Source organism: Bacillus rossius, chromosome 2 (assembly GCF_032445375.1).
Source record: "Bacillus rossius redtenbacheri isolate Brsri chromosome 2, Brsri_v3, whole genome shotgun sequence".
Classification (NCBI taxonomy): Eukaryota; Metazoa; Arthropoda; class Insecta; order Phasmatodea; family Bacillidae; genus Bacillus; species Bacillus rossius.
Genome location: NC_086331.1, coordinates 85,612,806 through 85,756,984, shown reverse-complemented (window position 1 = coordinate 85,756,984; position 144,179 = coordinate 85,612,806). Strand labels below are relative to the sequence as shown.

The 144,179-nt window shown below is 36.4% G+C and overlaps 1 protein-coding gene across 1 annotated transcript; it reads right to left on the bottom strand.

Annotated features, from left to right (window-relative positions):
- Positions 1-34,501: 34,501 nt before the first annotated feature.
- Positions 34,502-120,273, bottom strand: LOC134528917 (uncharacterized). The gene is made up of 3 exons (XM_063362584.1): positions 120,212-120,273; positions 117,944-118,121; positions 34,502-34,860 (listed from the first exon to the last, which is right to left on the bottom strand). Exons 1-3 carry the CDS (start codon positions 120,271-120,273, stop codon positions 34,561-34,563), a joined length of 540 nt encoding a protein of 179 aa, XP_063218654.1. The 3' UTR covers positions 34,502-34,560.
- Positions 120,274-144,179: the final 23,906 nt, after the last annotated feature.

Below are 144,179 nucleotides of genomic sequence, written 5' to 3'. Positions count from 1 at the left end.
AAAATTCGGAATGCCTCAAAAAACGTTTGACTTAGAAAAAACGAAAATTCCTAAAAGCGGCTTAAGACTCCTAAAAGTAAGCCGCCCTAATCCACCGTGGTCATGAATTTGAACTTGACTGTAAAATTGAAATTCTTTAATTTTTGGCCAAAAAAATTCCGAACAAATACCACAAATATATAAAAAAAATTGTTTACATCAAATGTTAAGTTACTCAATCCATCCGTCCTCAATTCGATTTTGGGCAAGGGTAAACATAAAATTAATTAATTAATTTTTAAAAAAAAGTTCTTTATTACAATTTGAATTTAATTTTATTAAAAAATCTTGATTAGGTCACCCCCACCATCTTTGATTCAAGTACCATCCGCCATCTTGTCCGCCGTCTCGGCCACCATCTTGAAAATCCGTAATTTTAAAGTAAAACAATTGGGGAAATTTAAAAATTTATAAAAAAATTATTTAATTACAATTTTGATAAAACATCGCGTTTACGTCATGTATTTATCGATTCGAACCCAGCGAGGGCAATCGATTAAAAATGGAGACAGATTCTTCGTTCTCTTAAGCTACCGGCTGACTGAACTTCCACCACTAATGCCAAGGCAGGTATTACATCAGCCAGTATGACAACATGGCGGCCATCTTGTTTTCGTTTGCTGGAGGGCACTACCGCCATATTAGTTTAATTTTTACCCACTAGAGTGCAGTAATTAGATATTTATTTTCAGGGCGCCCCACCATCTTGTGCCATCTTGGCAGCCATCTTGAAAGTCTGTCATTTTTAAGATAGAAATTCGGAAATACTTCCTAAATCATCAAAAATATCACCCATTAAAATAACGTCTGATTCGAACAATAATTTTAAGTAATTATCACATTTAATAAATCACGTTCAAAATTCTAAAAGCAGCTTAAGTTCCTTCTCATCTACCAGCCTCCAGTAAGCCGATATTACCACCATCTTGGTAATTCTATATTATTGACCTAGAAAGTCGGGAAAATTTCCAAAAATCATCAAAAATATCGCGTGTAAAATAATTATAGATTCGATAGAGCCCTGTCCTTGGTTCGATTCTCTGCCAGTGATAGAAGTAACTAAATCTTAAAATAAAATAAAATTCTGTTTCCTATACATTTCGTGGAGTTTATTAATCATTATCTCTACGAAAAAAGGACTCGATATAAATAACCAGTACGACCAAATAAATATGTTGTCATTGTGCCTACCATGGATGTCTAATTTTTCGATGCATGGAAAAACTTACAACCAGTTCGTGTACAATGCTGTAATGCAAGTGTCTCCGTACCACGATTCAAGATCATGTATGCTGTTTAGCGTATTGATCAAGCGTCTCCGAGCCAAGAGGTATTATTCGTCGATACACCACCAACATTTTAAACAGTTTATGTTCAGTGTCAGGCGTATAGACCAGTCGTCTCCGAACCTTGAGACCAATCAATTCCCTTGAAAAGACTTAAAGATGCACATTATAAAAAAGTAAGCAGTAGGCTATCAAAAAATAAAGCACGATCGTCAAAAGGGAGAGTTCATTTATAAACAAATTAAAAAGACAATCACAATTGATAGAACGGAAGCACATTAAAAGAACAATCGATAAAAAAATCGAATTTAAAGAAATGGATGCACATTTAGATGAAAATTAAACTCAGTAGGATATGATCTCATCGTAGATATACGATTTCATAGTAGGGATACGGTGCATTAATACGATCTCATCGGAGGGATACGGAGCAGGAATAAAATAATTTTGCAGGTATACCGCGCAAGGACACGATCTAATAGCAGGGATACGATATCATCGCAGGAATACTGGTCTCATCGTAATAATACGATGTCATTGGTGTGATACGGCGCAGGGATACTCTGCAGGGATACGATCTCATCGGAGGGATATAGCGCAGGTATACGATCTCGTCGCAAGGATACGTTGCAGGGATACGATCTCGTCGCAGGGACTTCGGTGCAGAAATATGATATCATCGCCGGAAACTATTTGATAGGATCTCGTCGCTGGAATAATGGACAGGGATACGATATCATCATCGCAAGGATACGATATCATCGTAGGAATACGATCTCGCCACAGGCATACGATCTCGTCACAGGGATAAAATCTTACCACAGGTATACGATCTCGTCGCCCGGACACAATATCACCACAGGAATACAATTTTATCAGTAGTACTATATGATAATAGAGGCTTGACTACACTTCTGTTGTGTCCAGGATTCCAGTAGGATAGACATATCGACAAGATTATTTCTTTGTATTCTTTGTATTCTATTCATTTCATTTAAGCATACGTTTTAAGACAATTATAATGATAGTACGTAGTTCTTATGATTCAGTGGAAAGGGTACATGTGGACTTAGCCGGCTGATGCGTAGCGAATGTTTGTAAAATGAAAACGTCAGCGGGCATGTACACAGAACTGTTTGTGGGACTCTTTATGCTGTACAAACCGAGGATGATTATGCGTGTGCGTCGCTGCTGATTCCTGGAAGCTGGAGTGCCTCGTGACCGGATGCCTGAAAAACTTAACTTTGATTAGGGCGTTGCTGGCGGTGGACTGATGTGGGAGACGCTGGGAACAGCGAGCAGAAGAGGCTAGGCTATCGGAGGGATTGTATGTCTAGAGTAGTGTGTAATAGCCGGTCCTGCGCCAGGCGCTGGCGCGTGGAGCCGGGAGCCGGTCCCACATCTTGGATTGTGAAATCACGGCGGCCATATTAGATGACCGTGACCTTGACATTACACCTTGACCTTTGACCTTCAAATTAGCCAAAATTTTCCAAAATTTTCCAATATGTACCCAAAATTCCTCAAAATTCGCCAAAATTTCCATTATTTTGGAACAAAAATTCCGCCAAAACATCTCAAAAAATTCCACAATTCAAAAATTAGGATTTCGAAAAACCTCAAAAGTCGTTAAGCCTTAGTAACCACGAAATTCCTAACAACGGCTTAAGCATCCATGTCTACAGCCTCCGATAAGCATTTTATTAGGAATAAGGATATCATGACTGCCATCTTGGATTATGACATCACCGTTGCAATTTCCGTTATGGCTGTCATCTTGTAAATCTTAATTATCGGATTTCAATGAAAAATATTTAAAATTAAAAAAATAAAATTAAAAAAAATATTAAAAAAAAACATAAATTTACAGCATGGAGCTAGGAGTCCTCGGTTCGAAACCGGAGAGGGCAAAAAAATAAAAATAAATGGCGACCAATCCTTCCCTCACAGTGGCTGCTCGCAGACTGACCCCCGCCACTTATGTCAAAGTATATATCGTCACCTAGTATGACGTCATGTCCGCCATCTTGAAAATCCGTAATTTTTATGTTAGAAAATAGGGGAAAAATTTAAAAATCATTAAAAAATTAAATAATAGAATAAAATAATAAAAAAATAATTAAATATTACTTAAAACCACTGTTGCACTTATCATTACGGTTGCCATATTGGATTATATAAATGTTGCTTGTTTCATTACGCCCGCCATCTTGTTTGAGTATGATGTCAACGTTACACTTTACGTTACGACCACCATTTTGGATCCAATTAATGTTACAATTTGCGTTACAGTGTCTATCTTGAAAATCCGTAAATTTAATGCTAGAAATTCGGGGAAAATTCTAAAATTTATCAAAAAAATTCACACATTCAAGTAATGATTGATTAGAAAATTGGTTCGATCCCTGGTCGATACAAAAAAAATAATTTTATGTAAAAATACCGCAATAATGACAGGTTCGAAAATAAAACACCTCAAGTTCTTTCACAATCAAAATATTTGTTACATAATCTATATTTTACTACAGGATAACTTGCGAAAGACAGCAATCTTATAAATATTTAGCCATGCATAGGCGTGAAATGACTAATTCTTAGCTCCAATCGGTTTATACAAGACAGAGACCAATCAGAACCTTTACAGACATAGTCCTCCTCTTCTTGACAGAGTTTCTGGATACCGTGTTTAACAGTTTGCTTCACATCGTCAGAACTGTAAATTACTGCAGCCGATGTCTTGAATGCGCACTTATTCACTTTGTCATCGAACGGATATGGCTTTCCATATAAACAGTCCAACCACAATTTATAATTCAAAGGTCCGTTTGTTGCTACGTCATCAGTAAGCTGATTGATTATGTTCTGTCTGATATCGTCAAGAAAATAACAAATGTCTTTCGACTGACTAAACGTATTTAGATAATAGTAGTCTTTCAACGTTCTACGAAATGCAGACTGCGCCAAGTAGAAGCCATTATCGTTCAATTGCAATGCTCCGAACACAGTCTTAGGTTTAGTTCCATGTTCAGACGTCATTGCAATCGGTTGCTGCGCATCTGCTTTTATGGTTGTACGCTTCCGTGTCTCCAATCTAAAGCGAGGAGTCGAAATGTCGGCAGGTAGTTCAGCAGTAGGCGCACTGACTTCACCTTTACATTTTTTCGCATGGTGTCGCAAACTGTCAATTCGAGTAAACCATTTAAGGCACTCATCACAGCGAAACTTCATGCGAGAAGGATTCTTCATGCATTTGCTCCGCTCATGTCTTCGTGCATCATGGGAAAATGCGAACGACGTATCACAGTAGCTGCAAGGATACCGTGGTGATGAAGACGAGCCTTTCAGACCTGATACAGATACTGGCTTTTCAACAGTAGTACCATTTCCATGCATACTCTTATGCACATCGATGCATCGTTGTTGCACCAAAACCTTTACTTCCTGCCGCACAGCAGGACCTTTGCATGTCTTCATGTGCGTTTTCATATTATCATTTCCGGCAAACTGTTTATGACATTTCTCACAAACAAACATTTTACGATGTAGGTTCTTGGCACATTCGCTCTTCTCGTGTCGTCGAGCGTTGCTATTGTTTGAGAAAATCTTGTCGCAGTAACAGCACCGATCTTCGTTAGTTGTTATCAAATCAGCATCCATTGAAGTCTTCATCGAGGTCAAATCGTCGTTCGTCGTGGTTTCCTGCACAGCCAGCTCTGTATTCATTAAGCTCTCTTCTGCTGGTGGTACCACGACTGATGAAGTCTCCTCCAATGTTGACGTCGTCGTTGCCAACGGGATCTGCTCCACCATCGTCGTCGCTGACGTCAAGGTTCCCGTAGACGATGGTACAACGTCCATCGAGTTCGTCGTTAAAGTCGGTAAAGATGCCATCGAGTTCGCAAATACAGGTAATTGACATGACTTATGCACCAGGTGAAACAAACTAGGTGATCCTTACACCGTCGACGACAGTAACAAACTAAGCGACCTGATGTCTAGGACTCGCTTATATACATGCACCGGATGAAATAATACACTAGTCAAATCAAGAACAATTTACTATAATACTAGAGTCAAAACAACATTAAAAATAGAAGCACCATCAAAAAGGCATAACGTTCTGGACGCACCGTCAATAAAAAGGAAGCACATTCTACAGAACGAAAGCTCATTTAACGAAACGGAGGTACATTGTCACTTACATTCAACTCGGTAGGATGCGATCGTCAGTGTTAAGTTAGTATATTATGTCTCCATCAGTCTATGAATACATCAGTTTGTAGTTCCATAAGTCATTAGCTCCAATATTCATTGGCTCCAATAGTCATTGGCTGCAATATTCATTGGCTCCAATATTCATTGGCTCCAATAGTCATTGGCTCCAGTATTCATTGGCTCTAATATTCATTGGCTACAATATTCATTTGCTCCAATAGTGATTGGCTCCATCAGTCATTGACTCCATCAGTCTTTTGGGACCAAAAGTCATTGGCTCCAATATTCATTGGCTCCAATATTCATTGGATCCAAAAGTCATTGGCACCAATATTCATCGGCACCAATATTCATTGGCTCCAATATTATTTGTCTTCAAAATTCATTGGCTCCATCAGTCATTGACTCCAACAGTCTTTTGGCTCCAAAAGTTATTGGCTCCTACAGTCATTGTTTCCAACTGCCTTTTGTCTCTTCAGCTCCAAATATATTTGGCTAGAACTATACGAGTCTAAAATACTATGAGGCCACAAGGCTACGAGTCTAAAAGGATCTAGCTGGTTAGGAGTTATACATGGCTGAGAGTCTGCATGGCTAAAAGACAGCGTGGCTACGAAACTACATGTCCATGAAGCTACAAGGATACAAGTCTACTCGGTTCCAAATGACTGCAAGGCGACATGGCTACAAGACCACTTGGTTACAAAGCTTCAATTCTACGAGTCTAGAAGAATCCACCAACTACCTTCGAGTGTATAGAGCTCCAACTACTCCAGCACCATTATGTTATAAGATTACATGACTACTTGTTTACTTAGCTACAAGTCTACGAGGCTACTTGGCTACGTAGCTACAATTCTACGAGGTCCCAAGACATCATGACTACGCGAATACGAGCCATGAGGTTACGAGACTACGTGACTACGAATCTTCAAGTTTACGAGACTGCGAGGCTACAGAGCTACGAAGCTTCTAGAACACAAGTTTACGTGACTGCGAGGATACAGGACTACAAGTCTGCATGAGTAATTGACTACGAAGCTACTCGTCTACAAGGCTCCAATTGCCGCATCTGTCTTCGGCGGAATTTTCTATTTTGCTCCAACTGCTCCAACAGCATTATGTTATAAGATTACAAGGCTATTTGCGTACTTGTGTTTGGACTGTTTATATGGAAAGCCATATCCGTTCGATGACAAAGTGAAGAAGTGCACATTCAAGACATCGGCTGCAGTAATTTACAGTTCTGACGATGTGAAGCAAACTGTTAAAAACAGTATCCAGAAACTCTGTCAAGAAGAGGAGGACTATGTCTGTAAATGTTCTGGTTGGTCTCTGTCTTGTATAAACCGATTGGAGCTAAGAATTAGTCATTTCACGCCTATGCAGGGCTAAATATTTATAAGATTGCTGGCTTTCGCAAGTGATCCTGTAGTAAAATATAGATTATGTAACAAATATTTTGATTGTGAAAAAACTTGAGTTGTTTTATTTTCGTACCTGTCATTATTGCGGTATTTTTACATAGAATTATTTTTTTTTGTATCGACCAAGGATTGAACCAAGTTTTGAATCAATCATTACTTGAATGAGTGAATTTTTTGATATATGTTAGAATTTTTCCCCAATTTCTAGCATTAAATTTACGGATTTTCAAGATAGACACTGTAACGCAAATTGCACCATTAATTGGATCCTATATGGTGGTCGTAATGTAAAGTGTAACGATGACATAATACTCAAACAAGATGGCGGGCGTAATGAAATAAGCAACATTTATATAATCCAATATGGCGACCGTAATGATAAGTGCAACAGTGGTTTTTAAGTAATATTTTATTAATTTTTATTATTTAATACTATTAATTAATTTTTTAATGATTTTTAAATTTTTCCCCTATTTTCTAACATAAAAATTACGGATTTTCAAGATGGCGGACATGACGTCATACTAGGTGACGAGATATACTTTGACATAAGTGGCGGAGGTCAGTCTGCCAGCAGCCACTGTGAAGGAAGGATTGGTCGCCATTTTTTTATTTTTTTTTTTGCCCTCTCCAGTTTCGAACCGAGGACTCCTAGCTCCGTGCCGTAAATGTATGTTTTTTAAATATTTTTTAAATTTAATTTTTTTAATTCTAAACATTTTTTATTGAAATCGGATAATAAAGATTTAAAAGATGACAGCCATAACGGAAATTTCAACGGTGATGTCATAATCCAAGATGGCGGTCATGATATCCTTATTCCTAAAATAATGCTTATCGGAGGCTGTAGACATGGATGCTTAAGCCTTTTTTAGGAATTTAGTGGTTTCTAAGGCAAAACGACTTTTGAGGTTTTTCGAAATCCTAATTTTTGAATTGTGGGATTTTTTGAGATGTTTTGGCGGAATTTTTGTTCCAAAAAAAATGGAAATTTTGGCGAATTTTGAGGAATTTTGGGTACATTTTGGCTAAATTTTGGAATTTTTTGGCTAATCTGAAGGTCAAAGGTCAAGGTCAAGGTCACGGTCATCAAAGATGCCCGCCGTGATTTCACAATCCAAGATGTCGGACCGGCTCCCGGCTCCACGCGCCAGCACCTGGCGCAGGACCGGCTATTACACACTACTGTCTAGAATGTAATTACTGTTGTAACTGATTTGTACGTAAATGAAGTGTAGAGTTGGGAGCAGTAGTAAATAGATCTTCCACAGATTCATGGAGTTCCTTCTTAGGGTACCTATCCCTTAATTTTGGCTATCAGCGAGTGTACCGCTCGGCACTCGAACCCACCTAGGCCCGACTGCACAGTAGTCTGCATAGGCAGACGGGCGCAACAATAATTGGTGTCAGGTGTGGGGTTAGCCAAATAGAAGGAACAAGTATCAACGGAAGAATGCGGAGGAGCTGATTGCTAAGGACAAGACAGATGCAGATTCCAGATGACATCTTTGTTTGATTAAAGAAGAAAAGAAGAATTATGAAACAAGATATCGGAGAGTCGACTTCAGAGATTCTAGAGAGTGTCGAAAAAAGAAGACAACGAAAGAAGAAAGAATAAAGAAGACTTCCGTGAGACGACAGCAACGAGTCCAGAAGGCGTCTACAAACGATGAAAGAAGATATTATTGTACAGGTCAGTCACACTCAGCTCCCTTTGATCCTTATGGTTGCAGTGAAAAGGAAGGAATTTATAAGTGTTTAAATTTTGTAACAGTAGTTGTACGTGAAATAACTTTCAAACATGGCACAACAGGAGAGAAAGATTGTCATTCCGTTCCGTATCTTGTCTGAGGCCCTTAAACTAATCGGAGATCCGTTTTCTGGAAATTAGGAAAAGTTAAGGGAATTCATAAATAATGTTGAATCAGTCTTCTAGTTAGTAAATCCGAATGAACATGATAAACTACTTAAATTTGTCAAAGCAAAAATTACCGGTGAAGCTAAAACTAAATTGTTAGCTCGCACGACGGTAGATTCATGGGATGGGGTGCGAGATGTGTTGGAAGAAAACTATGCAGTTAGGAGAACATTAGATTATTATGCTTGCACCATGTTTAATGCACGTCAAGGGAGGAATGAGAATGTATCCGCGTGGGGAAGCAAATTGGATTCTATGATGTCACAATTGAAGGAAGCCGCGGCGCGGATTGTAACAGCGCCACAGTTAGTAGGGGCGCAAGCATTAATTGATAATTTAGCCAAAGCCAGTTTCTTACAGGGATTAATTGAAGAGAAAATTCAAATGACAATACGTAGTAAGGGGAATGATATTAGAAGCTTGGGAGATGCGATAGAAATTACATTAGAGGAGGAAAGTAATATTAATTCACAACATGATAAAATTAAAGGTAGAATGGGTATGAACACAGATAACAGGGATTACCGACCCGTACACATTGTAATAAACTGGGACATACATCTGATAGGTGTTTTCTCAAACAAGAAATAAAACGAGAACGACAGATAAACGTGAACATTATCTATTACCAATGCGGACAAGTCGGACATATTAGGCGTTTCTGTCCTCAACAGTGGAAGCAACAAAGGAGTAGTAATGACACACGTTTCTGGGACACAAATACGAATGAAACTACGGGAAACGAATTAGGAGGGGTCACACGCAACCAATGAACCCCTCCAGTGTAACAAAATGCAAATTAGGCTGCATTGATAGCAAAAAACACCAGTTCGTATGCATAGAACTAAATTTAACTTTTATTGAATTCCCCTTAGACGGAATACAGGAAAATGCGGATAAGAGAATGCTAGTCGACTCCGGCTCGGAGATAAGTTTGATTGCTTACAATTGTTTAAAGACAGACGATAAGACACGCGTCAACATGAGAGATCGCCGCACGCTTCAAGGAATCGCGTACGAGAAAGTAACTACAGTAGGCACACTTATAATGTTTTTGAACATAGGAACTGCACCCAATCGACCTTGTTTTAAATTTAATGTCGTTAAAAATTGCCCTTGTACGGGAATTTTGGGAAATAACTTTTTGTTTGCGCAACAAGCGGTCATAAATTACCCACAGAAAAAGGTGACGTTAACAAAATTAGCAATTGATATACCCATGGTGTTAAATACAAGGGATGAAGGAATTTTTAAAGAACTTCCTGGGCATGTGATAATTCCCGCGAGATGTGAGTTTTTAATGGTAGCTTATACTACTGATAAGGGAGAAGGAATAGTAGAAAAACGGGAGTTACAGAAAGGAGTTTACCTGGCGAATAGCTTAACGATGGCCCGGAATGGAACTTGTGTTTGTAGTTTACTAAACAAGACCAATGAAATAGAAAAGTTGCACACACCTACAGTGACTTTAGAAGCCGTAGAGATAGCAAAACAAATAGAAAAAGGGGCAAAACAATCTAATATAATCAGCATACTGCTATCATTATTACGAGTAGATCATGTGAATGAAGAAGAAAAGCGAGAAATTAAAAATTTTTGTTTCCAATATTCAGACATATTTCACTTGCCAGGCGATAAACTGACGTGTTCCCCTAACATTTAACACACTATCCCCACCATAGAGGGTGCTAAGCCTGTTAACGTTCGTCCTTATCGTATACCCGAGACTCATAAAGAAGAGGTATATAGACAGGAGTTAGAGATGATTAAGAATGGAATAATAGTGCCAAGTCGAAGCTCTTGGAATGTACCCATTTTAGTAGTACCAAAGAAACGGGACGCCTCCGGGAAACAAAAATGGAGGGTGGTTATGGATTTCCGTTATTTGAACGCCTTAACTATAGGCAATGCGTTTCCCATCCCGAATATTTCAGAAATCCTGGACCAATTAGGGCAGGCTAAGTACATTACCACCCTTGATCTAGCTAGTGGATACTTGCAGGTACCAATGCACCCAGAATACCAGCTTAAAACTGCGTTTAGCTCTCCTCGTAACCACTATGAATTCACTCGTATAACTTTTGGATTAAAAGGTGCACCTGCCACATTTCCGTGTCCTATGAATACAGTATTAGCAGGTTTGCAAGGTATAAAATGTGTGGTTTATCTAGATGATATCGTAATATATGGTATAACATTAACCGAGCACATGGACAGGCTTAAGGAAGTATTTCAAAGATTGAGAGAGCATAATTTAAAGTTACAGCCAGACAAATGTGAATTTTTGCGAAAAGAAGTAGCCTACCTAGCCCATGTAGTAACTCAGGACGGAGTAAAACCAGATCCAGAAAATATTAGAGCAGTACAGGAATTCCTGCGACCAGATACAAAAAGAAAATTAAAATCATTTTTGGGGTTAGCTGGATACTATCGAAAATTTGTCCCTCACTTTAGTAGAGTGGCCAAACCTTTGTTTGAGTTATTAAAAGAAAATATACAATATGAATGGGGGGGTAAACCAGGAAAATGCATTCCTAACTTTAAAGGACGCCTTGATAACAGCCCCAGTATTACAATTCCCAGATTTTGAGAAACCATTTATATTAACTACTGATGCAAGTTGCGATGCTATAGGTGCAATTTTATCACAAGGGGAGATAGGAAATGATCACCCAATTGCATACTCAAGTAGAACTCTAAATAATGCAGAAAAAATTTATTCAACCACTGAACGTGAGTTGTTAGCTATTGTATGGGGTACAAAAACATTCCGGCCTTATCACCTGGGAAAACGTTTCACGGTTGTGACAGATCATAAACCTGGATTTTTAGTTTAAAAGACCCAAGCTCAAAATGGCGTTTGAAAATGGAGGAATATGATTATGAAATCCATTATAGAGAAGGAAAAAAGATTCCTCATGTAGATGCTCTGAGTAGAATTTATGAATTACAAGTTACAGAAAATAAAGAAATAAAAGAAACTAAGATAAATAAAACTCCAAGGGAAACAAATAAGGTATTGGATGAGAAAATTAAACAAAGAATACTAAAGGAATATCATGATTCTCCTCACCAGGGAGCAGCGCGTACCTACAGTAAGATTAAACAATTTTGTGCATGGGATGGTATGAAAAACGAAGTCGAAAACTACATTCACAAGTGTACCTCTTGTCAAAAGAATAAGTTGACCCGACCAAAAATTAAAATGCCTATGGAAATTACTACCACACCTGAAGTAGTGTTTGAATGGTGTGCAATGGATATTGTGGGCCCTCCGCCAGTTACAGAAATAGGAAACCGGTACATCTAACTTGTCAAGACAGCGTTTCAAAATACTCAATGGCCGTCGCGTTACCACAACAAGACGCTGAAACCGTAGCAAAAGGATTCGTAGAAAATGTTGTCTTACGATTCGGAATTCCCCAAGTAATTTTGACAGATAGGGGCAGTAATTTTTTGAGTGACGTCATGAAAAACGTATGTAATCTACTACATGTTAAACAAATACGCACTACCAGTTTTCATCCCCAATCTAACTTTGTTGAACGATCGCATAGAACCCTGGCAGAATTCTTAAGACATTATATAAATGATGAACAGACTGACTGGGACAAGTGGTTAGCCTATGGCATTTTTGCTTTCAATACCACACCCCATAAAAGTACAGGGTTCAGCCCCCATGAGTTGATGTTTGGGCGTGTCCCCAATATACCAGGAATATTGCAAAAACCTGTTGAAAAGAATTTATCAGAAAGAGACGAATATTTTGTACAACTAAAAAATAAATTACAGGAAATGTATAAACAGGCCCGTGAGAAATTAATACAGTCAAAATTGCGTAGTAAGGAACAATATGATAAAAAAAATGAACGAATACCATTTTGTAGTAGGTGATAATGTACTATCATTTGATGAATTCTTAAGGAGAGGACGTTAAAATAAATTATCCAGTCAATAGATAGGTCCATTTAAAGTAGTAAAGGTAGAGGGAGTGTTATGCGCAAAAAAAGAAGAAATAAATTTTCTAAAGTTCATGCAAATCGACTGAAACCATTTTTTTAAACTTGTTCTAGGATGCAGCGGATCGCGGTACTGTTGATAATAACAGCGGCAACCGGCATTGACATATCCATAGTAACCTTGACAGGTCAGTTAGGACTGTATTACCAATATAAAGGTATAGCGCAACTATCAAACTCTCAACAGACCATTTTAACATATGTCAACCTCTCTCTTCTAGATATTAATTTTCAACAAGCAAAACAAATTTGTCAGTTACTCAAAAAATTGTCTTTTCATGAATATAATTTTGTAAGAAATAATTAAAAGTTTGCTACAGTGTTGAAAGAGTGCTTAAATAATATTAATAAAATTGAGAACAATCGTCAGTTGATTTTAGAATTGGTAAATGTAAAGGAAGAAAATAACCGTCGGAAACGTGGTATTATAAATGCCATAGGTACATTAAGTAAGGTGCTCTTTGGTACTCTTGATGATGATGATGCTACCTATAACAATGAACATATTAATAAATTAGAATCTGAACAGTCTAGTTTACTACGACTAATGAAAGAACAAATGTTAGTTGTAAAATCAATACTGTATACAATAAACGAAACTATATCTAATATTGCTCATAATGAATTAATACTAAAACAAGGTATTGAAAGGTTAGAACAACAACTTGTAAAAAATGTTCAAATGTTGAAAATTGCTATTAATGAGCTCATAAGTAATTAATACAAAATAATTCAGACAGTGAAAGACGATTATAATGTAATAATAAGTGCTATAATTCAAGCGCAACATGGTGTCTTGCAACCGCATATAATATCCCCAATTCAAATTATCCGACACCCAAGATCCCCAGAAAAACATAAAACAGATGGATTATCCTTTCCTTTCCCACTGAGCGTGACCAACAGCCATTTAATATTAAAAATAATGGATCTGAGTTCATAATGGAATATTGTGTTATGTATTAAAACTGCCGTTCGTAGATCAGTTGAAGTTCACATTGTATAAACTGATTCCTCTGCCAGTGCCTGTACCCAATAGTAATTCAAAATTTGTATTTGTATTGCCCACAACGGAACTATTACTTCAGATCAATCAAAACAATTTTACGTAAAAATGACCACTGCTGAATATAATAAAAATTGCAAAACTATCACGTCAAATTTAAGCGTATGTAGACAAGCTTCTCCAATATTTAATACACACCAACATGAAGATTGTGAAATGCAATTGTTTTCCTTTATTATGCAGTTCCCTAAGGACTGTAATAAACAGATAACAGAATTAACCACTTCAGTATGGACTCAACTTTCCCCTAACGAATGGCTTTATGTAACTCCCAAACCAGAAATAATAACAGTGGTTTGTAGTAACTCAGAACCCAGAGACGTAAACTTAACGGGAGCTGGTAGATTAATGTTATTAAACAAATGTAAAGTTTTAGGGGTACCTAAGAGTGGTCATTCAATGTCAAACGGAATTCAGAAATAATTATAGCAATAACGACATTGTGCCGCCTATTATAATAGATTATGACTGTTGTGAAAGTGTTAACAATAACGTAAAAGTTTATGACTTAATGCTGAGTTTGTCATTAAATAAAAATACTCTTAGTTTGGAAGACTTAAAACTAGCTGGACATAAAATTGAAGCTGTTAAAAAAGCAATAAATGAGGAACAATGGAAATTGAATCATGCAAACCTCATGTATAAATTCTCTTGGGCAGTGTATGTTATTAGTATTGTAATAGCAATTATGATTGTATGTGTATGTTGTATCAAATGTAAATGCTATAGGTTGTTTTCTTGGTTTAACCGGAATGACTGTTGTTCAAAAGGTCTTTGCTTTCGACCTCTTATTGTTAACACTGTACACAGAGATACGACGTATGATAACAACCGTCTTCCAACGAGGGCCGTAGAGAGGACACAATCCCTCGCACGTGAGATAATGGAGATGAGTACATTGTGGAATGAATATGATGACATAGAACCAGCGCCCGTACCACGAAGGCGGTAATTCCGCTAGTCAACAAGTGCCTGGCTTTCCCCGGTGGTGGAGGGATTGTTTTGTCCGGGATTCCGGTAGGATAGACATATCGATAAGATTATTTCTTTGTATTCTTTGTATTGTATTTATTTCATTTAAGCATACGTTTTAAGACATTTATAAAGATAGTACGTAGTTCTTATGATTCAGTGGAAAGGGTACATTTCCACTTAGCCGGCTGATGCTATCGAATGTTGCTGGCGGTGGACTGATGTGGGAGAGTTGGGAGCAGGAGTAAAAGAGATCTTCCACAGATTCATGGAGTTCCTTCTTGGGGTACCTATCCCTTAATTTTGGCTATCAGCGAGTGTACCGCTCGGCACTCGAACCCACCTAGGCCCGACTGCACAGTAATAGGCAGACGGGCGCAACACTTGGTACATTTAATGAAAAGGATGTATATTTTCACGAAAATTCAACATTGTAGGATACGTTCATCAAATTACGATGCCTCCAACTGTCTTTGACTCCAAAATTATTTGTCTCCAACAGTCTTTGGCTCCAAAAGTCATTGACTTCAAAAGTGTTTGGCTTCTAAAGGCATTGGCTACAAAAGTCATCGGCTCCAGCTGACTTAGATATAACTTCTCCAGCAACATTTGGCTACAAAGCGACTTCGCTACGATGCTACAAGACTACAAGACTACAAGACTATGAGGCTACGAAACTACGAGGCTACAGGACTACAAGACAAAGAGACAACAGGACGATGATACTGTGAGTTTAAGAGTCTCCAACTAGCTACGTGACTACAAGGCTACCAAGCTACGAGACTACGAGGCTACGCAGCTACTAGACTACTAGGCTACGAAGCTACGAGACCACGAGACTACATTGCAACAGGTTACGAGACTACATGGCTACAGACTTCTTGTCTATGAAGCTACTAGTCTATGAGACTATAAGTCAGCAAGGCTACGATACTACATGGCAACAAAGCTTACGAGACTACGAGGCTCTAGGACTAAAATATTACAGCTACGAGGCTACGAGACATCAGGACTATGAGACTATAAGTTTACGAGGCTCCAACTAGCTAAGAGACTACGAGACTACGAATATACGAGAATACAAGGCTACAAGAAAACAAGACTAAAAGGCTACGAGGATACAAGTCTACTAGTCTACAAGGGTCCAATAAGCTACGAGGTTACAAGGTTACAAGGCTACAAGGCTACATGGCTACAGTGCTAAAGTACTACGAGTCTACAAGGTCAACTGACTACGAGGTTACAGGGCTACAATGATACGAGGGTACGAGTCTACAAGGCTACAACTGGCCGCAAAAGCTCCGTTCAGGAGAGAGAGTAAATTTATTTCTTACAAATAACTGGTTGCAAGTAGTCTCGATTCTAGCATCAGTTGGCGTCATATGCTTGGTTGTACAGACAGTAGCTCTTTCATGTGGGATACGTGATACTAACTCACGATCGGAGGAGAAGGAAAGCTTCGCTAGACACCAAGGAGAAGAATGCTCGTCTTGCATGATATTAATTCTCAGTCAACGTAAGGCATATTATTTGACTAAGTAATTATTTTTTGTGGAATTTCACTTAATCAAATTATTGTAATTGCTGATTTAGTAACATAAATTCACTAATTAATGGTAACTCTAAATAAAACTGCATCTATCATTAAGGGAAATATTTTTAATGCAGAGATTGAGCTCTAAGAAATAACCAGAAGCACTCGGAGAACATCAGCAGAAGTCTCGCCAGGAATAACCAGGAGCACACGGAGAAAACCAACAGAAGCGTCGCCATGAGTGAACAGAATAACTTGGAGAAACCAACAAAACATTGGCAGGAATAATCAGGAGCACATGGAGGAAACCACCAAAATATTGACAGGAACAGTCAGGAGCACACGGAAAAAACTAACGCACGTATTCCTTAATCAATATCTGTTATCACAAAAAAAATCAAAAACAGCTTCTGCCCGCTTGTGAACTTCTTCCTTGTTCAGAAAGGATAGAGTTCTAGCAAAAGCCAGAATGTTTTGTAATTTTTTTAAGTGCTCTTGACACGTCTGTAACGACGCTGAGCCAGTCGTAAACAAGGAGGAGAATCGATTACCCAATAACGTGTAACCCGCCAAACCATGAGACCTTTTTATCGATCAATGAACATTCTTAAAGGGCTTGACTACAACATAAACCGTTTGAGTCAATCATGTAGTGAAATAAATCTTCGAAATAATCGTGTCTGTGCCAATCGAAAATTCAGCACCACGGTAAACGTTTTACAACTCCAGACTATCGGGAAATGAATCTGCGTGGCTGGGCGTGTGCCCTACGGGAATGGGAACGTATGCGAGGGTGAGGCTGCCAGCGAGAAGCAGTCGGGAAATTTCAGTCAGCTCATCGACGCGACTTCACAGATGAGGCAGTTAATTCCAGCCGGAGATGAGCAGCCGATTGGTAGCTGTTGTATCATGCGGTGCTGAGAGCGACACACGGGGCGTGTTAGTGGAAGGGGCGGAAATTGTTTCTTCAGTGCAGGAAACAGGCAGATGAGGTAATCGAACGACCGGGGGCGCTAGAGGAATAACCTAATCCGGCAAAGCGCAGCGGAGATCGAATGAGCGCCAGATGGTTTTATTTCAATATGAGGAACAGCTAACATCCAATATATCTCTGTGAAATTGTTTTTTGACGTAAAGAAGAATAACATTTTTTTAATGGCGAGTGGGATAAATATTCACTGATGACTGCAGGGGAGAATTGTGGGTAAGGTGCGAGACGTGCAACTAAATGGACACACAGTGAATGTGATGGAGCTGAAAAGGACCGTTACTATATGTGTGACTTTTGTCGCTAAACTTTTTATTTAAGTGTAATTTAGATTTTTTATGTATTTTTTTATTATTAACTTAACATGAATATTTTGCAATGTATTTGAATTTTCATGGTATGTGTTGTCTTAAAGTAATTAAAATCTTATTTAGACTGTTAGGGTCCATATTACCAGCATGTATGGGTCAGTAGCATTTTCTCACGTTGCGAAACAACTCATGTCAGACCATTTGTATGTTCAATTAAATTTCAGTAAATGCAATACATGTGTGTATGATAAGTTAGTAAAGTTATCCACGCATCAAATAATTGATATAAGCAGTAAAGTGACATGTAACTTTCAAAAAACAAAAATGTGTTCATATTAACCCCCTTTCCTCTACCTCTACTCCTTTTTATTTAAAAAAAAAAAACGTACTGATCAGACCAGAGAATACTTAATAACACCATTTTAATACCATCTGCAGTTAATACTGATTAATTCCATATCAAAATTCGTCAAAAATTATTGCAAAATTCACATTAATATTTTTTGACGAATTTTGATATGGAATTAATCAGTATTAACTGCAGATGGTATTAAAATGGTGTTATTAAGTATCCTCTGGTTTGATCAGTGCGTTTTTTAATACAAACTTAGCTAGTAATGTATTTTTGGACCTCTCCGTTAGAATTTTTTCTTATTGATTAGTTAAAAAACAATGCTGTGTATTTTTGTCTAATATAATTATACATATCCCCTTCCTTATTCTCGAATATGAATTTTTAATTTTTTCAGATCGTAATATTAGCGTAGTTTTCCAGTTTTTAAGTTCAATTATAAGAATAGAAAATTTGTTTATGTCAGTTTCACTAGTTACAACAAAAGTCTTTCAAAGTTCAATAATCTCATTTCCAAATATACAGTGGCATTCTAAAACATTAGAAAATTTTTGCCATGTGACCTTACACTTCATTGGCAAACGTTACGTAAATGCCAAACGTCATGAGAATTGTGAGTAGGTACCTATACATAAAGCATCTTACGGTTACGACAAATTATTAGAGGAAGTTGTTGCTGAATTAATTAGCTTATTTTCCAAAAAGTTAATTATTTTTCGCATAATTTGAAGTTGTTACTTCTTCCTCTCGGAAGAGAATAATGGAAATTAAAATTTAGTACCTAGCTGTAATTTTATAGAATAAGCTCCCGTTGTCTACATGTGAAATTCCAGTTTTTAAAACGGAACATAGACTACCAATTATAGCAGTGATTTAATAAGTCCTAAATTCTCCAATTATTAAATATAAATTTAGCAATACTAACACTAACTGAATATATTGAGGTGCGTGTGTGTGTTTTTTTAGTTGCTTAATGTTTGAAACTTACAATCGCAAAATTTTTAAATAATAATGGTACTTTATTCCATAACAACGTTAACTTCTTCGAAAATCACGGAATGGTGTTTGTTTCGAAGCGAAATTGCGAAAAATAAAATCTGAATGCCGCGATATAGTATTTCACATGTTAAAACCTACTTGGTCTCAGGGTAGGCATACGCGTGAAAATAACAAGCTAAAGTCATTTTAAATGTAATGATAAAAAGATGAAGCGAAGTGAGCCACAAAAGCAAACTTTCGCTTCAACGGAGCGTTACGGCTAGTCTGAACGCTTTTGAAATATTGATTAGTAGAGCCACAATTATTTCGATGATTCCACGGGTAGCAAAGTAGACTTGAATTTTGAAGCTTCTGCTTCACGCTGATGATTGGACTTCAGTGCTCGTGACACTCCCTTGACGACCCAGAGACAGCCGTGTATAGTTAGAAGAAATAGTTGTCCAATCACATGTAACCCGTCACAGAAATTTTGCCGTTAATTTTTTATCGAACAATGAGCACTATAAAACGGCTTGATTGTGTAAAGTCTAGCCTGGAGTGAGTAAGTCCGCGAAATAATGATGATTGCCATTTTATTTCAGTGGATAATGCGTTGAAGCATTAAACTTGTTGTCCCGAAGCCGAGTAACGGCTCAGTAGTAAAATAATATATTTGTGTTCCAGAGGAGCCGTGGTCGAATCCTGGCCCAACCATCGTTATTTCGGTTACTTTGAGTTCCCTAAAATCACCAAGAGAAAATTCTGGGTTTCAATTACGGCAAAATTAAATCTGTAGTATCAACAAAACCATTTGCAGTGAAATGTCTTTAGACCGGTACGATCAGAAACACGACCATCACGGATAAGCATTTTGCTGGATAATTGAACGTCAATAAATTTTAACGGGAATACCATGAGAGAAAAAACTCAGATACAGTACTTACCTGGTGTTTTTTTTTAAGTATTAACCATTTTAAAATAAAAAGTAGATTCTTTATAACAAATTTATTTTTACATGAAAGCCTGTAACTTAATCTACTTCTCTACATAATTTCCACCAAAATTAAGGCACTTATCCAAAAGTAAAGCCAGCTTTTGAATCCCATCCTCATAGAAGTTTGCCGCCTAACTTAACAATCACTGCAGCACGTAAGATAACAAGGAAATCGTAAAAGTCTGCACGATTTGTGCCGGATTATAGAATGATCCGAACCACAGATTTCAGCTCCCACACTTTTAGTGATTATTGTATAGTTTAGTCATTAATAAGTAGAGACACGGAAATTTCGCCAATTCGTTTGGTTTTAGGCTAAAATTCAAAACCATATGTTTGCCTCACCAATGTTTAATTTTACAGTGGCTGAATTCTATGTGATAGGCCTAACTTTATGTTATTTTTAATCACCACTGCCTGATTCGCTTACTTCTATCCCAGCTGGGCATCGTTGGCTCACGGTCATAGAGTGGCGTGTACAAATAACTGCGGTCCGATCATTAACACAGTGCCAGAGTATGATCGTTTGCATTTTATTTTGTGACCAAATGAATACGCGACATTTCCGTACCACTAATAGTAAATCACTTCGTGAATGTCAAAAAATTAAATTGCTGTGAACACAAAATGTTTGGTTTATTATGGTTTCATATATATATATATATATATATATATATATATATATATATATAGTGGCAACCGCATAACTATTTTTTTTTTCGTCCACTGTGTCAATGGGCATTAATACCCAATAAAATATGTATAACAGATAATATTTCCGTTAAGAGACACGGTGGTTGGGTGCTTAGAACATTCGCCTCCCACCAAGGCGACCGGGGATCTATTCCCGGGAGGGCCGAGCCCGTATTTTCGCAAGCGGGAAATGTGGTGGACGTTGCCGTGGCCTGTGGGCTTTCTCGGGTAACTCCAGTTTCCCCGACCACACATTCCGTCGCTGCTCCACACCGCATCCCACCTCACCTTCCACATTCCCCAGGATGGCCGAGACGACAGGTCTGCCCCTCGGGTAGGGCAGCCGGCTCCTGTGAGTAGTAGCTTCATTCAATCCAAACGCAGTGGGCGATAGCGATTCGTACTCTATGTTTATGTCAACTTAAATTCTTTAATTCGTGTCTTAAAACTTTCCTTAAAATGTTAAATAACAATATTATAGACAATAAATTTATAAATATTCCAATCCTATCTCTGACTTATTTAGGCTGCTTCACACTGTGCCGCTGCGAACGCGCCAATTCACTACATTCCATACTGGCAGATAAAAAATTGATTTGGAGGACAAAGTGAATCATTTTATTTGTTGCCACAGCGAAATAAATGTCATGTAAAATAATATTTTGGACTTATCCGATTCTTTGTTGAGCAATAATATAATGATTTCTATCTAGATTTTTTTTAAATTTCTGAGTAATCGTTTGCAGTCATATCTTCACGTATAGAATAAACCTTTGAGTGTGATGCATTGTAAATCAGGTGCACAATGCATTAAGCGATTTATATAAACTTCGGTTTCTGGTCTCGCACACACTAAATGCCCCAGATGGCAGTATGATGGATCGGTGGATCGGCGGCATTGCCCCCAGTCCTCCTCTGACAGCTGTGCAGTTCGCATTGGCTCTCTCTTTAGTAAAATACCTGATATTTAGTTGCTGTTCGAATGTCGAGCATGATGGACAGTTTACCATCGACGCAGCAGAACCTGGTGGTAGTTGCGACGACGGTGATGCAGTAACCCGTTGGCAATGACGACGAAAACTACGCAGATCTTGATGGATTGTGTACCATCGACATTGAGAACTCCGATGGCAGCGACGTTGACATTAACGCAGATCCCGTTGGCATCGACGACGACAACTACGAAGAACTCGATAGTATATGTAACATCGTCACCGACAACATTTAAGGAGACTTCAACAGGTGTGGTTACATCAACAGAAGAGACTTTAATTCCTGCATTACCAATACCATAAACGATGACCACTCAAGGTATATCGGAGTCTTCCCAGCATCTATGTCGTTACCGTGACAAGATTTTCTCGAAGAACAGTAATATCGTCGACACGAGAAAATAGAATGTTATGATAATCTTTCTCGCAAAATGTTAAGTTGTAAAAATTGTCGAAAACAATTAATAAGAAATGATAAGTTAAAAGACACTTGATGACATGCAAAGGCCCTGCTGTTCGGCAGAAAGTAAAGATATATTTGCAACAGCGCTGTATCGATGTGTATAAGAGTACACCGGGAATCGGCACAACTGTAGCAATATCAGTATCCGGTTTGGGTCTGAAATGATTGTCTTAGTCGACTAGACATTCTTGAAGCTACGGAGATATGTCGTATGCATTTGTCCATGATACACGAAGACATGAGCGGAGTAATTGCATGAGGAATCCATTTCAAATGAAGTTTCACTGCGATAAGTGCCATGTTTGGTTTACTCGTATTGACAATTTGAGATGACAAGCGAAAAACTGTAAAGGTAAAATCCATGCGTCTACTGTGGAACTACCTACAGACATTTCGAATCCTCGGTTTCGGTTGGAGACTCGTATTCGTACAAGCACACAAGCATATGTGCAGCAACCGATTGCGATGACGCCTGGACATGAAACTAAACCTTAGACTGTGCTAGGTGCATTACAGGTAAATTATAATGGATTCAATTTGGCGAAATCCGCATTTCGTGTAAATTTTAAAGACTACTATTATCTAAATACATTTGGTGAGTCGAAAGACATTTGTACTTCTCTTGACGATATCAGGCCTAACATTATCAATCAGAATACTGATGAAGTAGCTACGTAGGGATCTTTAAATTATAACTTATGGTTTTACTGCGTGCATGGTAGACCTTATTTGTTTGAGGACAAAGAGAAGAAGAGCGCTTTCAAGACTTCGGCTGCTACAATTTACACTTCTAACTATGTAAAGCAGTCAGTTAAACATGGTATCGAGCACTCGGTCGGGAAGAGAAAGACTATGTCATCCAGTTCACGCCAATGCAAAACTAAATATTTTTGAGATTGAAAACTTTCTCATATGTTTCTCTAGTTGAGTAGAAATTATGTATTAAAATTTTCATTTGTATTTTTTTTTTGTTTTATTTCTCTAAACGGTCATTTTATAGTACTTTTAATTAAATTATATATTTTTTTCATAATCAAGGGATCTAACCAAGGTTATCGAATCAATAATTATTTTAAGGAGTGATTTTTTAAAATGATTTTTGGAATTTTTTTTCCAAATTTCTAGCTTAAAAACTACAGATTTCCAATAGAGCGCCCAGATTTCAAGAAGGCGGATGCCTCAGTAAAAAATGAATACTGACTGCACTGTAGCGAGTAAAAATTAAATATGGCGGCAGTGCAATCAAACAGATGAAACACAATATGTCGGCACCAAGATGGCAGCTTCCAGCCGACGAAAACAAGATGGCCGCCATGACGTCGTACTAGCTGACGTAATATCTGCATTAACATTAGTGGTGGGAGTTCAGTCTGCCGGTGGCTTCCATGGAGGAAGAATTCGTTGCAATTTTTAATCGATTGACTTCGCCAGGTTCGAACCGTAGACTTTATAATGATATTTGATTTAAATTTTATGAATTTAACTTTTATGGATTTTATTTTTTTACCCATTAAAATAGGATAATAATTACGTATTTTGAAAATGGTGAAGAAATTAAAAATTACGGAATTATTAAAATAAAATTATTTTATTGAATTTTTTTATAAATTATATGATTTTTCCTTTAAAATTCAATAGTATTAAAGGATTTTAAAAGATGTCCAAATAAACGTGCAACAAGAACTTTAGAACTTTGTTCAATTAGACAGTATTCAAAAGCCCATTGTACTACCTTAAATACTTCCGCTGGTTTCTGCAATCAATAATTTTTTCAACACCGACTTCAAAGTCGCAATTCAGCCTAGTGAAGCACAAGTATTATATATATGCTTTTGGCATATTCACGTGTAACATCTAACCTATAGGTATACGGCATAAATAAATTATGGCGGTCGTAAAGAAAAGTGAAATAGTGACATCATACACATACAAGATGGCGACCCTAACGAAATGTGTAATATTCTAGAATCCAAGATGGTGTGCGTAACGAAAAATGCAATTGTGACGACTGAGTTCAAGGTAAAAGTCAAAGTTCCCCTCCAGATTATTGGAGGCTTGTCCATGGGGAATTTATGCATCAATGGGGACATTTAGAATTTTTTAATTTTTCTGTATTAAATCGGAAAATTTTCCCCTAAAAACAGTTTTTTTCTGAAATAGCGACATTTCTAGGAATATTGAGGAATTTTGAGGAAATTTAACACCAAGATGGCCGCCATGATGTCAGGATTCAAGATGGCAGTCGGCAACACAGACACCATATCCTTGAAGCCTGTTTCAGAATCGACATTTAAATTCTTCTGTTGTTTTAGTATATTTATTATTAATACCCTAAATCTTTCCTTGTGCTTGATGAGCTTTGAAGATGCAATTATTATATCAAAAACTTAGTCACCCCTTTTTCACCCCCTTAAATTTTGAAATTAGAAAAATTGTAAAATATACAATAACTCGAAAAATGATAAAAATATAAACTTTTTGGTTATTTTTATTATTCTTACCAAACTTTTTTATGTCTTCTTTTATTGGTTCCTGAGATATGATCTATTAAATAAAATATAACTTAACTCATTTTCTTCCCCTTAAAGATAATAATTAAATATGATAAAAAATCCTTTATATATATTATAAAGTTTTTCTTATTTAATCTCTTACCTCCCGTTATAATAGATATGAAAGTATGCATTTTTATTTCTAATACCATACTTACACATTCTACAAATTTTAGGGGTTGAATTTCATTAAATGGTAAAATTGTGGTTGGTTGTTTCGGATTGTTTATTAATGTTACCCAATATATCTTCATTGTGCTTAATTAGTTTCGGAAATACAATTAACTATCGTAAAACCTTATTTAACCCTTTTTACCCCCTTTGGTTTATAATTGTTAAATTGCATATAAGTAGTGTCTATGTTTGCCAAAGATTTTAGTAATAAAAAGGTTTCATTAAAATACGTTCATCAGTTTAAGAGTGATTCTGAAACAAACAGACAAAAAAAAAATAAACAGCAGTTAAACAGAAATATTATAAAAAAAACTATATTTTTGAGATATAAAAAAGTTTAGTAAGTAGCCATTTTCAACAATTTTTCCATATTTTCATCCAATGTACAGACTTATTATCTCAAACAGTTTCTTTGTAAGTGTTGAATAATGAAACTTTTAAAACTAGTTTGTACAGAGTATTGTTTTAGTTTCGTTTTATATGATGGCATGTCCTGAGGCCAGTTTCCGGTGCGTGGATTGGGATTGTCGGCCGCCATCATTGACTGTGACGTCATGGCCACAATCTTAGATTGTGACGTCACAGTCACCATCTTTTATGACATTGACCTTGAAGTTTCACCCTTTACATTTGTAAATGACTTAAAATTTTTCAAATTTATCTCTAAATTTTCCGAAAATCCACCAAATTAACAATTTGTTTGTAAAAAGTTTCCCTCAGAAAAATCTTAAAATTCCAAATTAATCAAAAAGGTTTACTTTTCTTTAAAGAGACTTAATATTCCCTCCGTTGTCCACCGACTATATCTTAGTCACCGTTAGGTTAAAACAATTTTAAAATATATCCAAAATTAATAACAATTATAGTCTATGTATAATAATTTGAAGAGTAACCACCAAAGACAAAAGACGTCAGACGTTCGTGGACCTCCCTTCCCATCCTTCACTTCCTTGCCCCCTCTCTTATCTTGGGCTTTAGGATTATTAATGTGTTGGTGCGATGGTGGGCCATTCCCTGGCCTTATTCGTCAAGGGTCTTTCGTTGTGAGAAGTGACTGTATATTAAGCCAAGGCCATATCATGTCTGAGTAATGTTAGTCTTTGGTTTGCAGTTGTTTGGTGGCTGCACCCCTTTCACGTAAACGTAACTTTTTGTCCGTATATATGGTCTTTGGCTCGGCTACCCTTTCGATCGCCACTGTCTAAATTTAAATGCATTTTGGATTCCGTGGGTGCTTTTGCAAGTTAAGCGCCCCATACACTAGCGGAAATGCTCGCCGAGCATGCTCGCTGGCTTGGCTCGGAGAGCATGCTCACCGCATGGCCGCTACCACACACTACACGAGCATGCTCGTCTCTTTCTCTATAAAGACAGTCGGTGTTGTACTTGCACAATGGCTGCAAGCAGCATTGCACTGTTTGGTGGATTATTTTGTTTGGATGAAGAGCCACTAAAAATAAACGAAGAGTTTGGTCTAAAAGGTGGCTTATGGGACGAAATCGTCATAGTGACATGTCACTGCTGAGAGAGCTGACAATCTCAGAGCCAACACACCTGCATAATTATTTGAGGATGGATAAATGTGCATTCATTGTATTGTTAAATCTTGTATCTAAAAAAAAATTAGAAAAATTAACACTAAGCTACGAGAATTGTAAGCTCAGAAGAACGACTAATTGCTACTCTGCGCTTCCTAGCTACTGGCAGAAGTTACAAAGATTTGAAGTACAGCTGTGCTGTTTCCCCTCAGTAGCTTGGACGAATTATTCCGGAGACCTTCTCAGCCATATTTGAAGTCCTGCAAGATGAATACTTGAAGGTAAAAACATAAATATCGTTACCGACTAATGAAAGTGTTGATGCTATGTATTAAATAATTAAAATAGAAAATTCACTGAAATATTAAAAAAAAATTAATAAATAGATAAACATTACTCTGCACATTAACAATAAATTATAAATGCTAGAGCTTTCTACAAAATTGTAATTTGTAGTTACAAACATGTTATTAATCAAAGAGAATAGTCATGGCTGTATACTGGGTAATATTTCTATGAAATTTATTTCAAAAGTATATATTCGTGTACAATATTGCCATCAAAACATACTTCACCTGGGCCTTAGTATGTTCTTTGAAGCATGGGCGTTACTTTAATCCCCCGTGGCTTGTTGTGTGTGACACTGGTTTGAGGGTGTTTGAATACTTGATTAGGTGAAGGAGAATGTTGCATAAATTGTTGTGACTGAAACTGATATGGCTGTTGTACCTGTAAATATGAATGCTGTTGACATTGAGTTAGTGTAACAGTTGAGGTCTCTGTTAAATTGCCAAGTTTTGTGTGGAATAGTACATCTTATATTAATTTATCAGCTATCACTTGTTGTTTCTGATCAACTTCCTTTATTTGAAGCCCTACACTATGCCCGAAAACACACTTTTAATCAGAAAATGTTGCCAGCGTAGCCGATGCATTATCCAAAAATAATTCCTTCTTTTTGTCAAGAGTTTGTTTTACTTTTTTTCGACGTTGCAACGTTACTGGTTGGGGTTGTGTCATCGGTGATGAAACGGCTTGAAATGATGCTGACGATGTGGGAGGCGAGTTAACAGATTCTCTTGAAACCTGGAACAGTAAATTACGTATTCAGGTGCAAAGAAAATTTCAGACTATTTTTGAGCAATTGAAAAGAAATACAATTTAATAATTGAATGTCAACAGAAACACAGCTATATTTTAATTAATTCACAAACATTAGAGTAATTTTAAAATGCATGTATTTATAATACATAACGACAATTGTTAGTACATACAATCATGCATGTTTTAATAATCAGATTAATAGTGCTCTTATGTTACTTTTAATATTTTTTTCAGTTTCCCAATTCATCAGCAGACTGGATGAGTAGGTACTTCGAAAGATTTCAAAGAAATTATGGCAGTTCGATAATTGCCATGGCGGAATGGACGGTAAGCACATTGAGATCAAGAAACCAAAAAATAGCGGTGCATTTTACTATAACTACAAGGTTTTCTTCAGTGTTGTTCTATTCGCAATCGTCAACGCACAGTATGAATTCATTTATGTACACTGTGGAACGAACGGTAGGATGTCGGATGGTGGAGTTCTGCAACAGACAGATTTCAATTATTTGCTTCAAACAGGAAAGTTAAACATTCCATCTCCAAACAGTTTTTCTGATAATCGCAACATCACACTTCCTTTCGTTTTCATAGGTGATGATGCATTTCCTCTACAGAAAAATTTAATGAAACCTTATAGCAAAAAAATTATTTCACATGAAGAAAAAATATTAAACTACCGTCTATGCCGTGCGCGAAGAGTTGTAGAAAACGCGTTTGAAATTATGGCTTCTCTATTTAGGTGTCTGTTGTCACCTTGGAATGAATGAATGAAGGTAGATACCATAGTATTAGCATGCTGCTCCCTCCACAATTATTTACGAAGGAATAGCCCTAGTTACCAACGCTCGTCATCAGTGGATTTCGAAAATGTAGACAATGGTGAAATAACTGAGGGAGAACGGCGACAAGAAGTTTTGAACCTGGTAGGCCTCCAAAAGACGAAATAAAATTCACCTAGTTTAATAGTCGAAAAGGGAAGAAATGCTTACAAACTGTATTACAACAATAAAGGTAGCGTCCCGTTTCAAGAACGTATGGCAAACATGCGCTAACAAACAGTAAAAGAAAACAGAAAATATTTTTGTCTTAATAATACAACGAAAATAATGTACTGTTTGTGTGTAAAAATAATAATGACAAAAAACAACAAATATATGTTTTGTTTAGTTACGGTATAAAATTTATCTCGTTTAAAATAAATTGTTATGAATATAATGTAAAAACGTTTCAAAAAATTGTAATAGTATTTGTATTGAAAAAAATATATACACTTACTGGGCTGTTGAATACATCTTCAGTTTCTCCATCATCATCATCTGTCTCTGCAACATTGCCTTCAGCACTACTATTTGTCTGCAATGAAGGAATTCCTTTGCGCACATATTCTTGGTCAATAGTAAAATGTAGTAAATTAAAATACCACAATTTTGGCTGGTAAAGATCATCACTTCCACTTCCTGTTGTTATAGATGTTTTAATTTTTCGCAGTTCATGACGAAAGCTTGCACGTAAATTGTCAATTTTTTTCTTCACAAAGTCGATATCGGTGTCTGAAAACATTTCTCTGGCTTTTTTCACTAGCTGTTCGTAGCACTCTTGTTTGATATGCCTATTGACATATTCCTTACTCCTTATATCTCATACTGGTCGAAGAGTGCAATATAAATTTATGAACGCTTCCAAAAAATCTTTATTGTCATTAAAAGACGTGATGCGAGAACAGACAGCACAGTCACTGTGGGCTCGGGGCGAGCATGTTGGGACCTGCCACTCACTGGTGGATATGCTCGGTCCGGGGCTCGGGGCGAACATGTTGGGACCTGCCACACACTGGTGGATATGTTTGGTCCGAGGCTCGGCTCGGAGGGAATTGCCATCCGACGGCTAGCCGAGCATGCTCGGTCTGACAGAGGCCTGACCAGCCCATACACTAGCGAATATGCTCACCGAGCCAAGTCGGCGAGCATGCTCGGCGAACATATCCGCTAGTGTATGGGGCGCTTAACGCTCTAAGGCAGGGTTCAACAGACCGCGGCTCGCGAGCCACATGCAGCTCTTTTCACGGCATGTCACGGCTCTACAACTCACTGCGCTGCCACAGCACAAACAAAAATGCCGAACAAAATAAAAAGACACACGCATGTCCTCAACCTGCGCGCTCCATCCTACCATCGCACTCGCCCACCTGATTTTTATTACTTTCATTATTAGTTTATTTAAATAATTTAGGTTTTTTGTTGTATCAGTAGATCTCTACTAATGACTACCGTATTTTTAAAATTAACGTGTTTTTTTCCTAAGTAGATTTTACTTTTAAACAATATGTTATATTTGTGATCAAAATATTTTGATTTTATTCCTTTTATTTATTGTCTTAAAATCTCCTGTAGATGAAGAGAAACTACATAATAAGGCACTGTAACAACTAATATTATACCAGTCTTCTTAGAATCAGTCTGAAAGCCAACTAAACTTAAATTTACTGTAGGTGACTTTAAAAAGTTCTACTATAATTTAAATAATAATAGTTTAAAATAATAATAAAATAAAATAATAAAAGTTTCTAAACTGAGATCTAGTCAGATTCATCATCACAGTTGCGACAAATGTAATGGTGACTATTACCTACTACGCACTCTACTTGGGACCAGAGTCCACATTTTCCTTAGCACTTGGTAAATTTTTCGCCAGCCCTACTTTCAGAATATGCTCCTACACAAACTAGACAGAAATATTCTTCTTCATCGGATGCCGATTGTGAAGTCTCTCTTTTCTTGGCATTGGTTTTTCCTTTTACTTTCCCTTTATTATTTCGTTTTAGTTAAGTTAGATTTTTCTTTACCTGCTTAGCCTTCAAACGTTTTTCTTTTTCTTCATTTTCTGAGCATCTAAAAGAAGAAAAAAACGAATTAATATATGTGTCAACCGTACCCACAAAATTTGTCACAACCGTACCCAACGCACAATTTCGAAAACAAAAAATCGCCATGAATCAACCAAACAATATACATAAAAAGTAATCACTCGTAGTTAACTACTAATGTTCAACTTATAACAAGAAAAAAAACGAGGTAATCTATCTGTATATAAAAAAACAGTAATTATTAAAAGAAATCAAACAAAGAAACTTACTTTTGACTGTTGAAAAGCAATGTAGGCTCCTGCTTAGGTTAATGTCGCGCGCTGACTTACGCAATCCTAGGGAACGTGTTCAGACTTGCACGCCGCGCCTCTCTTCCCTTATACTCTTCGCCATACTCCGTATAGTTTCGCGGTTATAACGACTGTAACAACCGTACCCAGTGTACCCTACTTTGGATTATATATGCATTAAATTTGAATTTTTGTATGTTTAAATGTTTTATGTCAACTATAAGAACAATTACTGTTGTAGGATTCATCAGATTTTGTCGTGTCTTGGTAATTCCCATTCTACTTGATTGTAAATCTTACACGCGTTACTGCGTGGCATTATTCGGACCAGAACTGAATGCTCGCCGAATATGGCATCCCCCAAGGCTTCAAACTTAATAAAAATTATTAAAATTAATTACAGAAGCACATAGTTATCAAGTTTTAAGTTCCCATTCGGAGCCGAAAAATAAAAAAATTAATAAAGGTTTATGAAAATTAATTTTAAAAATGAAAAAAAAATATTTAATCACGTCATAGGCTTTTTAGTCCAGAGTTCTAACACAGCTAAGGAAATTAAAAAATTACGTCATTTGGGAAATTATAGTCAAATTTTAAGGTCAAGATCATAAGTTGAATGTCATCCAATTTGTAAGCCATGACGTCACAATGCAAAATAGCAGCCGTAAATCCCAATACACGCAACCGCACCAACCGCATGAACATACTATAGTATATTTATTTGTCTAATTGTTACAATTACCTAGGAGAAAATAGAATGCAACACGGCATGTCTTGCTTGCAGACAGCGAGTCTTCATCACGCTATCACGAAACAAAAAAAAAATAAGTGTGTGCGTGGAGTTCACGCGCAACAAAAGTGAAACTTCTTGCTTGTTAGGTGTAGAAAAAGATAAATTATTTAAATTTGCAACAACACCATTCACATAAACGATACTTATAAGTTAAATGCGTTTATCAATAACTGTTTTCCACACGAATGAATAAATTTTATATACTTACTTAAAATAAAATAAAATAAATATGGTAGCATAAATCGTTAGCCGTTACGAAAATTTAGGAGTAGACAAACACAAGCTGTAGCTTCACTGCTGCGTCACATATACTTTCCTCTGCCATCTTCCCTTCCTGCCGTTACAACCAGTATATAGCATACTACGCTACGTACCTATCCGCTCCTCAGTTGTCATCTTCCCATTCGACCGCTAGTGCACGCGTTAGAGGAGCGTCGCCGCTGACGCACTCTCCTGCTCTACCGGTTCCCCCACCACGTACTTAACTATTCCCCTCATGGGATCTGAATTTTCGTAACGCTCGAAAATTGTAGCTCCCTCAGCAAGTACATTGGCTGCCGTCACAGTTTACCTTCCCGCTGCATTGTACACAAATAGGTGAGTGTCTACTGTATATTGGTTGCCGTCACAGTTTACCTTACCGCCAGATTGTACACAAATAATTGGGTGTCTACTGTCCATTGGCTGCCGTCACAGTTAATCTTCCCGCCGGACTGTAAACAAATAAGTAGGTGTCAACTGTTCATTGGCTGCCATCATAGTTAACCTTCCAGGCCCATTGTACACAAATAGGTGTGTATCTACTGTCCATTGGCTACCGTCACAGTTTACCTTCCCGCCGGATTACAAGTGTTTGAATTTTGTAATGTTGTTATTAGTGTATTTTTCTCGAGGGTGGGTAAAAACAACCTATGGTCCAATGAGGAAGCAGTTAAAAATTATAATGGTATGCAGACCAGTCTCTTTCCAACCAAAAAGGCTAAATTTGCAGGTCTCTACTTACAGGCTAAGCCTTGTACAGTGGATGTGAAAACTGTTCTTGTTGTTGGCAATAAATATTTTATGGGGTATAATTTTCGTGACTGCGCAATGCACCGCAACGCATCGCTACGCATAATTGTGTATGTGTTCGCATCTGTAGAAACTTCCACAACTTCTGTAACCAAACTACAAGGAAGCAACAACCTGGCGTGCTTTTCACCAGAAGAAGTAACTGAGCTACTGCCACAAAATCGTTCTGCTACGCCTTCTACACCCATTCAGAGAATGGTGCAAAAAGTGCAGAATGTGCAAGTGTACGGGAATCACGAATTTGGGTACCGAGTTTCATAAAATGGCATTTTGACTAACCTAATATATAAAAAATATTTGATGCGTAGGGGTACGTATTTTTCGCGGAATAATGTGACTGTTCATTAGACTGCAATAAGGAATGCCTGCGCTAGCGATTGTTCCCCTGTAATTGGAGGCGGTCTGCAAGAGAAGCCATTCCCTATTTGTCCCGGCCATTCAGGGAGCGTTTGCTTTCCGCACTGGATTGCTATGGTTGGTGTGCTGACAGTAGGCATGTACCTGAAATTAAATCAGCCCACTGCGAAACACAGACTATGCTACAAAGTTTTAACGAAAATATAGTCTGAAAATATTTTCACATAAAGTACATGGCCTTAACGATTTGTAAATAATTATGTGATTATTGAAATACCAAGAAGAATTAATAATACTGCAGTAGGCCCAACAGCAAATTTAAATGTATAAACAAAGAAAAAAAAAGTTTAATATAGAAATGAAAAATAAACAATGTTTATAACAGAGAAAATTATAATTTTTAATAGAAACTTCTTTGGGTGCGATGAGGTAAAATTTCAAGGTCGCATTTTAGTGCAACGTTTTCGTGAAACGATTTCTGAAGCTTTTAACAGCGAACAGAGCCTTGAGCGGGCTCCACATGCTGGCGTGCGGCTCAGGTTGAAACCCCGCCATGCTGCAGGGATAGGCGGGTCGCAGCGGTAGGGACCCGCCTGCGCCTGAAGGCACCCGACTTGCTGCCATCTAGTAAGGGAGTATTTGGGCAGAGGGCAACACAACGGGGTTTGAGCTTATTGTTGTGCACCGTGCTACGGGCCAGATTCGTAAGAAAATGATGTTCTTTCAAGTATGTATTATTTTAATTACTTGTGTGAATCAATATTGTTAAACAGTGTTATATGAGTATTGTTTTAGCTGTGTAACTAAATATTTTTTAATATTCTGAGCAGTTGTTTTGAAGTGACTTATAATTTTTTAATTCATGTTTATTTAGAAAATTGAATTTTTCCTCTCTCTCTCTCTCTCTCTCTCTCTCTCTCTCTCTCTCTCTCTCTCTCTCTCTCTGCCGGTTTACCCCTTACGATGTACTTACGAATCGAGGTTTGTATTGCAAAAGAAGTTTCACTTATATCACGTGTAATGAAAATAACACTTGTTTTTTTTTTTTTGTTTATTAATTTTAGTGATTTATTTAGTACTGTCTCGAGTTTTTAAATTTTAAATAAAGTATGAAAACGTGTTTTACATCATAGTTATAGCCCTGAAAATTTCGCTTTATTTCCTGGTTCCAGGTTGAACTCCACTGGCACGTTATTAAGTCTATGTTGTATGTTCATTGGCTGCTTCCTTCTCACCGGTTAGCTTGTGATTGCGTTGTACGAAAATAGCAATGTTGTTTTTGGTTTCTTGTACTTCGGAACGTGTCAAACTATCCGTTATCCAATGAGAATGTCGATCGAATGTTTATTGGTATACATTCTAGCGCGGCTTGAAATAATAACGGAAATTCTGCTGGTTTCCACTTAAAGTTTTAATTTTTATTTTTAGCATGGAACTTAATGGCAAGTTACAAATATAAAAAATTCTAGTTTAAAATAAGTAACTTCACATGCAACAATTAGCAAGAGCGTGCGTATTAGGAAGGAGGGGGGTTTGGGGCATCATAAGAAGTCCTAAAAAGTAATCAATCATTCCCACCAACAAAGGGAAAGACTTCGAGAGCAAGCAACAGCCGAAGGGGCTCTACAAACATCCCCACCCCCCTCAATCTTAATCCTGCGTACGCTCCCATGTGTTCGAGCAGTAGCAGTTACGTCCTCGGTGCCTGCCTCATGGATGCCGACCCCGCCGTGCAGCGCGCGGCGCCGGAGGCGTGGATCGATAGCGTTCCGACGCAGCGCGCGGCCGCCCACCGCGTCGGTCGTCCGGCCGAACGCACGCCCGCCATCTTGGATGCACCCACCCGCAATTGCCGCGCCGCCTTTCACCTAAAAAAGATAATGAAAAACCTATGCGTGAACTTATGTTTTAATGTATCTATTGGACTGCAGCTTTTAGTTTGAAAAAATACATTAAAGATAACGCCGCGTTCGTAAAATATAGTTAAATAATTTTGACACCATGTTCAGTCCACCATGAGTTTATTGGCAAGTAAATTATAGTTTTTTTTTTTTAAGTTGCTACTATGTTTTTTATGACTATTCAAGTTTTCAAAGTTTATTCGAGAATAGTTTCGCTATCCTAAAATTTATTTTGGCACACAAATACGCTTTGGAACATCACTTGATGTTCATAAAAGTAAATGTATACGGGTGCATGTTGTCACGCGTGGGTTCCTTCATCTTGACAACTTCGACTAGTGATTATAGCAGAAACGCTCATGCGCAATGGACTTATAATCTCTTTAATTTCAGTTGTGTGATGCGCACGCATTTCTTTGCATTTCCTTTACATACTAGAATTTCACACTAACGTGTCTAAACAAGTATAAATTTAAAAAGGAATTGCTCAATACTTGCAGTGAAGATTTATTATTAGGTTTTACGACACGACGAAACCCACACTGTCAAAAATAGGCCCATAAATTTTACTAATAACACTGGTAACTAGTTATCCAGGGATCTTCATAAATTTTCGGGTATCTTTGTAAATGTACGGATACTAAGTTTGCTAACTTCGTAAATTAACTCACAAAAATTATCCCTCAGTATAAACCACGCCTTGAAAAAAACATTTCATTCCACATACAACCCACATTACTTGCATCCACGTAAATATTTACACTGTATACGAAAGAAAACAGAATTCGGAATTAGGAATCAAGGGTATATATTTTTTCGATGATCCAGTTATATGAAACAACAAAGAAACCTGTGTTTATTTGAGTTGCTTTCTTCATTGAAAAATCGGTTAGTCTACTGTAACTTGGAACAGCGCACCACCTATATGTACGCATGTTGTTAACACTCGTAGACTAGTGTTACTATTGCATCATCGGCAGTCACCTATGCAAAACAATCAGAGGTGGTTCTATAATAATGTTCGATAACAGTGCGATAAAAATTTGGGAAGATTTTATAAATGCTTTGTCGTGCCATTAATTAGAACAGATATTTCCAAATTTGAAGGAGTCGTAGCAGTAAAATCTGCCGAATTCAATTTGGTAGAGTAGGATACTTATAAAAACCCCTTATTCGCTATTCACCGAGAAAAATGTACATTTAAGTACCCAATTTTCATATTAAGTGTTAATTGGTATAGGGAAACTTATCTGGCCTGGTGGATTGTTAGTGCCATGGACTAATGAGACCACATAGAACAATTTTTGTCTTGTGCGCAAGAATCCGTCATTGGCTTGCGATTTGCCTATAGCTGATGTTAATGTTGAAAAAGTACTTTCGTTTACAAATTGTACTTAAACAAACCAACGCTTTAATTGAAAATACTGAGTATTAAGCGATGATTTGGTACAAATCACGTTTGAATTCGCTTATGTTGAGTTATAAAAAAACGGACATACAAAGTGACACAAACTTTTGTAACCTAAACGACCTGCCATGGAACATTTTGACAGTTACGATAATGGTAAATAACCCGTTCAATGATGGAGGCAAACAAAAAGGTTTTACTGCGCAGCTGCCACGAGTTTTCTGCGCCCGTATCCAGTCGATGGTTGGTACCATATAGACGTTTATTTGAGACACGGAAATGTTATAATCTATAGTTGTTTGTGAAAACATATAGGCCTATCTAATCACTGGACACCGAAAAAATTCGCGTATTTATTTCGCGAACGATTAAAACACAAATACCTTTGAGTTGTTTTCGCTGTTGGCTGACTGTATACCTAAAGGGTTCTAGGCCAATTAGAAAACTTCAATCACAGAAGTATCCAATAACAGACAACCCAGTTGAGACGACTGATATGTCAGCAGCCAAGGAACTGGCGTTATTTTCCCGACTTGACAGATGAAGTGTAGTCTACTCTGAAGGGCACTGAATCACCGAATATTTCCATACCATAATAATTACTACAGTTTCGGAAATTTCAAGGATTCACTTTGTCACTAGCAAGAATGCAAATCTTCATGCTATTTTACCATGTTTATGATTGTACCGCGGCTATTTGGACACGTCCCTCTGCGATCGTGAGCCAACGATGTGCAAGTAAGGGAGAAGTAAGCGAATTAGGTAGAACTTATGGTTCTCACTTATACGTCAGCCAATGTAAAATCAAAGTTTAGTAGATCAAACATAAAGCTCTGATTTTTTTAGCCTGATACCAAATAAATTCGCAAAATATTTCCTGGTCTGTAAGGATCACGCACATGACATTGGTAGAGACATGCAAAATTCGTGGATTCATTTCGCGATAGGCTAGAATCAAAACAACGATAACTTCGTACCGCTTTTGCGATTGGCCCACATTTTATCCGGGGAACTGTGAGCCAATGGGAAACACTAAACCAAGAAAGTGCCGAATTACGGACAGCCTAGTTAAGACGTCTCACGCGTCAGTACCCAATGAACAGGTGTCATTTCCGCGAGTATTTAAAGGACTGTGGAGTCTATCCTAGAGGTCAATGAATCCGCGAATTTTGCAGGTCTCTAGACATTGGTCTTCATTGACCAGAGCAGTGGTAAAACACTTGAAAACTTAAATAGTAATTGGACTCAGTGTCTGCATTTGAAATGTTGAGCTCACTTCCCTAACAAACAAATAAACTGTTTTTGTTTTGTAAACAGGATAAGTGTGAATTAAACCGACAACCGTCGGCTGCATGTCCGTCGCCACATAATAAGTTGAAACCTCTGAACGACTTATGGTTAGGGGCAGGCATTTTCCGCGAAAAAATCTGAATGTCTATTAGACTGGAACAAGGTACACCCACACCAGTGGTTTCATTCTTGTGATTGGTGGCCGTCTGCGAGAGAGGTCGTTGCCTTGTTTGACTGAGCCACTCGGGACGCGTTTGCTTCCGCACTGACTTACTGTGATTGGTGTTGTAACAATACACATGTACTTGAAAGAAACTCACCCAGTCACGGAATACAGACGAGGCTACAGTGTTTTAACTTTCAGCTGTCCTCGGTTTCTTTTCGCGGAATATGCATGGCACTACTTATGGTCTAAAGTGCTTCCCAAGTCTGGCATACGCCTGTGAGGTCGGGGCTGTAAATGATAGAGAAAGTGTTTAAGATAAAACACTCAGTGGGTTATTTTTAGTTGAAGATCTACACCACTGCAAAGTTATTTCAATGAAGTAACTGGAGGTGGCAGCACGCCGCGGGGGAGTGCTGCGAGGTACCACCTGCTTGACATTCACCAGGAGAACTAGAGGCGAGAAGCACTCACACATCTCTGCGCCAATGAGCGCCGTGCCGCAGCACAGGTGCAACGTGAAAAAGTTTCATTTCGGTAACAACACGTTGTGGCTCGAGCAGGCATTTCAATTTGTGGCATGTGCCGCTTTTGGTACACATTCCCCCTCCCTTTTTTGCGTTTAAATTATTTCATTTTTCTTTCGAGTCACCTTTTAGTATGTGTTTTGATGCTGTTTGTATTTAATTAACTGTCTAATATTTTAATTATCTAGTTTGGACATTTGGTTTGTTATTTTGGTATATTTTGTCGTAAATTTTGCTAATGTTGGCTACGTTATGATGAAAAAAAATACCAGAACATTCTAAAGACTACGAGAAATTAATTTATAATTTTAGTTTATTTTAGGTATTTTTATTGTTAGTTTTAGTTCATTTTTCTATTTATTTTAATGGCCAGCGTTACACATATTTTGGGCATGCCTTTAATACATTTATATGTAGTGGAAGAATGCAAGAAAGTGACTACTTTCTGCCGCGCACGAACACAGCGCTATGTGGTGGCCGAACCGCGAGTCGCGACACTCTTTGTGTCGCCGGGTGGACAGCAGCGAGGCGAGAGCTCGCGGACGAATTTCGCACGGAATATGACGCGGTTTACCCGGCCCGCGGATGTACTGTTTGATTTTTTTACCGGCTTGTAAGAGGTGAGCATGGCTTTTGAAGTGTTCGAAAATGCTGTACGTTGAGGACTTAAAGAACATTTTAGGGTTGCTCAGGACGTGTGGTGATCGGGCGCGCTGTAAAAATAATCGGCAATTTCGTGATTTGCAATTCGCTTGCCAGTTTGGATCTGTGCGTCGTCAACGTCATCATTGGACTTCAGCTACAAGATAAGTCCACTTATGTGCCAGGCAAATTTGTGTTTGGTACGCCTTCGAGTAAAGTTGCGAGATGCAATTTCACGAGCTACTGCATGGATCGCCAGCGCGCCGCCCTGCTCATCGTCAAGTAGGTCACCCGCCCAGTCCCGATAAAACATTCAGCACGACGTCTCCCAGCTGCGCCTTTTGCGTCGGAATAACAGTAACAGTATTTTTGTACGTCCCAGTATGGACATGTAATCACTGTGTAGTGACTTTGCGCCACGGTGAACTTAGGTGGTTTTCGGCCGCATCATAGATTAATATTGGTCAATTTCCCGTAAATTTAAACAGGGTGCCCACAATTATAAATTTGAGTACATAATCTTTGCATAAGAACTATTTCAAAGTTACGTCGGAAATAAATTAAATTTTTATATAATTTTTTTATATCAATTGCACTTTATTGTGATAATTATTTTCATCCTTGTATCTTTAATTTATATCTTGCTATTGTGTATTTACACGAGTTAAGAAACCATGCACAGTATGTATTTATGGACAGTATTCATATATTTTTATATAATATATATTTATTTTAAAAATATTTAAATCCTTTATTTCATCATGACAAAATTTTTCGATTTGTAATCATACTGCAGTCTATCTCAGATTATGAAGTATCTATTTATATATTGAGTGGGTTCATCGACTACGTTAAATGCACCAACAAGTAAAATATATTTTCTTTTGCTAACATCCGTTACGTGGACCTCCTTAAAATTTGTCATTATTTGCGTTTCCCTGTTCACAGGCTTGGAAATAATGAGCAGCTATCATAGTAATCGTTGTTTTTTATGAGTAGCGGTTTTAAGCGATTTAAAGTTGAAATTTTTTGGTTGCCCCGTGTAAATGTGGCTGCTCCTAGCAAGTCGTGGGGACTGTCACTGCCTTCTGTCATCGCGGGGGACAGTGACAAATTCATCATCTGCTGCATGAAAAAAAGAAGACAACTGGTAGTCAACATTCAGGATAGACTACACATTCCTCGGTATACTCAGGCAATTAACGCCAGTTCATTGTCTGCTGACTTGTGAGTCGTCTAAACTGTTTGCCTGTGATTCAACACTTATTTGGTTAAGGGTTTTTCATAAGCACAGATTCGTCCAGATGAACAGTGACTCAATCGAAAACGCAGCTTAAAGGTGTATATATTGAAATTTTAGCCTATCTATAAATGAATAGTGAATATTTTAGGTTTTTTCATAGATAAACCTACAACTTTCTCTACAGAATTTTTCGTTGCATAATAAATAATATCTTTCCTTAAAAATATTTTATGAAAAGACTACCATAGTAACAATAGAATTTTTGTTTGTATATTGAACAATATAAATATACAATAATCATAAAATTAAAGCATTCGCTTCCTAAATGTATTACTAATTACAAGGCCAAGACATTCACGCCTATAACGCAATTCAAACTTACAATATTGATACGGCCATGATCAAATTACAGAAAACACTCGTGCCAATAATATATCACACAATATATAAGCCATTTTGTTGATTGGATAAATGAACAGCTCGCACAATTTCACGACAAATAATCTCACGGTGATTCCACACAGTATTAAATGTATTTAGTACAGTTTTGTTATAGATGAAAAAGTATTAAGTGGTTGCCTTTACATAATTAAATATGAATCATTCACACAAACAACGTTTTAACAACGCTTTGATTGAAATTGAGTTAAATTTGGGATAACGTGGTATATTTTATCCTGCGTGCAATAGAAAACTATTTTCATACTGGAAATAACAATTGGCATCAAAAGAATAATTCAAATTTCTGTTTATTAGAACAAAATTGTAACTGCAAGCAATGTGGCTGACTCTGTTGATATGTTGCTTACAAACAGTGTTCAAAAACGACTAAGTAAAGGTAATAGACGGAACGTCATCTTGACAATTGGAAATATAACAACGGAAAGGCATTGAAATACAGATGATACTCATGTATTTCGAAAAAAAATTAGCATTTTATTCGAAAACTACCGACTAGTGGGGTAAGTAGAACAACTTTTTAAGTGATACTGATGTATATAATAAATTAAGTGTATGTATTTAAGATATCGATGTAAAATATAGATAACAAATCTAATGTGATATTCTAGTATAGTATGATTACGAGGCAAATTTCTTTCAATATATAGGCACAATGATATTCTTAGGTATGCAACTGTAGTCGTATAAGTATTAATTGTACTCGTTTTAATATTCTTCATCACACTAAACTTATACCTTCATTAGGTATACTGATTTTACCAAGTTGTTTGCTTATTTATTTTTTAGTAAAGTTTGCCACTGAAAGTTTTTGTGTGGAAATTTTCATGCAAATAGTAAAAGAGGTATTAGGGACATAAATTGGCTCATATGAATATTATAGCTTTTCCGGTTTGATATGGAAAATCTTTACCAGTCAAAAGTGATATATATATATGTGTGTGTGTGTGTGTTGGACATGTGTCAATGTATTCCTGCTGAAAAGAGGAGTATCTATGGAAACTTAGCATAATTAGAAAATAATATTATGCACCGCTATGTATAGTAGATTTTTTGTGTTCTTCAATAAAAATAATAGTCTGACTTTACAAGTTATAGTGAAACGGAAACTATTTTACAATGTAAATCAGACAAGGGATTTCTGAAGAATTTTGATATTACGGGACATATAAGTTTTCTTTTTAGTTTAAATATTTATATACTTTTTAAATAAACTGCATTGTTGTATTTTGTTAAAAATATTTCAGTGTATATTTTTATTGTGTTTAACAAGAATAACGTTGTTACAAGCCACATACAAAGTTGTTCGTACTAAATTAGTTTAATTTTTGCCATTTATCAGTTGTAATATCAACATTATTCAGAAATCTCTTGTCTGATTTTCATTGTAAAATATTTTCCGTGCTGGCTGCATAGGAAACCAAGATGAACGATGTTTCGCCCTCGAATGGGACTTCAATGGCTGGTGAGTCGACAACAACTATCGAGCATCGATGCCGTACTGTGACAAGATTTACTCAAACCACAGTAATGCCTGACGACAACAGAATAGAGTATGTGCTAAGAATATACCTTGCAAAATGTTTGGCTGTAACCAATGTCGCAAGCAATTTGGAAGGCATAATATGTTGAAAAGACACTTGAAGACATGCATAGCTCCTACTGCGTGGCAGAAAGTAAAGGTTTCACTAAATTTTTTATTGATTGATTCGCTTTAGAGTACACCAGGAATTGGTACAACTGCAGCAACATCAGTATCCGTTTCGGGCCTGAAAGGCATCAACTAGGCATCCTTGCAGCTACTGTGATATGTCGATCGCATTTTCCCATGATGCACAAAGACATGAAATGGAGAAAATGTGTAAATAATCCTTCTCGTACGAAGTTTCGCTGCGATGAGTGCCATGTTTGGTTTACGCGTATTGACAATTTGCGATGGCATGTGAATAAATGTAAAGGTGAAGTCCGTGTGTGTACTGATGAACTACCTGCAGAAATTTCGACTCCTCGATTTAGATTGGAGACTCGTATGCGTACAAGCACAAAAAAGGTGTTCAGCAACCGAATGTGATGAGGTCTGGACATGAATCTAAGCCTAAGACTGTACTCGGTGCATTACAGATAAATGATAACGGATTCCACTTGGCGAAATCTGCATATCGTGGATCGTTTTAAGTCTACTATTATTTAAATACGTTTAGTGAGTCGAAGGACATTTGTTCTTTTCTTGACGATATCAGGCAGAACATTATCAATCAGCTTACTGATGAAGTAGCTACATACGGACCTTTGAAATATAACTTGTGGTTGGACTGTGTATATGGCAAACAATATCCGATCGAGGATAAAGTGAAGAAGTGTGAATTGAAGACAGTGAATACTCCCATTTAAATTACAACGATGTGAAGCAGTCTGTTAAACATAGTATCGAGAAACTCTGTCGGGAAGAAAAAGACTATGTAGGTAAAGGATATGGCTCGTCTCTGTCTTCACTAAACCGATTGGAGCTACGAATTAGTCAGTTCAAGCCGATGCACAACTAAATGTTTATAAGATTGCTAAATTTAGCAAGTGTTCCTGTAGTAGAATAGAAATTATGTAATTAACTTTATTTGTAAAAAAAAGTTTTTTCCTGAATTTATAGCTAATAAATTACGAATTTCCAAGATGGTGGTCATAACTGCTTCATGGAGGCTAGTTGGCCAAGAATCCTAGCTGCTTTAAGAACTATTCACCATATTTAAACTATTATTTTTACATATAATTAATTTTTTTGTATCGATGAAGTATCGAACCAAGTATCGATTCAATCAGTAAATAATTATAGATTTTTTAATGAATTTAGAACTTCTTCCCGAATTTTTGGGTTAATTATTATGTATTTTCAAGATGGCGGACGTATCGGCTTATAGGAGGGTTGTATATGAGAAACTCAGCCTCGTTTAGGACTTTCCACCATATTTTATTGAAATTATTATTTTTTACATAAAATGAAATTTTTGCATGGCCCAGGGATCGAACCAAGGACAAGAACTAATCGAATGAATCAGTATATTAATTGCAGATTTTTTTAATGAATTTTGGAATTTTTCTGGAATTCCTAGCTGAATAATTACAAATTTCCAAGATGGCACCTAAATTTCAAGATGACAGGCGTCTCAGTAATAATAAATGAATGCTGCTCTCCAGTTGACAAAAATTTAACTAAAATAATAGTGGCGCACTCTAGCAGACGAGAACAAGTTGGTGGCCTCCAGCAGACGAAAACAAGATGAAGCACATGACGTCATACTAGCTGGCGCTATATATATACCTTGGCATAAGTGGTGGGAGGTCAGTCTGCTGGCAGCTTCCGTGGAGGAAGGATCGTCGCCTCTTTTTATTTTGCCCTCACCAGGTTCGAACCGAGGACTCCATGACATAAGTGCATTTTTTATCAAAAAAGTTATTACATTATTTTTATTTACTTTCGTATTATATTTGAATAATTAATTGTTTTTTAATTTAATTTTTTTTTCATATTTCTAGCATACAAATAACAGATTCTCAAGATGGCGGCCGTAACAAAAATTGCAACAGTGACATCATAATTCATAATGGCGAAAAGTTCTAGAAAACAAAATGGCGGAATTCAAAATGGTGGAAAGTTCTAGAAAACAAAATGGCGGATCTATAATGGTCGCTGAGGTCAAGGTCAAAGATCAAGGGTAAGGTCAAGGTCATGGGTCAAGGTTATTTACAATCCACTATGGCGTACCGGCACCAGGCACCTCGCGCCGGCGCTAGTGCCCGTGCATACCAATATACACTACTATGAACACCACTTACAATTTATGAGGTGGCAATTATTTCGGAAAAGTTTGAATAAGAGAAGGTATGTGTATTTATAATTACTAATTTGTTAAATTCAGTTTTATTTAGTCAGAAGATATTTTTCAATGTTAAAGCCATAGTTACAATATTTCATCTTTTAAACAGTAGAACTTCACCAAGTTGTAAAACTGGTTGGTAGATTTTGCATGTTTATAGATTATACAACATAACTTATACACCGCTTGATAAGCTTTAGAAGTACGATTTTTATAGTAAAAAACCCGCCGTTTTACCAAGTTTACGGTCAAATGTAGAAAAATGGTAAAGGTTAAAGCATTATATTAAATCATAATTTTGTACGTTATATTTGCAAATTTCCTTACCTTTATACTCTACGTAATCAATTATTTAACTTATTTCAGCTTTATTTGCTATGGAGATAAGAATTTATTCCTTCTTCCTTTTCCTATTTTTTTTCTTTCCTTATTCCTCTTCACGCGCTTAAAAGGCGAAATTCCAAAACTTCACGAAAGACAATTCATAACTCAATGTTCTTGTTGTTTATTCTTAATTTATAACTCTTAGACCTTGTACATTCTAAATTTTGCACTTTTTTCTTTAAACCAAACTTTAACCCATTACACCCCTTAGGGGCGGAATCTTGCAACTTAGTAAATCAATATTTTTTTTTTTACAACTTTGACAAATTCAACTTATTTAATTAGTTACTGAGATTCAATTTTTTTAAAATAAATGAAAACATATCCCGTTTTCAACCTAATTTATGGACTAATTTAAATAAATGCCTAAAATAAGCAATACGTAACTGTTGATGCAATTTTTTTTTAGTTTATTACTTCTAATTCTAATTGAGTTGGAAGTGTTGGTTTTTGTTTTAAAAACACACCCACCTCTTTTACCAAACTTAGGGTTTGAATTACGCAAATTGGTAAAATTATGGTTGGTAGTTTTCGTATGTTTATTATTGGTACCCAAATTCTTTTACTACATATAATTAATTCTATGATATAATAATCTTAAAAACATACTAGCACGTTTTCATCCTTAAGAGGTTGAATTTTGCAGAATATAAAAATTTTGGTTTGTCGTTTTAAAATGTTCATTTTGGTACCCAGAATCATTTATTACAATTAATTACATTCGGAGATATAATTATTAATCTTAAAGTCATACTAACCCCTTTTTCAACCCTTTAGGTGTAGTTGTTAACTTTCCTGTGTTAATTGTTGGTACCCAGTATCTTTTATTATTCCTTATTAGTTTGAGAGATATAATTGATTATCTTAAATCATATTTACTTCTTTTGCCACCCTTTAGGCGTGGCTTTATAGCCTAGTTTTAAAGTTAGCTAAATAATTTTCTAATACAAAATCAGTATCCGTCGAGTAGTTTTCTATTGGTGCTCGAACAAACAGACAAACATACAAATACACAAACAGACAAACAGACAAATAGACAGACAAACAGACAAACACTTAACAGACCAAGATACCAACATTTAGAAAAAAATATATTTTTGAGTTCTCAATTATGTAAATAGCCATTGCAATAGTTTTTTTAAAACTGTAATCCAATGTACAGACTTTTTATCTCGAATAGTGTTATTAGAAATAGTATAGATTAGTATAGATTGTTATCAATGGTAGGGTTATTTTTAATTACGTGTGAAAAACCTTTAGTCACAGTATCTAATAGTTTACTGCAGGTTGGTAGTTTAAGAATATTTAAAACATGCCTATAACTCTAAAACCACGACGCATTATAAATTTGAATTATTAAGAACTGTAATTTACTGGCCTATCAACTGTTCTCGTCTTGACGTTGAGCTAAGGGACACCATATATTGATGCGCCTTCTTTAGGCGGCCAAAAACGAAAGGCCAATCTCAGTTGATTTATCAAACCATAAATAGGTCTGCTGAACAGGACTTAGCCACTAAAGCTAAGCCGTGTTTAGACGGCTGTGAAAGCCTACAATCTACTATAAACTTGTCGGTTGCAGACTTCCCGTGTCTCGTGAGGCACAGCTAAGACGGGCCCGCTCGTGCAAGGGTTTCAGACACTGGCGTAGCCACGCGTCGAGCTGCGAGTCAGCGGGTCGAGTCGCGAGTCAGCAAGTCGAGTCGCGAGTCAGGGAGTCCCGTTTCGAGTTCGCGCGGAGCTCAGCCGCGGCCCCGCGAGGCAGGCAGACCTGGCGACCAGAAACAACACGTAGTTCGGAGATGAACATTGGCGTAGCTGTGTTCATAAAGTTGGGGAGGGACAAATAATGATTTTGATGTCATGTAAACCCATTCCCCTCTTACTGAGACGGGGGGTCTGGGGGTCCTCCACCGGAAAATTTTGATTTTAAAAGTGAAAAATAGGTAGCACTTTTTAAGCAGTTTTTGTATCTAACCATTGGATACATCGATGTTAAAATTATTATTGTTTCCTTAAGATAAAATTTGATGAGTAAAGAAATTACAAATAAAGTTGGGCAGAATAATATTATAAAATAAAAATATCACGGTCTAGAAAGTTGGGGGGGACAGTACCCTCCACCCAAAAAGTTCAGGGGGACACGTCCCCCCTGTCCCCCCCGGTTCCTACGCCCCTGGAGATAAAAATACGTCACATGTTTGAAAACTGTAGACAGGTGACTGTTTTCGTGTCCATTACATAAACCCTGTTTCGACCAGGCGTTTTAATCAATATACCTTTTTACATTTCATTTTAATGATTTTTTTTATTTGACCCATTTTTTCGCGTAACTCACCTGGGATTTTTTTTCATATGGAAAAATCAATTAAAATAAAATAAACAGCCACAACTGCCTGTAAATTACTTAGTTTTTTTTTTACAGAAGTGTAGTTTCAAAAGAATTACTATGTTTGTTTTTATTCGTCAAAAGCCTATCTCATAATAAATTACGAATACTTTAAATAAATTAATTTGCTATATTTTTATATTAATAGGCGTTGTGACGCTTCCAGTTTCATGAATAAAGGTTAATAGGCGGACGGCTTACGTGTTTAACTTAATGCATCTTATGGTCAAAAACGCCACACAGCCGTTCATTATCAGGGTTGGGAACCAAAACAACAGGCTTTCGTGGCCAATTTAATTCTCAACCCTGATGATACCTGCTGCTATGCAGAGCGAAACGTCGGTTCATTCGACCACTTCGACGTGGCTCAACTTCAATAGCCAATGTGGTTACCGAAACACTTGATTTAATTTTACACTTCTGGAAACTACCTTACGAAGACTGGAAATTTACATCCACGCTGTATGCAATAATGTTATAATATTAAGTCTTTCACCATCTACAACTGCCAAAATATGATAGTATGGTGTATGTAGTTGATGCACTTCCAGGCATGTAGCACTGCTACATAGGTTTGCACATATATATATATATATATATATATATATATATAGGGTTTCATTTTATCAATGATAAAGGAACATGTATTTGTACTATAGGTGACTAAAATATATTGCAAGTGGCTTTGGTAAATACTCGAGTTATTTTTATGCTCGCAGTAATGTACACTCGTTTGTGTTCCAGGTACAAAGTCAGGAATTGCATGAAAACGTACATCGCTGGGAAGTTACGAAGCCTCAGTACCATTGCATAAATCATCTGCGAGATCATAGTTGGAGTAATGCTCTATCATCAACTACCTCACGCGGATTGATGTAACAGTGCTTGATCAAAATATTTTAAGTACTGAATTGAGGTACGGGAAACACTTCAAGCTGCCAAACTCCAAAATAACATAGAGCAAACTTTACACAAAATTCTATTTAAAATATATACAAAACAGAAAAAATACCGTCTGGATGCTTTTTCTATGTACCAGAGCCATTACAAAGAATTCACCGGTTGAATAACTTGCAAAAAGACAAGATTTATATTTTAAAATATTTCACTATTATACTTCACAAAGATTTTACGTAGCATTTTCGATTAAAATTATGGCACGTTAAAGTGCATCCAAACCGATTAGATATCTTAGATAGCTAACTTAGTTGCAAAAAGAAAGTGAAAAAAAATTATACGAAAAAATTAAAAATACAAAGTAAGTAATTTAACTGTCTCAGCATTGAACTTTCAGTGTCTACTGGATTTGAGCTGACCTTGGTTATATATTATGCTGCTCATGAATAACTAACAGCTATTTGGTAGAAGATTCTAGTTCAGGTGTTAAAGGCTTCATTGCTGTACTTATGTTATTTTTACCTATACGTATGTGTAAATGTTTGTAGTACCATCTTTCGTACTCTCTTTCGCTGATTATAGGAAGGTAATTACTATAAACATTTTTAATGAATTATTCGTGATAAAATCATAAATGATTTATGACTATGTTAATAATGTTTTGGGTACTTGATATGACTTTGTATTTTTCCTAATCATACTTGACAACTAGCGTTAGGAAAGCTTTAGTGACTTTACTTATGGGAATTTCATAAAATCACAAGATGATTTTTCTTTCCTTTTTTATGACTCAGTGAAGAACGTACGTTTGTATGAATCAGTTTGTCCTTATCCCGTAACGAAACAATGTGTGTTAGTTATTGAGTAATAAAAACGTTCTGGTTCATTTTTCTTGTTACAAAAATGTTTCCAATAAACACTATGGAAGCATGTTATTTTTTATAGCTTGAACAATCGGCTGAAGCACTTGTACATTTCAAGCATTTTGATCGGTGTTTTCCAGCAAACAGCGGCAACTTCGAACCACACGGTTATCTGCACGTTACTCCCATTGAAACGCAATGTTGGTGAAGTGCTCTAGTATTTACTTAAATTGTCTCCAAATCAAGTGTGCAGTGAAAACTTTTGCATTACCGATCTGATGTGTGAAATAACGACCACGTATCGGAACGCACAGTGTGTTTTCTTGCATCGACTAAACACATGTTTCACTTCTAGAGGCTCCGATCGTTTCAATACGACCGGTTTACCTGAATCGTTGACCCAGATTTCAGCAGAGAGGGGGATATTAAACATCCAAATGCTTCTAAAGAAATTCGTTTACAAAAGACGTGGTTTGGTAAAAAAAAATGTAAGGAAGTGATGAAAAGAATAAAAGATATATATACGATCTCTTTGTCCCCCAGCTAAAAAAGAAACCTAAATAGTAAGAAGTTTTATTCTGCCCGTCCCAGAACCCTTCTTTTATCCATTCAACCACCTCTCTGAAGTGTGTGTGTATTCTTTGCCGAAGGAAACACGGTAGAAGGAGGGGGGGGGGATGAGAGAAACCCATTTATCAAGTTTTTTTTGGGTGGGAGACGGATTGTGGCTGCGAGACTGCGGGAGGCGTAAAGGGTGTGATGGCGGGCCAGGAGCGGAACTGAGAATATTGTGTACCGGGTGCGGGGCAGAGCTGCTGTGTTTGTTAGCCAGGTATGGCAGCGATGAGGCCGGAGAATACGGTGGCGTCGAACTTCTCAGTGTGATTTGCAGTTTCGTGAGAAAATGAGTTGAACGCAACAAAGGAAAGCGCTCCGAAGTCCTGGCTTAAAGTGCTGGTTGTATCGAACACGTCACACCCTTGCAGTAAAGCGTGCAACAACTGTGAAACGCTTTCCACAGAAACGTCATGGTTTTAACTATATATTTCCCAATCATCTACACTTTAATAAATTTTACCATCCCAATTAACGCCATTTTATATGAGCAGTCAAGTAGGCTACATTCAAATGGACTGGAGAAATTCGCGTTCAATGACCTCTAAGATAGACTACACTGTTCTCCGAATATTCATTGGCTGCTCGCGTGAACGATGTCTCGGCTTGAATGTTGTGGTTTGATACTTCTTTGTTTGAAGATATCCTATTGTCTCAGATTCCTAATCATGTAAAACGGGAAAATTGTAGAATTGGTCTAAAGTTAAAAGTATTTGTATTTTAACCTATCGCGAAACGTAACTGCGCATTTTTCCCGTATGTATGTATGTTGAGCTTAATGAAATAAATTCGTGAACAAAGGCTTTCGTTATCTTCTGGAATTCTGGGCCGACATCTCGTCGATGTTAAGTTTTAAACACGCAGGACGGAAAACAGTCCTTGAAAATTTATTGTTTCCACGAGACAAGCCGAAATGTCAGACATTTAAAACTGAACGCAGACATGATGGCGTACACCCACAGGCTAGGAACTATCTGACAAAACTGTTTTGTTATTTTAGTTTACACGTATGATATAATATTGTCATTTTATAAATTAATTTGAACGATTCTTAATATAAAGAGTTTGTTTTAATATTTCGATTTACTTCACGTTATTTGAGTTTGATGTCTTGTCAAAAAAGGATTCGTAAAAGAATAATATTTACTACAATAGCATACATGCAAACTTAGCAGTCAAGGAACCATCGCAACCAGTGTTTTTGTGAAGGTATTTCGATAAAAACACGGTACATAAAAAATCAGATAAACCTGGCCGGTATCCAAACCTAGGTACTCCTAAATGCGAGTATGATCTACTTGCTTGTTCAATTTAGATATATGAGATACATAAAAATAAACCAGTATTGAACCGAAAATAAATGACCGTAAATAATTAACGGCACCTAAACAAATGCTGTGACTTATTGAAATTATACTTCCTTAGGTATGTTATGAAAAAAAATATTGACAGTGAAATTTTACGATGCACGCTTACTGTGAAACGAAATTTTCACTGGATGAAAAAAAAAAAGCTACATACACATAAAAATTATTATCATTTGGTTTTTAAATATTATACTTTGGTGATTGATATTTAATAATTGTTCGTACCATTTTAAAAAAAAATATTGTGACTATTAGTGACGGAAATTGTGTTTACAAAATTTTTCAAGTGTATTTATAAAATGAGGTTAGGTTATACTTCTTTAGGCACGTTATGAAAAAAATGATGAGAATGAATTTTTACGATGCGCGCGCAGCATGCAACAAAAATTAAAAGAATTAAAAAAGACCTCATACAAATAAAAATTATTTGTGTGCTTTTAAATCTTATGCTTAGTGACTGATATTGAATACTGATTCATATAAATAAAATGATATATCTATTGTGAATATTTGTGATAGAAATTGTGTTTTTCAACTTTTCATGTGTTTTATCATGTATATTTATACAAGTTATGTTATGTTCCCGTATGTATAAAATTTTTACATTATAATTTAACATATAATTTGAATTAATTAATCAGAATAATTATTCAGCATATTTACTGATTTTCATAATTAATCAAAATTCATCTTTATTATAGGACTAATAAAGTATTTAATTTTATACACATTTATATTTTTATATACATAGTAAATACTATTTTTTATTTTTTTATTTTATTAATTTTATACTTTACAACTGTATTTATAAAATTACTCCAGTCCTTTTATAATTTTTTGTATTATTTATTTGCATGCAAACTAAAAGTTAGTTTTTTATTACGCCAAGTATGTATGACTTCTAACGCACGTACAATAAGTACACAAATATACTTTCTAGCTTTATATTTAGGTTTTTCAAGATGGCAGATGTGTCTTCATCCAAGATGGCGGATGTGTTGTCACCCAAGATGTCAGCCGATGTAAAGGTCATGGCCTCAGCGGCTTATGGCGGCTTGCTTTTAGAAGTCTTAAGCCACTTTTAGGAATTTTTGTTTTTTCTAAGGCAAATGTTTTTTTGAGGCATTTCGAATTTCGAAATGTAGAATATTTGGGAATAAAAACGGGAAAATTTCCCTTAAAACAAGTAACTGTTCCTTGGAATTGGGAATTTTTTATTTTTGTAATTTTTTGAGTTTTTTGGTGGGGGGGGGGGGGGGGTTTCCCTAAAAACCTGTAAATTTGGAGATATTTGGCCAATTTTCGACAAATTTTGAAGGTCAAGTTTTAAGGTAAAGTACAAGGTAAAGTTTAAAGGTCAAGGTCATTCAAGATGGCTGCCATGACATCTCAAACCAAGATGGTGGATCGTCTCCACTTCCACACCCCTTCTCCAGTAGCAGGAAATAAATGTATATACTACTTCTAAGAAAATTGGCTTTAGAATGCTTAAAATACATTTTCTACTTATTTTACTCGAAGGTATTAGTAGCATAGCAGTAGAGAATGCACTTTTTGATATCAGTGGGCGTATTTCAAATCTCTCTACAGGAAATTTTTAAATTAAAATTTTAATATAATAATTAAAATAAAGGTAATGTTCAATCAGTTCAATAACGATAAGTTTTGTTTGTTAAAAGTATTTACATACTGATTTCAGTTGTTAAAGCAAAAACAAATATACAAAAATAAACTTCATGTTTTAATATGTGAGTTAAAAAGTTTTAGGTTAATATTTTAGTAATTCCATATAAGTATACGTTCTGACTAATGAGGAAACTTTAAAGTATTAAATGCTTAGTGGATTTTTATCAAGATATGTAGTATTTTAATTAAATTCCTTGTCGAAAATCAGGTCCAAAGTCGGGGTTTTTATCAGAGCCGTTTCTTACAGTTTAAAATTTCCTGTTGTTTCGTGCTGCTAATTGTTAGCTGCTTTTGATGGTGGCAGACAACGTTTAAAATTCAGGCAGTGAATTACAATGGCGGGCGCAGAAAGTACGATTGTGATGTGCATCCAGAAATATTGGTATTTGAAAAGTGGCTACTTTATTTAGCTGCTTATTTATCACATTCGCCATTATTTTAAAGAATTCTACGTTAAATTTAGTGTCAGAGTTTCGTATTATAAGTTTATTTGCAACATGAATACCATGAGAACACATGAGTTTGCTCATTACCTATGTTTTATGTTTACACATTATTGGCGATTACTGAGCGACTCGCTCACATTTTTTAAAATTAAAAATCATATTATTGGCCCTGTGCCGCTGTTACAAACTTTATTTTTTTTGCCTCATGTTTTAATTTTTATTTTAAACTAATTTTTTAATGTATATTTTAGAATGGTTTCCCATTAAATAATATGGAGCTTAAGATAAATAGTATTTGTTTACTGTCACTATAAAATTTTACGGACAATGATTTTGTTTTTAAAAAAACACATATTTTATAATGTTTAGTTATAAGATGATTGCTTACTATTCGCAGTGTGAGAGTATACTGAAAACTGTAAATTTAATAGCATATATGTGTTAGTATGCTATTTAATATTATTTTGAGGAGAATCATAATTTGTCAATATATTTCCCAAAAATATTTCGCAATTTTTTTTAATTTGATATAAAGCGAAATAAAATTACGTCAGACTCAGTGCAATAAGTTTGTTCAACACATTTAAACCAACCAAATTTTTGAAACTAATTTCTGATGTCATAATGTTAAAAGTCTTTGAATCTCCTTTCTTTAAATTTTGTATGCTCAGCACATTTACTTAGAGAAAGAAATGTATGTATATTTATGTATTATATGTTTACATATAATACATTCATAAAAATTTTCACATGTAGACTCTATATACATGTTTAAACGTAACTTGTGTAACCTTCTTTACAACAGAATTCCTCAATGTAACGTACGTTAATACATATGACTGAAATGTTGTCCTACATTAGTTTGTGAGGAGGTATCTGCATACATCCCAGAAAGTATGCTAACATGAAACGGATAGGCGTCTAGCAGGGGCAATTGTGTAGCGTGGTTGCCGATGGGCTGCCTACACAAGTACTGAACAGGACAAATGTGGTTAGCAAATGCAATGAAATCACTTACGTGCGGTGTGACGTCACAGCGTAGTGTGCGATGTGACCTCACCAAACGAAATAGTGAACACCTCGCGGGTAGGGAACACTTTTAGCGTGGCTGCCGACGGGGCTGCCTACACAACAAAGCCAGCCACTCAACAGGACGAATGCGAGCGGCAATATCATCACCCAGTCACATGCGTGAGACGCGACGTCATTGTGTAGTGTGCAGTTTGACCTCCCAGTCATGTCACTGAACGCCTCGCAGGATGGCAAACCGTGTAGCATGACTGCCGATGGTACTGCATACACAACACTGCCAAACACTGAACAGGACGAATGAAGCAGAAATAGTAGCGCCCAGTCACAGTGTGTGGCGTGACCTATCTTGGTGTACAATGTGACCTCGTCCGTCGAGTCAATGAACGCCCCGCAGGTAGGCAAGCCGTGTTATTTGCTGCGCAGTCAAACATGTGTGGCGCAACGTCACATCGTGGTGTGCAAGATGGATGACATCATCAGTCGTGTCTGTAAACGCCTCGCAGAAAGGGAACACTTTTTGCATAGCTGCCAACACAACAATGCCAATCACTGAGCAGGACACATGTAAGTGGCAATAGCAGCATACAGTCACATAAGTGCGACGCGACGTTACAACGCGGTATGCAAGGTGTCATTGCCAGTCGATTTAGCGAAAACCTTGCAGGTAGCAACACTTTTAGCATAACTGCTGACGGGGCTGGATACAAAACAATTCCTAGCACTGAACAGGATTAATGCAGGGGGCAATACGTAGTAACGCCCAGTCACATGGTGCACAAGGTGACTTTTTCAGTCAAGTTAGTGAACCCTCACAAGTGGGTAACCCGTTTAGCGTGTCTGCTGATGGGGCTACCTACAAAACAATGCCAAGCACTGAACAAGACAAATGTAATCGGCAATAGCAGTCACACACGTGTGGCATGACGTCACAGCGTCTTGTGCAAGGTGACTTCACCAGTCGATCCAGTGAACGCCTCTCAGGTTTGCAAACCCTGCTGCGTGACTACCGACGGAGCTGCCAGGTAATTCCTGGCACAATTGTTGTCGGTTTTCTCCGCGTGGTCCTGGCAAGGTATCATTTGGTTTTGTTTTTTTTTCGTGTGATTCTTGTTATTATGGAGACATCCAATCTCTGTGGAGATATTATAAATGCATATATTTATTTTTATAGAGCGAACACTGCGAGATATTTTATGATGTATGATGCATCTGCTTGTAAAAATCAGAACTACTTAAATTATGAATATTTCACAATTAAAACATTATCTCTCGCTGGCGGATTATTTAAATTTCTATTTAAGTATTCTATTTCAATATAAAATTTCAATACGAATTTCACTACAGTCACAAAAGTTAATTAGGATACCGGACCGCAGAAATATGCCGCCATAAGCCACTGAGGTCATGACCTTGACAATTAGGCTGACATGGCCGCCATTTTGGAATGTTACGTAACTGTTGGAATTTTCTTTACGGAAACCATCTTAAAAATTTGTAGATATTAAGCTAGAAAAACAGGAAAACATTTTTAATTAATAACAAATTGGTTATTCAAATTTTAAATAAAAAAATTGCCATCTTGGATTATAATGCCATGACTGTCATCTTGAAAATTTGTGATAGTTAACCTAGAAATTCGGAAAAAAATTTTAAATTTATAAAATAAATTAATTGATGTTTAATAAAATTTAAATAAAACCCACTAACATCATGAAGCTTGAAGTCGTCAGTTTGAACCTGGTAAGGGAAAAATAATGGATACGAATCCTTCCTCCACGGAAGCCACCGGCAGACTGACCTCCCACCAATAATAACAAGGTAGGTAATGTAACACCAGCTGAATGACATTATGTTCGCCATTTTGTTTTCTTCTGCTGGAGTCCGACATCTTATATACAACATATTGTTTTTGTCTGCTAAACGTAGCTGCCACCATGCTAGTTTAATTTTTACCCGCTAAAGTGCAGTAATCATTTATTTCCAGCTCTCCTGCCATATTGGCCTACTTATTGAAAATCTGTAATTATTATGCTAGAAATTCAGTAAAAATTCCAAAAATTCATAAAAAAAAAACCAATATCAATTGATTGATTCTATCGATTACAGTGCTCAATCCAAAAAAAAGGTAAAAATATATTAATTTCAATAAATAGGATAGAAAGTCTTAAAAGAGACTTATAATACTTATCTACTACCTGCCTCCAGTAAAAACCGATGATGACATATTGACTGCTATCTTAAAATTTGTAATAATTAGCATCAAAATTCGGGAAAAATTACAAAAATCCTCAAAAATTATCTATTTAAATGATTAACTCGATCGATTGCCATTTTGATTCCATTCTCAGTCATTGATAAGAGGAACTAAAACTTAAAATATATTTTAAATTCTGTTACCCAATACATTATTGTGGAGTTTATTAATCATTCTCCCTACTAAAAACGACTATATACAAGATACCTGTCCAACGAAATATATATGTTGTCGCTATACCTACCATGGCAGTCCAATTTTTCAATGCTTGGAACACCTTCCTACCAGGTCTTGTGCAATGTTAGGCATAAGTGCCAAGTGTCTTCAGACCAAACATGTACAATGTGAAGCTGTAGACCAGATGTCAAAGAAAAACGAGTCAAATCGACCTGACTACAGACATAACGATACAGAATCAACTGTAGGATACGATCGGTCGCAAGTGGCAGTAGGATGCAATGCCTCGAAATGTCTTCGACTCCCCCTGTCTGCTCAAAATGTCTTCGACTACCACTGTCTTTGGCTCAAACAGTAATTAGCTACAACAGGCTTTAGCTCCAACTGTTTTTAACTCCAACAGTCATTGGCTCCAAAAGTATTTTGCTCCAAAACTCATTGGTTCCAACAGTCTATGGCTCCAACAGTCTTTAGCCCCAACAGTCTGTGGTTCCAAAAGTCATTGACTCCAAAAGTCATTGCCTACAACAGTCTTAGGCTCCATCTTTAGCTCCAACAGCTCATAATGCTCCAATTTTCCAACTCTCTTTGGCTCCAATAGTCATTGGCACCAATTGTCATTTCTCCAATCCTCCAATTGCTCAAACAGCTATAACTGCTCCAATTGCCCCAACAGCTACAACTGCTCCAATTGCTCTAAGTGCTCCAAATACTCCAACTGCTCAATCTACATTTGGCTCCAACTGATTTCAATTGCATTTTTTTATCAATCTTGGCCTGATTCCTGGTATGACTTTATAATTACTCTCTATTTTGTCAGTCATTTATGATGATTATTGCATCTTAAAGTTAGAACTTGTATTACGAGAACTCGGCATTCGTTAGAAATTAGATTTCGAGAAATAAAACAATCAATTTTGAATTTTTTTCACTTTATACTCATGCATTAATACAAGTCAATGTATGTAGCCAGCTTCCCTCAGTTCTTTGTTGTGCGAATAGTTTCCTGCACAAAAATCGAAGATTGTATAAGTTTTAACATGTCGCCCAATATCTAAGGCTCTTCCTTGATGCATAATCAATCTCTTCTGCTGCTATAATCTTCCTTGCATGTTTATAATAAATATCTATAAGATCTCTAGAGTCTTCCTTTTTTAACACTAGCCTCAAGGTCACTTTCCTCATCGACCCAGTGATCATCACAAGCTTGATCAAAATAATAAATTTTAACAAGTCTTTTCCAACGTTTTGGTCTCAACGCTTCGTCACAATCTTAGATCTTGAGCTTCAGGTACGTCATCACAGTCTTCGATCGTGTGAGCCATAGATGTATGTATCCTCATATATATAATCTTGACTGCTTCAGATGTTTCATCGCAGTCTTCGATTTTGTCAGCTTCCGGTCGTCCTCTATTGTTCGCAATTTCATGGAGGTGACTAGAATTTGGTGTAAATATATTTTCATCTTCAAATGAAGGTGCCACTTTCTTCATTAGTTTTAATTTGAAATCATTAGCGAGCGCTTGGATAGTATTTATAGCATTAACATTTTATATTATTCGTTATCATTATAGTGGTAAAATCTTGGCATTAGCGGTGGGAGATCAGTATGCCGGTGGCTTCCGTGGAGGAAGGATCCATTGCCACTTTTTGTTTTTCCGTCACCGGTTTTGAACAGAGTACTCCTAGCTCCATTATGTAAGTGCGTTTTTATTTAAATTTTATTAAATTTTTTATAAATTTGAACAATTTCCCTTAATTTCTAGGTTAATTATAACGAATGATCAAGATTGAGGTCATGACCCCATAATCCAAGATGGCGGAATATTTTTATTAAAATTTTTATTAATTATTTTATTAATTATAGCCAAAATTTGTTTCCGAATTTCTACCTTAATATTAACGAATTTTCAATATGGCCGCTGTAACAACAATTAACAACGGTTACGTAACAATTAAAAATGCTGGCTATGGCATCCTCATTGTCAAGCTCATGACCAGAGCGGCTTATGGCGGCTTGTAGAGGCGGACTTTAAGCCGCTTTGTGGACTTTTCAAGCTGTTGACATTTTTTGAGGACTAAAACGGAAAATTATCCTTCCAAACGGAAAATTTTCCCTCTAAATAGGAAAGGTTTGTTTTTCAGAGTTTTTGAGTTTTTTGGCGGAATTTGTTATTCCAAAAAAACTGGAAATTTTGGCGAATTTTGTTTTTACAGATTTTGGCCAATTTTGAGTCATTTTTATTAATTTTTTGAATGTTTTGCAGGTTAAGGTCGAAGTTGAAGGTCATGGTCATCTAAAATGGCCGACTTGACGTCACAATCCAAGATGGCTGACACCGACAACACACTCCGACTCCAGGCGCAGAACCTACTATTATATGCTACTTAGTTGCACATTTTTTATGATGGACTGACAATGCTTTAGACACTGTGAGCAAGTTAACCAACAGCTAGCAGTGGAGAGACCGAATGAAGACCAACCACTCGAAAAAAGGAGCACTTTCGCATTAATAAACCCGCCAATAGGCAAGCAAATATGGGTAGAGAATATACATTGCAGTGAATTTTAGACGGACACCAAATGAAACCGCAAAATTTCCGGGTCTTAATTAATTAATTTATTTATTTCAAAATTCCCCGCTCCAGTTAACAAACATTTAGCCTTACAGGAGCGTTTCTTTCATGTCGTATCTACTGTCGTCACACCAATCACAGTAAGTCAATTGCGGAATCATTTGCGTCCTGATTGGCTCGATCAAATAAGACAATGGCTTCTCTTGCAGACGGTCTCCAATTAGACGGAGAAACCGCTGCCACGGGCATGCCTTCTTTCAGTCTAATGAACGTTCGGAATTTTTTCACGAAAAAAAAATGCCTCCAGGAATTTTATAGGAAATAACTTTAGATATGAGATTCATAGCTATAGACCCGCAAATTTAGCGAATTCGTTTGGAGTCATGTTAAAATTCAAAGCCCTGTGTTTGCTATACAAACGTCTGTATTTCGACTGGCTAATTTCAAAGTGGGAATATTATTGCTCTCTTTAATCGACACTAAATGATTTATAAAACTCTACAAAAAATATCCGCCATTATGGACTTTTACTCATTTTTTTACTGTTTACTCTTTGGACCATAAGTAATATTGACTGACCCCGAATAACAAGAAACTAATAACAATACGAAATATAAATAACTCAATCACACAAAATCCGACCGAAAGTTGAAAATATTACAACAAACAGTTGGATTTTGGCACTTACTCAGTTGTGTACAAGTGTGTACCGGAGAATAACGCTAAATTTTCACGTCTCTACTGATTCGCCTACTTTTCTCCTACCCGGGGCATCGTTGGCTCAGGGTTGTAGAGGGGCGTGTCCAAATAACTGCGGTTCAACCTCGAACACAACAGAGCAAAAGGCACGAAGGTTTCGCATTCTAGCTCGCGACCAGATGAGTCCGTGCAAGCGTCTATTCGTATCCCGTGTTCCCGTGTGCAGTGTCAGGCCCACTGAACCAGGACAGAACACGCCGCGCGCGGACAGCTCGGGGCCGTCGTGACTGGAGCGACCTTCCGGCGGAGTGCCTCGCCTTCGGAGCTCGCGGCGGCGCGCGTTCGCCCCAGGGTGAGGCCGCGTCTCCGTCGACAACCTGATCCTGCGGTGTCTCGTCGTGGCCTTCTGCGACACCCAGTGCGGATCCCCCCCCCCCCCCCACACACAAACTGGATTCATGTAAGACTGCGATATCTCGGTGATGCAAGTTGGGCTGTCTCAACACCTTGGACAACAAGCTTCACAGGAAGAGACTCATGTTGAGATGGATAATCTAACGCTTTTTGGCGTCAGTTCTAAAAACATAATGTCTAAATCCCGCAACCCGGCCATCCTTAAAAAAATTTATTACTTTATCCGCCACTGAACCACTCAGCGGTAACGTACATGGCAGTGCGGAAATTTCGCGGAATCACTTGGTTGCTAGCTAGAATGCAAAATATCATTAATTTGCACTGTGCCGATGATTGGACACGCCCCTTTACTGCGATCCCCAACTGTGAGAGAAGTACAAGCGGACAAAGGTAGTGCCGATCAAAGAGAGCAAAATGGTTCTCACTAAGAAGTCAGCCAGTGTGGACGCGAACGTTGGTGGAGCCAGCATGAGGCTTCGAATTTTTGCCTGACGCCAAACGAATTCGCCAAATTTCCGTGGCGTGGCGTGGCGTGGCGTGGCGTGGCGTGGCGCCACTGGAGCGAGCCCGCCGGCGCGGCTGATGAGTGCCAGCAGGGGACTGGCGCGCTGTTTGTTTGCTGCGTGAGGTCGCCGCACGTGTTTGCGATCGCGCCGGGTCGTCGCCGCGGTGTCGCGAACTGCAGCTCGGCCGCTGGTCTGCAAACTGAGGCCCGGTCCACACAACTTGTCCGCAAAAAAAAAATATAATAATAACAATTCGAAAAATCAAAAATTTTCGCATTTTAAGTCCCATGCTCGGCTTATATTCTCAATTTGGTAGTCGATGATGCAGAAAATATTACGTACGAAACTGTGAAATTTTAAAATATAATTCTATAAATTAAGGTTTTTTTCATCGACTGCTTAAAGGTGGTCGATAATTTGCAAACAGTTACCAGATTCAAAATCAAATGATTTAAGTGCTACGCGATGGTCTAGCAGAATCGACGCTGTCAAACCATTACGGTAGCTCCTCGAAAGAATATTTGATGCTCTGTTGGAAATATCTGATAATTCGTCGGAATGGGATTTTACTATATCTCACAAAGCTTATTCGCTTGCTTTGAACATTCAGAAACATATTTTTATTTCCTCAGTTGGAATTTGGTTCGATATTAAAAATGAAATAATTTCTCTGAGAAAAATTATGCAAATCCCCACAATAAATACCGCATAAATATGTTAAATAAGTTGATTGATGAGTCCTCAGAATATTGCACGCATAAACACTTTGAAAGGATGTTAGAATAAGCAACAAATGTGGTTCACGAACTCAATTTAGAAACAGATTTCCCACCAATAAACACAATTCGTCCCAGAAGAAAACACAATTTCAATTTGAACATAGTGTGAAGTTTTACTAGACCCAAAAATAAATACAAAGTAAGTTTTTCCCTCAGAATCCTAGATCAAACTTTAAATTCTTTAAAGTTAAAGTTGAATCATTTACCGACGTATTTGCCTTTTGCAGCAATAACGTACCTATTTATTATTCCAGTGATGAATTAATTAACATTGTAAATTTAAATCTCAAGCTTAAAGACGATTCAAGTAATGAAACAAACCTTGACGTTATTGTTTTTTTTTAATTAAATCAATTCTTTAAAGTTGTATTTTTCATAAAACCAGTAATGATACACAAACCCTAAAATATTATATATTTTACTAATGAATTAATATCAACATTTCCGAACACAGCAATAGCGCTAAGAATATTACTTGAATTGCCGGTTTCAGTTGCATCTAGTGAAAGGTCCTAGAAAGTTAAAAATTATAAAAAAAAAAACTATTTAAGATCAACAATGCACCAACAAAGACTAAGTAACTTAGCTACAGTTTCAATTGAACATGAAATCTTAGACAACTTGGATTCATGAAAATTGAGAGCAGACTTCGCAAACATAAAGGCAAAAAAAAAGTTTAATTTCTGTAGATAAATAGTTATATGGTTTTACACTTAAGTAAAAAAAAAACTAAGCAATAAAAATAAATAGTTTTTCTTGTGCATAGACTCTGTATTCGTAAAACCCTCTTCTTCTGGAGCTGGTTCATATTTCCTCTTCTTTACAGTTACCAGTTCGTCATCAACTTCTGTCTTCTCACTGATGGTTGGTTCTTCCTTATTTTTAAATTCGTCGAGACGACTAGTGATTGGTTTGAATATAACATCATTTTCCATTTCACGTGCAAGTCTGGCTCTTCTAGCAAGTAAGTAGATATTTTTCACGAACAGACTGTAGCACCATGAAGGACACTGGCCAGGTCCGACATTGTACTGGCTGAAAACAGATTGCAAGACTTCCTTTTATAAATTTTATTCGTCCGCAGAAACTGTTTCCTTGTGGTTATAAAGACCTGTTTTATGTTGCCAATTCAGTTAGTGATGCCTTCAGGTTTCTTTGAAAAGCCCTCAAATCGTCACGACTTTGTGAATTCGATACTTCGATCAAGTCGTGAATTCGAGAATCCGAGGCCTCCACGCGCCGATCGATTGCTAGCAGATTTTCTAGTAATTCTTTTTTCACGCTTTCTCCTTTCTGATCCGTTAGCGAAATGTATTTCCAGATATCGGCGTCGTGAAAAAACGAGAATAGTGTGCCGTTTGGTAGTGCGACTGCGACGACCGAAATTCGAAATGCTGTAACTCATGCTTGACGATAAACTGACGAAACCTTGTCTCTATCTGCCTCTTTATAAAGGCCAGTTTTTTATTATATCTAGGAATCCGTAGGTTATACTATGCAACAGATGAAACAAGTCTTGTGTGTCTACTACTGTACATTTTAATATATGGATAATTTTTCCTTTATTCGGGATCTGTCTTGTCTTAAGCGACAAAAGTAACGCAAGAATTTTGAAAGTATTCACATAACTGGAACCAGGTGTGAATGAACAAATAATAAGAAAAAATTATGGTTTAGTTGCGTCTAGCAAATACATTCTCAATTCACTGTACTTATTGATATTTGTGGTAGCTGATTTGTTTCTTACTTGGAAAATATATTTTTGTAATTATTTAGCTACTATTTCCACTAACCCAGTATTGCTCCTTCAAATTTTTTTTTTTTTTTTTGGATTTAGCAAACCTCTTTTTTACTGGACATGGTGACAGAGGGCTTTATGGGTGAAAATTATAATACTTTTTAAGTAATTTTACGTCCCACATTTGTGTAGTTCACGAAGGAACTTCCAGTCGGGTGTCCAGGTCTAGGTTTCTCCCTCGTGGGTCGAGAAGAAGCCAGAATTCTTGAAGTCGAATGAGGTTTTTGCATCACGCACGCGAGGACAGCTGTGACTGGCTGTAACGAAAGGACCAATTGTATCTGTGACTCGTAAACAAGACGACGGTGGTTGTTCAACGGACGACCTGGAAGACGGTCATGTGACTCTCTGTGTCGAAAGGGTATATTGAGGGTCGGCGGGCCAACTGGTGTTATTTGAACATTTGAACTGCGGAGTGTCTGCAGAGAAGCTTCAATAGAGTTCCCAGCTATTTTCGTGAAAAAGGCACATACTCTCGCCCGTTCCAGTAATTCGCACATAATTGTTCAAGGGTAAATAATTTGGTTTTAGGCCGTGCCCGAATTCAAGTACACAATGTGTACTTGCGACGTTGCATATTTCACCTGCTCTTCACGAATCCAGATGGGTTTAATGATTGGATTTATTGATAGGTTTTTGCAACCAAACCATTTAGGCATTAAAAATATTATATTCTTTGAAGAAGAAATATTTTTTTTAATTTTTCTATCTTTTGTATCATAAAATCTACCTCTTCATACTTTTGTGAATAAAATTGAATAATTTTTATTGAATTATCACTTTTTTGTATGGATATAAAGAAGGAGTGAAATAAAAACTACTATTTAATTGATAAATTTATTTTTATTTGCATTCATTAATTGAAATATATTTATTACTTTTGTAGTGTCGCACGCGCCGTATTTATTTTTACAAGTACAAAAATGAAAGTATTGTAACGGCCGGGATTCGATTCGTCAATCTTTGGATTGGTAATCAGCGATGCTAACCGCACGACCACGAGGCCATATTGGAAACAATTGTTTCAGATGTTATAAATTAATAATATTCCACGCACGATATTTGTTTGAACTTCTTTTAACTAGCATATTCTCTGTTGGACTCGAAATATTTACACGCTCGTGGGCTCATAACCATAATACGGTGTGTGATTTAGTTGATCAAATAATAACTCATGACAAATAATTACCAATGTCAAACTAAAGCGTGAAAAGTATCATACCAGCAATAAATATTTAGTTACACAGCTAAAACAATACTCATACAACACAGTTTAAATATACTGATTTACACTAGTAATTAAAATAAAACGTACTTGTAAGAACGCTATTTCCTTGCGAATATACTCCCGTGGCGCGGTGCACAACAATAACCTCGAACCCCGCTATGTTGTCGTCTGCCCCAAGCCGTGTGTGGCGACATACGCAGGCGTGATCCAACCGGCGCGACCCGCCTATCCCTGCAGCATGGCGGGGTGAAACCTGAGCAGTACGCCGCAACGTGTCGGCCGAGTTCTCTGTACCATCCGCAACATACCAGAGAGATGCCACGCATTCGTAAACAGGACACATCCGTAGTGGGACATCCGTAGTGGGACATCCGTAGTGGGACAATTTTTTGTGCGTGCAGCCAACGTTCATCGATTTATTAGACGTTGTCACGTCAAAAAAAAAAACAATAAGTATTTTTATCAGTCTTTAAATGACTTAAATTGTAAATGTAATATAACCTACAAAACGTTTTCTCATAATAGCGACGTTCCTTGTACTTGAATTGTGTGAGAAGTTTACGGATTCATTTTCTTTCATACTTGCATACTTCACTTCCAGTTCCAATAGCCCTTGCGGAAGTACGTATAAGTATACTCTTCAGGAAAATAGGGACACGGCCTCAACTGTGAGCCACATACAGTCTTTCTCAGGACGTTATAAACCAACCCTGATCAACAAGCACGTGACTCGTGTGCAATGGTGCCATCAGTGCGTGCGGTAATTGCTAAGGCAAAATCAGTTGGAAATTCTTCTAAGTGCATTCAGTACCTACTGGTTTTCTTTCCGAGGGTTTCACTTAGAAAGTTTTCTCAGTTTAAATTTTTAAATGTTGAAGTACTTTATATGTAAAATTCATTTATGTTTTTTCCTGTGATTTGTAAGGCAAGGTACCAGTTGTACCAGTGGCGCTCATCTCCCAACTGTCTCTTTTAAATCATAACAAGGAAAGTTATTGGAAAACTTTGGCGGATTAATTTCGCGAAAAGCAATCATTCAAACACGTGTAACTTTGTGCTGCTTCTGAAATTGGCTTGCAGTTCGTCTGGAGGTCTCTGAGCCAACGAGAAATCCTCAACCAAATTATTGACGAATCAAAAGCTATTCAGTTAATACTGTTACGAGTGGGGAATAGAGGACTCTCCCCACTGGAGTTTGGCTCTTTATACTGTTCGTATCCAACCGCGCAACTTTGTCCTAACACACTGCCATGCACTACACCCTCGTCTGCCGCACACACAACACTGTCCCGATGCAACAACCTTAGCGCACGAAGCCCGCTTGTCACCCGGTTATCGCTCGCCAAGGGGTCACTCACAACTGTCATCGCTTCGAGGACTCACCAGTCTCGTACTTTCGCAAAAAAAAACATGGACGAATTGCAATAAAAAGTTTTTTACATCAAAGTTCGCAGAAAAAATCGTAGAATAACATATCCAAAATCCAGCGAAATCCATTTTCTTTTGGTAACTTTTATTCCGGGTTTTGTCCCGGAAAAACGCGAAAAAAAATAATAACTCAAAAACAGTGCATCTGACGACAAAACCTGTAGAGATAAAAATTAAAGAACATTAACTTTTCCATAACATATCCAAAGTTCAAGAAAGTACGCTTATAACTTCTGCTTCGTTTTCCTGGATTAATCCCGGAAAAAATATTAAAAATGAAATAAATCGGAAATTGTGCACTTTACAGCATAATGGTTTAGGAAAAAAAAAAGAGTAAACCATGTTTTTCATAATATATAAGAATTTCACACAGATCAACAGTTAATTGTTTTTTTTTTTCAGGAAATGTCCCGGAAAAAAGTTATCAAAAGAAAAAAACGGAAACCGTGTACCGTACTTCAAAATAAATCGTGAATTAAATTAAGGGCAAATAAATTGCATTATATAATTGACCTTTATCAAAATTTGCTTAAAATTTATGTACTATTGTCCTGGTATATGTAGTTAATATTTATATGATTGAATTCCCATTCCCTTGTACTGAGTGATTTTATGTATCCATGTGTTATAACTCTGCAAACGATAAAATACATAAAATTAAATTAAATATGTCATTGACGGAGTATATTTACTTCATCAGTTACCTTGGCCCAATCCTGCAACATACAACGAGATCGCTCAGCTGTACGTGAGTTTCATCTTGAAAAATTATGGATTAGCAACTACTGTATTTGATGGATATGGGAAAACTCACAGTACTAAAGACACAGCACATATGAGAAGAACAAGAGGTAATGCATCACCTCTAGTTGAATTCACAGGAGAAATGCAACTATCACTCCGTAAAGATATGTTTCTTTTGAACGAGCGAAATAAAGGACAATTTTTAAGTTTATTAGCAATACATTTACGCGAAACAGAATGTCCTGTTGTCGAAGCACCAGGTGATGCAGATATTTACATTGTCTAAGAAGCTCTAAAATGTGGAAAAGGGCAGTTGACAACAGTTATAGGAACAGACAAAGATTTACTTGTCCTTTTACTCTACTACTTTGGCCCACAATCACATAACTGTTTGTGTTTAAAAAGTGAACAAAGGCAGAAGAAAACATATCACATTAAGGAGCTAAAGTTGAAGCTCGGTGATGAAAATTGTAGTAATATTATTTTCTGCCATGCATTCATGGGATTTGACACGACATCACACATCTATAGTATAGGAAATGGGAAAATATTGGATCTGATCCAGAATGACAGTGCCTTCAGGCAACTCGCGAAAGTATTTTCAGATAGTATTCCCAGTGTGTCAAAAGAAGACATTGTAAAATCGGGAGAACAGCTGCTAGTACGCCTGTACAATGGGTCGAGAAGTGACACATTCGACACTTTGCGTTTTAAAGTGTTTAGTGAGAAAGCAGCTACTAGTTCCAGATGTGTACAGCCAGAACAGTTACCTCCAAATAGTGCTCCATTTCTTAAGGGTTTTCTGTCAAATACAAGAATGGAAGGGAATTAAGATGAATCCTAAAGAATGGGGATGGAGAAAATGTGGCCACCTTCTCTTGCCAATTTCGTCAGACAAGCCAACAGCTCCGGAATGCCTTTTGAAGGTAATCAGGTGCAGTTGCAAGGAAGATGGTTGCGGTGCATCCAACTGCAGTTGTAGGAATTGTAGGAAACACGGCATCTCATGTTCTTCGGCTTGTGGAAGCTGTCATGGATCAACCTGTAAAAACCGGCGTGAATTACCTCCCGAGGACTGCAATTACCGTGACGGCTTTTAAGGTAGGGTGTTCCTACATATCCATGCATGTTTATTCAGTATTGTGTGTTGCAGAGTGCATCCCAATGTGTGTTTATTTTTCTATTTCTTCTCGAATCAGTTCACTGGAAATTTTGTGTAAATTTAATTGTATGGTATGTTTTGTGAGAATGGACGTGTCGAATTTTTCTGTCAAACGATAAGCAGTTGAAATGAGTCTGATTTTTATTCTGGAAAATAATTTTGGTAGATTTCAAAAACGTTTTAACACATTACTAACTGAAAAAGGAATATAATTTAAGTGACTTTAAAATATATTATGGAAAATGAATATATTATGACATAATTTGACATGGGATACAATGCTTTCTGTTATTTAGTCTACATATTCAATACTTTTTTCGTGGCCGATCACAAAATAAAATCTATTTACCAGGTTTCAGTGAATTTAGGATCTAGTATAGGAAATCTTGTGTTGTTCTGTTTGTCCCACCGAAACTTTTTCAATACGATGTTCCGTTTTCATTTTATTGCATTTTTAAATATTTTCCAGGTCGAGTCACAAAAAACCTATATACATATGTAAATTTATATATATGAGCAGATTTTGGGGAAATTAAATTATATTTAATACAAAAAAAGTCTTTAATTTTAGTCACGACTTTCTTTGACGTACGATACAACTTTTTCGTTTTGTCTTTTTTTTCAGGAAATTTTCTGGAAAACCAAAAACATATTTTGTGTTGATTTTTGTAAATTTGTAATATATTATGAAAATAATTGTGTACTTTAACTTTGTCCTGAAACATTTTGCTGTAAAATGAGCCATTTTCAATTTATTTCAATATTTTAGGTTTTTTTTCCGGGACGAATTCCAGAAAACAAAATAGTAGTTATTAGTGGATTTTTGTACATTTTTTATATGTAATGGTAAATTTGGCTCTCTTTAATTTTAGTGTCCATACCTTTCTTCGTAGAACGCACAGTTTTCCAGTTATTAATTTATTCCACATTTTTCCGGGAAAACTCCCGGAAGAAATGTTACCAAAATAAAGTGGATTTCGGTGGATTTTGGATATGTTATTCTTCGAATTTTTCTGCAAATTTTGATATAATAAAACCTTTTCTTGCAATTTGTCCATAAATCGACCCCTTTTTCTCATAAAATGCCTGGACTATTATAAACCTGGGACGTGCCGCCCCGGGGAGGTATCGCAATCCTCCCGAGTGTCGCGTCGTCAGAATCCCCGGCGTCACACTGGAAGCTGCGAGAACAATAGCGTACCAGTTACGACACTTCTAGGGATTGTGCTCTCGGGACGTGCAGAATGTAACAGGCGAGACAGTAAAGCGCCAAGACTACTTGTAGTGTCATTGGGAGACGGGAAGCAGGAGTTTCCCCATAGATAAGCGCGGCCAGCGCGACGCTCCAGCCATCGTAACAATACGTTTTCACATGTGAGCAGCCATTGACGGGACTTTTGCGTGAGTATGCAGAGAACTGTGAAGTCTATCCTGGAGGTCATTGAATCAGCAAAATTTTCCAGTTGCTACACATGATGTTTGTTTTCGAACAGTGACAACCATGTGAATTTGTTTACGAACGTTGTTGATAGAACAGTGGTAGCAGGATACTTAAATCATAGGCAATTATTTTGAGAATTGTCAAATTTGAGACAAGTTACATGACACAGAGTAGAGATACGCCATTTCCCGCACGGAAACCTTCGACTGGCGCTATCTCTGATTGAGATAGCGCAAAGCGTTATTCTACAATCGAAGCCTAAACTGTTATTGCTTCTTTTGAATATCCGTGATTTTTAGCTCTGATCAGATCACAGTCTAAGCACTGCTTTTGTCTGCTATAATTGTGAAAGTCATTCTGTAAACAGCATCTGCTATTGACTTAAAATAACAAGTCGTTTCAAAATATGCACACATAGAGACTATTTTATGCATTAATAGCAACAAGTAGGCAGCAAATGAAAGATTGTTACAAAATCCCAATCACTAAACCGATTGTAGTAGTAATATATTTAAGAAAATATTCTAAATAAGTTTTATAAAATCACAATCATGACACTCTAAATATTTTAAAAGTAATATTAACATTTAAATTTGATTGGTGTCAAAATATTGTTTGAACCAAATGTTAAAGTCAAAGATTTTCAAATATAACAACTTTTTTCTTCTTTACGTCAACGAATATCATAGCCATATAATGCAAACCAATTTCTCAAAAAAAAAATTATTACAATCATAAGTTACAAATAAAATAGCTCTCATTACAGGACAGTAGCTACGCTCTACAGGCTACCTAAGACCTATTGGAGTTTAGTTTGGTTGAATAATGTGGTCAGAGTTGAGTGAAAGCTGCTCTGCTATTGGTGGGGCGGAGCGATCGCAGTTTCCAAACTCCTGTATTTGCCACTTCGGCTGGAGCGCTAGGTGCGTCGCGCATAAGGAAGCGACCGTCTAAAAAACTGAGATCGATGATATTGCTACTCTGATCGCAGATACTTTGCGCGAATAACCACAGACTGTGATTGCGACTTTTTTATACCTGCGACCAGCCCACTGGTTGTGATTTCGCGACATCTCTGATCTCTAGTGTCGGGAACACTGTCTCCACTGGTAGTACTAGTGTCGTACTTGACCTAATACTGTTAATATATTTTTAGTGTTTTAGTACGTTCAACCATCGATCTAGTATTAAAAAAATATAAAAATGCTCTAAGATAGAAAATACCACCTCTATTTTCATCAGCACCAGCTAAAAAATAATTTCTGCAGTGACATTAAACAAAAGTAAATCAAGAACAAACTATAAACTCCTTTGTTTAACTGAACTACATAAAAAAATGAAATATTTTATTGTTTCAAATGTGCTAAAAAATTAGTGGAAACTTTTTTTTTACTTGTGAGTTACCACCAATACTGCAAGCAAATAAGTATAAATCATTGACATTTACAACACTTGAATAGAATTTTGTCCTTTTTTATTTAAATATTTGATGTTCTTTCAGAAATGTTACATTTTGAGTTCATTTATAAAAGCTTATAAAAACTGCTTAAATTGTCTTAATAGTGCTAAACAATAGAAAATATAATATAATAATATTTATCAAGATCTAGTACATTTTCCCTTCCAAAGTTGGTACGGAATATTTTTTCATGGTGGAGACCCTGGTCAGAAGCCTGCCCGAGCTACACAGGTAAACATTATTTTTGTACTTTTACAACAGATTCCTTTCAAAACCAGTTGCTAAAAAATTGTTTTTAATACTGTTACGAGTGGAAAACAGGTTCGAAAAGAATAAGCCAATTGATGAAATACAGTTTTATTTATCACCTAATATTTACACTATTAATTTTGAACAAATAAAGTATCCATAAAAAAATCTATCACTTTTTCACAAAGTACACACTTTACTCTCCCCACTGGAACTCGGCTCGACAGTGACTCTTCCTACTGCTCGTCTCTTACCGCTCACCTGTTGTCTGAACACACTGCCTCGCACCACTCACTCGTCCGCCGCACACCCACCACAGTCCCGGATGCTTCGGTCCCCGATGCACCAGTCTTCACGCACAAAGCACTCCGCTCGTCGTCCGCTTTCGCTCATCAAGGAGTCACTCACCCTCTTCACTTCACTGCCTCGGAGACCGGCATCGCCGTTTTTATACCATCAGCCCTTTCTGGAATTGCGTCACAGTTAGGCCACTTCACGCAGGTGGGGCCGCTGAGAGTTCTCCGGTTTCAATGAGAAAGCACTGTGGAGGGTGAATTAGGGGGGGGGGGAAGAGGGTTAGGAGCAAGGCACCGTTGCTAATCGGAATAGGCGTGTAGCACTAATGGACCGCGCCCCACCCGCAGGCGAGTACGTGGGCTGGTTAGCGACTTGCCTGCCTCGTTGCCTCGCATCTATTTTCCTCGTAACAATACTAAAAAATGCTGTAAATTAGTACTAAACATTGCTACGGTTATTTTTGCATACATGAAATACATTTTGTAAAATATAAATATTTGCTGTCACGCTGATGAAAACTGGCGCACACTTTTAAATTTAAATTGATGTTTTATAAACCATGGAAAATATAATCGAATATTTAACAATAGGACTGTATTCTGTTTTTTTATGCTTGTTAATGTGTGCAGTTAATACAACAAAGCTATTTAGGGAAAGGGAACGTTTTACAAATAACTTTAACTAATGTAGGTATATACAAGGACCACAGAAAGCATGAATGCTTGGACAAAATTCCGAACCCATTATTAATGCGAAATTTTTTGTAACGATACAGTTGGTTCCTATAAAATGTACATATTTAGAAATACCTATATTTCCACATGATTATTTCCGTTCCACTTACAAAAAAATAACAGCGTACATGCTCTTCTCGATACAGCACTCTCCTGCCCACTTCGTGTTGTCGGCTAGTTTGTGTTTTCTTTTGTGTCAGTTTTTAGGTTGTGTTGGACCATGTGGTGGTTTTCAAGTGCACATCTCCGGAAGAACTCTCTGCCAACGCCGCAGCTACTCACGCGTGTAGAAGCTAGACGCTTCGTATGCGGTGCCTGTGCGAACTGAATCATTAAGGGAGACAGGAACCAAATAAAGCCATATTGGTTTCAAAAGTATTAATGCCGTTAAAAAAATTGCACTGTTAAATATTAAAATGTTCTTCCTTAAGACAGATATTACACATGAATGAATTTCTAATTACTCTAACATTGTGACCATGACAGAATATTTTACAGTTGTAGTCATTGCCGAAAATATATTCAATACTAAACGCCAATGACTTCAAAAGGGAAACTATTGGTATCAGAGAGTCTTTTATTAACTATATGCATTACATTAAATCACGTGCTATGCTTAAACGACGCCCAATTTTAAATTAAAACAATAAAAATAATATTATGGCCTGAAATCCGCTGAAACAAAGATGGCGGCTTTAAGTTCCCATCTCTCCCACTTAGGGTGGTATTCCAAGACGTTCGGGTAACGTAGTGAATAAGCAGTATGGTAACAGATCAGCAACCGTTTTAATAATCAGTGCCCTACGCGAGGCTATAAACTGGTTCCAACGCATTCTAGAGGACGTTTGGCATTCAATGATACAATTGTTACGGCAAAAATCGTACCGATATCAGCACCATCGCACAAAAATGGAACTGCATTTCTAATTTTCTCAAGTACTCTTTAGTAGCAAGTATTGCTTGTTATCACCGTTAAAGAGTATAAAATGTATTCCAAAATAGTTTCGCTTCTATAAAGTTTCATTTGGCACACCAATACGCTTGGTACGTGAGTGAGAAGTGAGTAAGTATATACGACTTAATGGTGCCACAGGCGGGTCCGCCTTCTGGATGAAATCATAGAAGAAGTGAGCTCTGCGCATGCGCGGAAGTTTGGGCAACAATAGGACACGGTTATAACACCAAAATCCGTACCCTTAAAAAGGGGGGACTGGCAGTGTCCTATCGTGAAATATGAATACGGTTGGGGTACATGTGTAGCATATTCCATACCTAAACACTTATTATTGTGTCTTAGAATATCGGCTTCAGACATGCAGAAACTTAAACAGTATGCGCACACGTTATTCCAAGTCCAAGCACCCCGAGTTCCGGACCAGCCACCTCCATTGACTGTCCTGCTACATGACCCTACATCCTGTCCCCCTCGCCCTGCCTCTCTGCCGACCATGGGTCCGCTCACAACTTCTCAGCCACTCAGATCGGTGCCCTCCCTAACCGGTTTCAAGCCCTAGCAATCAGCCATGCAGCAACAGTGTGTGAAACTTTAAGCGTCTCTTGGCAAAAAAAAAAAAAAATAGGCAATTCAGTCGTTAAAAATTGAATTTAATCACCAACATTGGCATTGTTTTCTCGAACTTATCTCGTTCTCGTTTCAACCAAGGTCTTTGCCTCGATTCATATTAGCGGGGTAGTTTCCATAATAATTTTGTTTTTAATATATATTTTTTTAAATTTAATTCATGAGATAAGTACCTATAGGTTATTGATAATAAATATTTTGATCCAATAAATAAAGGTTGATTAAGTGATTTTATGGCACATATTAACTAAATCATAGTATTAACTGAGAGTATACATTAATGTGTTTTACACTTTTGAATCCATCGTTTGTCTGTAGGCTATTTAATGTCATTTACCTTTTTTTTTTAAATTCTAGGAGCACATTCATCGATCAATCTAAATGTAATTTTTCGAGGGTTTGGGAAATTTCTATATTTTAAATATAAATATGAATTATGTCCGTTTCGACAAAGACCTCATTAAACGGTCAATTTAAAACTGTATGAGACATAGCTGCACCCTCGCAATTCGTGATAGGGTTACAATATGAAATGGCTTTTAAGATTTTTCAAATTGATATACGCTTTGACACTTATTGGATTGCTAAAATAAATCCATATTCCATACTTGCATTATGAATTCAGTATAATTCAGTAGTAAAAACACGAAATATATTAGCAAAATAGTAAAGCAATCTTACTACTAAAGAGTTAAAGTGTGTAATTTGGGATATAAGTTTTTCATGTAGGAAATAATACAGCTATTTCATGTTAGTAGTATTTTTTAACTATTTCACTTAGTGTAAAACGTGGATTTTAATATAATTACTGCTACGGTTTTCGCAGTTAAGGTAAACTATAGCCAAAATGTAGAAATTCTTGACTTAGGAGGAGAAGGAGAAAAATATTTTGACGGAAGTTGACATGTTGTTCCCAAAGAAGTTACATTGAGATGAATTTAATTTAATTTAATTTGGTCTACAAACTGTGTTCATGGAACCTTTTTCTGGTTTTCGGGTGGTTTTGCAATAAAATTAATATTTATAACAAATCGTTATAAATTATCTCATATTGTTAGGCAGCGTATTACTTGGAGGAAAATATTTAAAATTTACTCTAAGGTAAAAAGAAGTCATTAAAATAAATATATACATGCCACGCCTACCTTGACAGCACAACAGTGTGCAAAGTTTAAGAACACCTGCCATTTAGAAACTGCTCGGGATAGATGCTTGCCGTATGTTAATGAAAATCAATTATGCGTATGTTGAGGTTGAAATGGTTACTCTGTTCTTGCAATTTTTTCTATAATATTTTTTAAGAAACAGTTGTTTTCGTAACATTTTTATTGTGTAAAAATCGCTGCACCGTATTTCGTAAGCACCCCAAGGACTTGACAATGACTTCAAATTTATTTCCAGGCCGTGAAATATTTAGACCACTCTCACCCCACCCCCTCCTGCCCCAAAATCCACCCGGGCCAGGCTCATATTTAAATTGGAGCGGTAAAATTTTTTAAATTAATATTCGATCGAATTTCACTAATTTAAAGAAGTTTCAACTTTCTCTAAATTAAAATTACCCAAACATATATTTTATTACTAGATTTAGAATAGTTTGCTTTTAACAGACAGAGACATGTAAAGTTAGCGTTATTATTTTATAATCTATACTAATATTATAAAGCTGAAGAGTTTGTTTGCTTGTTTGTTTGAACGTGCTAATTTCAGGAACCACTGGTCCGATTTGAAAAATTCTTTCAGTTTTGGATAGCACATTTATCGAGGAAGGCTATAGGCTATTTTATATTATCAATAGCATTATAAATCCTTACTAAAAGTCCAATTTAAAATCAACTGCGTTGGAGGGGGTTAGATACAACATGCAGTACACGTACGAAGTGTGTGTTGACAATGCCGCAGGCGCTAGAAGTTTATTTCCTATTGCCTATTAACATTGTTGCCACGCACTAGATGCCTTATCATTCTTAATTTTCCCATACAAGTAAAAAACACCCGTGTGATATTAACAACGAAGCAATCAGTACCCTCATAAGAGTTCAATTAGTATTTAAATACTTTTTATCACTTTAAATCGCAAACCTAAACTATTGTTTTTTTCCTCTCTCTGTGTTTAATTTGTTTTTTATTGCCCTTTTTTCAAGTATATATATTTTACAGACTTGAAACTTCACAGTAATGTTCCTTATGTTACGCAGGATGACATTTTCCGAAAATTAAATCCCATGGGTGGTTAAAACCAGGCAACAGTGGGTACTTTGCCTGCATGAGAACAGGATTTTGCATTGTTCATGCCTTCTGCGTCTCCATGGCAACGGGCATCGCGCGGCAGTGGCGTACCCACAAGGAGGGGCATGTATAATGAGCGGCGCAAGAGTGATCTGCCTATAGACTGCCTTAGCGAAGTACGGGTACATCAGTTGTACGTTGCGTGCACGAGTCGGGAAACCATCGGTGCTATTAATTTTCTCTCCGGTACATTATACAGCATTGTAATAAATTTTCACTGAATTGTTTTTTATTTACCATTACTGTTAATGGGAGATGTGGGTTAATTTTTTTCCATTAGTATAGCCGTGCGAAGCCGGGTCGGGCAGCTAGTAACGTATAAAGTAGAAAGGCAGAAAACTATAAGACTCTTAGTAAGTTCTTTCCGCCAAGTTCGTTGCACTTGTGATACTCCATTGTTCAAGTGAATCATTTGTTGCGAGTGAGAATTTAATGATTGATAATTATATTATTATTTTCTCTAAATTATTGTATATTGTTGTCAGATATTTCTCTCTCTTATTATTGTTATATATTTGTTCATACTTGTACTATTTTTTATGTTGGATAGGTCTATGAATGCGTGGAAAATAATAGAATGAACAAACAAGCCAAAATCATACGATGACGAATGTTAAATGAAAAGACAACACAGAGAATTATTTGGAAGGAATTAGAACAAAAATATATCAGTCCGTTTGTGCCTTAGGACGGTAACAGATGTCAGTTCACGAAACGTCGCAACTATTGTGTCTTAGGAAGCGTAGTGTGTTCATATATGTCGTCGTTGTTGTTTTGTCCAGAATATCTCTTCAGTTTCATCGCTGAATTCGCCTGTGCGTCACTGTGTTGTCGCTGTGCTGTCCAGATTATTTGTTTCCTATCACTTTTGGGTTCGTCTGTTTGTCCCTGTTGTGTCCAAGGTTGTTGTTTGTCTATTTTATCTGTACCTGTTACAACTGCCTCGTCGTTGTCAGCCCACTGTGTTCGTCTGTGATATGATAATTTTTTTTCTGAAATATTCCTTCCCCGGAATTCTCTGTGGTGTCTATTCACTTAACATTTTACATCGGGTGATTATGGCTTGTTTTCTGAGTATTTGCGTATTATTTTCTTGACCATACTCATGGTTACTTTATGACATACAATGTGTTATGTTTATAAAATATGTTTTAATAAATTTTGCCTATTGCAAGAATAATTCAAAGAATGTACTACTATTACTTTTCTTATCATTGTACAGACGATACAGGTATACAGAATATATTTTGTAACGTTGCAAACACTTGTAGTTTTATGATAAATACTTCAGTTACAAAAAATTTTTAGTTTCTGCTGTGTGAGCAAAGAACGGACATCTATCTGTCTACAGCATCATTGCTCTATGGGAGGATGGGCTGTTCCCAGACTGCCGCGCGCAGACGGCGGCCCGCCTGCAAGGTCACCGCTAGCTGAGGGGGAGGTTGTCGGAGGGGGCTGGGGGTTAAAGGAATAAAAAAAATACACCGGGTCGTCTGTGGCTCCAGATCCGGCGAGGGGATGGCCGCTATAGTCCGTCTCACGCTGAGACGGCAGGACACAGTTACTGGCACCCAGTGTTTCCAGATTTATGTCACCCAGCTTTTTGGCAATAATATTCTTGTTTCTTTATGGTATATATTATTTTTAATATATAAATTTTGCAAACTTACTATTTATTGACTTTTTTGAGGCTATAAAGGAGTGTCTTTTAACATTGTTATTATAGTTTTTTACTTTGTACATTATGAAAGAAAAATGTATCAATTCTAGACATCAAATATTATTTAACGTGAGAATTGATTTGTAGCAGTCGTTTATCATTGACACAAAGAAGTTTAATTATGTACTATGGTCAAACAGAGCAAAAATTCATAATATTAAACGGTTAAACAATTGAAGGCAAAAACGTTGAAGCCATGATAGCGTCATTCGAAACTTGTTTTTTTCTTAAGTAAAAATATCATATTACCAGCAGTATAAAATAGTTCTTCCTGCTACTATGCTGGGCAGAGGAGCGAGCAGAAGGTCCGCCATCTTAGAGTGTAACATCACGGCGGCCATCTTGGATGGCCTTGATAATGACCTGGCCGCCATTTTGGAGTATATCATCTTTGATTCCGCCATCATGGATTCCGCCATTTTGAATTATGATGGCACATCCGCCATCTCAAATTCCACCATCTTGGTTTCTAAACATTTCCACCATTTTCAATTATGTTGTCATTGTTGTAATTTTCGTTACATATTGGATTTTAAAACATTGTACTATTCGTTATGGTCACCATCTTCTACTCTAGAATGTTACAAATTTAGTTTCGCCTGCCATCTTTAATTCTGATGTCATGTCCTCCATCTGAAATTCTGAAGTCACATCCGCAATCTTGAATCTGATGTCACAACCACATTTTTCGATTCTAAAGTCATGTTTACCACCTTTTTTCATCTGCTGGAGGCTATCATCTTGGTTCTTTCTGCTCTGCAGGAAGCCGCCATCTTGGAATAAATTATAATTTTTTTATGTTTGTTTCTAGAGAGCGCCAGAATCACTCTGTCTCATTCACATAATGTCAATGTTCTATTAACTACAAGAACTGTTATAGTCCTTATCATCATATTTAGTTTAATTGTGCTTTAAATTAAAATATTATAAATTATGTACAAATAATTTTTTTTAATATTTTTTTTCTGATTTTTTTTGTATAGGTAATACTTACGGATTTTCAAGATAGAGCACGTGACATTGTAATTTCAAAATAGCTTAATCACATTTTAAAAAAGGTTAATTTTTTTATTTTTCATTAATTTACAATTTTTACCGAAATTTTTTTCAATTATAAATATTGATTATCAAGATCACAGAATCCAATATGGCGGCAGCGCTCTCTCGCATAAGATGTGTATGTACTGTATGACATTGTCATTCCTGGTAGCGAGTATTGAAAAATAAAATATGGTGTATCTGTCTCGAACAAGTGATACTATTATTCCTTCGAATTCAAAAAATGTTTCAGTTCGAATATGTGTGTTATATTAAATATGCCTTATTTAATCCTCAGTCTGGTAAATGTCTCTACGTCCGTGCGATTAAAAGCGTTTGTTTTCTTACCAAGAGATCAGAATTGTCATGGTTCGAATCACAGAAAATTCAGTGTATTAGAATAAAACATTAAATTTAATATGATAATAAGAACCATCACATTTCTGATAGGTAATGGAGCATCGAACTTATGTGTATGAGACAGAGCGATGCTGGTGCTCTCTGGTAACTAACACCAACAATAAAAATGATGGAATCCAAGACGGCGGTCTCCAGCAGATGAAAACATGATAGCGGACATGACTTCATAATAAAAAAATGTGGTTGTGACATAACAAGTTTTAAGAGGGCTGACATGACATCAGAATTCAAGATGGTGGACATGATGTAAAAATTAAAGATTGCAACCGTAAAGAAATTTGCATCGTTTCTAGAATACAAGATGGCGACCGTAACGAAAAGTGCAATGTTCTAAAATCGAAGGTGTAACAAAAATTGCAACTATTATGTCATAATTCAAAATGGCCGAAAATTGAGAAACCAAGATGGTGAAATACAAGAATGCGGATGTGACATCACAATTAAAATGGATGGAATCCAAGATGGTGGAACCCAAGATGGCGACCGGGGTCAATGTTAAAAGTTAAGGTCAAGGTCATCCAATATGGCCGTCTTATGTCATAATCCAAGATGACGGTCCGTATGATTAGCTCCTTTTCCCAGCACCATGAGCACGAGGAATTATTATGTACTACGATTACCCTTTGATGCCCCTTGATGAAATATAATAGGCTAGGTAAACGTATTTCCTAAATTCTCATTTCAAATTTTCCTTTTAAAAGTAATTTTCGTTTTAGTTTTTTGTTTAAATTTTTCGTCGGAATATAAATTTGTGTCAAAAACGTTTTTAATCTGTTAGTTTATCTGACAATAGAGCACACTGAAACAAAGACAGCGCTAATAACAGATATCGTGCATTGTAAAGACAGAGTAAATGTCCATTAAAATGCACACTGCAATGTAAGTATTATACCCACTATAACTTAAAACTCTTCGTGGCCGAGAAGATATGCTCTCGCTTTAAAGAAGGAAACAAACATTTTTTACTTGCGACTTGTCGATGGCGCAGTCAATAGAGGTCGATACGATATTCACAACAGCGCGAAGCAGGGATATCGGAGGATGTATCATTTGCTAAAATTTTGCCAGTTGCTATTCCTGGGCAATGATATGCACTGTTAGAAATTACAGTAAATTTACGGACTTTTCAACGAAGAATTTAACTCAAATAAACGAAAAGTTCTTCGTAATTTCAAATAACTGAATCTTCGTAGAAACTATGCCGTATATCTATTTACGAGCAGTAAGTTTCCTTCTAAACAAATGCAAACATACACACTCACAAAATAAGAGTGTTATTACTGTACACGTAATCAGTATTTTAATTTTTGTTAAAATACCAAGCATATTCTTTTGGATTCATGTTAAAATTAAGTTGACTCAGTGCCCGTAATTTTATGAAGCAAGCTGTAAATGTACGTAGATCACTGGATATTTTATAGCTAACGTTCTTCGTAGAATGAATGTGATAACTGTCCATTATCGCACTTCAACTCTGCTATCAAAAACAATACGTCTACTATTTCTCTCAAAGGGTTGGCATTACTGTCAAGAGTCTAGACTATTGGCCCTATCTCACGATGGAAGGTCTAGCACAGGCTCCGCTAGAAGCTTCCAGCAAAACCGCTTGACAAGCCTCCATGGCAGCAGTTAAGGTTTCTATGGAAGAAACTATCACTTGTAGAAATGTGACTGGTGTAGGCCTAGCTTGTGCGAGGCGAGATTGTAAAAAAAATGTTTCCTATTCGACGGAAATTACTTTTTAGTGCAACAGCAATAATTATCGCATAAGAGGAAAAATTGCAAGAAGGGATTAATGAAGGTCGTTCAGTGTGGACGAGAGAGTGAGTAAAGAAAAGGAAATTATGGTTCATGTGCATTGACACTGCTGCAATTGGACTTAAGGTTTGAATAATTTTTCGTAATATTTGTATTGTCTGAACCTGGATTGTCGCATAATGCTGAAACTGCTTCAAAGGAACACATATTCACCGCATTTAAAAACAGTAATCAAAACACTTCAACCGCTCTGAAATAAATTACCGCTTCTAACACTAGATTGATTGGACTGATTGGATAAAATTTTCATCTTTTACGAAACCTTCCAAAGAAATTCTAACACGGCCTATTACAAATACTTCCATATAAACGGCCAGCGCTCTGCTAATTCTTCCACAGCCATGGAAGACCTTCCAAGGAAACTTCCATCGTGTGATAGGGGCTGTTTCCTGTATCCAGAAAGGTCGACTTTCAGATGGACGTTTTAAGAATTAGCGCAATACCCCAGTGAACGGAATTGCCCCGCTGTACCCTAAAAGTTAGGTTTGTATATATTTTAACATTTAATTATTTTACTGTAAACGTAATCATAATCTACCGAGCTTTAATAAGTTTTCCATAGCAATCCTGTTTTTCAAAATAAAAAGTTATAAGGTTATCACTTGTAAGCTTATATAACACCTTGACTTTAACATACCTCGAAACGTTTGTTTGGGTAGAGAAGGGGGGAGTGAAAGGTACAGGAATACTTTCGTGGGAGAATTTCTCAACCTGAACATTCCAACTTTAAATGGAAGGCGCTGCCGTACCGTTAAATTACTATTCCACCGGTGACAACCATTCAAAACTCACGAGTTAAAATTTTTTTTTATATAATGATCCAACAACTTAAAACGTCCCTGGGAAAAATTTCAGCGGTATTAGGTTTGTATTTTTTTTCCCTTAGAAAAAAATTATACGGATAGAACAATAAAAAAGAATTTGAGTGCGTACAAAAAAATTCCTGGAAAAATTTCTTTTGAAACGTAGTTTTTTACCCGCAGATTTTTTTTTTTTAGTTCCCGTTCTCCGAGGAGAAAAACCTGTTCCGCGTCACGCCGAGCGCTTCAACAAACGTGACGTCCTCAATCGAACCGTAGCGTGGTGCAGACATAACGGTACACGCATTTATATATTTTTTTTTTTCTGCAAGAACCCAGGAGTGAAAGAGTCTGGGGAAAGAAATCGCCATTTTTTTAGGCCTCCTTGTGTGCTCCGATCCGCGGGAGCAGGATTCCCACGGCGCAGCCGCGAGCAAACAAAAGACGCGCGGTGGCGCGGGACCCTTGCGCCAGGCCTGGCAACCTTCTCCCCCGGAACGGTTCCTTTTTTTGTTTAATTTCCTCGACGCGCCGAGCGCCTTCGAAACTGGTAACCCTGGGCCGATAGCTAGAACCGGAAGTGGAGACGTTCGACGGGCTGTTGCGACGAGATCGTGACATCGGGCCCTCGGAACTGCAATCGGTGTTTCCGGTGGAATGTCACCGAGACAGTTGGTCCTCGCGTCCCAGAAGGCTTTTGTTCGAATCCCATTTCCTCCGGCCTCGTACAGGTCTTCCTCGGTGCTCACGCAGGCTAATGCCGAGATGGTTCTTCACGGCCCTTGGTCGATTCCTGCCTGAGTTTCCCTGACTTTGTCAATTATGTTCCGTCTCCACAAAGCTTCCCGTAAAATGTTTCCAGTGGGTTGGTGAGATATTTGCAATGTTCTAATGTGTGTTAGTTCCAAAAGATATATAAATGAAGTATATTGTCACAAAATATTTCTTTCCAGAAAGTTTCTTCGTGATATTTAGGTCGAGTTGACAGTAAATAAGAAAATTTCGTGTAAACTGAAATCAAAGTTATAAAAAGTATATCCTATACGTGGAAACGATAGCTGACATAATTTTTCACCCGTGTTTTAAGATTGATATATAAAATATAGAAACTGAAAATCTTGGAAGAATAGATTAATGGGCAAAATCAGACCAATGAGGTATATAAGGGTAAGATTTAAATTACAAACATGAACTATCACTCTAAATAACTCAATTTATGTTTAAAAAAAAGTAATAATTGCGTTCGTTTGAATTTATGCTTTTCTAAGAGCAGTGCCATCATCTTTTGATTGAAAGCTTATGTTTTTATTTTGATAACACCAACACCAATCATCTAAAAGGGTGGAAATGATAGAGATTAAAAGGAAAAAAATCATAACTATATTAGTCCCTAAATGTTGAAATTCGTTTCAATTTATTGTGAATCTTGTGAATTTTATCTAAATTTTTGGTCATAAACAATAATTTTGAGACGTTTAACCCTTACTGCAAGGCGTGGCCGAAATGAGTTCTAAGAATTCATTGCTCTCCTAGAAGAGACAATATCAAGCTCGCTAAAACTTGTTATAAATCTTCTAAATATTACCTAAAACTTCCTTTTGTAACATTTTTGATGTCTGCAACTGTAACCACAAGGGGCGAATTAATTTGTTTCACCGCAGTTTTCACAAGCGGCACAGCACAGAACCTACCGGAACCAAGCCAATGTCAAGTTCGTGGTCATGTAGTTCCTATCGAGAATATTCTAGAAATCCTACAAAAATTCTGAATGCATTGGAAATAAAACATTCGAAACAATTTGATGCCTGAAGATGCGAAAATGTTTGTTAATTTGCTTGTGTATATTCGAGGATGTATCGTAGGATACATATATACATTAAGTAAATATTTATATGAATTTTTTTAAATAAATTAGTTTTTATGAATATCTAAGTATGCTTACATTGATCAATAACACAGGCCTGCATTTTTCGAATTTTTGAAAATTGTTTCACATTTGGTGGCTGAACTTTATATTTTTAAGTGTGCTGAATCCAAATATGACCATGGTTTTTTTTCCATCACGTAAGGTTTTCCTACAAAATGCAAATAAAAATTAGGAGAAATAATACAATTTTATAAATGATCAAGAAACTTCACTTTATTTTTATTTATCATAAAATTTATTGTTCATAAATCACTTAGAGCGCTTTTAACACCATTTACTGTATGATATGACCAATTTGTATGTTTATTCGTCTTCATTATGCCTCATTCTCTTCTTTTTGAAGCTCCTTTTATGGCTTTCTCGTTTGTAGACTTTGTCCGGTAAGTCCCTCTTCAGCATCCAACAGTAGTCAGCAATCATAGTAATGTTCCATCGACCTTGATACCTCCTTTCCATTTCTTTCACGTCTTGGTGAAATCTTTCACCCTATTCCTCACTCACAGCTCCTAGGTTTTGTGGGAAGTAGTCAAGATGGGAATTTAGGAAGTGAAGTTTTAAACTCATCGAACAACCCAGATTTTTCAGTTTAGTCAGCATATTCTCTACAATGAACATGTAGTTAGGGTCCTTATAATTTCCTAGAAACTTGGTTATTACCTCTTTCAAAGAAAGCCAAGCCTCTTTTTCTGTTATATTCATTTTCGTCTCAAACACATCATCTTTCATCAACTTACAAATATCAGGGCCGACAAAAATGCCCTCTTTCAATTTCGCCTCAGACAATCCTGGAAACTTTTCTCCCAAGTATTTGAAACACGGGCCATCTTTTGGCAATGCTTTGACGAATTGCTTCATAATACACAATTTAATGTGGAGTGGGGGCAGAAGAACTTTCTCTGGTTCGACAAGATTTTCTCTTAACACGTTTTTAACTCCTGGTACTAATGCTTCTCTTCTTGGCCACTCCTTTCTAATCCAATGTGAACTTTTGTCTCTACTGTCCCATTCACATATAAAGCATGGGAATTTTGTGTACCCTCCCTGCTGTCCCAGTAACATCGAGATCACTTTTAAATCTCCACAAATCGTCCACATATGTTCATTATAATTAATCTTTGACAATATCATTTCTAAATTTTCATAACGCTCTTTCAAGTAAACAGAGTGGGCTACTGGTACTGATGCATACTTATTACCATTGTGCAGAAGTACGCCTTTAAAACTTCTCTTTGACGAGTCAAGGAAAAGACGCCATTCATTGCTATTATACTCAATATTAAACATACCCATTAACGCTGTTATATTATGGCAGTAAACCAGTTCCTCATGCTGAGTGAAGAATGGAGTGAAATGTTTTTCACGGTTTCTGTACCAGTAGAAAGAAGTACCTGGAGCTAATAATTTTTTTTCTTTCAGTCGAGAAGATAGCAACTCAGCAGATTCTTTAGATAAACTTAAATCCCTGATCAAATCGTTCAATTCACATTGGGAAAACAGTTGAGGTTCACTTTGAGGTATATAGAATTCTTCATCACCTGAAACAGTGATTTCTTCTTCAGATGTTTCTGGTAGTGATATATCATCTAATGACTTTGGAGCAACGGGTACTGGAATATCTGGACCATGGGGAACAGGACGCATAGCACTCTGAATATTTGGATAAAAAATCTGTTTCTTATTAATCAAATTGTAACCTTGAATATCGCAAGAACAAAAATAGCAATCATCTGAATGATTACGAGGCTCTCTCCAGATCATGGGGATTCCAAATCGAAAAGATTTTTTCTTACCTTGGGTCCACTGACGAAGTTCTTCTACACAAATAGAACACACTTTATGTGGTGCCCACGATTTGTCTTGGTCCCCTAGCTTCATACCAAAATAGGCAAAATACGCTGTTTTCACAAAATCAGTAATATTTCTCTGTTGTTTTTTCACAATAAAACTTCCACAAATATAACAAAACTTATCAGGAGAAACACGACATCCTCTGGAGGTCATTTTATAAATAAATAAATAAGTCAGTGGTCAAAAAAACAAAAAACACACACAAACAAAACCAAGAGCAAATTAGATTTTATACAACTGTAAGACCACGTTAACTGTGTCAACACCAAGGGAACCTTCTTCTTCTACCTTGATAGTTATGGCCTTGGGGGGTACCCGTTCAGCCAGAAATGAGCGTGTCCTTATACGAAGCTTTTTTTTCTTTTATCATATCTTATCAATAAAATCTCTGTACAATTCGTCCATATTCGAATCATTATCATGCCCTAATCAATCAATTTGTAGCTTGTACATAACACCCATGCCTTACCCGGGACTCGAACCCAGAACCCCTCGCACCGTAAGCCGGTGTGCATCCGACTACGCTACGGAGGTCGGCACACCAAGGGAAGAATGATAGAAGGAAAGTAAGAAGTGCTATGAACGAGAAGGACAGAACATGAAAAATCCTGTTAGAACCTGATTGAACATGTTCTTGGCTGTCTGGCGGCCAAGAACCTCTTCACCCTGGCTGCTCTCATTCCTCTACCGAAAGTCATCTTTATCACCTGCTCTTGAACTTTAATGCTTTTATACCAGAAATCTTTAAAACAATTAAAACTAATTAGACCCCGCAATTATAATTATAAATATACAAAATCAGAAAACATTAGTGTATGCATTTACTCCTGAGGGGAAAATTGTAATATAACAATTGTACGGTAAGTATATTTTGTAAAAAAACTGTACGTGATGGACTTTTTAAAATATTTTTCCTGAATTGAGCACACTAAAATACTTAAGAATCACCCTTTAAATTCCAAACAATTTTTTCATCGCAGGCCTGTGTAATTGAACCAATGACTTCAATTAATTAATTAAATAAACGTAATAATTAATTTATATTTGTTTTGATATTTTTTTCGCAAGTATTCGCGTATTTTCAAGATGCTAGCCAAAATAACCAACAATATGTTGGATTCTATAATGGCTAACGAGCTAATGATTGGCACTAATGCTTTTTAGCGTATAAATAATTAGCATCCCAGATATACAAATAAATGCTATATTCAAACTTGCCGTACCCTGCCATCACGCTCCCAGCAGGCTTGTTATGGCAAATATATATAATGTTGCACCAACTAGCTAGTCCCAACGTGTTAATCTTCAAGCAAGTAAGTATTCCGAGGCAAGCACACAGTCAGGTCTGCCACAAAATGTTTTCTAGCTTGAAGCAAGCTTTCGCGACATGTCCACTGAGATAGAAAACAGCCAACGAACCGTGAACTCGCAGAAGCGGCGAACAAGCAGTAATTTTGGGAAAAGAGCAGTCAGTGGCAAGCGAAATTGTCGCACTTCGACGGAGCTAGCGAAACAAAATGCATCGTGTCTAAGAAGATAGACTACTTGTACATTGAGGCACATTGTATATAGGTATGGGTTGGACAACAAATGAATTCCGCGTACACACACATGACCCTTACATAACGACTCTCATAAAATGACACACACAAAATCACATGTACAGAATGTCCCAGAACTCAACGTCAAGCCGATAACAGTTAATAGGCCAGTTTATTATGCTTCTGAAAATAAAAATTAAAAAAAAAGTGTCTTAGTGTTTGAGTTACGTGCATTTATTAAAATGTTTACATCCCCACCCTGCACCAAATTATTAGCTACTATGCCTACAGAGTTTTTTTATGCAATCATGAAAAACCCTACCAATGACAACAATTCAAAATAAATCTAACATACTATACTTTTTGGGAAAAACTATTTTGCACAATTTATGGCAAAACAATATTTATTATGGTAAATTCTGCTAATCAAGCTTTAAAAAAAATGACTATGTTAACTTAGCAAGTTATTTGAAAATATGGCTCATTTAAGCCAATAACCTGCTAAGTAAGCAAAGTATATTTTTACAGTATGTAAAATCACTGTTACCCTTTTTTTGATGTTTGTCGCATTAATCGTGTGAAGAAATTTTTCAAATTATTTTATGTTATTTTGAATTTTTATCAATAGTATTTTTTTCTGATTGCGTTAAGACATTTGTAGTCATAGTATCTAATATGTTTATGCAGGATTGGGATTTTAAAACTTGTGTAACAACAGTTTTAATTCAAAATTCATGACCCTTTTTATCTTAGTTTTTTTTTATTCAGAACCATAAACAATTGGAGTATCAATTTTTCTCAGATTGACGTTTGTTCTGGGACGTTCTGTATAAACCTTTGTTATTGCCTACTCCACATCACATCAAACAACTCGGTCTCACGCGCCATATTGATTTTCGTTTTCGATATCTCGTTATTACTTTCAGTTAAGGGCAATATCTGTCATATTAAATATATGCCTCTATTGCATATTTCGAGGTTCTGTCCCAAATATTTCCAACAGCGGGTTTAAACAGTCGCGCAAGTGATAATAATTACGAACACTCTCGTGACTTCTTTTAACACGTTATATTTAACTTATTACATATCTGTTTCTGTTACTTGTGACAGATAAATGCAAGAGAGTTATAGTGTTAAAATCGACAGAAATAGCCCTTTGAGCACAATAATGCCATAAAAAATGTGTGAAAGACCGGGTCTATCGGCAGTTGTGACACCACGAGACAAGTAGGTATGCATAATTGATGTGGGAAACTTGTTGTGCACTTGCTTGACACAAATGCTGCACGCTTAATGCGTGGAGACTGGTTTGCTGCAAGTTAACATACTTACTTGCTATGACAAGCCTGCAGCAAGCTTGTCATGGCAAGGCCACGTCAAGTCAATGACAATCTCTCCGCAAACTTACATGCAATGTGAGATGATGGTGACTGACGCGAATCAAATATGGAATCTCTTACGGCTGCCGTGACGTCACATTGGCGGGAGTGATATCGGTACCCCGGAGGTAAAGTCACCACCTCAATTTTTTTATTAAATAAATTAGCGCGTCTAAAACATTTAACTATTATCTCTGAAATAATATTTTCGTTCAGTAAAGATGACAAACATATGTGCTTAAGTTTCATAAAGCAATTCCTATTACTGTAAATACTGTGTAAAACGATCGAAAAGTTGCTCTCCTGAACATGTTTTTTTCCTGGCGCTCTTAACCTCCGGGATATCGGGAATTGAACTGAGGAGTGTTTTCAACATTTACCATTTATTAATAAATCTAAGTAATTTTTTCCAATTAACTTGTTTCCGAAATTTAAATGCGATAAACAAATTTTTACTCTCGTCGAGGCTGCAATTCTAAATTGCTACTATTCTTTTATTTGTTTGTCTTTTGTACTTTTAATAACTACCATACTTTATATTTTTGTTTTTTAATTTAATTTTATATATTTCTGATTTAATTTGTGTTCATTTTTTGTTCTATATACTTTTAATGAATACTATACTTTTAATTTTTTGTTGTTTATCTTTTATTAAGTTTATATTTATTAAATCAGTATATTTTGGGAATTTTGGTAAAAAGGGAATCAGAGTGTCGAATTTAATTCGAGGTATCAAATTTCAGTCTATATTTCGTATTAAAAGGTCAGGGTTTAAGGTCAGTTGTCAATGTCACCGAAATCTGAGTTGAAGGGCAGTGTTAAACTAAAACGTAAATATGCATGGAATTGTTTCTACGTTCACAAATGTAATGTGAGATTTTTTAATGATTTGAATCCATGATGTCATGATTTGTGCCATGTACGTATACGACATTCTTATCTCACGGTGAAAAGGCAAAAACTGCTAACCCAAGAGTATTGTAGCAGTGTGCAATTATCTTTTTTTTTCAGTATATAATTATTGGAAATTAGTCTATAAATACCTAACTAACAGTGGGAAATAATGATTTAATAATACAGAGTGTCTATTGAAGACCGTCCCAGTTTCAATGGTATGTTATAACAGTTTAATTTAGACTATTTAACAGCAAAAAATGCATAAAAAGTTGAAGATAAGCTGACCTAGTTTTTCTTAAAATGTTCAATATGTGCACCTTTAGTTATACAGCACACATCCAACCTAAAGTCCGATTCTTCCCACACTTTGTTTAACAAGTCCGGAGTAATGGAAGCAATAGCCTCTTCAATTCTGTGTCTCAACTCTGGAAAATCATCAGGTAGTGGCGGAACGTAGACACGATCTTTCATGAAGCTCCAAAAGAAAAAAAAATCGTATGACGTTATTTCAGGTGAAAGTGAATGCCAGCGAAGAAGAGCTCTGTATTCTCGACCATTACGACCAATCCAACGGCCAGGGACTTTGACGTTCAACCACTCTCGTACAAAGATATTCCAGTGGGGACCATATTCATTTGGCTTTAAAGCTTGTAGCAACTGTAACCGGTACGGGCGCATGTATAAACGTGTTCGTAAAAACTCCCACATTGTCGTCTTTGGAAACTCAAGTTCAAGATTTGCTTTCCGAACAGATTTCTTAGGACTATGCAGGTAAGAGGCTCTGACATAGTCAGCTTCCTGTACAGATACTTTTGATCGTCCTGTTTATCCTTTTACAACACATCCGGTTGTTTCGAATTGCCTATACCATCGGCGAGTGTTTTTGCCACATAGGGAATCACAATTAAATTTTCAACGAATCGCACGCTGAACTAAAATTACAGATTCACTCATAGCAAATTACAGAACACAAATCACTTTACGCTCAGGAATAGCCATTTTGCGTAGGTGTTACTGTAAGAGAGAAAACAAAAAAGCAGCACTCCCGCGTGCGCTTATCTAAAACTGTTAGAGTTACTCTTTGAGACCTTGAACCAACACTACAACACTTACAGTTGATAGGCCTACTATTAAAATTTATAATTGGGACATTCTTTTATGGACAAACTGTATTATAAGGAGTAGGTATTTTTCGCATAAAAATACTGACGATAACTTGACTGCGATTTATTCTTTGCAATTGGCGGCTGTCTTTCTTATTCACCCAGTAGCCAAGGAAATAATCGTTTCAACCTGTGAAAATTTTGCCCACAGCTGAAGTAGTAGAGTCAACTATGCTTAATAACATACCGAAAGTTTACCGCTGTATAACTTGTGCGTATCATAGAAAATGTGGAGTTAAGTTCTAGATGACAGTGACTAACAGCAGTCCATTAAAATGCTTCCCATTTACGTACTTTTTACCGCAGACTCTCCATTAACTCATTAAAATAATCTATAAACGATATTATATATATTAATATTCAAAAAAAGTTCCGAGTGTTAATATTGAAAGTAAGAGATAAATCGATTAATAAATAAAATAATTTTTTACCTCATTCAAGCACTTAAAAACCCGATTCACATAAAAATATAGGATTTAACGTAAAAATAACTCTGTGAAGTTGTTGCATATTTCTTAAGCTTTATAGTGACATATTTTTCAAGAGTCTGGCTTGATTGATTGCATCGCTAGATCATTCAGAGCGTAGCAGTGTTGTGTACGTGCTGCGACAATGCTACAGCCGCAAGCGTTGGGGCAACTTTCGTTCCAACGTAATCGAGGTTTTTAAATCTCTGGAAAATTTGCTTAAAATTGAAATTTGTTATAGTGGTAAAATAAACATATTATGTATAGTAATATGTGAAAGGTTTAAACCCGCAAACCTTATGCGTTACACCGAAAACGTTGATTAGTCCTAACTGATATCTTCTTGAGTGCGTCACAATAATTTATTCCTTAAGTATTGTTATTATAGTAGAACTACAGTTAGCCAAACTATAATAAACTTTAAAAATTCTTCATGATAACATTGAAAAACGTTTTAATATGTTTTACTAAACATGCAATATATTCAATAATATTAGGAAAAGAGATTTATTCAAATTTACAAGTAATGAAAATACATAACGTATTACTACAGCATGAAGAGCCGGACGCAAAAATTACTTTAATATGTTGTGGCAGGTTTCTTAAGCTTTAAATTGGTGTATTTTTTGAGAGTCTGGTACAATTATTCTGAACATTGAAGTATCTCGGGCTGCGTAATGTGTACTATATTGTGGTGGAGCTGAAGTCGCTCAGGACAGGATGAATTTCGCTCTTAGGAAACAAAGGTTTATTAACACAAGGAAAATAATCCCAAATTTTAACTTTTGTAGAGTGGCAATATGAACGCTTCTTAGCAACATATCAAAAGTTTACCTCCACAAACCTTGTGCGTCACACCAAAAACGTGCAATTAAGTCCTAAATTATCATTTCTTGCAACGCTCCAATAAAAAGGCTTTTCGTAATTTCACTTTATGAAGTAGACTCTCAGTATGTACACTAAAATAATCTAGAAAAAAATATCCCAACAGTGAAATAGTACAAAGTTTTAACATCTAATCATTTTAGAAACATTTTAATCCATTAAATTTAAGAAACAAACTTGTATTCAATTTTATGGAAATATAAATAAAAATTACATAAATATGAAGAGCCCGACGTGAAGAAAGCTTAAAATAAACGTTGTTGACTATTTAGTAAGCTTTAAATTGGTGTATCTTCTGAGAGTTCCGTACAATCGATCTGACCGCTGAAGCGTTCCGAGCTACGCAGTGTGTACGGTACTGCGGTGGTGTTGAAGTCGCTCGGGCTGGGATAATTTTCGCTCCTAGGAAACCAATGTTTTTAATGTATGAAAAATGTGCCCAAACTGAATTTTAGTACTGTGGCAGAATAAAAGTTTCCTAGTTACATGTCGACGGTTTATTGCCTCTAACCTAGATAAAAACAAACCTCGGAGGATATGATTTGCTTGGGTAAAATTTTGTTGTGGTAGAATTCACGCTTTAATCTCTAAAATATCAATAAACTTAAATCACAAATAACGCAATATTCACTGTAGATACACTTTTTAAACTCTTTTCATGTTAACTTTTACAATGAGCCTTTGGCAACATTTTGTGTTAATGAACTTGCGATTTCATTTGAAGCGAGTGCACTATTATTCGTGTAATGTTTAGCAAACTTTGTATAATTTTTTCTTCGAACAATATACGTCTACGGTAATAAGAACGTGTAATCACTATCGGCAAAGTTTGTTCCCTTTACTATGGTGGAACCATAGCCAACCGATAAACGTCCGAACCCCCGAAAAGTTTTGATAAACTGACGAAAGGCTATCGCGTGAGTTGCAGACCTGTAGGCCTACGTGACTAAAGAGTGAGGCTAGTTTCCTTAACCGGTAGGATTTTTGGGACGGACACCCTCTTACCACTTGGATAATAAACGACGATGTAACCTTTGCAAAAACACCCATTACCGCTCTTTACCACAATAGAGATCCAAAGACGTCAGCTAGCTAGCAAAAAAATACATCAAATTAAAAACCGCTAAATCATTCATTCTTAATATTTTACAATAGAACTCGTGTTTTATTTATGCGTTTGGAAAAAATAATTTTATGATATTAATAATACCAGTCTATAAGAGTGAAAAAACCTCTGACCTAGTACTTTACGATGTTTCGTTTATGTCATTTTCGATATAGTCGTAAACTGATTTTGAAGAATTAAATTTCATTAAATATTATATTTTGAACTCAGTTAAATGTTTGCATTTTTTATCGGAAATAAATTAATACATAATAAAAATATACAACTAATATTTTATTTAAATAATTTTTTTAAAATTTAAATAATGGAATTTTTGTAAGACATTTACACATTATATACGCACATAGGTATAGAAAACTAAAGGTCTCTTAGAATTTTCGATTCTCGAATTCCAAACAGAAATCGTTTAGTGTTAATTCATCAACATTTTTTCATTAAATAAAATAAGTAAAAATATGTATCGATATATAGCCTAAATATACCCTAACATATGAAATAAATATATATATAGTAATGAATGACTATAAATCTAATGAGAATCGCTATGTCTCGCCGCTGTGAGAGCTTAGAACCGCCGAGTACGATAAACCCTGCGACGCTCGGGCTGCTATAGTGAAACAACTTATTGCGCTAGACTCTTTATAAATATACATTCTCAAATATAAAAGAATATTAAAAAACATTAATGAAGAAATATTTCGCATTTGGCTCTTCTGTTTTGTATAAATCTATTTTTATCCTTGTGGATGAGATTAAAAAAATTATTTAATAAATTAATAGATTTATATCATACAATTAATATTAACACTCGATATATTTTTCAACATAAGTGTGTTTAATAGCGTGTCTATATTATTTGGGTATGTTTATGATGAGTCTATGTCAAAAACTGCATACATGGGTAGCTTTTTAATGGACTGCTGAAGTCGCGGTCTTCTAGGAATTAACTGCTCGTTTTCGGTGATACGCACATGGTCTACAGCGGTAAACTTCGGATATGTTGTTTAGCATAGTCGACTCTACCACTGTGCAAAAATTAAGATATGAAAATGTTTTTCACAGGTTTCAGCCTTTTTAAGTCTTTAATTCCTGGACTAAGGCCACTCAGGACGCGTTTGCTTTTGCGCAAAATAGCTTTGATTCGTGTGCCAACAGTAAACATGAACCAAAATGAAACTCAACTAATCACGTAACACAGACGATGCTACAGTGTTTTAATACACTCCTAGTCTCGAAATATTTTTACGGCATTATACTGTTGTGAATTTAAAAAAAAAAAATTATGAGGGTCTTTCAGTACTCGCCAATGATGTGTAAACATCTAACTTTGGTAACGAGCAAACTCATGTGTTCTCATGTTGTTCATACTGCAAATAAGCTTATAATAGGAAAATTTGACATGAAAATTAACATAGAATTTTTAAAACAATGCCGAGTGTGGTAAATAAACAGATATATAAAAAAGTCGCTTTCTAAATACTGAAATTACTGAATGCGAATCGCTGCGAATCGCACGCATACTTTCTGCGCCCGCCACTATAATTCACTGCCTGAATCTTTAACATTGCTACCTACTATCAAACGCAAATAGCAGCGCGAAACAACAGGAAATTTTACACTATTAAAAACGAGTGATGAAACCCCGGTTTTCAACCTGATTTTCGACAAGATTTTTTTTTTTCAAATACACCCCATCTTGTTTAAACTCACTAAACTGTTAATACGTAAAGTTTTCCGCGCATTTTAGAAGTTATACTTCCATGTATTTACTAAAATATTTACCTGAAACATTTTAAAACACATATTATAACACTAAATATAAGTTTATATATATTTTTTCTTAAAAGTCTGAAATCAGTCTGATAATACTTTCTACAAACAAACCTTAACTTTATTGAGCCGATTCAACATTAGTATATAATTATTATTTATACTGTTATTAAAACCAGTTAATACAATTTTTCTAGTGACGAGATTTGAACCGTCCGGTTACCAGGCGCGTGCTCTACCGAATGTTAGTAAGCCTTTTGGGACTTTGGAGGGAGAATATGTTTTATATCATGGACTTCCGTTCCATTTTCATGAAATTACTCCTACCAAATGCATTTTACCGAGAGGTACAATGATTACACATTAGACAAATTTACTAATCCTCGACGAAACCTCAATACGAAAAGAAAAGAATGTTTGCACATGCAATAGTTTTCACAAAATAAATAATAAAAGTAGCCTACTCTCTCCTTTCTTTTTCTTTAACTCTATAAATATCGTAAATATTATTTACATGATTTTTATTCACAAATTTAATTTTAAATGTATATTGGTTTTACAAAATAAATTACAAACAAAACGGTTTCTCTGCCATTTTTTTTAAAAATAAATATAGGGATGCCTGTCAGCCTCTGTTTGAAAACTAAAATGAAGTTTACATCCTATTTGTTACAATAACCAACGTAGTAATAAAATATTGATATGCATGTGTTAAAATACACATACGCTAAGCACTATACAATTAATACCGTTAAAAATAATACTTCGCTGTTACACACTTTTTGCATTCCAAAGAGTTCATTTACCACGACTGACTAAGTAACCGTAAAATATTAAGTTATAAATGTACAAAAACGTGTTATATTTAAAACAGCTTACAGTTTATTCGTCACAAGCTAACAATGTCATGTGAATGGCATAGCCATAAAGCACTTGTAGCACTATAAAGAACATGTAGTACAATAGCGCACATGAAGTGCCATAAGCACTTGTCGCACCATAGAGAACATATAGCACTATAAATCACACGTAGCACCATAGAACGCATGTAGCACTATGGAGCACATGTATAGCATCACATAACACAAGTTGCACCATAGAACACATGTAGCACAATATAAAAGACGTCACACCTTAGAGAACATGTAGCACAATAGAGCGCGTGTAGAACCATAGAACACATGTAACACCATTATGCACATGTAGCACCATGGCAACCACTGTCATCAATAAGAGACACTATCGCATGACATGTACCTACGAACTGTTCAAGATAAAACGTAATTTTTTTTACATGTGCTTTAGAGAACATTCGGATATTGGCAGCTGAATATCATGATATAATAACGAATACAATATCAATATCAATAGATATTTTGCGAATTTTGTAATCATATTTAGCTGTCAAGCTTTCAACTTTTTATTAAGTATCTGTGAAAAACACTTTAACTTCAGCAGAGCATTAAAATGCTTTTTAACGAACGCGTGGAAGCAAATACTCCCATTACTAACTGCAAATTTTGTTATTTAAGATGTAACACATTTATAACTTGCATTAATAATCTACTGTACAATTCTAAAGGACTGTTATTTATTACGCAACACAGTTTCGTGTGAGTTCAGGCAAAATTTTAACCAATCACAAACTACCTGACCTTACAGATTTGCTTATGTCATTGCTAAAGTCAGTTCATGTGCGTAATTAAGTGACCGTAGTCTTTGTGCACGCAAAGTTTAAGATTAGGATAAGTGAAAGGCTAACACAAGCATCAACAGCACAAATTTATTTAGCATTTTATCAATGCATTCTTACAAAAAGTACTAGCCAATTATTTTTTAAAGCTTTAATTAATAAAATGCGCGTTTTCAAGATCACTGCTGTAAAACATATAAAACTTATGTTTTTTTTAATGTCTAAGATATTATTTCACCCGTAATGTGCCTAACTGCCTGTTTGGTTGGCTAAAGTATAAACCGAGTTAGGTAAAAAACGTCGTTTTGTAAAATCACTAAATTTTTATGCTAGCAAAAAAATGTCTCGCAAACACAGAAAAAGTTATTTTGTACTTTCACAAAAGATTCCTTTGAAAACCAATAGCCATGAAATAGTTCGAATTACTTCATTAAATATAATGTTAATTTGTACAAGACATTTCTATGGTTATTTTTACATATTTGAAACAAGTTTTTGAAAATAATACTGAATATTTCTTACTGCGCTTTCGAAAATTGGCGCATATTAAAATTTTTATTAGTGTTTCCTGCAAGCATAATTTTTTTGAAGCATGTAAAATACAAAAAAAAATGAAACGATTAGTATTTACTTTGCTTTATTATGCTTATTAATAAGCGCACTGAAAACTAGAAAGCTATTACGAATAACTTTCAACTAAAGAAGTCACGGGGACAAAACAAAACATAAATACCGGGTAAGAATCCGAATCCACAATTTTTGTAGCGATACGGTTGCCCTTATGTAAGTGTAAAAATTTACAAAAATATGTAATTTTAAATTAATACTTCAGTTCCATTTACAAAAAAAAGTTATAGTTGACCATTTTCCAACTACCAATATTTTGATTAAAATATTTACTTTTTCGGTAAACAGGTGGTTTATGACAGCTCGCACCTGTTGCGTTCCCTTAAAAGCGGTTAAAATTCGCAAAGTTTACTCATTCTTCATCATGCGGACAGCTGGAGTGCAATCCAGTGAATCTGCGACCCCCTTGTCTTCTTTCAGTCAAGTAGGCGTTAAAACATGAAACTACGTACTCGTCCTAATTTGTTGTCAGTTGTAACAGGCGAAGATTAATCTGGCTCAGTCGTAGACAGGAATGCCAGTCAGAAAGTCTATCCCAAAACCTTCAAGCTGTCAGTAAATGGCACTAGCAAAAACTGTTATGTAGTAAACACAAAATATATTTTTTAGGGTTAACAAATTTATTTTTATTATCGGGTGAACTAACTATTACCGACAAAAAATGCGTGTTACAAATAAGTATACCCTTCTAACACTTGACATAATTTCTGAAACCAGGCTGCGCCCCACTCACTTGTACATAAATAAGTCGCTATCTAATGTTTAAGGACTGGGAAATTCGCTAGTTCAATGACCTCTAGGACAGACGCCACAGTTCTCTGAATATTTATGCAAGTGTTGCCAATTCATTGGCTGCTCACGCGAACGATTGCTGGAATGCTTGATTGATATTAATTTGTTAGAAGATTTGCAATTGGCTCCAAGCCCTCCACTTGTAATAAAGGCAAAACGTAAATCAGTCCAAAGGTATGAGTATTTAAAATTTAGCCTATTGCGAAACGAAACTGCGAATTTTTCCGGTCACTACTTACGTTCTATTTATCCTTCCTTCTGTCTGGATTGTGTGTTATTGGGTCATAGGAATGTTGTGATTGGTTTCTTGTCCTTCAGGACGTGTCAAACTACCCGTCATCCAACGAGACGGTAGTTTAAATTAGTATCGGCAAATGCATTCTAGCGTGGCTTTAAACAGTAACGATAATTTGGCAAGTCTCCACTAATAAGTAGGGCCATGTAGTTTTCGTAAAAAAAACGCTCATTAGACTGCAATAAGCTATGCCCGCACAATCTTTATCTTCCTTGTGATTGGTGACCGTCCACCAGAGAGGCAATTGCCTTACTCGACCATGCCATTCTGGACGTGTTTGCTGACTCTCAGAATGTCTGTGATTAGTACTAACTGCCATCGTGTACCAGAAAAAATCTCAACCAATCACAGAACACAGACAATACCGCAGTGTACAACTGTGAACCAGTTAACCCCAGCTAGCAGTGGAGAGACGGAATCACGACCATCCGCTCAAAATAAGGACAAGTTTCGCAATAAGGAATCAGACAATAGGCAAGCAAATGTGGGTAGAAAATACACATGACTGGGAATTAGAGACTGACATCAAATGAAAACGCGAAATTTCTGGGGGTCTGAGCATAATATCTGGCGCGGTTGTGATTATTCTGTGGTTGGTGAAACCCCGTTTTTCTGTTTGTTTTTAACAGTACGCAGTCGTGCGCTGACCTACTGTGTGTATGTTGTGTGCCACGCACCTGTATTTCAGCGACGGAGTTCCTTCTTGAACGTCCATCAGCTGCCGCGTCTGCTCCCGCCGACTGCAGGTTGGCTACTGACGGCTTTTTTTTAATTCGCCAGAGTGTCGCTGCGCCGCGCTTTCGTCGTGAGACTGCATACTCTCTCTCTCTCTCTCTCTCTCTCTCTCTATTCCCCATCTCCCCCACACCCTGGCCAGCCTGCCTTTTTTCCCCTCTCCCTTTCGAAGATCTGATTCGTCACCGCGCGCCGGTCCCAGCACAGGCTGATCGAGGACTTTTTTTTTTTTTTTTTCGTCTAGTTGTACTGACTGGCAGTATTTCCCGCCGTTTCGTGTTTAGAGTGAGCTCCCAAGCCAAACCAGCTGTGAGTCTCGGGGAAGGCATTTCACGTCGAATGTTTGTAACTGTCGACACTAAGTCACCACGGTAGCCGATTACACGCACGTTGGTTATGTCCGAGAGTGAATAGAGTGCAGTTTTGTGAAGCGGAAACAGGTAATTTATTTTCAGTGAATACTCAACTTTTGTTTCCCGCGATTTAGGTATTTATCTTCTCGCTAAGATAATTTGCAGTCGTGAACATCGATACAAGTCTTATATAGAGAAATTGTTGCTCGCACATTGCTTTATTAATAAAAAGTTTATAGAATTTTCAAATTATGTATATATGCTAGCATCACAAAGGAAAATTTTCAGTTTATAATATATACCTTAAGTTGTGAAAAATGTTAGAAAAACTACTTACTGAAATTATATTGAACAATTCCATCAACGAAAAAAAAATAAAGTCACTTTTTTGTATTGTGTCCTAACTTTTAGTATTAAACACTCACATTTCAAGTGTTTGTTTTGAAATATTGTGCATTACGCTTTACTCCACGTTTACACTCCCCATTATTTCAGTAGTCACAAGAAACCTGGAATCGTTTTAGTCTGGCGTGTGGCTAATTGTTATCGTTTTAGCAAAACGTTGCGATTTTAATTCGAAAGTGCCGAGTGAGGGTCGGGAGGGTTCGCTGTCTGCTGGTTCAACACCAAGACCCGCCCTGTGTCGCAACAACACTGACGGCCATTCCGCGCGAGTCCACAGAGGAATGCGAGACAGACGATCGATACCTGCGCTGGACCAAAAAGGGCGATGGCATCGGTGACGACGTCACCCCCATAACGACGCCGCTACGTCATCTGGCAGTGCGTAACACCGGGTTCAACGAATTAAATTGTTAAAAAATTGGTAAAATGGCCAAAAGTAGCGGAGAAAATTTTTTTTAATTTGCTTCAGACATACATATTTAATGTTTGAGTTCAAATTCTTATATCAGTGATGGCCAACTTCATTCAATTCAAGGGCCAGAAAACATTTTGGAAATGAATCCGAGGGCCATACACACGTGACCAAATATTAAAATTCTTACAGTTTTTTTAAAATGTATCATTTTGTAGGATAACCGATAGATACAAAATATATGGGCATTTGATAAAAAAAAACTTTCTCTCAAAAATAATATTAACGGTTTTGCACGGCTGCCGATGTGACCATTTACCTCGCAGCCGGACATGTGTGAGCTCGAGTGCCGAGCGGTGGACTGCCTCGTAGCCGAGTTCAAGGGATACGTACCCCCATCAGTTACATCTGCGCCTAGCACCTAGCGCATCATCCAGATTTAATTTATTATTAACAGATAAACAGCAATCATAATCTAATGGTATAGTTGCTACTACGTCATTGTTACTATAATTCGTACGCAATTCAGTCTGACTTTGAATCACCACTCTCTCACCTTAACATTTGCACTTGTTTAGGAGCAATAATAGACCAGCTCTTATTATAGTCAGGTCTCTAGGTTCTGTTCATCACAAACCTCGGTTATTATTTCTAGTTTAGGAGTTACATAAAGCCATTCGTTTTGTCGATAGCTGACTCCATACCGAAATAGTTAATTCTATTATATGTTTAGTGCAGTCTCAGAGAAATTGCATAATTAAAAACCATAATTGCATTTCACAATCTTTATGTAGGTGTGTCCTACACATTGGTGAACTTTGTTGACACACTCGACCGTCTACAGTTATGGTTTTTCAATTATTGCTATATTCAGAATTAATCATTTTTACATAATACTGTTTGGGTGATTCTGTCAATACAAATTCTGTTGTGGGTATCACGAAAAAAAAATTGAGTTACAAGCATGCAAAGGTACTGGCAATGGAAATTATTTGTATAACGTGAACTTCAAGTGATCCACCAACGGTAGTTTCAATACATAACACAGTATTCCCTTGTGTACAAACACACCGAGATACATTATTTTCAATACTAAATTACTGTTGGTCACACTCAGTGGAATGGGTAAAGACCAACCGTTGGTTTCTTGGTTTTCCAAGGAGTGTAGGTGTAGGAGTATGTGAGCCGGGTAAATTATTTGGGGTTGCAGAACACCATGTTGTGCTTGTAGTATTCCACTTATCATTGCATTATAATATTCCTTAACTGTCTTAATTATCGTTGTAATGTAGGGGAGGACGGGGCAAGTTGACGAGCGGGGCAAGATGACGAATGACTTATTTCCACGTCATGGCACTAGATAGCACCACCTAACAGACACTACTAGCGCTCCACACTGGTGGGCACTAAAGAATCGCACAATGAAGCCGCTGCCACCATTTAGTTGTTTGTTAGATGATGTTCGTACATTTGGTCTGACGTATTGTAATTTTCAAGAACTTCGAAGTAATATCTCATGGACAAACAGGTAAGATATTTGGATATTCAATGCCACACATTATTACCTTAGACTATATACTTTTCTTAACCACTATATATGTTAACCTTTTATTTTTTTTCCTAGTGAAAAAATCCAATACTAATAACATTGCTGATCGGGGCAAGTTGACTGGGGCAAGATGACGACTCGTCATCTTGCCCCAAGTGCTTTATACGGTTTTTGTGGTATCCACATACAACTCTTTTATAACTTTTGTTTGATTTTCTGAGCTTTATAATCTCATAAGCAAAATGCAAGTGTCATCACAAGCTCACCCATGAAAGCGATTCTGGTTCAGAGGAGAGCTCAGAGGATAGAACAAGAACGTTTGAAGCAACAAAGACAAGAGTCTAGAGAAGCCAAAAAAGGAACTGTTACTAAGAAACTGAAGCTCGATTCTCGAGAAAAATCCAAGAAGCTCCAACTTTCGACAGGCATGACTTCAGCTCAAATATCCGAAGTGCAGTGTCCAGTGTGTGATGAGATTTATGTCAATCCTCCATCAGAAGACTGGATCGAGTGTTGCAAATGCCACACATGGTGGCACGAGGACTGCTCGAACTTTGAAGGAGGAAAATTTGTGTGCGATTATTGTTTATAAAACACCAACTCTGAATTAGTTATGTAAGTTAACTATTAATTGTAATTTTCAACAAACCAAGCCTTTAATAACATGCCTTATATGTAAAAACGCATGTAACAATGTTAAATTAGTTAGTTTACAGTAGTTTGCATTCTAAGAATAAATATGTTTAAACTTGTGTCAAAAATGTCATCTTACCCCGTAGTCAAAGTCATCTTGCCCCGGTAACGGGGCAAGATGGCACATTTGCATTATATTTTTAAAAGGGCAGAATTTTTGAGATAATATAGAAATATAGATTTTTTTCATGTAGTTACACCACGACAAAAGACTATTCTAATAGTGTCTGGAAAGAAGGAAATCGTATTTCCAAAATTAAAATTATAAAAAATGGTGAACTCTTAACATCGCCAACTTGCCCCGTCCTCCCCTACTTCGGCTGCCCTAATTTGTCAAGAATTTCGGTAATGTTCGGATTAGGAAGGCGTTTCCTATAGTTAAGACATTCAGTCCTTGTAAGTCCACAACGATCCTCCATTTTTTTTACCTGAAGCATCCCGTTTTTTTATACTACCAAAATCGGCGCGTTCCATGCTCTTCGGCTGGGTACCACGATTCCGTCTTTAATCATTTCCAACTCCTATTTACGAACTTCTCCCTTATTCGTATTGGGAATACGATAAGGGCGAAAGTTTACTGGCTTCATGCTCTCTATGGTAGGAAGGGTGTGTTCTACTGTCGGAGAATGTAATTTATCTTCTTTCAAATGAAATGTGTCAGCATACTTGAAACAACAATTTTCCATTTTTCTCCTTTCTTCAACACTTACATGATTTAATTGCAGCATCGATCTCAATGTTTTAAGACCATTAGTCAGGTCATCCCTATTTTTTTTAACTACTTTACCGTGTCTATTGCTTGTAGGGTTACTGTGGGGGTGGACAGGGAAACTGCCTCGTCTATACTGTTTAGTATGCTACAAATACAAGCCCCATTCCGGGCTAACGTTAAACCATTGGCCAAAAATACCCCTTTTCGCAATTCCATTTTTCTACTACCCCTTCTCCTGTCATTGATACGTGCCGGCATTGTAAATTTACATCTGGCGGGAAAAGTAATTTTGTCAGTTGGTGTTATCACATCCGGATTTTTGTCATATCAAGCTCTATCCATAGCTTATATAATACAATTTTCTTTTGTTGGTGGTTTATGATGGCTTGTTAGAAATGTAAAAAATTATTTCCTAACATACCTGTGTATGGACAAAGTTTGACAACATGAAACTTAAAATAAATTTATTTTTCTCCTAATCTTAATGCAACTTTTAACGTGCACTATTCCTTGTAGCGTACGTTGATGTCGCCCATTGACCCTACTCTTATCGCGTCCGTCTAGACAATTGAATAAAATTCAACTTATCTCTGAGCCTGTGTCTACCAACATTTTCTTATCAGCTGTGGATCTTACACAGTCCAGTGGTATCTCAACTAAACACAATGCTCTCGCCCGGGATTCGGCACCTGGTCAATTACTAACGCAGCCTAACTGGTTTGTTTTTATAACTCTCTAGAAGATCATTGGCTGCTTATAACACTTCCTTATTCGCCCATACGGTTTCTTATCACCTATCTGTTGGTGCCACTGCTGCAGGCAAAAACGCCTTACGTGCCCGGCGTGACTACATTGGTAACATATAATGTTCGTGTTTACCTGTCGTTCCATTTTAATATCTCGTTTCAGGAAACACCTATCAGTAGTATGCCTCAGCTTATTGCAGTTAGTACACCTGATTGAGGGGCGGTAGTCCCTAACTTCCGTATTATTCCATGTTCTACTCTTAACCTTAACACGTTGTGAATTTATATTACTTAAGAGCAACTTCTATTGCATCTCCCAAGCTTCGAACACTAGTCACCTTACCGATATATATATTACCCGAATTTTCTCTTCACTTAAGCCTTGCACAAAACTAGCTTTAACTAAATGATCAATTAATGCTTGGGCTCCTGATAATTCTGTCTGTTACGACTCGTGCTGCGGCTTCCTTTAACTGTGACGTCATGGAGTCTAGTCTTCCCCCCCCCCCCCCCTCAGCTACTTGTTCATTTCTACCCTGACGTGCTTTGAAAAGTGTGCAAGCATAATAATCAAGTGTTCTCCTAACAGCATTTTTTTCTTCCAAAACATCACGTACTCCATCCCATGAATCAATTGTAGTGCGCGCCAGCAGTTTTGTTTTTGCGTTACCGGTAATTTTAGCTTTCACAAATTCAAGCAGTTTGTCATGTTCGTTCGGGTTTACCAGATCAAAGGCTGCCTCGACAGTATCTATAAATTACTTCAGCTTTTCTTTATTTCCTGAAAATATCCCTGCAAATAATTTAAGGGCTTCTGATAGGCTACAAAAATTATCGACAACCTCTCTCTCCTGGTGGGCTATTTTACTTATTAGATCATTAAATACAACTTCACAAAATATAAGCACTTTTAATACTTCCAACAGTGACTTACTTGTTTCTGCAACCCTTTGTAAGGACCAACGGGATCGAGTGTGACTGACCTGCCCAATAATATTTGCGTTCTTCCTTCTCTTCTCTTCCTTCTATTCTTCTTGCTTCGTTTTTCGTTTCTTCTTTCTTTTTGCTTGGTTTCTTCTTTTGTTCTTGCTTCGTTCTTCGTTTATTCTTTCTTCTTGCTTAGTTTCTTCTTTCTTTCTCGAACTTAGACGATGTCTGGAAGCTCGGCACCTGTCGTCCTCTGGATGTGACGCTTCGTCTCGCTGGTGGTCAGCTACTCTGCACCTCCGTCGCTCCGGCGTAGATCACCGCTCACGTAGATCACTGCTACGGCGTAAAACACCACTCCCGTAGACCACTGCTTCTGTAGACGATTACCTCGTCAGACGTGCTGAGTTCTCGGCTCGGCCCGATGACTGTGACAGCAGACTTATCTTTGCAAGTCGCTTAGGCCCTCTTTGCATATGAAACGTAGATTTATACAATTCGCAGCGAAGTGACATGTTGAAATAATTAGGGGGAAGTAACATGTCCCAACAATATTTGAAAAATAAGGTTGTTACTAGTTTTAAGTTCAATAAAATTATTTAGCCACAGTGACAAAATTCGCGGCGGTTTTGAAACGTCATTAAATTAGACATAATTCAGATGCTCAGTATTCCCATTTAATACTTTCTCTTTTATTTACAGTAAAAAAGTTGTTCGGCACCTTCTTCAAAGACTTATAGGCTATCAAAGATCCACGATTTTTTTCATGGATTTAGTTTACTCCAGGCTAGACTCAACTTGGCTTTATATAATAAATCCGTTTTCATTGATCATTCATCGATAAATCACACCCTTTGGCGGGTTGCACGTGATTGAGTAATCCCTTCTTATTTTTGTTCACTATTGGCTCAGGGTATTCAAGGGGGTGTCCAATAATCAACATGAGGTAGATGTAAATGTGTTTCAAGTCTATATTGTTATCTAAAGAATCCGCGAAATACTCGTGGCCCTACGTATACTAAGCTTGTGAAGCACTTTAGACCATAAGGGGTATAGAGTTTTTCTACTTATTTGGTCGTGATGAACTTGCAGCCAAAGTTTGTCGGTCAAATTTAGTCTCACCCTGTACAGGTAGATTACAAAATTATAAATTATATTTTTAAAAAATATGTATGTGATAATATCACGGCTTTACATCAGTGTGTGCTGACAAATTGCTCTGCAAATTATAAGACGGTTACCTTTTAATATTTCTTTGTTAAACGAGTCTGAAAGCAGACCGTAAAAATTACGTCGCGTGGTGTATGTGGCCGCAGGCCGCCATTTTGTCACCACTTGCTTATGTTACTGAATTTTCAGTGTAATAATGATTACGTAGCCTTAAAATTAGCACTTGTTTTTATTTCCCGAGGCTAAATAAAAAAATTTTTACTAACAAGCTCATTCGAGGAACATAAAAGGAAAATTAGGGGTTAGGAATGGTCGGTTGAAAACTTTGGAAGTAAGTGTATGTAAGTTATGCCCATCTATCGCTAGTTAACTTATGTTTACAGAATATTCCAATTGGCCATAGAATCTAAACGTTTATTATGCGGGTGTCAATGAATCAATAGTTTTCTCGAAAATATAAGAATGACGATGAAGAAGAAAAATATTTCTCGGGGTTTATAATGCGATATTACTTTCGCGATAACCTGTGATTGTTTACGTTCTTTTGATACCACCAAAAGTTAAGGATGATTTTGTCTTCAGTGCTTTTATGTTTACTGAAGTATGACTTTGATACTTCTTGACTTAAAATGTAATCAGTGGAACCTATAATTAAGTGCGATTAATATGAATGAAAAATGAGGTTAGAATAAATGTTTTTTTTTCATTTTGTACACGCGAAAATGTAAATATTGTTACGATAATTACAAAGTGTTCTAGCAGGTCATATACCAATTTGGAATTAGGTAAATAAAATATTTGCTGTCCTATTGGTACAAAAGTTTAAAAATACTTAAGATAAATTTAAAATGTTAAGTATTTTCTACACTGTGGATATTCAGTCAACATAAAAATTGTAAAGTCTGGACCTACTTTAATGATGTTAATTTTTCCACCAGATTATCATTGGCTAAGAACATAATAAAGAATGTATCTGAATTCGACCGACAAAAAAGTTTCATCCCGATAAAATAAGTTAAAAAAATATCCACGGCCTATGATCTAAAATGCTTCTCAAGGCTATTAAGTAGAGACCAGTAAAATTAACAGATTGATTTCTTCATACGCTAAAATTCAAATACATGTGCCTTTAAGCTGCTTTTTCTATTGGCTCACTATGGGCCCTCAACCAAACCAGTGTCGAATCACTAGCAAAACAGTTAAGACTACTAACATGTCAGTAGCCAATGAACTGGCGTTATTTGCCTGAGTATACAAATGACTGTGTATTTTATTCTGAAGGTCTTCGAAACCACGAATTTTTCTAGTCCCTACTGATAAATCTTTGCAGTCGGGGCTGAATCACATTTTTATTGCAAATGATAGGAACATATTTTTGTTAGAACATTAAACGTCATAGTGATGTTTAATTGAAAAAAGTTATACAATCACAGAGAAGTTTTTCGCTGTTGCAAAATTATTTCATTGAAATTAATGCCAGCAACAACTTTAATTTCCACAAATTTTTCTGACTTGCTACTACCCCCAGTTATTTCAATGAAATTATTTTTGCTACAGACACAAAATTCGTGGTAGTTGTAAAACTCCGTTCAAAAATCATAATCCAAACCCTCGGTATTCTATCTTAAATATTTTCTCTAGTATTTACAGTAAAAATTGTTTTTACAGTACCAACTTGAAAGACGTAATTATTTCATACTTGGGAAGCACTTTAGACTATTAAGTCGAATAAATGTTTTTCTACTTATTTATTGGAGATGAACTTGCAGCTAAAGTGTGTCGATCGAATTCAGACTCACTCTATATCCTATAGTAACAAATAATCTAATCTTATAAATAATGGTAATTGTTTCAATAACCCTTTCGGGGACACAACCACACAACATTTATGTAGAAAACAATGTTTAGGTTCCGAAATTAACGTTACGTAGGTTTCATGACAGTAAATTTTTTTAATTATCAATAACGCTTCTTCTGCAATTTATATTTTTTTTTATATTCTAGTTTTAAGTAAATGTGTTTCAATATTTTTATCATTTGTTTTTATGTTTCACAAATCATTGGGCCTTAAATATTTATTTGGATATATTTAGGAGTTTTTTGCAGATTTTTTCAGCTATTCATAAGTATTTTAGCTTTATTAATAAAAATTTTAATTTAATACAAAAACTGTTTATTGTTTTATGTAACGCAATATAAACAAGAGACTACAATTAAAACACATAATATATATTTGTTTGTTTGCATAGGCTTTATGCTTCGTTATCAGTGAGTTCAATAAAGATACACACAAAGCAAATACAATGCATGGAAATACTTTATACCTATAGGAATTGGTTATGTCAGTTTATTATTAAAAACCTAGCATTTGAATAAAGTGATTTTTTTCACTGCAATTATCTTAACAGACGTAATTTAATAAAAATTTTAAAATAATATTTTATGGTTAAAAATAAATACTTAACACCTAACTTAACCTTACGTCACGGTAAGAATAAATCGGAATCCATTGCGTAGTTTATAAATGTAAACTCGTACGCTGACTCCAACTCAAGTACTGCTCCATATTCTTTCAAAGAAACTATACCTACATTAACACAGAGAAGCGGTAAAAAGTTAAAGATTAATATTTTGTAGATTTTTTCTTCTACTTCTCAAGAGGTATTTCGGGTGAAATTAATAGAGAGTCTTCTACGCAAATTGTATCTGTTGTTTCTTTGTGAACCTGTCAAAGGACTATTGAAGATACAGTTATATTGTTATTTTTATTGCTTTCGAGAATTTTCTTGTCAATAAGAACGAGAAACGTATAAATTACACGGATACGTTGAAACGCACTTAGAATTGTATCACTTCTGCTGCATGAACAAGACGAGTCTAAAATAAATTGAAAAAAAAAAATTCTGCTGCAGGTTCATCACGACAAAATAAGTAGAAAACATATGTACGGTTTATAGTTTAAAGTGATTACCTAGGCTTACGTGTGTGTGTGGTGTGTGTGGTGTGTGTGTGTGGTCTGTGTGTTGCAATAGTGGTGTGTGTTGTGTTGTGTTGTGTGTGTGTGTGTGTGGTGTGTGTGTGGGGTGGTATACGTAAGGATGGTATACATCTTTGAAGTTGGAGTTGAACAACATATTTATATTTGAGGTACGGAAATTTCGCGGATTTATTTGGTCTCAAGCTAGAATGTAAATCATCATTCTCTTGCACTGTGGTAATCATTGGATGGCAGTTATTTGGACACGCCTCTTTGCGACCGTGAGTCAACGATGCCAAGCTAGAAGAGAAGTAAGCGAATCAGGTTAGTGTTGATTGAAGATAATAAAATGGTTCTTACTAAGAAGTCAGTTAATGTAGAAGCAAACTTTGGCAGAGCAAATATAAGTCTTTGAATTTTAGTCTGAAGCCAAACGAATTCGCGAAATTTCCAAGTCACTACTTATCGTAAGTAATAGAGAAAGTATTTAAGATGGAACAATGAGCACCTGGATAGTGTTTAATTTAATATATTTCTACAACCATTGCAAAACTTATCGGTGTCAACAAATTATTTTATTTTAACTATGGGTTACTTAAAAGTTCCAAAAATATATGAATAATAAAAGTATTACTCCGAATTATTTCAAGGAAGTGATGTTAAGACAGCTATAAGTTTTGTTGTGGGTATAACTTTATTCAGTTACACATAATACAAAAACTCCGTGTTCTATCTCAAATACTTTCTTTATAATTTACAATAAAAATGTTGTTAAATTCCAACATTTAAGATGTATACCAGCCTATGTAAGTACTTTAGACCTATTTTGTCATAATGAACCTGCAACCTAAGTTTGTCCGTCAAATTGAGACTCATACTGTAAAAGTGTAAAGTCACTAAGTTCGCCTCTCTTGTTTAAGTTGTACACCTGACGTGGCTTCAATTGTAATAACATTTAGGGTATTTCAAATTTTGTTGAAAAATACATAATTATCCCGTAGAAGAAACCTTTATTTAATATTTAAAAGAAGCCTATGTTTGCCTATGTTGGGCTGTTCATTTCAAGTTTGTAAAAATAAATAGTTTCTATTTTTAAATCTACTCAAAAAAGAAAAGTTCTAAGTAACTATTATGCGTTAAAAAATTCCTAATATATTACAAATGACTATTTCAATTAAAATATTCTGTTTTAACTTAGATGATAATTCACCAACAGATATAGTAACTGGGCTCAACCATATTATATATTTATGTCTAAAAAAACAGGTGTTAGTTGGTCAATTTTTTTTCACTACACATTAGACAAGTATGTGTATCTTGACAAAATATATTTATGTAACTGGGTCACCGAATATTTGGTTGAATCAATTTTTTCGATCAGGAGGCAAATTTTCTCCCGCGTTTAGTCAATAAAATGTCCATAAACATTCCTTGTATTAAATATACACACTATCAAAACATTTAACCTATATAAAACACATCCGTTTTTACTTTAGACAGTTACAAGCCCTGCTTCAACTTTCAAACAGCCTGGCATTGTTTAAATGCTACGCACGCAAAATGTAATGCGGTCGCTTGCATAAACAAGTCCGAGCAACAAAAAAGAGACAGAGCTTCTTTTTTCCGCTCGCTCGAAATTTGCTAACGTTTTCTTTTCCTTGTCTTTTATACCAGCACAAAGACGTTGCTTACACCATATTCTTTATATATAGGTACTATAAAAAAATTTGCAGACTGATGTGTCCAAGGGTGTTTTAGCGTTATTGTTACCCAAATTGTAGATATCCACGTGCTTAAATAATTTAAACTAAGCACTTGAAAGAACACCCAGTTTTTAGGAACGTAAGAAGATTGTGAAGAATGAAGTCATTATAAAAATTGATTTACATAGCATAATGTAGATATGGCTTTTTTTTAGTTTTTGGTATTATTGCGGATTCAATTCTCTTTCTGCTATAAACATATTTTACCAGCATACACCAAAAATTAAAGTTCCTGTGAAAGGAATGCAAATAGTAACTACGTTTTCTTTGCAAATTATGAAATTTCTTCCTCTTAAAATATTTTATAGTGCCCAATATTTTGCAAAATCATTGACGACATGATGTTTATTTGGTTACATATTACTATAGAAAAGTATTTGATAAACTGAGTGTATTTTCTATTCGAAACATTTAAAGGAATCATTTTTTAAAAAGGTCTGGACGTTACAAGTTCCACAACATGGGTCACACCACAGCCTTATAAGTAACTTAAAGATGCACAATGCCAAGCTGAAAGTCAACTTACACAAAATAATAAGCTTCATTTTAGCTTACACACACAAATCCACAAACATTATTGTAGTTAGGTCATAATTAGCGACCTGAAGAATTCGAGTTATTATTCGAAGCCACGATAGACTTAAAACCAATATCTACACGTTTTAATGACGTTCTCATTGTATCGTGGGTAGCTCAACACGTTCCGAAAGCAAGAAACCAATAACAACATTAAAAGTTTCAAACGACCTTATCATAACAAACCAGCAGCAATAGAATAGCAGACAGCTAATTTTTTTTATGTAGGAGTGGAGTACCAGAAAATACCGTGAATGATGTCAGTTATTGCCCAAATCGTTCCCAGAACAAGTTCCACAAAGTTTTTCGAGTTACATATAGTTCAAGAACTTTTCTCACAAACACAATCAAACGCAATTCAGTTAAGCTCACATCATCAGCCAGATATATAACATCATACTTACGTTAATGAAGAGGTTCCAAAATAATCCATTCTGTTGGTATATAGGCTATGTCGATATAAATGCTAGCGACTCAAAGTGTTTGAAATCGGGATTGAAGTAAATTTTATAAAATGGAAATGAAGAGCGCTAATACAGTAATTTGAATCGTGGAACTCACAAAATGGTCTCTAAAACTGTATATCCCATTAAGTTCTTCAACCAAATATCTCTCAAGAGTAAATAATCTAAGAATAATAAACTGATTATTTTGATAATGCTAGTAATTAATTTTAAGTATACATCACTATTTATTTCTTCAATTCTGTGACTTTTCCTAATTTTGTAATTCGTTGGAAAATGTAAAAATAAATAGCCACAAAGATAATTTGTTCCGTTTTATGAGCTGAAATAATTATTAAACTACAACAAATCAAAAAAAAAATTAGGTACATTATAAAATATAGTAAGGAAATACGTTTTAATTCGTTTACCAATTTTATTTCTCTTTCAGGAAATTAGTGGCAGATTTTATTTGTGTAGGATAATAGGCCTAATGCCAAATAAATTCTTATGAAAGGAAATATATTCAAAAATTGTGTTTCTTTTTAATTTGTCCTCTAATTGCCTTCGTGCAATCTACAGAAATATTACGTCATGAACATTTGTTGTACAGAACATTTGTTGTACAGTTATAGAAATTTTAGTATATGGATGTACTTTATTTACAACGAATATTGATTGAACACCACTATATGCAAATAGAATAGGCATTTATAGGCCTGTACATACATATATGCATTTTGCGTTAAAAAAGTGACTATAACCTATAATGCAAGGTATAAAATTTAATTCGCCAACTTTGGTTACCTATACGGGATAATGAACTATTCATAATTTATGGAAATTTTGCGTTCAGATGATATTATAAAGATCTGATTAATACATAAATAATAAAACCTTATTTAGGCCTATTAATCGTAATGTGGTATACATTTATTCCTAAACATGCCCTATTTAAAACCTTACATATAAATACAATTATTTTTTAATGAACCTAAATAAAATATTATTTCAAGCAGTACAAATAGCCTATAAAAATTCGTTAAAAAACTTTTTTTTACATGGGCGTTTAGAGTCTGATGGGCAAATTGTTCCATAGTTCCATCCAACTCAAAAGCCTTCACAAAATGTATCATGTAAAAAACGAGAGCAAACCCGAAAGGGCATCAATGTCTGACCACGCCTACAGGTTAGGATCTATATTATTTTATTGAAGTCAATTTGAAAAGTGACTTGATTGATACATACCCAGAAATTGTGACAAAAAAACTCATTTAAAAATTGTCACTTTTTTGGCATAATGCATTGCTTAGGTCTGTCATGATAATCTCATTGGAAGCATAACAAATTTAAGCCATAGAGACTTACATGTATTAGGGAGTAGGCATATGAACTGACTTTATATAACCTAAGTGTACATGCTGCAACACATAGGCAATGTAATTGATGACATATTTTTGTTATATTTTATTTAGAACCTATTTGAATATATTGGCTAACTACTGTATTGTTAACGGCAAAGTATCGAAATATTTAATCCATTTAATGAACTTACTTATAAATTAAAAACTCCTAGTTTGTGTCTCCAATATTCACCTGGATAATGCGCATGGGCACATCATGCATAAGAAGCATCATTTTTGTTACTGGCACGACGCTGATGTATGCAGATGAGCAAGTATATGAAATATACATTTTTCTAAAGAAGTTCTTATAAACAATTAGCAATATATCTTCCTGTAAAGCTGTTGATATCTGTGTATCAAAAACACCAAAGTATCGTCTGTGTTTCGTGGTTGGTGAAGATTCTTTCAGACACATGCATAGCCTACCTGTCGGAACACAAATTACAGCAATTTTGTGCAGAAATAAACCTGTCCTCAATGGCCCGGCCAAATAAAGGCAATGGATTCCCTTACGTAAGGCTGCCATTTACAATGAAGAAATTGTTGTCACGTGCATTATGTAGATTTGTGCAGTCTAAAAAGCATAAAGATTTTTCCGAAAAAACCAACCCCTAATAATCATTCAATTTTTTTTCAAGTTTCGTTTTAAGTTTATAGTTTTGATTTTAATGTAGGGCCTATGTTTACATTATGTGTGTATGAACTGGAAAAATTTACATGTTCAATGACCTCAGGAATAAATACCAAAGTACTTTGCGTATTTGGGCACCTGTCACCTGTTGATTAGCTCATGACTTGTGATACATCTAAACTCATGTGGCTCGGTAATTTTTTTTTTCCAAATAAAATCCGGGCTGATCGCAGAAGAAGCGAAAAATTTTAACAAGTTTGAATTTTATCCTATTACAAAATTAAACCACGCAATTTTCTGGTTTCTGCCTTTACGAATGCTTGGGTGAACATATTTTTATTGCATTGAGCTATTTAATGTGTAGGTGCAGATCATTTTTGCGGGGAAAAATCAGAACGCTCGGTAGACTGCAATAAGTTATGCCTGCGCCAGAGTTTCCTCATTGCAACTGGCGACCGTCTGAGAGAGAAGCCACTGCCTTATTTTACTGAGCCATTCATGACGCGTTTTCTTCCGCGCTGGATCACTGTGATTGGTGTTCTCATAGAAGACATGACATGAAAGAAACTCATCAAATCACGAAACACAGACGATTCTACAGTGCTTTATTCTCAGCTAGTCTCGAAATCTTTTCGCGCAATAAACATGACGCTGTTAATTATTAGGGGCAGGCATTTTACGCGAATAAATCTGAATGCCTATTAGACTGCAACAAGGTACACCAACACCAGCGGTTTCATTCTTGTGATTGGTGGCCGTCTGCGAGAGAAGTCGTTGCCTTGTTTGACCGGGCCACTCAGGACGCATTCGCTTCTGCACTGAATTATTGTGATTGGTGTTGTGACAATCGACGTGGAACTGAAATAAACTCACCCAATCACGAAACACAGACGATGCTACAGTGTTTTAATTTTCAGCTAGTCGAGGAATCTTTTCGCGAAATATGCATGCCCCTAGCTATTATTTGCATTTAAATATTTGTGTAACTTTTTTTTGCATCGTGTCGGCCGTAGAGTTTTAACCGGACTGTGATCTCCATAACCCACAGGATTAAATGTAATTTTTCGCTCCACACTTCACTTCCCTTCACCTCATCTATGCAGTCGTGTCACTACGGAGTGCTCGTAAACCTCTACTGCACTCGGAGGACTGACTGGGCCTCACCTGTCTCAGTCTCACTAACGCTGCCTGTTTGTGACTGTTCAGGCGTCAGTTGGGCCTGAAGTCTGCCTCGCTGCCGCACGAACACTCGAGGTCCATATGCTATATGCTCCTACCCACTGCAGGACCCTACCATTCCTAGGGACCTTCAAATTTCACGTTTTCAATTACCTCTAGGCTATACTCTATTATCATAGGCATACTAAAGCAAATTTTACCTGTTCATTGGCCGCAGACTTTAAGACGTCTCAACTTTGGGCGCCCTGTTACTCGAAACAACTTATTCTATAAAGGGCTTCTATTTGGCCCAGAGCCTTCCACAATAACAGTGAACCAGTAGCAAAAAAAAGCACAAAGGTATGATTATGAAAATTGTTGACTATCGTGAAATGATAACGCCAAATTTTCCGATCTCAAACCATTCTGAGTTATGTCTAAGGGACCTCTCGGTGGCTGTGGTCGCTATTGACAGGAAATATTCGCGATTTCATTTCAGTCCGGATCAGATTTCATACACGTTTCCTAAGTGCTGCTTTTGCGATAGGTAGAGCCTCGATCATTCCGCGTAATCATTTCCCTCCAGGCTAGACTCAATTTGCCTATCCGTGATCAAGGCCTCTTAGAGTGTCCGTTGGTCGATAACAAGCCCACATTACTTGGCAAGTTACTCGAGATTGGGTAATCACTTATCCTATTGGTTTTTAACACCTACATGTTCGTCGCAGGTGTGTCAAGAGCATTTTCCCATTATATATGTGCTTTAAGTCTGGTTTTCTACACAATTAATCCACGAAAACCTGTGACTCTAGAGAACTGGCAAATGCTAAAACGTTAAATAAAGAAGAACTGAATTTAAGGCACCGCAGTTAAGACATCTCACAAGACAGAAGTTAATAAACAAGTTTTTTTTTTTTCGTAGATTTATTTACGTAGAAGACTCTGAAGACCGTCCTATAGGTAATTGAACCCACGAAACTTCTCCAGAAATGAGTGATCGTTGGGAGTTAGAAAAATTAGTGGGTTCAGTGAATTACAGGCTAGGTTCCACAGTCCAATGTGTACTAATCAAAACATCACATGTTCATTGGCTAGTTTCTTGTGAGACCTTTTCACCGGCTTGTCTCTTGATTCGAAACTTCTCTAGCCAAGGGTTTCTCATTGGCACACAGTTCTTCTCATAAATTATTAGCCAATACCAGACGAAGCACAATGGTAGGCTATAAGTATTTCAATTCTAGCCTATCGCGTATAAATCCGCCAATTTTTCCTGATCGTAGTGATCGCTTGCGCGTCTAACTCTAGTGACGTGGGTCAAAACGGTTCTGATCTCCACTCCATACTCTTCCCCGCCCAGGCATAACACAGTTCAAGAGCAGCGAGTGGTTAGAGCCAGCTACGATCTTGAAGACAATGTCGCCTTGTTTCCGCGGGAAATCACGTGACGCTAAACCCAGCCTTCCCCTGAGTGCCCGACCGATGGCTAAAAGCTTTACCTCGGGTTCTCTTGGCGAATCAAATAAACGCTTCTCCAAACACTAGAGACATGCAAAATTCGCGGATTCATTTCGCGATAGGCTAGCATCAAAACAACTATACCTTCGTACCGCTTCTGCGATTGGCCCACATTTTATCCGGGGAACTGTGAGCCAATGGGAAACACTAAACCAAGAAAGTGCCGAATTACGGACAGCCTAGTTGAGACGTCTCACGCGTCAGTAGCCAATGAACAGGTGTCATTTCCGCGATTATTTAAAGGACTGTGGAGTCTATCCTAGAGGTCAATGAATCCGCGAATTTTGCAGGTCTCTACCAATCACTATAAAAAAAAGAACACATAACAAAACGCTCAGACGTTTAAACTGCGGTGTGGTGTAAGAAGAAAAGGTAGGGTGTCGAGTTATGACTGTTATGAGGAGTGTCCGGCCTACTGGTAGAAGCTGCTGAAGTGTTGCAAAGGCGCGCAGGGCTTGTCGGCGACTGTACACTCTTGCATCACTCACCAGGGTCAAGTCACCGCAGCGGAGTCGAGCGACACCGGACCGTAACGACCAATCACGAGCAGGCGACGAGGCAGCGGCTTCGCGCGCGGCGTGCAGTCAAATGTAGAAGTACAGCGGAGAGAAACACGCGGTTTGAAACACTAACGCTGCTTCAACGCCTTGTTGGCATATTCATGAATTTTCATCACTGTATATTTAAAAAAAAAAAAAGGTGTAGGCCTACATCTGTAATTTATCACGACAGAACTCTTTGAATTTTGTGTTTCGACTTGTATTTTGTGACTATGCAGAACTTTTCATTATTCGACCGACAAACTTCGGCTGAAGGTTCTTTATGACAAAATAAGCTGAAAACCTCTATACGACTTATGTTCTGAAGTGCTTCCCAGCACCGGTTTACATTTTTGTAGTTGCTGGTGAACAACATTTTTATTGTAAATAGCTAATAGATAAAGTATTTCAGATGGACCACTTAGAGTCTATTATGTTTAACTGAACGAAGATCTACAAACACAGCAAATTTTTTCGCTGTAGCAAATGATTTCATTGAAAATATTGGAGTAACACCTTTATATTTCACATATTTTGATGACATGTTACAACACCAAATTAATTTTCAGAAATATTTTTTTTGACATCGACAATATTCGCAGTGATTACAGAAATTAAATCAATAAAAAATAATCAAGACTCCCAGTGTTCCATCTTAAATACTACACACACACACATATACACCATGTTCAAATACGTATAGCTACGTACTAAAGTTGGGAAGCACTTTATACAATAAGTCGTATTAATATTTTAACTTATTTTGTAGATATGAACTTGCAGCCAATTATTTCGGTCGAATTCAGACTCAACCTGTTTATATTTAAAAATATTTTTTTTTTTAACACCGGTAAAACTTTACGCAACTGTTCATAGATAACACGTGTGTCATTTTACAGTTTGCAGACAACGTTTAGTGAATACCTGGTGAAACAATTTCCGCTCAAATAAGGAACGCAAATGAAGGTAATGTTCGGTAAAATGAAGCCTCGGGAAGAGTCAGCTGGCGAGTGCGAGCGCGGACGGGACTTACGTACCAGGCGGCGCTGGCGACACTGGCGGCGCTGGCGACACTGGCGACACTGGTGACACTGGCGACACTGGCGACACTGGCGGCGGAGCGCGGTGGCGTGACAGCACGTGACCGCGGCCCGGGCGACAGTGAGCGCCGGCCCCGGCCCGCCGCACGCGCGCCGCGCGTCGACCGTGTTTTGTCTCGCCGCGCCGGCCAATCACAGGGCGGCCCTGCTCACCCCGCCGCTCACCCCTCCTTCGCCGACACCCCTCTCTTCCTCGTGCAAAATGGCGGACCGCACGCCGTAACGCCTGCTTCACACGCGCGAGGGTGATCAGCGGGCCCGCTTTAGTCTGTCACTCTTACACTGCCGTACAGAGCAAATGGCACCTACTGTTGCCAGATTGATACCACCCGGCTTGTTAACATAACAAATCTTATTTTGAATATAATTGTTAATAATTATAAGTTTTAATTTTTTTAATTTTACTGTATTTTGAATTTTTAAGACTATATGTTAATGTATACTGACAATATTATTCTAAAAAATAAATAAATTCTAAAAACCAATTATTATACCACAGAAGTAAATATTTGTAGCTTTCCATCATAATTAGGCTAATAACAAGGCATTCAATAAAATTTTCTGTTATGCTTAAAAGAGAAAAAAAAATTAATATCAAATATAATAAAAAAATTGTTGACAAATAAATTTGAAATCAAATGGCGTCATTCAATTATGACTCCTTAGAAATAACAGTTTTTATAGACATAATCAGATTATGCTCTCGATGAAATACGACAGAAACAAATTTTCCAAAATTTTCATTACAAATTTTACTTTACAAAATATGTTTCAGACATATTTAAATAAAATTTAGTGCATGACAACGTTGTGTCGAAAACCTTTTTTGTCTGGAAACAGAGCACACCGAAACAAGGCAACGCTAACGGCAGAAATCGTGCGTTGGAAAGAGAGAGTAATTGCCCAAATAAATGAACACTGAAACCTAAGGATTGGACGCCCATTAGTTGCCACGTTGACTGTGATCCATCCATCATGCCGCGCTGAACTTGCCCGCACACGCCTGTACAGCTCACGTTCAAAACAAAGGCGTACGCAGGACTTCATTTCTGGGGAAGGGGACAGAAAATTTGAAACAAAGTAATCTGATAAATGTAGGCTATTTAATTTCATTAAGGAAAATAAATTTATATGAATACCTTAAATAACATCCAAAATTTCCTTCAAATTTTACAACTACTGCTCCATCTTTTGTATATACAAGTAAGCTTTGTTTTATGAATTTTATGTTGTAAATAATATTAGTTTAAAGTTTATAGTAAACGAGAAAAATATAAAAACAGAAAAAAAGTGTGAACGGCTCACTGAAGGAAACCGGTCTCCAACACTGGGCCAGGCAGTTACTATGAATTATCCGCACTGTGAAAGCTATTTTAACGCATACAAGGTCAGTAACAGTAATGTGCACACACATATGTAGGTACTTAGCGCTACTTCTGGGCCCATTGACTACAATAACACCCGATAAAATGCCATTTGATTTTAGTAATATTTGTTAATGAATAATGAAAGACTATATATAATTAATTCCCCACTACTAGTGAATTAAATGCAAGGTCATGATCATAAAAACACATTCTCAAATGTTAAAATTTAGCTAATTAATATACTTATTTCAACTATGAATATCGAGTAATTTCAAAGGTTATAGAAAATGTGTCATTTCACACAGTGTAGTCAAAAATTTCACTGAAAAATGCTTCAGCCCTTTTTCCAATACTAGGACACTTTTCATGCACCCATTCCTTGCACGATAAACACTGGATCATGTCTTCCTTGATGTCCTCAGAAGAGATTATTGGGAACCATGAATCGTGACTAGAAACCTTCAAAAAATGCTTCACATTTTCCTGTTTGAAGCCCTTAGCGCGAGCAAAAGAAGTTTAATCTGACTGTCGTAAACTGAGTTCGGGGTGTCTCTTCATAAAAGAATAGTACAATTTTTGCTTACCATTTTCTGTTCTGTGCTAAACCTACGCGCTATTTCATTCTTCTCCGCGACTTCAAACGCCAGAACACACAGCTCTGTGCTTGCAATGTCAAACATGCACTGCTCAAGTTTGAGCACATGTGAAACGAGTTCTTATTCCACTTCCGCAGGTAGACCAGAATTACTGCTTGTAATTTGTAATTTGTTTATCTTCGACAGTGAGACTATTGTTCCTTGCCAAATGTCTCTTCAGTGTTGCCCTTGGTATACCGTACGTCCCGGCAGACTCATTCACACTCATGTCACCATTCCGGGCTGCAGCTTTAGCGCGACCCATTTCGGCCTCTTCTCACTGACTGTATTATCACCTACTGCCATCTGTAATAGAAAATATATTAGTATATATAATAAGCCTAGCTATACAACACCTCAGTAACAATAATATTATATCCACAAAGTATTCATGCTTTATCTGGCACAAAATATTTGTTAGAAACGAGAGTGCATGACACATTGATGGAAAACTACGCATGGCTCATCCATGACAACTCGCCATGCTCTGCTTAACACAGCCCTGACTCCTTTCATCTGACATTTTTTAATCTATGTACGGTAAAATAACTGGAATACAACATGCTTTCAGTTAAAATAAGTGAACATTTCCCTGGTAATTTTCTTTCAGCCACACTAATAAGTTACAATATAATTGATTAAATCTCACATTCGCTCACACGTGCTGCATGACTGCATGGAATCAAATACCGTAGAAGACAATATAGGAAACTCAGGCGTGTTAACATGGGCGAAGCATGAAGCATGAAGCTTCTAAAGCGCTCCTAGCGACGTAAGCTGAAAACATACGCGCTAAATTAAGATATTTGTACTTTGTAGTGGTTGATTTAGGCAAAGTTTTTCTCTAAATTCTGAAAAACCTGATCTTGTAATGAAAATAATACTGTTCTATATTTTTAAAAAATACTTAAACGTTGTGAAAAAATGTAGACTGTTGGTGCTTGAAAATCATCAGAAACACTTAAAATTCTTGTAAAAAAATTGACTTGATTTCACATATTCTACCTATATTAGTCTACAGATGAACTCAGGCACCTCAGATTTTAATAAGGGAGTGCAATATTAAGCATAAATATGTTAGTAATTTCCTAATGGAGGCTCTATTCTGGAAAAATTTAAATTCAGGGGGAAAAAAATATATTTGTTTCCTACTTCTTGTTTCGAAAAATATTTTAATGAAACTAACATAACATTACAGTATTCATACGCAGATTGCCAAACTTATTTTACCATTTGAACGATTTAATATGAATCTAATTGTAGTAACTAACTTAACCTTACCAACAAATCGAACGAGTTTATAACATAGCTAGCGTAACCTAACCAACCATTCAAACAATATAACAGTATTATTAACTATATTACCTAACCAACTATAAACAACCGAAATTATTGATAAAATACTTACATTACAATGATTTCATACTCATATGAATAAAATTGAATCATTTTTATTTTAATAATAAAAGAATAAATACTTGAAATTATACTAGTAATCAGATTTTTAAAATGCAAGAATAATTAACCTTTATTGCCGAAATTGTTGTTGTAATAAGCAATGAAAACCACATTAACTTTTCACTTCACTTTATAAACAGTCGATGAAACAGTTCACGTGTAGATGACTTGTAATTAATTTTAAAAACTGGCGTTTAGCTATAAAGTTTAAATATAATTATGAACAAGTTTTCATATAAATAAACTGTAATCAAATATCTATCATAAATTATATGAATCACCATAATGTTTTAGTCAATTGTAACATAACCTATTATTACTGCACTCGCCGACAGATGTTACTTTTTTTAATAATAAAAGAATAAATACTTTAAATTATACTAGTATTCAGATTTTTTAAATGAAAGAATAATTAACCTTTATTGCCGAAATTATTGTTGTTGTTGTTGTAATAAGCAATGAAAACCACATTTACTTTTCGTTTAAATATAATTATGAACAAGTTTTCAAATAAATAAACTGTAATCAAATATCTAACATAACCTATTATTACTGCACTCGCCGACAGATGCTACTTTTTTTAATAATAAAAGAATAAATACTTGAAATTATACAAGTAATCATATTTTTAAAATGCAAGAATAATTAATATTTATTGCCGAAATTGTTTTTCTAATAAGCAATGAAAACCACATTGACTTTTAACTTCACTTCCCATACAGCACAAAATGTTACAGATATGTTTCAGAAATATAACTTTTGAAACATTGTAACATGTTTGAAACATTTCGCAACCTACCTGAAACATCTCGGATATATTTCAGAAACGTCCAAATGTCCGCCCTGTGAAATATTTCAATGAAACCTCCCTGCAACATCAAATGGTAATGTTTCTGAAATGTTTCAATGAAACCTCCCTGCAACATCAAATGGTAATGTTTCTGAAATGTTTCCACTAATGTCCCATCAATATTTCTGAAACATTTAACCGAAATATTTCCATAAATGTTCTGAAATACATATAAAATGTATCATGTGACCCAAAATACCTCTGGAAATTAGGATGACTGAGGGTATATTTATAATTTAAAAGAGTATTGCACTTTAACAGATACCATAATGTTACAGCTGCATTGGTCAGCTAGTTGCAGTGAAGTGCAGTGACTGTGTTCCAATTCATCACAGCATTCCTCTTGATCACTTTTTGCATAATGCCCCTTGACCACACCCTTAGAAAGTGTTAATCGGTGGATTGATATGATCTTGTTCGTATCTTCTTGTTATCGTCAAGTTTTGCTTGTCCATTATAGTAATGTGTCATTTTTTGATTATATAAAATAATAGATATTGTAATATTATTTTGTTTGAAATTATTTTAAAGATGTGCTCTGGTAGGGCATAGAATGTAAATTTTTGTCGTTTTTAATGTAACGATAATTGATTATATTACTTAATAATTTGGCTTGTACAATAATTAAAAATTTACTTATAATTTCTAATGTAATGTTAAAAAGGCCTGCCGACAAAATCCAACAATTCAGGTAAATTAATGAAACCATATTCTCCACCCTACTGAGCTTAATTTATAATTTATATATATATATATATATATATATATATATATATATATGAACCAAGTTAAAGAAATAATTTAATTAATAAAGACATCAGATGTTTTCCCAGGTCAGCGTACCAGACTTGCCTAACATTAATTTTACAAACTATTTTATTATTCTAAAAACAAATTATGGTTATAAAAGTAAAATTTAAATAAGTCTTCAGTATGCTTGCAAAGTGAATGAAACTTACATGAATGTAATAGGTAGCCCAGCATTGGTGTCCATGGTTCCTGTCCATTGCATTTTATTTTAATGGGGAATTTGAATGTGATATAGTGGCAGGCAGGCATGCATCTACATCAGTACATGGGGAAAAAGGGACAAGCTAATGCACAAAGGTTCCATTATTAAATACAATGACAATGTCATCTTGTAATGAATAAATTAAATTGAGGCTCCCCAAGCTATCTGGATGTGATCTCCTTATGCTCAGCACAGAAAGTATGCTAATATTTACTTAATCCATAACAACCAAACCCCACTTGCATAGGAGACATGATTACTGAGAATTTTAAAATATAATTTTCACAACCCAATGTGTTATGGCCACTTCAAGTTTGTTTTTGAGTATCATAAATGAGCACTTGTCCATCGATGTCTTTATCTGTATTTGAACAATGTCTTGAGAATTTGGGTATGGTTTTCTATTGCATTCCAGATGTTGACATTCTCAAAAATCACGACACTGTTATTGTGTACGGTATCAGTGGTCTAGATAATCATGTGGTATTACATTAACTTAAAATACTTGATACACACAAGAAAAAAAATCGCATTCAACCTCAAACAAATGTTATAGAAATAAAAAATAATATACCTATATACAATACACTAACATATTATAATAGAAAATTCCTACTTGTATGTTGCACAGGAAACCGGTATTAACATAATGAACAGCCATGAGACTTGACCTGTGCTCGTATTGTGATGTACTTTTCTCCTTATTTAATGCTATAGTAAGTATATATGGCTGGTGCTTGTTTTTTGGACATTTGCAAGAAAAAAATGTGCGCTTGAAAACCCTCAAAAGACATGTAACAATTTTATGTTATAATTAATGTCTTTTTCTTCTTAAACACACATATACTAATTTACAGAGGGTCTAAATATGAAACAATGCAGTCTTAATACAATTTCATCATATAGCTTTATAATCGACATATTGTTTTCCATTTCACACAAGCTCAACATAAATGAGACTGGACTAGAATCGGCTGTCCTCACTAAACAAAAAACTTGTCTGACCAGCCTAAATGAAGTGAGATGGTGGTGTAGTAGTGGAATATAAATGGGAATGAAACAAATATGCAATGAGAAATACTCTTTAACATTGCAATGTCACTTTCCCTAATTGAAAGACTTATTGTATCAGACAAGAGCTCAAATTGATCCAGCTTCCCTAACATTGAGTGGCCAGTGACTTGCTGAAGATAAATAGTGGTAGTCCATAAAAAATCTGGTTTCCTTAATTTTTTCTATAGATAGCATGTTAATCTACCTAAAGTTCGTGGATTAAGCTAGGTTTTATATTTGTATTTTAATACTACCAAATTGACTAAATAGCCTAAGGATAAAACAACAAATACAATATGGCAATAGTATATAGGGTCTCTAAAATCCAAATTTTCAAAGTAAATACACAAAATAATATTAACACAACAGTACTTCCACACAAACTATATTCAAATGAGATCACAAATTTATTGTAAACAAATAATATAAATAATTTTATAATATGCAGTACAAAATTTTAAAATAATATGAATGGCGAGTTATACTTTGTACAAAATAGAAGGTAGCTAGTTTGGCCTAACTCGTCAACAATGAAGTCATTAGAGATAGAGAAACTTATTCAAACAGACAATGGGGTTTTGGATTGTAACTTCTATGATCTATGTTATGAAACCAGCCAAGAATGCACCTGAAGTAAGTTAAGAACCATGTATAACCATAATCAGAAAGCCACACCAGGTCAAACCAGGTTCTTTTCATTTGAATACTTAACAATAGAGGCAAAGATGCAAAGGGGTATTTTCAATAACAAATAACAACGTAGTCTGAGAAGTAGACTTTAATAAAAAAAAACTATATATATATATATATATATATATATATATATATATATATATATATAAATAATATATACAATACATGAAAATTTTAACTGACTCTCTATGCAGATGTTCTTGGAGATTTTTGCTGGAAAAAAAAAGAAGAAAAAACAATTATTTTTAACTTGTTTCAGGTCAATTATGACATGTATGTGAGATTTTTAAACATGTAGACACTAAGTTGTTACATTATTTATTTTTAAATTACCATGCAAACAGAAAAAAAAAGTTTCTGATGCCAATGATAAATTTCAAAACTGAAAGCATCTTAAAATTGACAAATTGGTATTGCAACCTATGCATTTTTTTTTTCAAACTTATTAAGCAGGAATACTTCTTCACTGGGAATTTCTTAACATGCTATTTACATTCCTAATAATCAATTTAATGGTGTCTGGTTAATGCAAAGAGGCCCATGACATTGTATAATAACACATTTTAAGCAAAGTTTTAAAAGAAAACTTAAATTTAAATCCTAATGATTTCCTAATAAGTGTCTGTGTGAACAGTGCCTGTGATGTTACATCATTACAATTCAGCCCATGTTTTTGTGCAATAATACTCTAAAATTTCTAGTAATTTTTTGAGCAGATTCTCAATATTATCCTTTGTAGTGCACATTTAATGTTTATTTTCATTATTTAAATTGCTACCACTACATAACTATACACATGTAATCTAATAAATCATCATTTAATGTGTTTCCTTTATTGTCATATAATGGATGGAATTAGGTTTTGTCAAACTCTCCAAATCAAACATAATTTGTTACTACTATAATTTAGCATAAGAAAAACTAATTTAAATAGAAATACCAATGATGCTTATGCTTAGTACAACACAACTCGAAGACTTGTACGTTCTCTGCGGGAAAGGATAAAATTTATTTCAATTATTTTGCGCTGTAATCCCAGCCCACCAATAACATGAAGGCCAGATTGCAGAAATAACTTTGTTAAAACGAAATGGCAATTAATGAAACCGCTGTCTAATTATATGTGTAGGCCTAGTGCATTCACTTACAATAAATTACATTTATGACAAGCCAGCTATAATAGAAGGCTTTATTAAATTTCCATTAATAGTAATACGTACGCCTACAACATACAATAAGTACTACTACATAGTGCAGAAAATAATAAATATAATTACTTAACCAGCAGAATTGTAAATTATTTAAAATGAAACACTTCAATATTTATATTAAAATAAACACAACATAATTAATTTATGTGTTGTGCACAGTAAATAAACATTAATTACCCTTAACTAAGTACATATTATAGGTTATGAAATATATTTACTTAAGTATATTATAAAAGCCCGAAGGTGATAAATGAATAAAATAAATTGGTTTAATCAAATGCTATTAAAACCAAAATATTTAGGAACCTATAAGCCTATATTTGTGTGATTTTTAACTAAAGATAATAAATAACCCATACATTAGCATTCGTGTTCTACAGTCAACGACCATATATAGCTACAGTAAGTAGAAAACTTGTTAGATGCTTTCGCAATTTTATTAAATCGCGAATATCCTGTTAATGCATCACATAAATTAAAAAATCAGACTGAAAACAGCGCACATATAAATATGGCACGGGAATGTTAAGCATACCGACAAAAAAAGACATTCCTTAACCTACAGCTTTACACATTTCGAAGATGCATAAAAGAATGTTTCTATACCGGTACTTGCTTAAGTGCGAAAGTAAAAACAAAAAAAAAGTAAACTAACATGAAATAAATAATGTTAAAACTTACAATTTATTCACCACATATAAAAATCCAAGTACCAAAATACTGCGCCAAAACAAGAAATACTACACAAAGACAAAGATTTCTAAACTTCAGTGCCAACAAGCATGATGGGAAGTTTCAATATAATGTCTCAGATACATTTCAGAATCAACCACAATGTAATATTGCCAAACGAATCTTGCTGAAATGTATCTGAAACTTCATTTATAGACATGAGTACTATGTTTCCAATGACATGTTTATGAAATATTCCAGAAACATGACAGATGAAATGTAATCTATTCGAAACATAGTAATGTTACTGCAATATCACAGACATGTTACTGAAACATTGTGTGCTGTATGGGTTTATAAACAGTCGACGAAACAGTTCACGTGTAGATGTAAGTTGTGTGCTGCCGCTGTCTTTCTTCTCCTCGGACGCATAGGCCAATCGAGTGGAAGAAAGATAGATGCGGCGCAAGCGTACAATGAGCGTAACGGGACACAGCGTAACGGAACAATGTTTGTAACGGGACACAGCGTAACGGGACAATGTGCGTAACGGGACACAGCGTAACGGAACAATGTGCGTAAAGGGACACTTCATCGTGCGTGCAGCCGGCGTTCATCGATTTATTAGACGTCACGTCAAAAATACCGGGTTCGTCCCAGCCATGGAATCGAATATTGAATGTCTTGGTGCGGGACGAGTGAACTTAACACCCGATCAACCACTGTGGCACCATGCGCCTCTATAGGTGGAGCTTGAACGAAGCGAGAAGCACACATTCTTGATAGTTAGTTGTACAACATTAGTACAGAGTGAGTGTAATGATCATTGCAATGTAACACACATTATCTGTATAGTTGCAGCGTTAGATTCGCCTGTGATTCACTGTGTTGTCCAAGGTTGTATTTTTTTCCTGCAACTATCTCGTTGATGTCAGCCCGTTGTGTTTGTCACTTTTTTTTATCAAATGCCTTCTAACTGAATTCTCTGTGCTGCCTAGGCGCATATAACACTTAACATCAGCTGATTTTGGCTTGTTTTCTGTGTATTTATATGTTCGTCTTTGTTTTCTATATTGAGGATAGCTGTGACAACCAGAGTGAACCAATAATACCGTTTTCCTATGAAATTATTTTCAACCACTTTTGGGAAGTCATAAAAACGATTTGGTGTAGCCGATTTACACGAAACTTGTTTCAGTCAGTGTATGATCCTTGTAAGTAGAGCATGCATTTTCTTGCTGGATGCAGCGAGCGACTCCATATGCGCTCCTAGAGTTTCGCGGCAAACATCGATGGTATTGAAACTCGTCCCACACTTAGTGCAGTGTGTCTGTGGTGATTGTCTCAACTGCCTCAGTCAGGAAAAGATGGTGGCAGAGCTGGTGCAGATAATCTGTCTTTGACGTGACACCAACAGAAGGAAATTGCACGGGATTAAGTCCGGTCATCGCTGGTGTCATCTTGCAACACGCCTCATCGTCAACATCAACACGACCGATACACCCTCAGGGAGATGCGTGGGAGATGAGGTCGTCTGTGACTTTTCGCGATCGGGACAGAAGGCAGAATGACCTGTGGCATACTCGACATGCCAAACAACACATTCACTTTCGGGGAAGCTTCCCCATACTCGATGGCATGGGGGTTTCCAGCTCCCAAAAAACGCATGTTGTGTCTTCTCACCTCGCTATTCATGTGGAATGTTGCCTGCACACTGAAAATTAACCTCACGGGAAATAAAGAATTTTCGAATTTAGGTCAGATCTAAGTTACGTGGTTCTAGCTTGTGATTTGTGTTTCTAGCTTGGGTTAATTAATTTTTTTAAAAGTAATAACACCGTTATTATTTGCGTGTTAGTAAGTTATGATAAATTTAAGTTATAATTGTTCTAATTTACGTGATTGGCATGGATTTTTCTATGTTATGAGGGTTATAAGTTATGATTTTTGAAGTTGGACGTTTCTATGTTTTGATGTCCATAACGTGTATATTTCTAAGTTAGGATCGTTCTAACTTATGAAAGTTTTAAATTATGTGAAAGTTTACAAAATTCTAACTAAATAATGATTTGAATTGTGACTTCGTAAGTTATTTCTGGATCCCATGCAGTTAGTTTACTGTTGTTGCCAGTTCTCGCTAATACCTTGGAGCAGAATGCGTGAATTGCGCCGTAATCATCCTGATTGGACGCCTGTACCAGCCAGGGTCACCACAGTTTCACGAGCAAAAACGTTTGTAACAAATTTTTTTATGCCATTATCGTTGCATCTGCAGTTGACGGCTGGCTCGCCTAGCTCAATTCCGCTGGGGCTACGCAAACATGATGAGGGAACGCAGGCCACAGGTTCCTCGGGCACATAGCGCCGACCACGAGTCTTGCTCTTGCGGGTGGATCCTCTCTGTTCAAACGTCTTTTATGTACCAGGCGTAACCATCTTTAAGGTCCGCTTTGCAATGCATGCTGAGTGACAGTCACCAACGCCGTTGCTAGCTGAAACACGCCCCATCTCCTCCGTGTTGGGGTAGGCGCCGCGCATATGTCCACTCACTGCTACCACCGGTGGCGAACTCAAAAAACGAATGCGGCACATGTACAAAATAATCCCTGATATTTTCAACAGACTGAAAGACGTTTCAGGTAAATCTGCTGCACCGTTTTGTTTCTACAGTATTTCCTAAAGGGTATTGAACATTTGTGCTCATAATTATGAGCAGGCATTTTTCACGGAAATAATTCGAATGCTCATTCTTTGCCAGGCAATTCAGGACGAATTTGCTTCCACACAAAATTACTGTGATTCGTGTACCGACAGCAAACGCGCATCCGAAAGAAACTCGATGAATCCCGAAACAATGTTTTTGCACGCATAAGTTCTCGATTTTTTTTTTCGGGGGAAATAATACCCCTACTCATAAAGCATAAAGCTGATTTTCACTAAGTTAGCCGAAATTTTAACTGAATCCGTCTCGAGGAATTTAGTTGGACATAAAGTACGTCCGTCGTACGTACATACAGTCTTTGTCCAGTAAGTTATTGCTTAGTGTCGCCAAACGAGAAGTAGCCTACGTGTGAAATTGTGACGTGTTACGTATTAAATCTATAGTTGCATTACCTGATGAACGGTTTGCCTCCATCGTTGTACATCATAACCACAACAGAGCATTCGAGTGTGAATGATCGCAGATACGTGTTTAAACGCTCACACAACGGACACCACTCGGGAGTTAGTACAGGCAACCGCAGGCTTCCTCACCCTGGCGTGTTTCGGTCTTTGTGCAGGCTTGCCAAACTTGGCGACTAAAAGGTTCGACCATAGAATGACTATACAGGATGTCTGAATTCGACCGACAAATTTTGTCTGCAGATACATCACGTCAAATTATTTGAAAATTTATAAACGACTTGTTGTCTAAGTCTAAAGTACTTCCCAAATCTGGTGTAAATCTTTAGAGTTGAGGCTGAATAACATCATTATTGTAAATAATAGAGAAAATTTTTAAGATATAACACTTAGCGTCTTAATTAAGTTTAATTGAATGGCGTTCTAAACCAACGCGAATTTCGTCGTTGTAGCAAAATTATTTCATTGAAATGATTCGGGGTAGCAACACGTCACATAAACTATTTCAATGAAATAATTATCATCCAACAAATAAATTCGCGTTGGCTATAAAACTCTATTAAATTAAACATAGTCCAGATGCTCAGTGATATGTCTTAAAAACTTTCTCTATTATTTATAATAAAACTATTATTCAGCCCCAACTCCAAAGACTGACACCGCACTTGGGAAGCACTTTAAACCATATGTAGTTTAAATGATTTCAACTCATTTTCACGTGATGAACCTACAGTCAGAGATTGTTGGTCGAATTCAGACACACGCTCTCTCTCTCCCTCTCTCTTTGTGTGTGTGTGTGTGTGTGTGTGTGGATCGCTCGTGCCTTCAAGAAAATCTCTGTGCCCACACTAATTGCTACTTTAACTGTCGGAATTGAATGTCATGTTGGACGCAACTGGTTGGTTATTGAGATGATGAAATCTTCGATCGCTTTGTTTGTATGGTGTGAATGCAGTTAGCGTTTGATTTATGTTAATACAAGTGCATTTTGATATGGTCTGCGTCAATTTACAACTTAACGTTAAATAATATTAACAACATGTTCAAGTATACTTTTTAAACAAAGATGTTTGTCAGTGTTTACATTCAATTTTGACAGTCATTATGGCAAATTTTTAGCTACAATACAAGATTCGTCTAACTTTTAGATTGAATCTATAAGTCCGACTTGCTTTCAAACTAATGCTTCATAAATCACAGATTTAATTTTGATGATTTGTAATGTGCTGTATGCAACTTTGATGTCGCATTGGTTGCTTGTTAGGCACTTATACTCCTGGGCCTTAACTACACCACTAATCAAGTTTAACTTTACAGCGTTCTCCTTATGACGCATCGTCTCTTAATTTCTAATGACTTGTTGTTAGTTTTCCGTTTGGTGATATACACTATATTAAAAATATATGATTAAATACTTCATTTACAAATATGTTCCTGGTGGTATTTGTGTATTTAACTATTGTTGGGGGGAATTTATATTTGGGGTCTAAATCGGTAGCAAAGCGTTAATGGGAGTATTTTATGTAAAATTTAATTTTTATTCCTTAACTGTGATCAAAAAACAAAGAGGAATGGCAATATTCGTAAACTTCACACGTCCACATTTATATTCATCAATCTAAATATTCACGAAACATAAACACAAATTTTAAACAGATTTTTTTTGGGCAACAAACTATATTTATAAAACAATTATAGATGAATTTCGTTTATTTTCATTTCTTTTTCATAGTCAAGTTTATTTATGACGAAGCAAACGCTGTTCCACACGATAGTGTCTTTATCTATCAGCGATTTTCTCCTGATATAAATAAAACTAAGTGTATTTGGGAGGGACCCGGCTAGGGAGGGACCTAGGTGCGTCCAGGCCGAAGCCCATACGCCTAGTCATGCTGGGAAGGGTCGTATGCATTGTGTGCTAGGAGGGGATTGGCCAGCCATGGCAGCGATTGATGCCGTGAATAACTCCCGTCACTTTTAAATCTAGACTATAATTAGATAGGTTGGGCCCAGATAATACCTGCATAGCCATCAGGAAAAACCTGGGCAAAGATATAGGAGGTGCAATTGGTCATGTATTTATCATGATAAACAACCAGCATATATTAGTGCTTTAATTACTCAGAAAAAAATTATTGAGGTGCAAATTTACCAGACGTAGACAGTGTGACATTAAAATGTGCATAAATAAATAACAAGAAATAATTACAAAAAAATTATATTATGGGACAGCCAATGGAAAGCAAAGGTTTTCCAGATTCAGGTCCAGGTAAGGAATTGGCCTATGACGAAATGTTTTTTTATAATATAGATAAAATACTACCACTGCAAACCCACATTGGTGTTGCATTTATACCAGTAGAAAAGGCCTTAGCTGATATCCCAGATTTATCTTTTCAACCGAATTTGGAACCCTGTGATCTGCAAAAATAATGCCAACGTATATAGAGGCCTTAAAAATAAAATTAAAGAGTTTTTAACTTGAGATCCTTATCAATTATATCACAGGAAAATGGCCAGGTCAATAAGCGTATAGAACTCCATAAAGCCCTTGGAAATGATAGCATCCAGACAGTATCACTTAAGAAACTACCAGACTAAATCTTAGAATATTTATCCGAATGTATAAATGCAATTTATATTTTTTCAGTACTTTCCATCGCAGTGGAGAGAGAGGCTAAAGTAATACTAGTTAATAAACCAGGTAAAGATAAGTCACTGCCTCAAAATTATATTTTATAAGTTTACACAGCACATTATCTATAAAACAGCAATATATTATTTTAAGTGCCTTACTACTCACATTATATACAATGATATCCTTACAAAAAATCTGGAATTTTGCAGTACTCATTTAACGACATATCAGTTGGTCTGTATGACAGAACAATTAATAACTTTGTTAACTTGGAAAAGGATTGGACACATCCGTACTATACGGAACAGTCATTGTGAATTACTGGGAATTAACACAACGACTATATATTTTGTAAAGTGCAGCGAGATAATTAGTGTTTAGGTTAGAATAACCAACTATTCCATTAGCTGTATGTGATGTATATTTGAATATAGAATAGCTATTAAGCTAAAATATGAAGAGAACGAACATTCCTAACTGACCGGAAATGTTCCCTTATTATACGCGTAGGCTATGTTGGTACTTTGATCGTTTATATTAATCGATCTATTCCTGTAAAATTACTTACTTGAACGTGTGAAAACTGAAAATTGCCTGAAACTTCATAGTGCGAGAATATTTTGTAAATAAAACAAATTACATTCGAAGGGGTATTTCTTGATCAATAAATCTAGATTTATTAGCGTCGAACTAACTCGAACATCTATACACGGCTAGTTTCTCACTGCATGCGGCCTTGAAATTGAAGGATTATTGGGCATGCGGAATATACTGTATGTACTGATTATTCCAAATTAATGGCACATCCTGATACACCACCTAAATCTAATCATTGTTAGGGTATACTGGTGGTTATGTGTTCTAGTTTTTAAATTATCTGATTCTCTTATGGTTATCTGTATGGGGTCTTCTAAATATCACTGCTATTGTCCTTTTTATAGTTTTCCTTATCTTGGTTTATAATTCTCACATCGAAATTTCGTCTAATTTAGTTCATACTTCCTTTCCATTACGTCTAGATTAAAATGCTATTAAAAATGTTTCTAATCATGTTCATGTCCATAACCGTGTCGTCAACATATCTCACATCTATTCTCCTCGGACAGGCTGCTGTACTCCAACTAGTAGTTCTTCTTCATCTCTTATTTATTCCACTCTTCCTTATTCTGTATCCTTAATCTACCTCGTTTCCTTATTCCATATAAAGTTATTTACCGTATCTTTCTTCTTTATATGCTTTCCATTTAAAATGTTTTTAGTTCCTCTTCTACTTCGGTTCTCATCTCCAATCGTGGTCCAAATGCTACACTCCGCCTTCAAGTGCAATGCCTGTCGCGAGAGAGACTCGGAGCTGTCGCTGCGCCGAGGCCGCTTCTTCTCGGCGCAGCGAAAGCTGCCGGCTGCATTGTGCTTGTGACGCGGACCGTAAAACCGCAGCACCTTTTTCTTCTTATTTCTTTTTATTCATCCGCGGCGATGCAGTCGTGCTCGACGCCTGGCCGGACTTCTTGCCGCTGCGATCGCTGCGACGCTGGCGTTCACACAGCCGCCGGTTCGCTGACCCCGACGACAGGAGCTCCAGAGCGAGCTCGTGGAGTCGGCCACTGCCCGTAGTTGGCACGCGATGACGTGTTTCAAGTCGCTCCCCAGCCCTGCCCTCGCCATTTCACAGCACCCGAAACACTGCGGGAACGGTGCTTCACCACGTCTCGTCATGTTTAATAAGTAGAGACCTGTAAAATTCGCGGATTCATTTTGCGATAGGATAGAGTCCAAATACCTTTGACATTATTTTGCTTCAGTGATTGGGCCACCGTTTATCTGAAGGACTCTGGGCAAATGAAAAATCTTTAACAGAAGAATAAGCGAATCACGATCATTCCAGTCAACAGGTGTTACGAGTCGGTAACCAATCAGCAGATGTAATTTGCACGAGTGCGTAGAGGATTATGGTGTCTATCCTTTAGGGATTTGAAATCGCGAATTTTACAGGTCTCTATTAATAAGTAGGGGCCGGCATTTTTCGCGAATAAAGCTGAACGCCTATTAGACTTCAACAAGGTATACCCGCACCAGCGGTTTCTTTCTTGTGATTGGCGGCCGTCTGCAAGAGAAGTCGTTGCCTTGTTTGGCCGAGCCACTCAGGACGCATTTGCTTCCGCAATGAATTACTGTGATTGGTGTTTTAAAAATCGTCATGAACCTGAAAGAAACTCACCCAATCACAAAACACAGACGATGCTACAGTGTTTTAACTTTCAGCTGGTCTCGGAATCTTTTCGCGAAATATGCATGGCCCTATTAATAAGTAGGCGGGCATACATTTCTCGCGAATAGAACTTCGATACTAGCTTCGCGGTAAAGCATTGTTGCGTTGTCTGTGTTTCGTGATTGGTTGGGTTCCTCTCAGGGACATGTCTACTACAGGCACACGAATCACGAACCACTCAACGCAAAATCAAACGCGTCCTGAATGGCATGATCAAATATGGCAATGTCTTTACTTGCAGACGGCAAATCACAAGGGGGTAACTAATAGTGCGGGAATGCGTTTTGCAGTCTAATGAGTGTTCAGATCTTATTCGCGTAAAATTCATGCTCCTATTAATAAGTATGAATTGAAATTTCCGTCGTCACTTCCATAAAACACAGTCTTCTGAAGCTTTTTTCACAAGTTGCTCAAAGTTGGGGAGCGCGGAGCATCAGCTGTACAAGAAGTGCTCTACGCAGTGTCCAGGTAGTAATAGCCACACATGGCCACACACTGAGAGAACTGGTTTAACGCTGGGGCGGTAGCTGAACTTTAAAATATGAAACTGTTAAACATGCCGCATGTAGATTAAAAATTGAGCATTTTAACAGTTTCATCAATGTTGTGCATAGGTTCAGGCAAAATTCACGGGTTAAATGACTTTTAGGATGGCCTTCACTATCTCTTGCACACGTGTACAGTAAAACCACTTTCTTTATCACAAAAAAACGATCAAAACTAATTTTTTCCTTTAAAATTAAAAGACAGTAATATTATACCAACAATTGTAATTAGTAGTCATATTTTTTACTAACCTTATTTCATTCGTATGTTTGTTTAATCAGGATAAAAAGTTTTCTTTCTGATCAAAATTATTTGGTTTGAAAAAAAAAATATTTATAGCAGTAGTGGATAACTTCGTCGGTGAGAACTTTTTTGCAATGTTTTATTTACAATGAGTAAAATTTAAATGTCTGTCCGAGAATAGGGTCTGGTGCCGTCCGCCATATTGGATTTGTGAAGTCACGGCTAATATATTGTATTACCTTGACCTTGACCGTTGACATTAACTTTCAAAACGGATACAAAATTCGCCAAAATTACGCAAGTTTCGCAAAATTAACCACAATTTGCCGAAAATCACGCAGTATTTTCCATTTTAAAGGGGGGAAAAGAACCCAATTTAAAATTTGACAAATATTAAAAATAAAATTTCCCACTTTCGAATGTAAAATTAAAATTCTACATTCTTTAAAGTTTTTTTTTTGCATTTAAAATAACTAAATGTCTCTAAAGTTGCTTAATACCCTCCATCTCTTTCCAAGCCACAAGAAATCTGCCCAGGGAGGGGGGATAAGATAAGGTGACTTGGACTCAAAAGACTTCATAATTTGAAACAATTCCTGGTCAATAGTAGTAGGAAATGGCCAAGTCGATCACAGGGCCAAGGGTAGGGTGCGGGGTGTAGATAAAAATACCTGCTGCTATTTTTAATTATGACGTCACGGCCGCCATCATGTATGACCTTTGACGTTAACCTTTAACCTTTGACCAAAATGTTTGACCTCGACAGTCATTTTGTTTTCTAGACAATTCCGCCATCTTGGAATCAAGTGTCCCCCTCCCCAACATTTCACTTTAACGTTACCTTGAATCACCATCGAGGGCCCCACTCCCTATAGTTGCAGTTTTTCGTTATGGAAAAATCACCATCAAGAGTCCCACTCCCAAACATTGAACTTTTTCGTTATGGTGTATCACCATCGAGAGCTCTGCTTCCAATTGTTGCACTTTTCTTTATGGTGACATTAATATCGAGCACTCCACTCCCCGGATTATGTAATTTTCTTTACGGTGACATCACCTTAGAAAACCCTAGTCCTGTGTGTTGAACTTTTCATTACCATGAAACATTCTGTCATTTTTAATTTCGACACCTAAGACATCATCTCATTTGTGATGCCATGCTCACCAATTAGTTTTCTAGAACCTTCTACCATTTTTAAATTGACATCATGTCCACCATATTGAATTATGATTTCACATCCGATATCTTGAAAATCTGTTATTATTAACATGGAAAACTGGGAAAAGAATACGTAAACAATATTTCAATAAAATTGTATAAAAATGCACAAACATTATAGAGATAGAAGTCCTCAGTTCGAACCCAACGAGGGCAAAAAAAAAAATCCTCCCACTGCGGTGGCAGCTGGCATACTGACACCACAATACTTTCGTTATGACAGACATTAAACCAACAAGTATGATGTCATGGCGGCCATTTTTGATCCAACATCTTGCATTTGTCATCTAGACTTCGCTACCTCCATATTAGTTTATTGTTTACCCGCTAGATTGCGGTAATGTTTATCAACGCAGCATCCGCCATTTTTTAGGTCATCTTGGTCACCATCTTGAAAATATTTTATTATTTAGCTAGAAATTCGGAAAAAAAATTCAAAACTAACCACAAAAAATTCTCACTATTTTACTGATTTATTGGATTGATAATTGTTATTGGTTATATCCTTCGTAAATACAAAAAGTTACTTAAATTAAATATTACTTATATTTTACCATAAAAGTGACATTTTCGAGGAATAAAATTACAAAATTACAAACAAAAATTGTATTTCATAAATTACAAGCAAATTACTTAAGTCTTTAGTGTTCCTAGATTTCTGCATCTGCTTGATGTGGGGTCATACATTCTTTGATTGAGAAATTTATCCACCAAATACATGTCGGGATACATGATACTTATGCTAAATATCTCTTTAGAATAGAAGCCACCGCCAATAGGTTTGTGGACCAAATATTTGAGGTCGTAGGTCTTAGGCTACGATTCGAGAAGGTGGGTCACACGGAAAAGGTTGTGACTTCAATTCGCAATAAAACCTTTCTCGAAGACACCTTTCTGCTTGGAGATCCGCACAATCTCACCGTTGTTAGCTTTACACTTTTGTGGATATTTCTTCTTGGTGTTGGTAAACACTGTTCGAAACAGGTCATCATTTTTTACGTCTTTAGGGTTAATTTTTTTAGCATAATGCACCGTGGAATTGTATTTGCTTATTAGTTTCGGCAATATATCCCGCCACCAGTAATTGCCGTCAGCCATGAACTGTCTCAACATCTTGGTGTGGAAATTTCTGTTAAACCTCTCGACTACGAAGGCTTTAACGTGACAAAATATAGAGTAGTTTTCGATGCCAAACTACTTTATCAAAGCCTTGAAGGTCCCATTGTAGAATTCTTTGCCGAGATCTGTTTGTAGGTACAGAAGAACAAGTCCATCGCGCAAAATGTTTGCAATATCTTTGGTTATGTCGGTCGCAATCTTCGCTTTCACAGTTCTGGCACAAGAGAACTTGTTATACAGGCGATGACTGTCAAATGTACGTGAAACCTTAATTCATTTGAGATTATAGTATCATCTCAAAAGGGTAAATCTGGTATAAATTTTTAATTCTAATCACTACGACTTTGCGACAAAGGTATTTCTGTCTTGCAGGAGCGTGAAATTTATGAGCGATTCCGGTTCGACTCATTGTATGAAGCCAGATTTCATCAGGTCTTCGATTATGGAGACTATTTCATTGATGTGTAAATAGTTTCCTGCACTAAGTGAAGCTAGTAGCAGTATCAGACAATCAACAAATTCGTTTGGGTCGTATCTATAAAGTGCTTATATTATTATATATAAAAATAAATAAAAAATCATTAGAAGACTAGAACTTATATTATAATTTTTATTATTAATACTATTATAATTAATCGTCAAATGATAACAAAACATGTATTCAAAGTTGTTTTTTTAATCGGGAGTGGTAATAATAGACCTACAAAAAATAATTGGTGCTCGGTGGGCAAAGAGGCTAACAGTCACAACAGCTTAGCCACTTTGCATGGATTGACGCAATTAAACAACAGTCGTTCTTCCTCACCTACCTGATGGAAGTACGCGATTGCCAAAGTGGGATTTTGTAGACAAGATATATCACTCTTTCAAAACAATTTTCTTGAGTAACGGTAAGTGACTGGGTTTCATAGTAAGAAATACACAAACTGAGCACTTAGGTACCTTACATCAGGATAATTGAAAACCACAAAAATTATAGCAAATTCATAATCAAAAACCCAAATGGATAGGTGTCTTTGAAATGACTAATATCATTGAATGGAACAATTTCAGGCGTTCCTCGGGCGATGGCAGCACCTCGCGGCAACCCGTAGCCCTTGTGACCGCTTAGCCCTCCATGTACACTTTGTCCGTCCCTCCTCTATTACAATAACTAAACAGAACAGTCATCTAACCAAACAAACTGTGGCCACTTGTGCCTTCGCTTTCTTCATAAAATAAATAAGGAATTTGCCAAGTGGAATCCATTATCATATACTTGTAATGTACCGAGCACAGTATAGGGTTTGGTTTCATGCCCAGGTGTCATCGCAATAAGTTGCTGCACATATGTTAGTGTGCTTGCACGCATACGAGTCTACAACCGAAACCTAGGAGTTGAAATGTCTGCGGTAGATCCACAGTAGGATTCACAGTTATTCGCGAGTCGTCTCGAATTGCCAATACGAGTAAACGAAACATGGCACTTATCACAGCGAAACTTCATACGAGATGGATTCTTCGTACATTTATTATTCGCATATCTTCGTGCATCATGGAAAAATGGAAAAGACGTATCGCAGTAGCAGCAAGGGTGTCAAGTCGATGAAGACGAAACTTTCAGACCCTTACCAGTTACTAATGTTGCTGCATATATACCAATTCCCCGTGTACTCTTATGCACATCGATGCATCGTTGAAACAGCGAAACCTTTACTTTTTGCCGAAAACGCAGGGCCTTTGCAAACCATCAAGTGACTTTTAAAATCTTATTATTTTTTTTTGTAAATTGCTGGCGACACTGTTACAGCTAAATATTTTGCGAGAAAGGTTATTAGCACATTATTTCATCTTTTGTCGATGAGAATTACTGTTGTTCGGGAAAATCTTGTCACAGTAACGACATCGATGCTGGGAAGACGCCGATGCACCTTCTGTGGCCATCGTTGATGCTCTTGGTACTACAGCCATTGAAGTCTCCATCGATGGCGAGACGTCATTTATCGAGGTTTCCTCTGCAGCCAACACTACAGACATTAAAGTCTCTTCAGCTAGTCTTTTTAATGTTGTTGGTGACGATGGAACACATTCCATCGAGCTATTCGTGGTTGTTGTCGACGCTTCCAATGGGACCTGCGTTGTTGTTGACGTCGATGCCATCAGGGACTCCGATGTCAATGGTATACAATCTATCATGGCCTGCGTAGTTGTTGTCGTCAATGTCAACGGGAACTGCATATCTGTCGTCGCCGCTGCCATTAGGTTCTGCTCCGTCGATGGAAAACTGTCCATCGAGCTCGACATTGAAACTGAAACTAAATATCAGGTAACGTACTAAAGAGAAACCGATTCGCATTGCACAACTGTCAGAGGAGTACATGGCGGATGTTTATATTAAAACTCAATTTTTTTTATAAGTTTTAAAATTGTACCGGTTTTTTAAAACGAAAATTATAGATTTTCAAAATGGTGGCTGTAACGAAAATTGCCACGATGGCGGTCGATGTAAAGGTGAAGGTCAAAGCACCTCACGAGATTCTTATTGGAAGCTTTTAAATGGGGATTTTTAAGTCTTAATTGGGACATTGCAAGCCTCTGTCATATTTTGGGATTAGAACAAGATTTTTTTTTCCTGAAAATAGGGAAATTCTAGGATTTTTTAAAGAATAAAAGATGGCTTTCGACAATTTTCAATCCAAACCCTGGACCTTATTTCAGGAAATATGTTTATATACTACTGTCACTGTAATGGAAAGTGCGACATTTGGGTGTGGGGCTCTCGATGGTGATTCACCATAACGAAAAAGTGCAACTTTTGAGTTTTGGCCGCAATGGTGATACACCAATCCGAAAAAGTGATACATTTAGGAATGGGGCACTTGATTCCAAAATGTCAGAAGGTTAAACAAAATGATTGTCGAGATCAAATTTTCAAGGTCGAAGGTCAAGGCTACCCAAGATGGCGGCCGTTATGTCGCAATCCAAGATGGCGGCAGGTCATTGACCTGTACCCCGCACCCTACCTTTTATCCTGTTTAAGACTCTGTTATTCCCTACTACTTTCAATGCAATAAAAAGTAATAATATAATTAAAAACAATTAAAAATTTTTATAAAAATAAAATATAAAGAAATATGTATTATCATTCTTACCGGGAATCAAATCGAGGACTGAATTAATTGAAGTAATTAATATAAAAATAATTAATTTGGATTTTTTAATTTTTTAGAATCTTTTAGTTCAAATGTAAAGATTGTCAAGTAGATTTTCAAGGGCATGATCCAGAGGCTTGAGGTTTTGCCATTTTAAAGAATTTAAGTCTCGGCGAAAAAAAATTAAACCTCTCTGAGAAAAATTCAGCCTTGATTTTTTGAGGAAAAACTTGGAAAATTGTCCCTCGAAATGGGGAAATGTTTAGACATTTTGAGGATATTTAGTTTTTTTCAAGGGAAAATGGGAACTTTTGACCCCAAATGGCTGTCTGACGTCATAAATCAATATGGCGCCCGGCTTCTTAGCTCCTCGGCCTGAAGCTTGTCCTCGGATATTACTTTCTATATCACTATTACACTTAATGAACTAATTAGTACAGAATTTATAGGTACAGTAAAACTATTTTTTTCCATCTGATGTATATTTTTTTAGAAAAGTTAGTAAACCAAATAAAGATTAATTGATTATGACTTTTTTAAACAGCAATCTTACATACTTGCATACATTAAGGTTTTTGGTGAATAAAGCATCCATGGAGTATATGAAACAATAGCATACCTGGGTCTTCGTGTGTATGTGTATATATATATATATATATATATATATATATATATATATAATATATAACCGTTCAAACCCGAATTTGTTAAGCTCAATTATCGAATATTATCAAATATTTGTCCTGCTTGTCATTTAAAGAGTGTAATATTTTAAGGATACAATGAAATACAGAATATTTTTATATAGGTATTGGTTGGATACTCTACTTGAATAAGATTAGTAGAATACATTTATATACGAATTGTCAGGATTTATTGCTTGGCTGGGAGCATAAGAATACATTGCTTGGTTGAGCTCAGTATGAAACTTCGAAAAATTAAACTTGGCATATTCTACTTGGTTAGTTTCAGAAGAATACATCGAAAAAATAACACTGGAAAATTCAGTGTGGTTGAGCTCAGTAGGATACATCGAAAAATTAAACCGTGGGATATTTGGCTCAGTTGGTCTTGGTAGGATACATCGAGAAAAAGAACACTGGGATATTCAGCTACGTTGAGATCAATAGGATAAATGATAGAAGGATCTAGGGGATACGAATGATAGAATATGGTATGATACGATTGGTAGGATATAGTAGGATACGGTAGAATACGATTGTTAGGATACGATTAGTAGGATAAGATCGGCTGATTACGATAATTGAATAAATGGTTTATGGAGTTTTGTTAAGTAGTGAGCCTTTAATCATTAATAGTTTAGTGGTCTAGTCATAGATTTTTAATAAGTGCTATTTTAAGCTTAGACTTATGCCATTGGTCACTATAAGACTTTGGTTAAATGTAAATCGTGCAAAGATATATTTTTTCTGTTATTCGATAATTTTTATGTACGTGCTTGCAGTACAGCTTATAGTAATCGCCAAGTACATCAGATATCGACCATACTGAAGGTCTAGCATTTTGGGACTCATCATGTATGTTCAAAAGAGGTATTTTAGTCAGCGTAAAGTATGTATACACATTAGGTCTCGTGTTTCGGAGACGCTTGGACTTATTGCCTGACACTGTTCATGACTAGGTTTAAAGTCATACCAAGTATCTACGAAGAAGACCTCATGGTACGGGTACGATTGGCATATGTGCTTGTATTTGAAAGTATAGTAGTTCTAAGATGCACCGAATAAGTCCTACATTATGGGCTTAGTGATATTGAGTTTCATAATTATTTATTCGGCCGGACAGTTTTATTTTGTATAGAGTCCATGTTTGGAATTAGGATTATTAATTGAATAAATACTTTAGAGTCTAATTTATTTTTTGTATCGACTAATGATCGAAACAAGTATGGAAATCGATCTAGTCAATCAATTTTAAAAAGTATGTTTTAATCATATTTAGATTTTCCAAATTTTTAAGTCGATAATTACGAGTTTTCAATTTGGCGGCCAATATGGTCAACAAGATTGCGGACGCGATAATAGTTGGCATTTTGGTGATTGATGTTAGTGCACTCTAGCGGGTAATTAATAAACCATTATGGCAGCAGCAAACTCTAGAAAACGATAAAAGAATCCTATATGGCGGCATCCAATATGGCTGCGATGATGTAATGATGGCGGAAACAATATATTTCTTGGTCAAAGTGGTAGGGGTCAATCTGATTAAGAAAATCAATGAGGCAGGGTCTGTCGCCGTTTGTTTTTTAATCGAGTTCGTTGGTATTCGAAATGAGGACACCTAGGTTCATGACATAAGTGCGAGTTACTAAAATGTTATCAAACATATACAAAAGATTTTTAAAAATTTTAAATTTTTCCGCTTTTTTTTAGTAGAATATAAGATTTTTAACATTGTGGACATAACATCATAATCCAAGATGTTGGAAAGTTCTCGAAAATTAAATTGCGGCTGTGATGTCATAATTACAAATGACGGAATGTTCTAGAAAACCAGATGGTGGATTCCAAGAGGGTTGTTGTTCATTGGAGTTTGTTGGTGTTAGGCCCTGGGGGGTGGGGGGAGGGGGTGGAGGGGAAGAAATCAGCGATTGTGTTACCATATAATTATGCTTTGACGATAGTGGTGGCGCGGTCAAGTATGCTGGTAGTCCCCATGTAAAAATAATTATTTAATCTTTTCCTCGACGGGATCAAACAGAGGACCTCGGACTTACTTGATAACGGGCAAATAATCTTTTTAAATATTTAAATTTTTAAATTTTTAAATATTTTTGTATTAAAATAATATTTTTTTCCTGTTTTTAAGGGAAAATGTAATCGGAGTGTCATACTACTACTCCTTACGTATCACATTTCACTCACATTTCAAAATAAATATTACCATAATGGCGGCCATGATGTCATTATCTAA

Excerpts from the sequence above, each read along its gene's own strand:
- LOC134528917 (XM_063362584.1), bottom strand. The coding sequence starts at position 120,273 with ATGGGTCGCGCTAAAGCTGCAGCCCGGAATGGTGACATGAGTGTGAAT. Across the intron at positions 118,122-120,211 it reads GTGAATGAGTCTGCCGGGAC|ACAAAACACGGTCGACGCGC; the intron begins GTACGGTATACC and ends CGGCGCGGCGAG. Across the intron at positions 34,861-117,943 it reads AGTGTCGCCAGCGCCGCCTG|GTGAAAGGCGGCGCGGCAAT; the intron begins GTACGTAAGTCC and ends TATCTTTTTTAG.